The following is a 140,961-nucleotide window of genomic DNA, read 5'->3' as shown; positions in this document are numbered from 1 at the left end:
TCGAAACACCATGTTTCAAGAATTTTGAAATATCTTGCTTTGATTTGATAGTAGAAGCTTTGCAAACTTGTTTTAGTGGAAATTAACATTTCTCAAGTAGATACTGAAGTTCTCAAAAAAAAGGAAATTTATGTTTGGTTTGAAAAACTGAAAAGAGAAAATTCAAAAATTGTGTTTTTCAGGCAAGGAAGTTAAATTAAGAAAAGATTTGAAACCAGAGGAGAAACATAATAAAAATGTTTTCCATTATGTTCCCATTATGTGCTGAAAGCCAAATTTCCTAAGTTTTTAACCTGAAGGAGACATGGTAAATGCACGCTGTCCCAGACAGACTGTTACATGCATCTGTAATTTTTAAATGGAAATCTATTATAGCCTGAATTCTGAGAAAGGAAAGGATGCTGCCTAGCAAGCAGGACATTCTTGTTTCACTGGGGAGAAGAAAATAACTGAAAAATCTCCAACAGGAGACATTTGTTAAGATTTTACATGTAATAGGAAACATTGCACGTTTTTAAACAGGGTGTGGTTATAGTGGCTTGATGACAAAGACCATTGAGTTTGTGAAGAGGCACATGTAAGTGAGACGTGGGGAGAAGCTTTCTCCAAAATCTGAAGGGGATTGTGAGTTGCAGATTCAAGACCGAGCTCCTTCTGTAAGGTGTAGTGCTCCCTTCATTTTTCTCCACTTAAATTGCATCTGAAAAATTGGTTGGTCCTGTGAAGCCTCTTCCACTTGCAATGAAAAGCACTCTCTGGGTGAGCCAGGGCTGGATCTGAGCCCCAGCTAGCTGTAAAGGAAGTTGCCACGTGTGCTTATTGCTGCTCTCAAACCCAGGGCACCCTCCTGTTTTTACATATGAAATAAAACGATGGCTCCCACCCATGCTCTAGGTGCTGGTATCATAACCAGGGCTCTGTAGACCTGTTTAGGCCCATATTGTGTTTATTACAGCTCCTTTCTTCTTCCATCCGCAGTAATGGAATCAGCTTTTCAACTCTTCTGCTTTTTGTAGGAGCACCAACACTTGTCTCCTAACAGGGAAACGCTCTGCTGTTTCTGTTCAACAGTATTGTTTGCAAATAAAGACCATCTTTGTCTTGGTTTGCATTATGGATTTAAACAACTGCACCAGACTATCTAGGAACTGTTTCTCATTTTCCTTTCTGCCAGGAATCACAACCATCTCTCCGAGCGTTGAGCCCGAAGAAGGTCAGAGGGATCCTGCATCGCGAACTCAAACGCCAGGACAATGTACATCGTGCACGTTCTGAAAGGTAATGTGAAGACATAGCTTGAACAGCTGTCAACAAATGACTTTTGCAATGTGCAAGTTTCATCAGTTCTATAAAATATGGGGGTCTGATGCTTCTACCACTCCTACTCAACTCCGTGACAGCAGCTAAGTGCTGTAAAACTGCAGTGCTCTGCTTACTCCTTCTACCTCTTTTCCAACTTTCTAGTGTGTCGTCACCGCCCAGGGAAAGAAATACCTAAATTTAACTTGCCGCCTCCCAAAATAATTTCCAAGGCTGAAAAAGGGAACTGAAATGCCTACCGCCACAAGAATTTTTTCGGGAAAAGAAATGCTTTAGCCTTCTTTCCCAAGATTTCCAAGTGATAGCCAGCTGATGTCTTGCTTGGAAGGGACAGCTACATTTTAACAGGTTTATTGGTTATTTCTTTTCTGCCTTCTCAATGATAAAAGACAAACAGGTAGATCTGATGCCTGGGTGAGCAAATTCTCGTGGACCTTCTCTGGTTCAAAGGGATGAGTTAATTTTCTTTTTCTTTCCAATGCTACTTCGTGCATCATATGACACGACACATCTGCTCAGTGACTAATACAAAGGGAATATCCCATGCGTGTAAGCGGCACAAGCCTGCCTCACACTCAACCTTTCTGACTTTTTTTCAAGGGCTGATTATGCAATAAATAAATGGGGACAAACTCATCCCGGGGAAGAACTTTTAGTCAGCTTTGAGAGCAGCAAATTTGGCTTGGAAAAATATCCAACATCAAAATAATAATGAGTGCATGTTACTGCTGACAGTCCTGGAGACAAGAATTCTCCATGCATCCAGAGCCAACATCTCCAGTCCTCTCTCCTTCATATCTTAGCTCTTACATATGGAAAACCCTCAGCAGAAGGGGTGGAGGAAGGGAGTGGGAAGGGTTTGTAAGACTAAATGCCTGGAGATTTGGCTTTCAGGCACTCTGAGCCTCAAAAAACAGTGGTGAGGACATTGATGGCACCCTTTGCTTCAGTGCTGAGCCCAAGGGATCCCACAGGGAAAGAGGAGAGTAGAGAAGAGGGGCCATTGATGTCTTCATGCTGGCCAAGGTGCCAGTAAAACACCAGACATTTGCCTTTTGCAATCCATACGCTGGTTCTGTAGGACCTCCCAGTAGGCAGCTGAAATGAATGGCATTTGGTCTGTGCCATCTGGAGTTGTCAGTTTAATGATGTAGGGCTCAGGGAACAATTTAATAAATAAATCTAGCCAGTAGCCCTAGCAGTCCTTGGAGCTTTGCAATACTTTGAAACAGTTGTGCAACAAAGAGGAAAATAAGAACGTATTGAAAAGGAGTATTTCATCAACCAGAGGCTGGGGAATAAATCAGAGAAAACCATGTACTGAAAGTAATGTATCTGCTAGGTTTGGCTGGACTTTGGGATTTGTTTTTTTTTTCCTATTCAGAAATTGTTCATCTGCAAATTGTGGTCCACAGCTTCAAATGCTGTATAACTGCATCATGCCATTAAAGTTTATGAACCAGTGTCACCAAAGGAGCTCTGTTACTTCCACTCGCTGAAATGTTGGCCTCGTGCATGTTTTTATGACCTTTTTCATTATTCTTGATTGTTTGATGATGACAATATATTCCTTCCTTTATGTAAGTGACCCGCTACGTCTTTTGTTCTCCTTTTGACAAATTGAAACTCAGAACAGAAGTAGTTGCTGGCATAGCAGATCTCTTGGGATAAGGGAGGGGAGTACTGCAGGGAGAGAGAACAGTTATAGAATCATAGAATCGTTTAGGTTGGAAAAGACCTTTAAGATCATTGAGTTCAACCATTAATCTATCACTGCCAAGTCCACCACTAAACCATGTCCCTAAGCGCCACGAACAGGCTTAGCTCATAGCTGGATAATCTGCACATGAATCACCATCCATTGCCTGAGGAATTGGATCTATGGAGTCCAGCTCCACCATCTCGTCCTCTGTAACACTGGTGGCACAGGCATTCTGGGAACTCACTGGGCACTAGAGTGGCGTTGCTGGTGGTAATGGCAAAAGCAGAAGACAGTTGTTTGGTCCTAGGAGACTTTTAGAGCTCTGGAAGTTCTTTCCTCTTCCAAAGGTGAGACAAAACGTTGGGTGCTGAATAATTTGCTGATTACTTTGCTCAAGTAATTTCAGAAGGTCCGTGTCTTCCCTTTCTGTAGGTGAGTTTTAACGTTCTAATCTGGGGGTTAACACCAGATTGTCCCTAGGTGACCCTTTCCCATTAAGACTTTTAATTTTTAACAAACTATTTCTGCAATCAGCTCTAATGATTATCAACCACGAGCTGTAGATTAAGTAGCTGTGTTAGCCTTTCCCTGAAGCTACAGCGGAGTTTCTACCGATCAGCACTATGGATTTACGCTGCTTACACCCTCCTTTGGAGCACGCAGGCATTCTTCACCACGTCAGTGGAAAGATGAGGGTCATATTGTGAATGGCAAGGTTCCAGTTCTTCGTAACTGAAGCCGTGGGATGATTGCCTTTTGTTTAAATGTCAGAGGATCCTAGATGTCAGAGAGGAGAAGTGGCCTTTTAGCTCATCAAACCTGCATCACAGCATGGAAGTCGTAGAAAACTGAGGCAAGAGTAACGTTGCGTGAGCGTTAGTGTTATCCTACTGGGGTCACTGTGAATTAGCAGTTCTGACTGACATCCCGACCCCACCCCACTGATGGAGGGGCTCATGACATGAAGTACTCACTGAAGAATTTTACTGAACAACACATATGGCCAGATTTTACATTTCACGGTTAAAGTAACAGGAACTATGTTAGGAATTAATGTGAAGGAACTTTGGAGGCCAAGCTAATCAAAATTCTTTAAAGTATAGGCAACGAACCATAACCTGGATATAAAATATTTCCCAATAGCTGTTATAACACAACCAGCTGTACTCTGATTCACTTGCACCGATGAGCTCTTGCACTGAAAATAGCTTTAAGATCGATGTTGCTGCTCGTGAAGGAAAGGGCTGCTTTTGGTACAAACCAGCACAGCTCTACTGGCAGCAACACAACAACTTCCACTTCTACCAGCTGAGAATCCAGCCAGTATTTCTTTAATACTGACACTGTTATGTAACCAGGAATAACTGTTACCCCTCTTTCCTTAATCTTGCTAATTACACCCAAAGAAAACCTCTATATCCTTATCTCCCTGGGCATTGCTCAAGCACAGAGTGGTTGAAGACGTCACTATCTAGATTGTGAGGCTCAATTTGCTTCAAGCAAATTAAGACCTAAAGCAGCACTGTGAGGCTGCAACGTTCTCCTGTCCCTGTTGCAAAGATGGTAAAACGGAAGCACCGGAGAGTTTAGTTGATGTGGTTTCTGAATTCTCTGGCACAGCAGGAAAGAAAAATTATTCTTCCTAACACCTTAGTTTACCCACTAGATTAGCCTCTCTCTCTTTTGCTCTACACTTATTCTGTTCTCCTTTCTTTCCTCTTTTTATTTCTTTTTTTTTTTTTTTTTCCACGAGTTAAATCTATTTGATTTTTTTTTCCATTTGGTGTTTTTTAAAAATGTGCTTTGGCAGGAGCTGTGATTTTTTGGTTAGTAATCCACTTATTTTGTGGCTTAGAAAATATCTCAAATAACAACTTGGACACATTGTTGACTGTCATTGTTGGCCGCTCATGTGGCATGAGGAACATGCAAGGAAACACATCCTTTCATGTTTAACTCCCCCTTCCCAAAAAAAACGATCCACTTCCTACCATGTGCATACCTTTAGGGTTGGGGGGGGGCCTGCAAATTTCATATAAAAATACTCACAGGTATGTAACCTTGACAGATAGATATAATCACAAACATATGCATGTCATTATGTCTTTGTATTTCTGTACATGTAGGTGTTTATCTCTGTCCTCACAGTCAAAGATTAAAAAATACACTTTTTTAACTGGAGCTATATTTGTTCCTATAAATATATATGCCCGTTGTCTGCATTTTCAGGTACTGTAGCTGCCACATATAGCTCAAACATTCATTAGATAAAAGCTCACTTTTTTTTTCTTTTCTTTTCTTTAAACTTATGAACTGATGGGATCATTTGTTTCAGAACCCGTAGATTAAGTCAATATGCCTTTTTCTCAAGGATGGGAAAAAGAAGCTGAACAAATAGCAGCTGTCTTTCAGTAAAATGCATACGATGGCCGTAGGATGTTTGAGGATGTCAAATTTTATTGGAAATAACAAGTTTATTTGTGTGTTTCTTCGTGCTTGTGGTTACCAGAATAAAGCTTGCACTGAAGATGAAGGCTAACCCCTAAGAGAGCAGATGTAGCATATAGTTGGAGTAAGCTTATTGTATATATTTATGGTACAGTCTATAGGTCCTAGTCAAGATCTTGGCTCCCTCACACTAGGCACTGCTTAAACGATTTGCAAGAGCCTGACTCTTCTCCAAGGAGCCTAAATAGGCCAGGGAAAGAGTTTGACAGAGCAAGAATTATTAGTTCCTTTCCACGAATAGAAGAGCAGGCAGAGGATGAGGAAGTGGCTTGCCAAAAATCACGTATAGATCAGGTGACAACCCAGGTCCCCCCAAGTCTCAACCCAATGCCTTAAAACAGAAGATCAGAAGAAAGAGGTGCATATACCTCTACAAAGTAAAAGTCTAGAGTCTCTAATGGGTTTTCGGTCAACTCAGGTTATGGGCTTGGAGAGCAACAAAATTTGAGTGGGGACAGAATGTGAGGGATGCAGAAGTAGTCAGGTTTTATCGGCCTGTTGGAAGAAAGAAGCCCAAATATTATTAATGGCAGTGTCATTGTAGAATGTTGCCTGACTAAAGACCGCAGGACTCCAACCACACTTCCAAACCGCTGGCTGCACAGGCCATTGCAAACTGTTCCGTGGAAGGCATGCTGCCACCCGGCATCAGACCTGCTTCCCTTCCTCGCTCCGGACTTACCATCAAAGCTATCATTCATGTCAGCATGGAACAGGGGAACCTCAGGCTTGAATTCATTATGAAACCTTTGGAGTCAAACCAGCCCGGACAACCAACCTTCTGTTTAGTTGCTTCAATGTACATTTTTGTTAGGGAACCAGGATGGACTTCCTGCAAGGTGATTCATAGGTCATCTTCCCCAAGCTGCGGTGATTATCACCATCATTCTTTGCTTTTCAATCGTGTTCACTTATGGGCTGTCATTCAGAGGCTGATAAATTTGGCTCCAGTCACCAGACTCTGTGGTATATATTAGACAACTGAAGAGTCTGAACTGTTCAGCCACTGTCTTGTCTAGAGACTATTGAGAAGGGGTGGTGGGGAGGTAGGGGAGGGGCTCTTTACATTAGTGATGGGTGATAGAACAAGAGGAAATGGGTATAAGATTGGTCAGGGGAGATTCAGGTTGGATGTTAGGAAGTATTTCTTCTCTGAAAGGGTTGTCAGCCACTGGAATAGGCTGCCCAGGGAGGTGGTTGAGTCCCCATCCCTGGAGGTGTTTAAGAATAGGGTGGATGATCTACTTAGGGATATGGTTTAATGGGGATTAGGGATGGTTGGACTCGATCTCTAAGGTCTTTTCCAACCTAGAAAATCTAGAAAATCTATGAAATCTATGAAATCTATTTTGAATGATGCTTTCCCATTATTACAGGCCTTACTAATTATTTCGTTTTCTTGCAGCGATGCTAACAAGGCGCAGTACTGCAGCGCGACAGCACTAGGCAAACACACAGTGAAATGTCTGTGCCTGAATCCTGACTGATCACTGTAATACACAGCTAATTAACTCTCACAAATAAATAGAGGGCTTGAATGCTTATAGGACATTTTAGGTTGGGCTGGACCTCAGTGTGAATCCTCTTGCAGATCCTCAGCAGAGGGGACAAACTCCCCTTTAGCACAATAAAACTCCTAAGATTCAGAAAGACAAATTTCATATGACCTTGAAGAAAATCCTCGCACTAGGTGAAGTTAAGTTGGCTGAATTTGGTTCTTTCAAGTCTACTCTATATGGAAACTGGTTTTAATACCACCTTCTTGTAGGTACAGTAAGCTTTCGACACGTTCAGGCTGTGTTCAGTTGTTAAATATTGGAAGTTCTGAGTATTAGTCCTTCTACTGATGGCTGTTATCTTCAAAAAGATAATGAGAGGGAGTTAAGCAATGTTTTCACTAGAAAGCCCTCTCTTGTTCCTTCCAATGGAAAGCTGCTCAGAAGGTCAGAAAAGCAAGAGGGAAGTAAGTGTCTGTGAGAGGAAACTTCCTGTGATTCCCAGAAATTAAGAGCTCACTGATGCAGCTCACAGTAGTACTTACGCCAGCAAGTTGAAGTAAAGTACTGAAAGTGTCAGAAAGATGTTGGTCAAATACTCTACAAACATAAAATAATAAATAAATAAATAAATAAAGCCCCAAGGGCAATATTTGGAAAGATAACCAAGATCTCAACTCCTTGCGGGTGCTATGTACCTAACTGGTTTAAATCTTCTCCTACATCCAATATTCCACCAACTATAGCTCAGAAGAATCTTTTAATAATTGCACTCAAGTTCCATGTTAATAACTAAGGTTCTGCAGTGAAATGCCTGTCCTAGGGACACAGTTCCATTATGCTTCTCTGGCTGAGTGAAGTTTCATACTCACTGGACATTTCTCTCCTTATGCTTTTGATGAACCCTACTGGGTGTCTTAAAACATGTTCTACTACATGGTTTGGGTTAAATTCAGCACCGAGAGGGTCTGAGGTGTAGCACATTGTCTGGAGGGACAAGCTGGGGGAAGTCGAGTTAGCTATTGTGCTGCAGAAGGGCATCTCAGGGTTCGTACAGAAGTTCAAACAAATACTGCAGTTGATGTAATTTATTGTAGAGGGGTGTTGGGGAACAGAGGCGAGGAGTAACTGGAAGTGACTAAAGAGCCTAGAACTTCTGACATAGAGCTGGATGACCAAACCAACGTAATATCCTTTTTTCCATGTAAATAACGTCCGATGATGAAGACAGTGGAATTTTACAGTGGTTCCTAAGCAAACTAGGTTTTCAGGTTCAGTAACATTACAGATCAGTAGTTGCTGTTTTCAGTTCCCAGGTTAATTTTATGGAATATTTTGCATTGTGCCAGACTCTAATTAATTCCAAATGATTTCTTCTTTCTCTTATTTTTTTTCCCTTTTTGCATGTTACTGTCTTACAAAGGAACTAAACTCGCAATTTCCTCTAAGACCGGTAATTATATGTATAAGTGATGAGAAATCTCAAGCATTTTTCTACAAACCAGTTAAAGACCTTTAGGATAAGGCTAATACACTTCCTTAAAAATACTTTAAAAACTCATTTAAACAAAAGTAAATGAAATAACATTGCTAAGCTACTGAAGAGGAAATTCAAGGTGCAGTTTTAGAGGACAAAAAAAACCCCTTCTTGTTTTTTGCATGGTATTTTCAGACACGATTACTAGTATATCTCAAGGAATTGTGACATTTTTTCAAAGCAAGCAGTTTCTGGTACATCAGCTTGTTGAACTAAATATTGATGTGCTTGCAAACCGCCTTGGATGAAGCACTTTGTACATTTAGAGTACGGTCTTTGCATTTGCTTTTTGTAAGAATTCTTGGGTTAAAAATCAGCCTGATAAGAGACACTTTCTACAATGCAGTGTTGAGTTTTCAACAACTTTATTTAGCCCTGAGTAGCATAGACTTAACTTAATGTAGAAAGAAGCCTAAAACCTCTGAGCAGATGAACCCGTTGCCTTTTGCACCAGACAGGTGGAACTAAAGTGGAGATTAACTCGTGTAGATAGAAAGATTTGCACTGGCAAAATCTTTGAGCAACCTGATCTAGGGCAAGGTGTCCCTGCCCGTGGCAGGGGGGTTGGAAGTAGATGATCTTGAAGGTCCCTTCCAACCCAAACCATTCTGTGATTCTATGATCTACGCAGGTCTGCTGAGAATAGCCAGAATGACTACAGATGCTTTCTTCAACATGGTGCTGCTGATGGGTCTTTCATCGCTGCTGAGGACTGAAGAATGCGTTCAACTTCCGCTTGTTACGACTTGGCCCGTGCCAGAAAAGTTGTCTTCCATCTCCCCACTTCATCACAGCATTAATCAAGCGGCTCATTGTTCAGATCTCCCTCTTCACTGCTGCTTCAGCCTTGCATCTTGTTTTAATCACATGTTAACATGCTCAGATTTATTAAGCTCCCAATTTCAAGGTCCCGAAGCAGAGGGCTGAAGAAGTTGCTGGGGCATTTCTTAGCGGTGAAACTCTCACCCAACCCTTGCGTCAGGAAGGTCAGCAAACATTCCAGGTTGGTCCTCTTGTGCTGTCGTGGCAGCTCTAGGGTATATCTGCAGGAGGAGCCCAGGGCTCTGCCAGGCTGGGAGAAAGTCGTGGGCTATAGGGGTGGTTCACGTGCTGAATTTCTGGGCTCGCAGACCTACAAAGAAGGGGGTCAAGGACTTCTGCTAGAGGTGGTGCAACGAGGTTTCTCTGCTGCCTGTGTTCTGCCTGTTTGCATTCCCGTTTTTACCAGGCCAGTGATTTCCTTCACTCACCTCTTTGTGCTGGTGATAACATCGACAGAGCTCGCTCTTTCGAAGAGGAGCCCTTTGACTCACAGACCTGCTCTGCCAAATCAGAACCCTTTTCTTCCTTTCCAGTGCTGTCTTCTTCCCATCCTGCCTCCCTGTTCAGGAGCCCTGCCAGGTCCCAAAATGACAGCGTGAAGCCTTTCTTTAAATCAAGAGTTTAAAGGGACAAAAAAAAAAGGAAAAATTCGGAAAGCAAAGGCAAGAAAAGCAAAGCATTGCTGCCTTTTTGAGTGCATCCTCCCCCTTCCCCTGGGAGCCAGGAGCAGAGGAACCCAAATAAACACGAGAGTTTAATCCGAACAAGTTGCTGGCATGGCCCTGGGCCAGCAGCTCCCCCCTGGGCCAGTGGCCCCCCCCTGGCCAGCAGCCCCCCCTGCTCTGGTCCCCAGGAAAGAGCAGAGCGGGGGTGTGGGCTGAGTCACCGCTCCGATGCACTTTCTCAGCAGTCAGCTGGGAAGTCCGGTCAGATTTGTCTGTTTGAGTGGGATTTCTGTCTCTTCTTATTGATCTGTTTTGGATACCAGGCACCAGTGTTTTCATAGCCGGTAGGAAACAGGAGGCAGAGGGGTAAAAGGGCCGAGGGGAAGGAGTGCAGATGTTGGAACAGGCGGGGGCTGCGGCGCGGAGCAAACGTACAACAAGTCTGAAGATAGGGGAGTGAGAACCTGGAGAAGGTAGAAAATAGTGGGGGAGATGGAGAGAGATCAAAGATGAAGATGGTAATGTAAGAGCCAGAAGAGGAGGAGGAGGAAAGGAGAGAGACCCCAAGATCCAGGGGCAGTGCCGGGTTGATCGGACACGCCGACAAATAGCCATGGCAGGAGATGGGCAACCACGGAGCCGTGTGTGCTGAGAAAGCAGCAGGCTTTTCAGTAGAGACTGATTAAGAAGAGGAGGAAAAAGAATAAAGGGATGATGCAGCAAGGGACGGGGAGGGTGACGCAGTGGTGGCGACGGAAAACGACGCAGACGGAGGGGTGGGCAGTGGACGCAACCGTCAGGCCCCGAGCTGTTATAAACATCCTGCCCAGAAAGAATTTTGCCTTTTTAGATCCCAGCCTGAAATTGTTCCAGCTAACGTCTCTCCAAACGACAAATACTGTAATGGATGTTTACCCCTACTTCCCCCCGTGCACACACACATTGTCAATCATTATTTTGGCTAAACGTTTTTTTTTTTGTTTTTTTTTTTTATGGCTACTCCCCCTTCCCTAAAGTCGTGTTTATTATTGCAACTAAACAGTGAATTTGATAACAGCCTTTTTATACATCCTTTTAAATGTTTTCTCTAGTACTCCAAAGAAATTCTTATAAACTCCCCCTTAGTGAGAGAGGGGTGAGATTGCTCGGGCAGATTAGCCCGGCGCGTTTTCACTTCTTTGTGTGTTTTAGAGAATATGGTCGCTGAAAGCTAATGCAGAACTAGAAAGCCACGAGCAGCATTTTCATGAGATATTGAGCTGCTAATCTCAGTTACTATCAACTTTATGTGTTTATTTATGTATTTGGACTGAAACAGCATCCTATATTTTATTTCCTATAATTTCTAAATGATGAAAAGTGTTTGCTTTTAAACCCATGGGTAAGAAATTTGAACACCTAGGGATTTAGAGCACGACCACGTATAGTCCTCTTTCATATCATGCTGAGCAGTAAGTCACAGAAGTTTTGCCAGTGACTTATCTCCAAAAGAACCTGCTTTTCCATTGCTGCACACTGTACAGAGCCATTAGTACTCATGAAAACTCTTGCCTTGTCATTAGAGTAGAAATGGTCCACACTTTGTGTTTCTAAGCCTGACGGCGTATTTCCTGCCAGAGGTTAACGACAAAGCACTCATTTACCTGCTCAAAAACTGCCCTTACGCTGTAAAGTAGAAGAAATCAGAATTCATCATCATGGGCAGCTTTGCTCCACAGTGAGAACTAAAGGTTGAGTTAAGTTTGTGGCCATAGAGATGCCATCGGTCCCGAATCACATCCTGCTTTGACGCTAAATGTGTTTTGTTTTCCAGTTCTGGGAGCTGCACACTCAAATCCCTGAGATTAGGCACGTTGTTTGCTTGTGTATCCTTTGAGTGCTTGTTTAGAAAGCTGCCTTTTGATGAAAAAAATAATAATTGTAATGATAATACCTGGATCTTAGATACTGCTTCCTACAAGTACTTTTTAAAAGGTTTGATATTGCATTTAGAGTCCTTAAACGAATCGGTGCTACAGACCTTTGTTCTTCAGGGCCACAGTGCACAAAGTGAGAAGGGACAAGCTTATGCTGCAGCAAGGGCGACTCAGGATAAATACTAGGAAAAACATCCTAGCAATACAGAAATTAAGTTTTCAAAAGAGCTTAAACCTCACAGAAGTTTACAAAGAATGTCTTGCTTTTCAAGAGCAATCTCCAGCCCAAGCGGTCCTTACAAACAGGCCTAACAAAAACTGCTTTTGGAAATGACGTGGGCAAAAGTGCTCCTGGCTTGGAAGAGGGTACTGGATGTTGACCTGGAGTTCCCTTCTGACTCTGCTTCTATGAATATCCCCACTTTATACATGGGAAACGAAGACAGGGAGCAGTGAAAGGCCATTTCCAACGTCATGAAGCAAAATTGCTAGCAGAACTTGGGTCTGTTCTCTGTGGGGTGAGCAAAAAAGAAGGAAAACAACAACAACAAAAATGAAAAATAATGGATTCATCACAGGCTTTCCCTGCCTCTAAAATCCAAAACGCTTTCCTGCATTTCTTCAGATGTATTTGAGAGGAATCTTTACCTGCGGTTCAAGAGTGGACCCACTTACCCAGACCAACTTATCTTCTATCCCAGCTCCTCAAAATCTCTTTGTATGGATCAGAATACCCATGTATGCCAGAGGACTGCTTGTCTCTGGGCCTTTTCACCTGTACCTCCTTGATGGATAGCCTGTAGCATTTGTGTAGTACCTGGTCACACCAGCTTTAGGCAATTTGCAGTGTGACAGCAGAAAGGAGCTGCCTAAACATAAGAAATTATTTGGCCCATGCAATTTTTCCAGTAAAATCTATTTTATTCTTTATGATTTTTTTGGCCTCTTGCAGAAAATAATCGAAAATGCAAAACCTATACACTGAGCAGTTAAGAATGAGAAGGGAATATTAGTCCTTGCAGTGTTAGTGGTTTCCACTCATTTGGAAATAATTGCAGCCCAAGATAAAAACCGATTGCAATAGCAAACTTTGTTCAAGAACACTGTTCTCATTTTGAGGTTACAGTCGCTGTCCTCCTCCAGTTTTAGCATTGTTTGGCATTCAAGAACTTGAAATTTAGACAAATACTGCTGGTTTTGAACAGGGTTTCAGCCATTAATGGCTAGGGATGCTGGTGAGATTCTCAGCTCAGACAAGTTAGAGACTGTCTCTCCGTTACCTCCCTTATGTATCCAAGCCTGGCGTTAGTGTGCAGCTTATTCAGAATTTCTTGAGATAACAGCTAAAATCTCCATCCCAAATTTCCAAATCCAAAATCCAAATCCAAAATCCTGTTGAATTTGGAGGGATTTTCAAGACAATATAGCCCGTGGATGAAATTCCTACTGAGATAAGCTTGAATCAAACCCCAGATCTGTACAGCCCTAAATGTAGAGTGGAAAGTAAAAAGAAAGGCACAGCCTGGTCTCCTAACCTGGATCCACTTTCAAATCAAGCTGTACCCCACCCATGTAACATGCTAAACCAGAGAAGTCTAGGCTTTGGGACTGGTAGAAAATTCTTTTGAAACTTTCTTCTCTCATTTTCTTGCAGAAACTTGAGTTTTCAAACTAAATTGAAAACATTCACGGAAAGCATGTTTGCCTCAACATTTTCATATTTCCACCCGAAAACAGCAAATCCAGTTTTATCTGCAAACAAATAGCGTCAACTTTTTGTCAAAAAATAATAATCACAAACTGGAAAATAATCAGGTTTTGATGCAAAGTCATAATTTTCCATGGGAAAACCTCCAAATTCCATTTCAGGGCATGTCAGCATTCTAGATGAATAAAACAGATACAGGCAAGCTTTAAACCAGCTCGCTCCAGTACCAGTACGAGTCTAGTACTGGCAGCATGAGCTCAACATGGTCTACTCTACCCACTTCTCCAGCAGAAATCAGCTACATGCACAAGGTCCTATTAATACCATGTTGGACAATGGCTCTGAGCCATTTTCTCCTGTGCCTCTGGCCAATATCTTTAGAAAAACATTAATGAACTTAGTAATAAAATTAGTTAATCGTGTTTCTTTCAGTCTTCAGTACCAGATGTTATATGGAGTTGGAGGGGGAACACTGCCAGTGGAGAAAACTTATGGTTTTCACCCCGTTGGGGAGGTTTATTCTGCCCCTCATCTCTTCTCTGCAGCTTCTTCAATACTGAGAATCTGCAGAAGAAATAAATGACTGGTTTTGCTTGCTTTGTAAGGAGGAGCAGCCAGTGTCCCTGTTTTGGGGAATCTGAACCTGGCTGAGTTGCAGAGCATCGGGGGGAAGTGTGTGAGCAAAGCTGAGAGCGGGGCCCAGATCTCCACCACCTCCCATCATTTAACGACAAAGTGATGTTTTCTCCGCGCAGGAAATTGGATCTCGGTCGTTAGAAGTAAGACAGTCTAGAGAGCAATCACCTCTCTCCTGGCCAGACGTGTGCCAGTAAGTGTTGGCATTAGGCACAAAGGGAAAAGGACAGGAGATTTTCCTATTGACCTTTGCAAGCTTTAAAAAGGATCCCATTGGTAGTGCTAAAGGCAACATACATTATTGTTCAAAAGAGAAGTCCCTCTAGCAAGTTCCTGATGGATAATAGTGATGTTTACTTAAGGAAACTGGGTAATCACAAAGGTTATTTTTTATTGGGTGCCATCCTTTTTAGCATCCTCGTACACAGCCGACGTCAATGTGTGTCATTAACAATGACCTGTAAAAGGATACAGCAGTTGCTAAGGAAACCTCTGTTGCACAGGAGCTAAACAAATAACAGCAAATTAAGCGGGGAGCAGAGGCCACGAAGGGCCTGATTCTGCAGATCTTTACCCACGCAGGCAGTCTTAGGCTGCAAAACTGGTCTCTGGATTTTGCTGGGAGACACTCAACCCCTCGCGTGAGAAAAAGTTTGGAGATGCAGGTTGCTCGTCAGAGACTCCTCAAACTTTTATGCATTCACCAGAGCAGATCAAAGGCAGCCTACAGTAGAAATAGCACAGAGCTATTTCTGGCCTCTGAATATAATTAATTGTCATTTGAAAGCATCCGTGTAATCTTTGTTGTGATATTAATTTCGCTGAGAGATGCTAACAGGAAACATCAATGTACATGGCCTTCAATCCTCTGTTAATCTTCAGGAAGTGTATAGCAGATTAGGCACCTTTAAGCATTAATGAGATGTGTCCTTAGGACATACCCAGGTATCCTTGTGTGCTTCAAAGAGTCTGAGGGATTTTCAGGGAAGGTCGTTCTTGGTGGTAGTGGTTGCTGCTTTGCCTTAGGGGCTGGATGGGAGAAGTCAATAGGACTTGTATCTCCAAAGAATGACAGACCAACTTTACAAGAGTTCTGCGGAGATGCTTTGAAATCCTTTTGCCTGTGAAAGGAAATCAAGAATCTTAGTTCAGCAGAGACTTTTCTCCATGCAAAATCCTGTTTTTTCCAAAGGACAGGTGGTTTTCACTTCATGGTGACGAGACAAGACCAACCATGAGAGTTGATCTTACAGGAAGACTCCACGACGCACAGCCTGTACGCAGCCACGTAACAGCTCCTGGTGGAAAAGGCTCTGCAGCATCTCCAGGTCGTTCATCACACACCACAAAACAGGCTGCAACAAGCGCAGGGTTTGTAAGAGAAAGCAGAAAATGATAACTTGGATGTTATGGAAAGGAGTAGATGAGGTAGGGTGGTGTGGCTCTGCAATGACACGTATTTGTTACCTGCATCCAGGTAAAAATAACAGGGTCTTATCAGTGCTGGAATTTAACACCGAAAAAGGTGTTTCAATACAAAAAACCGCAGTTTCTGGCAGTGAGGAATAGCCCCAGTGCACTCAAGGGAGTTAAAGTGGTTTATTGAAGTTGTGATTTTAAACTAGTTTGGTTAAAGGGTTGCAAATTGCTGAGTAAACATTGATTCTTCACCTTCAATCAGATTTGTTTGAGTTCAAGCCAGAGAGGAGAGTGTTCAGCCTACGCTGGGATAAGCCACTGCAACCAAAATAATAGAGACCCTTGTGAATTGGTACCAGTTTAAGTTCACCAATGTGAAGGTCTGGAAGTAGACAGTAAGATCTTTAAAGGAAAGGACTCCCTTTTATACACAGTTCCACTGAACCCAGGACAATGGGAGAAGGATTACAGGGTGTTACCATGATACAAATGAGACACAGTATTAAGAAAAACAAGTGTTACCATAGAAACAGCTGATAAATGGGCACATGCAAAAAAAAATTTGCCCTTAATTTGCTTGTTTAAATGGGAGGGGAACTGTTTTGATCCTGCGTAATTGCAGCTGATCCTATTTAATTGCATTTTCTTCTACCAAGTCCAATATAGTGTCACAGTTAGAGCAACAGGATAGAACTCCAGTGATCTGTAATCGTAGGTCCTGCCACTGGGAAACTGAGGCAAGGACAGATGACTGTGCTATCTGCCACCAGCTTATTGATTGATCCTTGCCCCAGTTTCGCCCATCCAGAAGAGCGACAGAATAGCAGGAAAATGAAAATTCAGAAATGCATGAGGGAAAAAACCATTTGCTCACCTGCTTTGCTTGAGTGGGAACAAGACCAGGTCCTATGGTTGCAAAGAAGGGGGGGTCACCTTTTCCTGTTTGTCCTTTGCAAGGTGCTAATGCAGATTTTAAGGTCGCAGGAAAAAGAGCTCCACATTTAGCAAAGCGGAAAACCAGCAGCTAAGTGTGGAGAATCGGAAACCTGATTTGAATAAGAGTAACCAGATTGTAGGAACTTTAAATAGAATGGCAACTAATGTAATTAAAATGAAAAGGTTCAAAGCGCATTAAAGGGCATTAATATGCAATAAGGAAATTCTTAACTTGCTATAACCCCAAATACACAGTCCTGAAGGTGAAAGGAGCAGTGCCCGTAAAAGCCATTCTTTTGGGGAGGGCGTTGGGTTCGGTGCATGAGAAAGGCTCGATCACAAAAGCCTTCCATGGAAAGTTTGGTTATTGTGGGATGTTGGGCACGATAGAGGCTCGGTAACAAGGACTGGGCACGCGCGAGTGGCGGAGCAGATGCACGTGTGAGCTGAACAAACCTTCATCTTACAGCGTGATGCACATGAGCAAAGTCCTTCAGCCTCTCAAGGTCTGCCAAGGCAGATAAAGGTATAAATAGAACAGAGAAAGGGCCACCAGCCCGATGGCTCTCCTGAGCTCTCTCCTGTAACGGCTGGTACCAGCTGCTTTGGAAGAAAGTGTGTTCTGCAGCGAGCAGCTCTGAAATAACCTACCTTCAGGGAATTTCCTTCCCAGACTCCCCTGTTAGATGTTAGCTTAAGTCCTTATAACAGATTATTCCCCTAAATATAGCTTCATTTCAGCAGCAGATTGTTTTATTTTAGCAGTAGAAACGGAGATGACATTTTTTTGGACTGTGAAACGGCATTAATAGCATCGCTATTCTAACGTTTTTCAAAGCTTTAAAAAACTAAATGAAAAATTCCCGTTGCACATTCTCCTTTCTACATTGAAAGGATTAAAACCAGCTAGTCAACACAAGCCTCTATGTCCTAATTAACTCCTTTTCTTGTAGCTTTAAACGATTCATTTAAGCTCCCTGCATAAATATATATTTCACCGTATGGAACTGGAATTTTGCCATGGATACCACTCCAAGCAGGATCATACCTCTGGGCATCAAAGAAGCTGGATGAGTATAAAATTTGTGATTTAAACTCCACAAAGACAGCGACAAATGCTTAGAAGAGGAACAGAAAGCAGGAGCTGATGGGTGGTAAATTCTCCTTGTTGGGACAGAACTATTTCTGCGCGGAGGGTGTCATAGTCACCTGTGGATGGGGAGGCAAAGACCACATGCATTCCCTTGTACCTACACGCAGGCTCCAAAGAGTCTCACGGGAACTATTCCCAAGCACATGGATAACAAATCGGGTTTTAGGCAGCGCGTCGCACCGACGGTAACCGCCGTGTGACGAACCCCCCAAATCAAAGACTTCTATTTTCTCACATGGTGACAATGCAGCTTGTTCCCCGGCAGGAATCCTCGTGTCCCTCCTCAGATTGTTGTCCAAGGAAGGCTGGTAGTTTTTTGGACCTCGCACTCATGGAGAGCTGCTGGGACATAGTGTTTTCTTAGTGTTGGGGTTTCGACTCTGAAATGTGGTGTGCTGACTGTTGGTCTAACTATGAGGACATAGTGCTCCTTCTCGAATTTTAAAAGAGTGCAGCTAACTGTATATCTCTTAAAGATTTGGTTTCTGTGATTCGTTTTTTTATCTTTTGAAAGAAAAATTTAAAAAAAACAAAACACTGTTTCCAGTCTCAGTGGAAGTTGTTTCCTACTAAGATAAACAAATAGATGTGAGAATAGAAAACATATTCCCATTCTTGTTACATCCTAGGTATTTATTTTTTTGCAGCATAAAAGAGCTCCAGTTTTAATCCTACATAATGAAAGATGATCCTCCTAGGGATAAGATTTAGGCAGGAACCGTAAGAGTCCATCCACAGCTTCTTAAAAATAATAGCCTCATGGTTGAATTCTCGGCTCTGGGATTTGCAAGTGCCTTTGCAGTCTCTATTGGACAACAGTTTTCTCCAGAAAGGACAGTGTTTCCCAAACTAGAAAAGATTTTCCTGCTACAGCAGGGAGATTTCTCCCTCCTCTTCCCTTTGGTTTTGATTCCTTTACTGGGGCTCTTGCCAAATTTGAATGGAACAGGAAAGATGGAGAGGGGCCATCCTCAGCGTGGGGAGAAGGGGTCCGGACACAGTGCCACGGCGGATGTCACGGGCAGGGGGAACGAGGGCTGTGTCTCAGCTTTAATTAATGACAACGAATCGGCAGCGATGGGCGAGATCTTTGGCTGATGTACGTCCGTGGAGCGAAGTCAGCGAGTGGACCCAAAGGCGTGACACGACGTACGCCGCTATTTTTGTTGTATCTGCCTCTGGCCCTCTGCGTAGTTTTTAGCAGCAAAACTGATTTTTGACTTCTCCCAACTTGCCTGCGAAATCACACGGGTTTCTCCTGTTTTATTATGTAACTTCATTGTCTTGAAGCAAGAGATGAATCCCAACGATTTTCGTTCTCCTCCCAGCTGCTATTTGCTATTCCACTAAGGAAAGCCAAAACCCAAACACAACCCAGATGCTAATGTGAGTTCTGGAGACTCTGGTAGGATTCAGTATTACAGTTTTTAGCTGAGAAGCGAGAATATTCTGAATCCAATGATGGCCATGTAACTGAGACCATTTCCAAAGGGCGGCACGGTAATGCTAAAAGAGTGGATAACTAGGAAGTTTTTATAATTGCATCAATTACAGATATGACCACAGTCCATTTTGCATTTGAAAGGAAGTGAAATAGATGCTCCGGGTTCAAATATCATCACAAACTGGTGTCATTACTTGATACGAAAGAAATATTTGGCCCTGAAGGCTTTGCAAAAGTCTCATGGATTCATTGAGGCATGAAACAAAGTTCTTGCTGATTCTAAGTGTGTCTTTCATAGCCTGATATGTAAAGATATAACATTGGCTGGTCTGAAAATGAAGATGACACCAGACTTCTCAGTGTCATATACAGGAATGACCTTCTGGATTTCACAGAAACTACAGAGATTTCAAAGGGATTGTATTTGCTTCTAATTAGAAGCTCAGACCAGAAGTAGGAAACTTATGCAACGTACTAAATAAACCCAATTCCTCTCAATCCCTGTGCACCTTGTGTCCCATCAGGCAGGAGCTTCCATTTTAATGAGCTGTGTTTGCCAGCCCTGGTCTGTGTGGTGGGTAATGCCTTGAGAGTCGACGGGTCTGTGTTCATTCATGCCAGCTGAGAACATGTCTGGGTGACACCACAGGGTGAAATATCCAAGCTGGAAGAGAAGTAAGGCAGAAAATATCAGTGGCATAGAAAAAAAAAATGGAATATTAAGTCTCAATTGTGACATGTAGATTATATGTCATTAAGCTGGAAACATTCAAGGTCAGGTGGGACAGAGCTCCGAGCAACCTGATCTAGTTGAAGATGTCCTTGCTCACTGTGGAGGGTTCGACTAGACCTTTAAAGGTCCTTTCCAACCCAAACCATTCTATGATTCTAAACTTACGAAGTCCCTGTATTGAATCCTCCATGGGGCTGGAATACTTGCACAAACTCAGGGTACTGCTCATCAGGTGGAAAATAGGTTCATCAGGCTCAGGTTTTTTTAAGCGTGATACAATTGTGCCTTGAATTAGCACACTCCCTTCCAATGACCTTTCTTGCAGCATATTTTGGATATTAAGAAGAGCTGGATCTGGGGCAGAGCAGTTCATCCCTCAAGCCAGGAAGCTGAGATGCAGCCAACTCAGAGGAACTTTTTTTGTTGTGTTTTTTTTTTGTTGGGTTTTTTTTTTTAGACTCCGTGTGTTGCCAAAAGATTAGAAATGACAATCATCAACAAGAACGAGAGCCAGGGTAGGACAGGGCTGCCTGGAATAACAGAGGGAGCCCCCCTGGAAACACTCCTTCAGGGTTCACGGAGGCCAAGGGGTTCCCAACCCTTTTCGTAGGGTGGATGATGTTTTAATACTGAGATTCTCTGCTGAGAACATGATCCCACGGACCCCACCTCTCCTTTCACTGGAAAGAGAGAGAGCTTCAGCAATTGCTTACGTGGGAAGTGACGGTAATGGAGAGAATTGGATGTAGCTTTAGCTGCCTTTAAATGATTTAACAGCTGGATATAAGGAGATGTGACTGCCACTAAAGTTGTTCCATTGGTTTTAGGAGCTGGACTGGTTTCCAAGCAATTAAGCCAATTGAAGAGATTATATATGGTGTCTGTGGGAACCCCAGATACGAGCACCAGTTTGGCACATTATCTTCTTAAGGCCTCTTTGAGAAAGGGAGGTACAGCCACCCCCACTGTGCACCCAGGGAAGTGAGGGGGTGATTTTAAGATGCCTTTGATGTCATTGACTTTGTCATGTTCACACTTTGCTTTCATTTGAACTGCTGAGGAGATACTCTGGCAGAAATACCATTTTAAACTTCCTGCAGCACCACAGGCCACAGGGAGACAAGATGGTGGTCTAGGTAGCCTTTTGCTCTAACCATGGCCTTTTTTATATAAACTAGTAAATCCCAAACTGCACGAAACCCTCCTTGTTAGCATGCAGTTTAAGTAGGTAGAACTTTCAACCAGAGGTCTGAGAAAATTCTGGTCCTTGCCCAGAATAAATCTGCTGGGTGTTCCTTGGGGCAAGAAGTTTTGGAAGAACTAGTAGTTAATGAGTTCAGTAGAAACACTTCTGGAACAAGTGTACCCAAAAGCACATTACAGAGGGAAGAAGCCATGAAACTGCAGTTTTCATAGAAATCTGACTTCTTCCCTCGGCAAAGTATCTTTGCATTTCTTGCATTTCTCTCTTATAAATTCCAGCTTTGTCCATTCCTTCCGGTGTGAGTAATCACAGAGCTTCATGTTATGCTTAAGAGTTCAGAAATCTTTGTCCTTGTCTAAACTTTGCACTACAGGCCTTGTTTATGAGCTGTCTGGAGAGGATCTGTGAATCAATGGAGCATTGTTCAATAAATAATAAAAGCCAGACACAATTAGGTTTCTTTTTATATGAGCGTTTTCCCATAGGAGATAGTATATAAAAAACTCTGATGTGCAAGAACATGGTTTCTTCCTCTGTAGAATATAATTTAAACTCATCAAATCAATTACCACTTTGACATACTGTCACTTGAAGCCATTTGTAACATATAAAGTCCCTTTGTAAGTTGGGACCTTGTTGTGATTTAGATTCTTTTATTATCACGCTGGAGGAAGCTGTAAATAATTTCTGCCGGTGTGATATATAAGTGGCACTTCATGTTTAATATAAAAGAATTAAACAGGCCTTTCTGGCCCACCTCACTCATGTTGAAGAGTCAGATTTGTCTTGTCTTTCATCCTACTCCCAGTTTATCAGAGTTCCAGAGGAAGATGTGTTGGTCTCATTTAAAATGCCTACACAGCGGTCAAGGTTAATTTAGCAGATGTTCAGATTTTATTTGTACTTGTGCAAGACCCGGAGTAGATAGTCCTGCTCCATAATCACTTTGTTTTCTTCTGGTCAGTAACACTTGGTTTCATCATCACTGAAAACGTAGTTGTTGAACCCAGAGACACATGGAAGGCAGTTCATGATAAAGAGAATCCAGCCACTAATCTTTCTGAAATCCTGTTACAGAGCAGTGCAAGTAGTAACAAACCCGTTTGTTCTTCTTGTTCCAGGCAATTCCTGATTTTCTAATAAAATATGTCTCTCTCTGAATCAAAGTACAAAATCACAGCCTGTGGTCTGGTATTATTGCTTTTTCTATACTTCCCTGAGTCAGCCAGTACCTGCTGCACATATCTGTCAGCCTCAACCTCTTCATTAGTTCATCTGTTTGAAAGATACAGTGATCAGGTATGAAAAAAAGGCTTGAGATAACACAGTATCATCTCTTGGAATATGAGATAAGCGATATTAGTAATGAAATGTTCCATAAATCATCTTTATCTGCACAGCTGGATGGGATTTAAAGGAACCAGGTCAAAAAGACAAGTACATGTCTTCACCTTCACATTAGCCAAAGTGCCTGAGGCCAGACTGTAGCTTCGCCTGGCATGACTTTCATCACCTTGCCTCGCAGAGCTTGTCCTGATAGAAATGCTCCTACAGTTTATAGTGTTACTACTGCTGGTTGCAAACAAGGATACATCATAGGACTCCTACTTTTGTCTGCCAAGATGTTTTAGTGGCAATAGAAAGTGCAGGAGTCTGTCTTTGCTGGCAGTTTGTCTTGCCGTAACTCTGTCTCTGTGTGTCCTTTTTATGTCTAGGAGGAGCTAAACTGAGCATACCCGCAGGAGGACATGATGTGACAACGCTCGCTCCAGCTACTCGGAACCACAAGCAGAATTTGAGGACTTGTTCAAAGCTCTTGCTGAGACTCTTCAACTCAGGGACAGCAGCTGAGCCACCCCAGAACCAAACCTGAAGGTGAGCAGCAGGTAAGCAATGAGGCTAGGGAACAAGTTGGACCTTCATCCTGTCTCAGAGGCAATTCCAGGCCACAGGGTGTCCATAGTCTTAGTTGGGTGATGTGAGGATAGATATGGCTAAAGCTGGCATGTCTGTAATTCCATGTGAATTCTACCTGGAGCTGTGGTGGTTATTTTCACTAAAACAACTTATTTCAAGGATGTGCTGTATTCTTTAGGTCAAGGTAGGAAACAGAATGAAACAGCTGCTTAAAAATCCACTGTGTCCTGACCCAAAGGCCAGTGGAATCTGGGGAATGATTCCTCTTCATTTCGGTGAGGTTTGGATCTCGCCATCACGTGCCCTATGGCTGGGAGAGAAGTGGAGAACAAACACAAATAAGAAGTGGGCAACCAAGTATGTAACTTGTGTTTGTGATTGCCCAGCGAACAAGCCCTCTGTTTGTCTGGGGCATTCGGTGGCCGGATCCACACGTCCAGTCTTGTTTAGATCGCTCTCACAGGAAGGCAACTGCATATTTGTGGCCAGCTTTAGTCGGGAAAACTTCAGTCAAGCCTGTAAGTATCTGTTCTGCTCTACCACCATCACCACCGAAACCCATCTGGTATTTTAACAAGCTTGCACTGCAGATTTCCATATCTCCAGAGTAAAATTGCATCCATGGGTGGAGGGAAGGAGGAAAAGGGAAGCATTTGGGAAACCACAAAAAGGAGGCTTTGTGGCTAACATCTATCTTCTCAACCCAAGCTGGGTACACTGGAGTAGAAAGTCTTGCTCAAAGCGCAGAAATTGGAAACAGCCTGTACTGACAGCATCCCAGTGAGGTCTGCCAGCGACAGAGAACAGCCCCTCTTTCCAGCACAGCACGAAGGAGGACAGGGTTGACTGGTGAGGTGCTGAGCGCTTTGATGCTCATGAGCACCAGGACGAATTGAGGGCAGGAAAGAAGTTGCCAACTGGGGCTTCAAAGTCCTTTAAGGGGAAGCCAGGGCAGATTCTCATCGCAACTCTGGTCTAATGCAGGGCCAGCTGAAGTCAGTGGACTTCAGTGGATGAGGCCTTGACCACAATGGGCTTTGAATCGCATTTCCAGAAGGATTTGCAGAAGTGTAGCTCCAACAATTTCAGCATTGTGTCTTCCTAAATGAGTAGAAAATCAGACCTAATGATGGAAACTTTTCTAAGCAACTTGATACTCCAGAGCCTCCTGAACACAGAAGTAGAAGGATAACAATGGTAATAAAATAAGAGCCATCCTAAACGCATGATCCAAACTTGTTACCAGTTTCATCCAGTCCTTTCTGCCTGCTGTTCACCCTGGATGACTGTGACTCCTTTTAGACAGGGAATGTACCTAGAAAGTACCTTTTCTGGGGGTGATCATATGAAATATTTGCAAAGGAATGTGAAAATTTTCCGGGTGTGTTGCACATCCCAAGTTCCAGATAAGCTGCTCAAATAAAAGAAGACTTCATGAGAGGAGGGCACGAAGGGGCAGCTGAGATGGGCCACGTGTGAGGACTCCATAAGCCACATGATGCCCACAGCACCTGAGAAACGGCTGTGTTTCAGAGCAACAGAAGATGGCTCCAAGAAGCACTTCCATGCTTCTCTCTCTCATCCAGGATTGTATGTTTAATTGATCCCTCTTCATTAAGTATTTCGGGATCCTCGGAGTCACGCAGCAGTACGTTATTTACGTTCTTGATAAGGAAAGCAGACGAAGTGAAGGAAGCAAAGAGAGTGTGAAAGACGGCATTAAAGCAAAAAGAAAGGAAGTTCTTTGCCGAATGTTTTCTCAGGTGTGAGAAAGGGTGAGGCTGCTTCTAGCCAAAGACATCAAAGGCGGGGAGCCCCCTCCCCAGGCTGTTGGGCTGGTTGGGTTTGGTCAGGCTTGGCTCAGCAGCTGAGGAGTGACTCAGAGGGACGGGGAGCGATGTTTTTCATGTGTAATCCGGAACGGGTAGGAGCCTTTGTTTGGGAACCTTTGCAACTCCCTGAGTGAGTTCATCCCAGCGAGGTCAGCGGATAAAACGTTATCGGAGACAGGTGAAGAAATCAGCCTGGCTTTTTAACACTTGTGTTTTTAAAAACTTCTTTAGTACTGCTGGGATCAGTCCTGAGCTGTGTCTGTTCTCAGCTTGGTTCTCTGAGGATGCTGAATGCAGATGGTCTCGTGGTTCCAGCAGTAGCTAATCCAGGACCCCTTTCTTCCACAGACATCCTGCATGACTTGAGTCCTTCCATCTTAGCCCCTCACTTGCAAAATGACAGCACCTGCAGTGTCCCTGGAGAACTGTCTTGCCCGGGTGTCCACAGCCCCCAGCCTTGTGCTGGTTGCACAGAGCCTTCAGAAATTACTTAAGAACAAAGAATAAATACCAGTGCATTGCTCAATAGTTACGCCCCACAAACATACAGGGTTAGAAAGAGGATTTCTCTCCCACATGTAACAAAACAAGATTGTTTGGTTTGTGCAGGAGGTTGTATGACACAACTTCTCCACGAGCAGGGAAAAGAAATACAGTGACCCAAGAGACCTCCTCCATATCCCTACGTCCCTTTGACTAAGGGACAGGGACCGAAGGCACTTGGAGGGAGATGAGGAATTTTTAAGCATGGGGCTGTGATTTGGAGCACTTTGAAGTTACATGGGCTAATGAAGAGAACAGTTTGTCCTGGAAAATGGGAAGTCGGGGTGGGACCGCTGGCTCTGGATGACCTGTTGTGTAGCACTGGCTAATTTGCCCATTGTCTCTCCCGTCTATTTAAATCTGAAGCTCTTGGGGGCACCATATGTATTTACACAATGGGGCCATGATTTCCATAGTGCTTGTGCTAATTATCCAACACAAATAATTAATGGATGGAACAAGTTCTGGCTCCAGGGTTGAGCTTCTAACCACCTGCCCTGCTTATGACTTTGGGCCAATTTGATTGCAGCAGAGTGAACACAATACCGTGAAGAAAACCCAGCAAACAATCCAACTTTTTCTAACTATAAAGGCTAAACATGCCATAATCCTAAAGCACATCAGCCCTTTTCTTCACCTGGGCTGGCTGCATCCTCCTGTAACTGCTGATTGCAAATAGTCAGATCAAACACCAAAACCTTAACGCTATTAACCACTGCTGGATATTACTGGGCTGCAAGAATAAGAGCGGCAGCAGCAAGCTCTTGGATCAATGCCATCGTTTTATTACTTATTCCTTATTTTTATATAGCCTTTGGCATGGCAAGAAGTCCTTCTTTAATTATAAACAGGAATGAAGAAGCCACAAGAGGAAATCATACAGTATTGTAGCCGGATAACTGGTACTGCACTGATTACACGGGGGCTCTTATCAAAGCTGACACAGTGCTGGGGCTGAGCAGATATTGTGCTGGAAGCCACAGGCTGTGCGTGGGAGAGAGCCTCGGAGCGGACGTAAGAGCAGTGTCATTCTGCTGAACTCAATTCTCCACGGAGAACGGTTTTGTTTCCTTTTTCTCTCTCTCTCCCTCTCTCCCCCTGCATTAAGGAAATAGGAGAAAAGTAAAGACAAGTCCTGAGAGACGAAGAAATAAGATAAATGTGTAACCTTTTCACTTCTTCTTTCAACATGTTGTGTGTGTGGGGGGGGAGGAGAAACCTCAGTTTGACACAGAGATGAGCTATGGGTAACGACAGTTGTTTGTGGAACCATGAGAAAACTCTTGAATCCCATTTAAGTCTCTCCCAAGAAGTGAATAACTACTGTTTGTTTATCTTGCCAAAGCCTTTTCAGTTTTCTGGAAGGACTATCAGCCCCACCTTCTCTGTAGGCTCTGAGGATCCTGTCCGTAGTAGCTTCAGCTTCTGTCACTCTCCCTTGGTCTGTGCTGTCCTCTGTGCTCAGCCTCGCTGGTACGTGAGGCTGCTCGGAGCACTCCCACACCATCTCAGAACAAGTTTGCCTGAGACTCAACAAGAAGTCACCAAGGGTCTGCTGGAGCAGAGGCCATAAATCTGATTTTTCAAATTGTTCTTCCACCACCAATCTGCTGTGAAACCACGGGAGACCAGCAGATTCTTTCTGCTGTTTTGGATGCCGTTCTCTCCATGGGTAGATGTATCTCTGGTGAGAAGGAGAGCACCAGGCTGTGTCCATCCCCTTTCAGCCCTGCTTTAGGTGGAGCTGCTGTTGGGCACTGCCCTTGCTCAAGCTCTCAGCACTGCACGTAAACTCTTCCAATGATCTTATAGCAAATTCTGAGGACACCTACAGATTTTCGTAAGCCCTCTTAGTTTTTGAGGTTTTATATTAGCAAAAAGAAGCCTATTGAGATTCATTATTTTATTTTTCTCCTCAGTTCCCACTCTTGATTAATTTTCTAGCCAACACTCATTGAAGGCCCATAAATAATCATAGCAGAGCTGCAGACATCTTCTAACCCTTTTAATTTCTTTTCCAAAAGCCCCAGATACCATCTATGCCGACAGAAGCCAAGCACTGCGGAGGGTTGGTGAACCTGAAGCTTTCATTGCCTATCCATAAAGGAACAGAAAGCCAGAACATATTTTTATTGTGCCCAAAGGGGATTCAGATCAAGGGGTTTGGATGAACTTCCTTGTCTTTCTTTGCTCCAAGTATGCCTTTCTTAAAACAAAGTAGATAATTTAGTAGTGATTTGGGAGATAATGTGGAGCCAGATTCTTGAGTTAGTTCTCTCTGCAGAGAACTGTGTTCTGGTGACATTTCAGCACTGGGAAATAGAATCATGGACAGATTCTACCCAGAGCGACCGCTCACACTGCTGTTCCTGGGGATTACAGCTGCTCAGGAGGACTGTTGGGCCATCACATTGAACATAAACACCAGGTAGGAGAAAATCCTCCTGAAATTCCATGTGATGGTGGATAAAGGATGAATCACCTGATTAATAACAGGAGGATTTCAACAGCTTAGCTCTTTCTCCAAATCATTAAAAAGACATTAGTTCTGTTATTTTTTTTCCCCTCATTCCTTCATCCTCTTATCTTTAGCACGGGGATAAGACAAGGACAGGCAGAGATTCTCCTGTAGTGAGCAGAGTGAAAAGAACAAACTAGGCACAGAACAAGGACGAATTTCCATCACACATCCCAACACATCTAGCTCTGGCATGACACTGGGATGAAGGAAATCTGTTTCACTTCTAAAAACGTTTAGAAGCACTTTACTTTGTCCAGAGGCTGAAGCACAACTTCCACTAGAAAGACAGGAGGGCATGTCCACCTCCACAGGACTGACACACCGAGAAATTTGCTGAGCCCAAGCCTTGGCAGTGTCAGTAGAGAGCTCTGACTCCAGCATCAATGTAACATCTCAACAGACCAGAGCAGTGTCTACATGCATCTAGCTAAATGCTAAAACAAGTGTCATATAAGAAAATTATCTCCAGGGTCTTCTTTACCAACATACCTTGTTATTTTAAAGTTATTTTATCACTTAGTTAGTCGGATTTGTCAGCCATGTATCTATCATACTTCAACTTGTCTTGTACTCCCTGGGCAAAACAGTAATTTATAGTCTCACAAAGTGCAGTGAATGATCTACCAGGTTCAGATTTTTTCATTTTATTCTCTTTATTCTTATTCTTATTACAGAAATAAAAATTGAGCCTGAGTAGCAGTTCCCTGTTTACCTGCCCCCTGGCCCTTTAAATTGAGGTGAGAAAGGAAGAAAGTGTGTTTCTGCTAGGGCAGCTGTTTGCCACCTGGTTCCTACAGGCTTATATTCCTTCTAACTGGTAAGTTTGGGGTGTTTCTGGTATTTTTTATTACTGCTTTTCTCCTTTTTATTCCAAAGAAGAGGATAAGCCCTCAAAAGTAACTGCTTGGAGTGGGTTTGTGTGATATGCAAAGCTCTGTGTGAGGTTTTCAGATGCCTCTGATGTGTCTGTGATGCTGAGTGGTTTGATTCACATAAGGAAAAAGGTAGTTTCCAAAAAAAAAAAACTTGTTTATGGTCTTTGTTTGGCTGGCCTGCTGTTGTGAAGGATTCTTGGCCCCCAGAGTAGCTGGGTAGTGCTTCTCTTGGTTGCTACCTTGCCTCCCAGCTGGTATAATTTAGCCCTGAGCTCAGGTGGGATCTCTAAGAACTGCTATAATATGTTTTTCTCTTGAACAGCTTAAATTGCAAATGGGCAAGATGGCCAAAGGAAAGGAGGAAAAATCAGAGGTACAAAAAATGGTGTAACTGGCCCAAGGTTGTGCAGAACAGTTAGAAACGGGCCATGTGTCTCTTACTCAATTCCCCACTTGCCCGTTTACCTGTGTCTTGCTCTGTCCTCGTCTATGGGGTGATGCCAGGGGCTCCATCTATGCACAACACAGACAAATCCAGCTGATGGGGGGGGGAAACGTGCTGCCCACCTCTGAGCTCCCTGGGCATTGAACAAGGACAGCAGAGGCTCTCTCTGGTTACCTTACTGCATCTTCAATTTTATTTTTTTTCTTCTTCAGGAGATTTCCGATAAAGGACTCATTTTATTACTTGTAGAAAAGAGACCTCTCAAGGCCCCAGGGTAAGGACCAGTATGTCCTTAAACTGCTGTACTGAACACAGGCCCAGACACCATAGTGTGTAGCTGAAACTGGGGAAAAAAGGAAAAATAAGAGTGTGATAATGGACTCTCCCTTAACAGGTGGAAACTGAGGCAAACGATCTTCCAGACCTGACCCTGCAAACATCCACATGTGTGCTTAATTTTAAGCATGAGTGGTTCCTTAAAGCCTGTGATTTAAAGGCTTACTCGTGCTTAAAATTAAATACACATGTATGGATATGGGGAACTGGATCATCAATCTTTCTGTGCGTGAATTGGCCACTTCCAACTTGGAAGCACCTCCGTGCTTGTGAAACTTTATCACATAGTAAATAAATATCAGTAATCTCATCAGCAATGTCTTGGGGGTTGTATAGCACCTAGCACAACAGAGCTCTGTAATTAGCTGGAGCCTCTGCTATACTAGTACAGGAAAACCCGAGCATTTCGGCTGTGCTCTTTCCATCCTTGCCATCTACCTGTACCTCTGGGGTCTCTGAAGTTTAATTTTTTAGGATCTGCTTCAGCCAAGGGGCAGAAACTTAGTCTCATCACATTTTATTCATCTACCTTGAAGGGGCTTTACTTTAAAACCCTCCCATTTTGTCACTTCTATTGTTTTCATGTAATGTAATAGTTGCATTGAGTCTGCTTCGAGGCTGGGAGTAATGATTCCATGCGAGATTGAGAACAACTTTCTTCTGCCAGTTAAGATGTGCTAGCAAGGAGGAGGAAGACTGTAGCACTTGGCTGAAAATAATACTCCTTTCAACCCCCAATTATTAAAAATGGGGCTCAGTTTGAAGCATGAGGGTTTTATGTTCTCTTTTAAAACCTTGCCTGGCTTAAAACTGCATATTCTTTATCTTTATTCATGTCTAAAGCTCTTTTTAAAAGTCCTCCTACGTGTCTTCAACAATATCTTGGAATAATGAGTCCCGCTGTCTAATTATGAAATATTTTTTCTCTCAAAGCTTTTTTTAAATCATGAAAAGCGAAAAAGTTACGATCCAACCCCACAGTACCTCTGCTGCAAGAACTCCAAACTCTTCTCTGAGTTGGGCTGCGTGTGATCAGCATCATCCTCTCGCAGCAGCTTATCACCAACCGTTCCCTTCCAGAAACCAGAGCCAGAAACGCTGCGCTGGGCACTTGAATAAAATCAGGGAGTCGCATCACCTGCCCTGAATACTCACTTTAAGTGAAAATGGTGCAGTTTAACTATTTCTGGAGAACAGCTCTGAAGTGACTGCATCTTGTGTGCCAGGCGTGTGATTGTAGCAAATTAGTGTACTGAAGTTTCCCCAGTTTCTCGAGTCAGGCAATGGTGTGTGATTTATCAGCAGGAACCACATTACAAGCATGTCTTCCAAATTTAAGAGAAGATGTTCCATCCTGCCTCATTTAAGCCAGGGAAAGGGCAGCCTGTTTTCCTTACATTTTTCTCCATCAGCTAGTCTCTATTCCACTGAATAAATTTGCCCAGCTCTGGATTTGTCTTGTCCAACTTTATTGTAGACATCAACCTTTCAGGGTGAGCAGAGAGAGACTCAGCCCCTCCAATGCTCTTGGAGGCTTTTTCCATTTCTGCTCCTCTTGGACCACAAATTGCCCTCCCCAGGCAAGGGCAGATATTGCAGTAGTCCGGGGTAGGAGTCAGTCCCAGCTGACTCCAGCTGGGAGCTGGAGTCAGGCTGGGCTGTTTCTTTCTCGAGGGAGTTTCAGGAGGTGCAAGAGCAGCTGGAGCTGAGTCCATCTCCCTGGACCACAGGTTGTGATTTGCACCCTGAGGACAGCAAACACTCTCTCTGCCTTTCTCTGTTGTTCAAGTGATGCAGAACATCGCAGCAGCAGCTGAGGCTGGATGCCACCTCTTTCCTCCTGACACCTGCCCTCAGTTAGGGCTTACTTTTTGTTTGGTTTTTTTTTTTTTCCAATGGTAGTTTCTTTCCAATCTACCACCATCAGCACAGGTGTAGTGACAGCGTTGGGTCCCAAAATTCATCCTTTTTCTCAATTCTATTTTCCCTGGGGACAGGGGCCTGGAAAACATGGCACAGTCACCCTTTGCAAGGTTTGGCCCTTGAAATGAGGCTCACCAGCAGCTCCCCCAGCTCCCGCCCAGTGGGATGCTGTGAACCTCAGCAGCACTGGTAGTGCCTAACGAGCAGAAATGGGCCGTGGCGCGGGCAGCGTTGTGTGCGAGGGTTTTATGTAACGTGGGAGAATAGGGGAACCCAGTGTGTGAGCAGGGAAAATTGCTTATTCCATAATGACTGTTCCGCTGCCTAGTACAGAGTGGAATAATTAGGGTTTCTTTTCTCTTTAATTAGAAAATGGCAAACATAGATTAATCAATTACAAATGCCTCTTTATACTGCAGTGCACTGCAATTAACATTACTTAAATGTGTTAACAAAGTAGGAGGCCTGTATTTGTGAAGCAACTTCTTACTGCTTTTTTCTTTCCCCGGCTTCCCGGCTCCCAACATGCCTGAACCCTTTCCGTTTTCCCTTTCTGCTCTTGCCCCTGCTCCTTCTGCAGAGATTTAACAGCTCTAGATGAGATTTTTTTAAACCATTATATACTGCATAGCGTGAGTGAAGCTGCTTTTTCCAAAAAAGCCCTTTTGGCCGGGCTTGGAGGGCTGGAGGCATTAACCCAGGGGAAGAAGCGGAGTCGGCATATTCACTGGGGTCGCACACTACAATAGCAGAGTAAAATCCAGGAAATACAATAACTTGATTCATTACTCGGTTCTTACGCCGCTGCCAAAAGCGTGATTAAGTCACAAAGAGTTCGATTAGGGACACTCAGTAACAAAACCCCAGCTCCATTGACATGGGCTATTTTCAGAGTACATCTAGTGCCTGTGCTCGCTCCTACGGGCCGCTTCCCCGCTCGGCATTTAACAGCCCCCTCGCCGAACAAAAGTAGCGGAGGGACCGAGGAGGGGAAGGCTGGCGGGAGGAAGCCGCTGGCATCCAAGCGCAGGAATAATGGAGCAGCAGTAAAGGAGGGAAGGCCGGGTGGTCCAGCCAGTGGAGGTTGGTTCCCCAAGGTGCCCGGGTCCCGCTCGGTGCCCCGGTGCCGAGCGTCGCCTCCGTCCGGGTCTCACCAGTGCCGGGGCGGCGGAGGGCTGGGAGCGCCCGGCTCCGGGCATTGCTGCCATCTATTGGGAGGAATCGGCTCGCTCGCACCCCGTTCCCCTGCCGAGCCGCCTTTTGGGAAGACCATGGGACTCCCAGCCCCAACTGCTATGGGCACGGAGGTATTGCCGTGCCCCGTGCCCCGATCCCGCCTCGATGCGGGATCTCGGACCCGTCCGTCGGTTGCCAGGCGTACCCCTTCGACACCCTCCTCTTCTCTCTTGCTCTCCTTGTATCTCTGCGAATTTCGTGGCAGCCCCAAATTGCCCTCCTGGACTCCCAAGTGGTGTTGGCACAGCTCGGACTGAGGCAGCAACAGCTTTGCTTGACAATTTTTAGGGGGCAAAGGCTTTAAACGGAAAGAGGGGAGATTTAGATTAGATATAAGGAAGAAATTTTTTACATTGAGGGTGCTGAGGCACTGGACCAGGTTGCCCAGCAGCTGAGGCTGGATGCCACCTCTTTCCTCCTGACACCTGCCAACCGTGGCCAACGTGGCTGTTGGCCAAAGCCAGTCGTGTCCTGGGCTGCATCCAAAGCAGCGTGGACAAGGGCGTGTAGTGACAGGACAAGGGACAACAGCTTTAAACTGAAAGAGGGGAGATTTCAATGAGATCTAAGGCAGAAATTCTTCCCACTGAGGGTGGTGAGGCACTGGACCAGGTTGCCCAGAGAAGCTGTGGCTGCCTCATCCCTGGAAGTGTTCCAGGCCAGGTTGGATGAGGCTTTGAGCAACCTGGTGTAGTGGAGGGTGTCCCTGCCCATGGCACGGAGGGGTTGGAACTAGATGATCTTGAAGGTCCGTTCCAACCCAAACCATTCTATGAGTCTATGATTCTATATTTAGTTTTGTGGTGTAACCGTGGCTTTGTGCTGAAATGAATGGCCCTGTGATTGTAACAAGTATTGGATGCATAGAAAGCAACCCTAAATTTGAATGCTCAAAAAATCTGGTTCTTTGCACCAGTTCTGCATTGCTATTTTGGACGGATTTTGGAAAAAAAGCGGTGACTGGAAGGAAACCTGTGGCCTCTGGAGAGGGAGAGCCATGAGTGCGCTGCTCTCCCAGCAGCACGACGTGCCCTGGCTGGGAGGTTTACAACGGTAGCAAGCGGCTATCAGGTTTCTGTAGGTGGTTGCCTGCTCCTTTCTTCTCTGCTGTAATTTAAAGACACTTAGAGCCTTGGATCTGCCCCAAGATGAAATAGGTAGAGCGGGGAATGATATCGCTCACGCGTTCATCACAACACGAAGCCAATGGAAAAACAGGTTTTGCTGTTAGGTCACGTCTTTGCCCGGGTGAAGGCTAAGGCATAGTTCAGTGTTTTCCACCCTGGCTGGTGCTTTCTGCTGGTGGGATGGAGCATATTGCTTTGTCTTGCAGTGATCAAGTAGGTGGAAGAGGAGTTTATGGTGACACAAACATGAGCTTCCCCATCCTGCCAAGAGCATCCCTGTGCTCTGAGGGGTGGTCCCAGTCATCTCCCTTAGATTGGTGACAGGTTGTCCCCTTTTGTACTGTCCTTGGTGACGGCTGGTTGTGAGATGCTGTCTTTTAGGGGGTGATGGGCACTGCATCAAATCAAACAGATGCTCCTTCCCAGCAAAATCTCTCAGGGACTAACCAAATATAGCAGCAGCGTTCTGCTCTCTTGCAAAGCAGCTCCATTCAAATTCACAGCTGGTGTGTTTCTACCTCACATATCGCCATGCAGCTCCTCCGAGACCCTCTCACTTCTGCCCAAAGGCTGTGTACTCAGGTTGCTGCTCTGCTGGCGCCCCAGGAATGGGACTTTCGGCCCCAGCCTCACTTTGTTTGAAGGGGAGAGGGCAGTACGTCATATAGTATATCTGCATCACTTGGCTCCATTAAGAAATATCTCAGAAAACAGAAGTCATTGCTCAGAGAGTTCATTGTATGCCACCTGTGATTTGTCCTCTCTTGGCAGGCATCTCTAAGACCTTAGATAAAAACGAAAAGGGCTTTCACATTCGTTTTGAAAATTTCTAGAACTGAGTCAGTGAAAAAGATTCCACCTTTAATACACCATGCTGTCTGCCAAAATCTGCCCTACCCAAGAGGATGAACACCGGCAGCCGTGCACTGAGAGATCTTTCCTGCTGTGGGTGCCTTCTGGTGAAGGACTTGGACCCTCCAGACCCCAAATGTTGGTAGAAAGTAGGAGCCTCTGTGCTAAGCTACAAGCCTGGCCCTTAGGAAGTGATCGGTATAATAAAGCTCAGCATGCACCCAACTACCTTTGAGCAACATGGTCCGGCGGAAGGTGTCCCTGCCCATGGCAAAGAGGTTGGAACTAGATGATCTTGAAGGTCCTTCCAACCCAAACCATTCTATGATTCTACCTGCTGAACTGCGCCCCCAAGGAAGGAGCCCTGCTGGCTTTCCATATCGTTTTCTTTTTTTTTAACGAGCCAACATGTGCTAAGTTTGAGATGGAGCTGATGAGGGTGCTAGCTATGGAGTATGTGGTTTCAATTTGGGATGTTGCTGGCCATCCTCCCGGGAAAGCTGCTTTGAACTGAGGCAGCGGTATGTGGCTCACCACAGCTCTGCTGACACAAGAGTCGTGGAGCCTTTGAGAGAAGAGGCAGAGAGCAGAGCTGCCACCCCGTGCCTTGCGTGCCGTTATGTTGCGAGGAACCGAGGACCACAGAAACACTCCGGGTGGGAGGCTGCAGAGCTGTCTCTCCTCCCAGATATTGGCTGGCTTGGAACAAAAGTGCGTGTGGGAAGGGTTGCATCTTATATGCTCGAGGATGCAGAGGCAAACAGCTTTGTTATAATGTCACCGACGGTGATTTTGGGATTGAAAAGGCCGAGGCAGCTGGTGCTTCACAGGGCGATGAGGAGCACTGTGAGGGCGAGGAGGGAAGGAGACCAGAAGTTGGGATGCCAAAGGGCTGCTCCCGCATTGGAAGAAAATGAGATGCAGTGATTAAATAGGAGTGACTGGGAATGGGGCTCCGGGGTTCACTTCGTGCCTCTAGGGAAGGATTTTGAGCTACTGGTGAATAGTGGGGGTCCAGGCTGCCTGGGTCCTCATCCTACTCTGAGTACATCTGTGCATCACTTTTCTGCGCTGTAGAATGAGGACAGAAGGTTTCTCCTTGGAAAAAGTTTGCAGGACGTCATTAATGTAGTAAACTTGAGTGTTGGAGGGAGAAAATATACTATTCTTTTAATTTCTTGTGTTCACGCAGATTTTTCTCTGTGTGGTTAGATTAGCGTGTCAGTTGGGCTTGTGTTTATCCTCTTGCAAATAAAAAGGCAAACTGAATCAACACATGAATGCAAATAGGGTAAAATCAAATTTCATTGCATGTTCAGCAGTAACGTGCTTAGGACATCATATAGATTGTGTGTGTTCAAGTAGCTGCTGTCCATCACAGTGTACATTTATATAATAACTTAATTGGGAATGGGTTATACTTGGGGAGATTAACTTTGCAGTGTTGAATGCTTCCAATTTCCTGGAAAAATGTTCAGTGCAGTAACTCCTGGTTAGACCTCTTCTATTTTTTTTAAAAAAACCACACCACCTATTGAAGATAAAATCTCTTGAAGACGCATTTTAAACCTCGATACGAGAAGGGCTGGGTCTGACCGACGTAACCTGGGCAGTGACAATTGCTGTTCCTGAGTGGGGGCACTTGGGCGTTTGGTTGCGGGCGTGAACTAAAAATCCCTACGTTTCTTAAACAGGAAACCTTTACTAAAGAAATAACTTGCAACTAACAAACATAAATAGACTTGCACATAGCTTGAGTTCCAGCTTTGTCTTCTTTGTTTACCAGGAATTTGTCAGACAACTGTCTAGGGCTCTAATATAACCCATAGAGACTTCAGGCAGCTACATCACACATTGCAAGAAAAACTTGATGCAAGGCACCTCTTGCCCAGAAATTCACTGTCTGTGCTTTTTTCTAACGATAACTGTGCTGAAAAACTCATCTTATTTATAAATAAGTGCTTTCTGACTCTTAATAGGACACCTGGAGAATACCTGGTGGTCCTCTGGTCGGGTGGTCCCGGAGGTGCTACCACCAGTTCCCTTCCCACCAAAAAGGCAGCCAGTGCAGACTGCAGCTCACCAACACAGTGTCAGGGAATGTAAGTCTGTAGATTTAAATGTCATTTAATTCCGGTGAGGACATGTGCCCAACCTGCACCCAGGTCCCACGGCTGGAGGTATCCGTAGGTGTCTGGATGTGTCCTACTGCCACCCTCTCCACCCACCCGAAGACGAGTGGTCGCTTGTGCTGCAGTGAGAAGGGTTTTGCCGTGCAGGCAAAGACCCCGTGGATGAATTTGGGGAGGGAGCAGGCTTGCCTGGATGCTGAGGCTGGTGCAGGCAGAAACTGTACCCAGCACAGCTCTGTTCAGCCGTTTGAATGAGGAAGCTGAGGCTACGAGGCTGCCGGGGGGATGGGAGGGCAGGCACAAGTCTGGCAAAGCCTTTGAACAGTTTGGACCAGCAACCAAAATGTATTTAACTGTTAGATATGAAACTCCAGCCTTTCTCTCCCCCACCCCCCCTTTTCAATTAGCAGTTGGTCCCCAGGCTCCCAGCCTGCTGATTCACTCGCAGCGGCCATACAGCTGATGCTTCATAAAGTCTCTGTTAATCTAATCCCTAAATAGCTCTGGTCTCCATCACAGTCGCAGCGGCGATTTCGGTTCCAAATTGTAATTTTATTCTTGTAGCCTCTGAAAAGTCAATAGGTTCCTGGAGGCGTTGCCTGCCCGTTGGGCAGCTCGGATGGAAAAGGGCTATTGTAAACCCAATTTAACATGCCCTTCGGTATGGACGGGGCATGACCCAACGCCTGCTGAAGTCAGAGAGGCTTTCCGTGAGCTTGGAGTGGGCTTTTGGAGCAGGGCTGTCGCAGGCTATTCTCAGTTTCTGTCTATATATTTAGATGGGATTCTGTGCCTCTATTAGGGCCTTTCGCTGCTTCTCATAACCAGAGTAGCTGAGCAATTCTGCATTCTTTGCATCCTTGCCCAAATTTGCACTCTTATTCCCAGAAGCCATGCTGAAGTGCAGAGCTGGTGTGAAGGGAATGAGTTTGCAGATTTTGCTGTGTGAGCTGGCTGCCTGGTGGCATTGTACACTGAAATAACCAAAACTCCAGGCTATTTTTAGAAGCAGAGCATTCTCAAAAGCTTCCTGCCTTGATTTCCCTACCTCCCCCTGCTATTGTTCCCTACTTTGGGCTACAGTGTTGCTCCAGGAGTAGCCCCAAAAGCACACCTGCCCCAGAGAAAAAAAAAAATCAATTTCTGTGACATGGACTCTTGTCTTACATCTTTGCATCAATACCTCGTTTAGCCAGCTATTAGGTGCTGTTAATTAGCTAGTCTTCATCTTAGAGCTTTAGGAGCCCATCTTTGCCTGAATCCAGGCCATGGTAAGCATTTCCAAGTGACACCATACTTCTTGCCTGCGATCTTTGGAAAGGATCTAAGCAATTTTCACTTATTCCAGGCCCCTTCTCTCTCCTGAACTCTCTCTGGCAAGCAGGAGGCTTTCAGCATAGCTCTGAAATCCCTTGAAATAATACCTGCAAATACCTGTCATACACCATAAGGAGTTCTCCATCAGAAGAGACAATCTCAGCTGAGAAATCAGGAGCTTCCTGGTACAAGATTGCTAAAAGCTGTTCAAAGCTTTGGTAAGCTCTTTGGATTAGCTGTTCGGTAGCTATTATGGCGGTCGCTGTGGAGCAATTGTCTTCATCTGGGGTGGACTGGACACCAGCCAAATTGTCCCATAGCCCCATTGATAGTTCCCTGCCTATAGAAATCTGCAACATCTGAGGTATCAAAGCCTTGCTGATGGATCGAAAGCAGCAGTAGTGAAGGACAGGGTATATCTGGGGGGACAATGGGCATTTCCGAAACAATTGGCCAAAATGTAGAAGAGTGATGATAAAAATGATGGTAAAAAATCTATCTGATCCTTCAGCCCGTCCTTCTGAACAGCGCAGGTTGGTTTCCAGTTTGCTCAGGCTTTGTCCAGCCATATCTTAAATATCACAAGAGATTAAGCTTCAAATTACTCGTCTAGCTTGCCCAGCCAGGTCTTAGATATTTAGATCTTAAATGAGCGATTAGTGAGTGGCTGGATGCTGCCGTGGCACGTACGGGGGTCCTGAGCCGCGGTGGCTGGAGTCACCCACTCGGGTCCCTTCGGTGAGAAGGCAGCTGGCAGGAAACGGGCCCCTTCCTCAGGGTACAGATAAGTATTTCCTTGAGTGCTGGGATTAGCAAAGCCTGGTTTCCCAGACTTGTGTCTTGTGGGCAATTGTTAATTGCGATTGAAGCTTTTCCCACAACGAGGAGCATTTGACATCCCCTTTCCCACTTCTTTCCCCATGGAGTCTCTGATATCCAGTGATGGGGGAGCAGTTGCTGGAGTGGGTTTTGGGGTTGTCTTCTACCAACTGGCCTTTCTGACAGCTTCTCCCAAAGCTGTGGTGATGGGGACTCTGAGGAGTTATGCCTCCATCGAACGCAGCTGAAGGTGCCCAGAGAATTAAAAAGGTCGGAGATATGCAAACACCCAGGCATATGCAGTGTGTTTGTAGAAATGTCACCTTGTTAAATCAGGCTAAAATTAGTAAGGATGGATTTGAAAATCATGGCAGACTTCATAAACTTCATTGGTTTTGAGTTAACTTAATGGTTTGGGGTTTTTTTTTTGGTTTTGTTTTATGGGTAGGTGTCGGAGTGCAGATCCTTGAAGAGACTGCACGAAGAAAATCCTGTGTAAATAAGGACTGGAGCTCGAAAGTTAGGCCTCAGGGGCAGAATGCCCTTGAAGTTAAGGATAAGAAAACTATGCAGTACGATAAGGGAGTAGTGTTTGCTTAGAGCAGAGCTTCGCTAGGCGGGTGTCTGTTTGAAATAAGCTGTTAAATATGACAAGCATATGTATCATCCAATAATGGTGTAGAAAAGGTGTGGTCTCAGGATTATTGGCAAATACTGTCTATATAAGCAATAAGAACTGCGCAATAAACGAGACTTCCTGCAGCTAACTCATATTGAGTCGTCTCAGTACTTCTCCAAATCCCTTCTCCGCATTATGGCGCCCGAACAGGGACGGGAAAAAAATGAGCTGGACTCATCGTTTCACTCGGGACATTTATTACTTGTTTTGAACGAGTGTTATTTTAGCGGAGAAGGGACGGCGACCTCAGGCGGCCCATCGGGGAAAGCCGGGCGGATCTACCCAGGCGGCCTATACAGGAAAGCCGACGATCCGCAGGATCCATTAAGGCGGCCCATCGGGGAAAGCCGTGCAGATCTACATACAGGCGGCCTATAGGGGAAAGCCGGAAGATCTGTAGGATCCACTGTCGCGGTAAGACGATGGAACGGGACGTTGCATTGTCGTTGTTGGGAAGCTTCTTCGAGAAGCGTGGATTAAAACTTGGAAAAAGATATTGGCCCCCCCTGATTGCAGGGGGGTATGCAAAAGATATTATCGTGAAACACGAAGAATTAGGAACCAAAGGAAAGAAGAAGTAAGCGACTGAAGAAAAAAAAATAAGCGACAACTGCCTCAACAGGAGGAGGTAAGCGACTGGGAACAATGGAAAGCATGGCTTTAACAGAACATAAGTCTGTAGTTAAAGTGCTGACAAAGTGCTAGAGAAACCAGCACTATTAACAGTTCTGACTTGATAAAACTCCCGGTACTCCTGGTTTGGGTATCAGCCCATGTACCGGAGGCAAGCTCTTCAAATATATACATGACAAGGACTTGGGACACTATAGACGTTAAACTTTGGCGTGCAGCCACCTGTGGGGATGCTGCTGGCCTGGAAAAGTCATCATCGAATCTTTTGATCCAGGGCCCCGAACGAAAGAGAGACTTATTGCTTTCCCCCTCTTCCAACGAAGTCGGTACACCGGCACCCCCGCGCCGCGCCGCCCACCGCGCCCGGCGGCGCCCCGGGGACGCCGCTGCTGCTGCCGGCCGGGGCCGCGGGCGCGGCGTTTGCCTCGGCGCTGCCGCCCGTGCGCGGAGACCCGCGGCTGGACGGGACGGAGACGCGCGGCGGGCCCCGCTGCGCCGGTTCGTTCGCAGCTGATGGTCCCCTCGGCGGGAGGGGGCGGCGGCGGTTACGGAGCGCGAGCGGCCGGAGCTGCGGCAACAACAACAACAGCGACAACAACAAGGGGGGGGCCGGCACAGGGCCGCTGGGTCGTCATCGCTTGGCCCCGCCCCCCCGCCCGGCTGAGGCCCGGGGCCCAGGTTTTACCGAGAGACAGCGCATATTAACTTGGATCGTCTCGATCGGCATCGCGGGGAATAACTAATCCTCTTCTGTTCCAGCAATTTGAACAGTTAATATCAGTGTTGCAAAACCGTAAACATGCACATTCCATGGTACATCTGCGAGCGCACACCGCGCTTCCAGGGCCTATAGCAGAAGGGAGCATGTGAGCTGAGCCTCTCACGAGTGCAGCTCTGGTACCAAACTCGCTCATGCAGGCAAACATCTTGCATGACTTCTACCATCAGAATGCTGATGCTATTAGGTGACAATTTGGTATAACAAGAGAGTAAGCCTGCTCAATCGTACAATTGTGTAGTACCTGTCAAAATACGATCGTGCCACCAGTGAATGGTGTTAATCCTCGTGGTTTACGCTCGCAGGAACTTTTGGCATACACTTCTTATCAGACATATGTATTTTTGTCATCATAAGATATTGAGCATGTTACTGGTATTCTTTACAATCCTACTGGGCAACCGATCATAGAATACACACATGGTACTTTGGAGAATACGCTTTTAAAACAGGAATGATGGGGAAATCTCCCAATGAAACAATAGCTAAAGTGTTATAGGTGTTAAATCTCTTAAATCGAGAGCTAAATATTTTCGGATGAATAAAATGTCACACATGTCAAAATCAGGCACAGGCAGGGTTACAGCAAGTGGCTTTCCAACAACTGACTGAATTGGCTAAGAGAGCATTAAGACGTGTCCCTGATTTTTGGGACAGGGGAGGCTTCCTCTGCTTCCATTCGGCAGGGAGCACAGGAACCTTATGAGCATTTCCTTGATCAACTACAAATGGCAGTTCAGAGATAAACAGAAAATCCGGCTACTGCAGATGTGTTGATATTCCAGTTAGCCATTGAAAATGCTAACACAGACTGCCAACAAGCTCTTGATCTTATCAGAAAGCGGGCAAAAACGATTGCAGATTTAGTAAAGGCGTGTCACAATGTGGGCTCGGAACACTATAAAGCAGAGATATTGGCAGCTAAATGTTTTGGTCAACAGTAATCACTGACACGTTGGTGCATTTAATTCCTACTGGTGTCTTTGGTCTTATATCACAAGGATTATGTGCACTATTGCTGGGACGATCATCCACCACAAAATTAGGATTGTCTGTACTCCCAAGGGTAATTGATTCTGAGGAAAAAAAAAAAAAAAAAAAAAAAAAAAAAAAAAAAAAAAAAAGCCAAACAAACAAACAAAACACCAAAATGCTAGTAACTGCTTCTGCAGGGCTATAATAGAGCTTAGCAAGGTATTCCTTTGCATATAAGGGGAGATCCATGTACTATAGGGACTTTAAGAATGTATTTCCCTAACACCACCATGAACCTAAGTCATAGACACACCCAGAATAGCTGCAGCGCGCATGCTTATGATAGCTAGTGCGATTCCAGAGCAGAATTTTGGGAACCAGCTAAAATCATTGCAGCTTCAATATTTGCACCAGGAGTTGGAATGGCACAGGTGTTAACTACACTGAATAAGTTGGGTTGTTGGCTTGCAAAACAAACTAATGCTACAGCTTCTGCTTTATCAATGCTCTTAATTGACAGGATGGTTAAAATCTCTAGTAAAGCAGACATTATATTGCTAGTAGTTCTTTTATGCATAGTAATAATCACCCCCTGCCTATTGTCACGCTCCCAGCGAACGGTACAGAGTACGGTTCATCAAGTAATGGTCACAGAAAAACAAAAAAGGGGAATTGTGGCATCATGCACACAGTTACAGTTGGGGTTTGACCTTGATGATTTAAGCCTGTGCTCCTTTCTGAAGTTGGGAAACACCGATAAAGAGGGTGAGAAAGAGAAGGGAGTGTGAACAGCTGGCACAGGGAGTGTGAGAAGTTGACATGGGGAGTTTGGGAAGTTGATATAGAGTGTGTGAGAAAATGATGTTTACTTTAGCAAGTGAAAAATAGCTCCTTTTTAGGCATAGCCAATAGTAAAGTTAAAATAGGTGCGTGCACTATTGTTTGTACCCAATCACAGCTGGGTGAGGGCCGCGTGGACACATCGTGGCCAGAGTAATAATCTATAAAAGCTGCCTATATAACAATAAAGGTCACTCTGCTATCACAAAAGAATTTTGGACACAGACAGTCACAGCTGCACAGCCTCCTTTAACAGTAATCATTAATGGGAAGGCTTTTCTGGCCTAGCTTACACAGGGGCTGATGTATCTATAGTGAAAAATCCTGACTGGCCGCCCTCTCGGCCTCTGATACAAGCCCTGGCAGCTGTGGTCGGAGTAGGTGGAACACAGATCCCACAGCAGAGTGCACAGACCTTGTTAGTAGTAGGCCCAGGTAACAAACAAGCTATTTTGAAACCATATGTTTTTGATGTCCCATATACATTATGAGGTCGGGCTTTGTTGAATCACTGGAATGTGATGCTAACCTCAAATTTTTAGCACGTCACTGATGTCCAGCCCTGACTCAAGCTGGCAAGCCGGTCTGGGTCGATCAGTGGCCATTAAAAAGCGAGCGGCTGGAGTGAGCTCAAAAATTAGTCGACGAACAGCTCAAATTAGGACATATAATTCTCTCCACTAGCCCATAGAATACTCCAAAATTTGTTATCTCAAAGAAATCAGGAAAGTGGAGATTTATGTTAAAAGATTTAAGAGCTATTAATGCAATCATTTCACCAATGGGTGCTTTACAACCGGGTGTACCAAATCCTACTATGATTCCAGAATGTTAGCATTTGATGGTGATTGATTTAAAAGATTGGGTTATTTCACCTTTTTACTTTTTTATTTATTTGCACCCTAATGATTGTCCTAGATTTGCCTTTTTCCGTTCCAGTGCTTAACAATGAACGACCCACGCAACAATATCATTGGATTGTACTGCTTCAAGGAATGATGAATAGTCCTACAGTTTGTCAATTGGTGGTAGGTGATGCTCTCTGTCAGGTCAGACAGCAGATCAAGCTCAGCAGATTGTATGTGCCTGCCCTGACCGTCAACGTATTGTGCCTTCAAATACTCCAGCAGGAGTAAATCCAACAGGTTTATGTGCCAATGAATTATGGCAAACTGATATTACTTATAGTCAATCGTTTAATCGATCTATATATGCGCATGTAACTGTTGATATGTTTTCTGCCTTTGCTGTTGCTACTGCTCACACTGAAGAAAACCATGGGAGTACCAAAGAAAATTGGGACAGACAGTGATCCAGTATGGTGCCTTTTTACAGGATTGGGGAGTGAATCACATTACCGGTATCCCTCATTTCACCTACGGGACAAGCTGTTATTGAATGAATTCATTTAACATTAAAACAAATGCTAAAAAAAAAAAAAAAAGGGGCAGTCTTCCATATATTTCCCCACAAGAGTTAAATTTATTAGGATAAAATTTGTAGGTTGTGCCAGCAACAACCACGCTACACAAACATGTGTTGTTTTAATCTAAGTGACCATAGTGAGTCCATCCACAAACAATTGCAATGGCTTAGAGAGCATTCGGGGAGAATTGTGGTAGAGGATTGTATATTGATATGTAAACTGTCTTTATGTTTCTTATGATTTAGTATATTACGTGTGTGAAAGTTGTTTGTATATATTGCTTGTATATATGCTTTGTGTGTTTTTTCCAATCAGAAGTGAGCTACTGGAAGGAGAAGAATGAACTGGTACCGAATTAATGACAGAAGAATTACAAACTAGACTTAGTTGTGAGCACGTAACTTTGAAAAAGGAAGCTAGGAGAAATATGTTACAACTTAAAAAGTCCGCTGTTGGCCAGCAGAGCACATACCTGGCGGCCTTGTTGCACGCACTGGCCACGCGTGCGGCAACGCCGTGTCAATACCTTTGTCATAGACTCTGCTGAGGGTGTAAAAGGGATGGCTCAGAGCGGAGCGGAAGGAGGCTGCAGAGCACACTGTGTGGATAAACAGGGGACGCCCTGAAGGTGCCGTGCCTGCCTCTCTTCTCTGCGATGACCCTGCCGACTGACACCCTCCTGCTCAGTGGAATCTTGGATATAGCGGAAATAGTAAAGCCCTCAGAAAGGGAAGTAGTATGCTAGAAACTGCTTTGCAAGGCTGTACCAAAACAACATGCTAGTAACTGGGGTTAACAGTCTCGTGCACAGGATTTTCTTCGTGCAAGAAAAGAAAGGGGGATTTGTCGGAGTGCAGATCCTTGAAGAGACTGCACGAAGAAAATCCTGTGTAAATAAGGACTGGAGCTCGAAAGTTAGGCCTCAGGGGCAGAATGCCCTTGAAGTTAAGGATAAGAAAACTATGCAGTACGATAAGGGAGTAGTGTTTGCTTAGAGCAGAGCTTCGCTAGGCGGGTGTCTGTTTGAAATAAGCTGTTAAATATGACAAGCATATGTATCATCCAATAATGGTGTAGAAAAGGTGTGGTCTCAGGATTATTGGCAAATACTGTCTATATAAGCAATAAGAACTGCGCAATAAACGAGACTTCCTGCAGCTAACTCATATTGAGTCGTCTCAGTACTTCTCCAAATCCCTTCTCCGCAGGTAGGGTTGGGGTTTTTTGCTTTGTGGTGGATTTTTGTTTTATGTAGAGCTCAGTCTTGAATTTTTGGATGAAAAGCAAGCAAGATTACATTCTGCTAATCTTGAAATGAGGGTTGTGGGCATTATCCTGACTTGCTTAGTACAGGCAGAGCGGGACCAAAGTCCTGATTTTCATTTTATGATATAGCCAAGATGTTCATTTCTTGATATTCGCCATCCGCTCGTGCATCAAGCCTTAAAGTCTCTGTATCAGTTTCCCAACTGTTACATGGGGAGAAAAGATCTCCTTTAAATTAAAGTTAGAATTAAAACAGTGAGGTAAGACAGTGGAGTTTCCCAGAAGACCCTTGATGTTTAGGTGTTTGCGATGGACAAAGCTGCTGTGCTGGGAGAATTAAAGTAGAAATCTCCAGCCAAACCTTTTGATGTGCTGACTCGAACTGGGGCAAAGTCCCAGTTCATATAAGGCCTTTAAGATGCTTATTCTTATGGCTGCACACCAGATAAGTGACAATTAGAAAAGACAATCAATTTGTGGCTGCTCTGGTTTTTAGTTTCCATCTGATGCAACTGCAATCTGGAAGACAAATCTTAATTTAGGACTACAAAGGGATTGTTCTCTCAGAAGATAACACGCTGCTGGCCAGGCTGTTATCTTCCGTGAAAATTGATTGTCCCGTTTAGTGATGTCTCTATTTTCCCATAGCTGGTTCAGAAGGAGCTGCTGAAAAGCGAACTAAATTGAGGTTGTGGATGCTGTGATTGTCACTGTGAGAGGACCATTCATTATCCCACCTCTTCTCCCTTCACCTCCACAAGCTCCCTAAGACTCACCCATTTGCCCGGACACGATACGGGTGTTTGAAACTCTGTTCTGTAAAATCTACTTTCCTCTTACTTTTAGTCAATGATGTGAAAAAGGCAAAAGTCTGTTTTAAAAATGTGGACACTGGAGCTGTGATCTCTTCTGCGTTACTGTGTGCCCAGTTAGGAAACGGGTGAAGGTGAAATTTCCCATGGCAAAGACATAAAGGCTCCTTGCAGGTAGGGGCCAGCCTCAGGTGAGATGCTTCGTTGTCACCCCTCATGTCCTTTATCCTTTTCCCTTTCACTTGGTCCACTCTCTAGATTCCATTCTCTTCCTTTCACTTATGTCCCTAGCCCTCACTGGCCAGCTGCTTTGATAACACTTTCTCCTGTCTCTTTTCCTAATAAATGGGACAAAACAGGTCTTCTGACTAAGCTAAAAAATCAGGTTCTTCGCTGTTCTGCTGGTTACGGCACTGGTGAGAAAGCTTGGAGCAGCTGTCAGATATTTATGCAAGCCCTTTTCCTCTTCTATTTTAAGTTCAGTTTTGATCAAAAAAAAAAAAAAAAAAAAGAGGGGGGGAGGTAATCAGCTTGGAAACCACAATACATTATTCAGAGCTCCCTGCTTCTTCTTCCTGCTCGTTTGCAAAAGTAGGTGTGAGGAGCAGCCACGAAACGCGCTGTTGGAACTGAACCTGCTGCAGGAGACGGCGAGCGGAGGATGGGGGATGCTGGCTCGCTTCTCCACAACCCTCAGCCTTCCTCCCTGCCCAAACTCTGCTGCAGAGTTAATCATCATCTCCCTCGGAGGCCAACCCGCAGCGAACTTCAGCCGGGCAACACACGCGACTCTTCGCAGCCCTATTTATTCAGCAACACTCCGGGTTTGACACCCAGAGCAGCAGATGGGGACAATGGCACGCGCTGAGCGGGACTGGGAACGAGCTGTTCGGGGCCTGTTTCCACTGGGATTTAACCTCCCAGCTGAACTGGAAGGAGCGCCCCGGCTCTGGATGCTCCATCGTAAGAAGGGCTCCGTAGGGTGAGGCATGGCAGAGAGCCGCGCCGCTGCTCTCTGTGCAGGCTCGGAGAGGAAGGAGGTGCATGGCACTGCCCGTCCCTCCAGGTAGCATAATAAATATTAAATTGTAAAGTTTCCAAGGGCAATGAAGCACAATCCTTGTGGTTCAGTTCACGGCGAGGGAGGATATGGGGGATAGCTTTTCTTTTGAGACCGTCGCTGAGCTGGTGGGTTTTACCAGGAGCCCTAAAAGGAGGAGAAAGGCTCTATCACTGATGTGGAACCTCAGAGAAAACACGGAACATTTCCCTGGTTTTCTTCTCAAAATCCCCTGTGTATGTCTCTACTGTGGCAAACAGGTGTTGCATGTGGGGATTTCAGGGCAGCGACTGGGACAAGAAGCATCCGGTGCGTTGGCTATCCCAAAATCCAGGAGGTACAGTGATTTCAAGGCACCTTCAGCCTCGGCAGTTCTGGGGTCATGTCAGCTGCCAGTCCACCTCTGGCATGGAGACCAGGGGCCAAAATCCCCAGGGGAGCCTTCCCGTTTGCTTCTATATGTTTCGAATTATGCCCTACTCACTTAGCTCCCCTTATTTAACAAGGCACCGTGTTATTTAGGTCTTGGCAATTAGTAGTTTTTTCCCTGAGAATAATCTTTCTAGCTTCTGAAAAATCACAGGGGAAGAATGATTCTCATGTTACATGTTCTTGTCAGTACGGTAACCAGAATATTTAATATGCTAACTTTAGGATCTGTGACTCGTTACGGTAATAAGCAGAAAAAATACAAAATGACACTCTTGCAAAACAAATTCCAGTAACTATTGGCTAGAAAAGTTTCAAGAGACTTTCTCAAGAGTAGAGTGAGGAGGCTGCCATGTCATTCCTTTTTTTTTTTTTAGCTGCTGTGCAAATTGAAATGTATATTGCTGGCTGATTCCTACTTGCCTTATTTCACACCTAGTGCTGAGGTCACCCTGCCAGAGCCTGAGCAGGGAATGCTCTTGCCTGCCTGTAAACTGGGGAAAGATCTTCCCAAGGATCCTTCCACAGCACACTCAAAAAAAAAAAAAGCAAATTCATGATTCATGAAGGCTCTGGCCATAGATCTTGCAAAGAAATGCTTGGCAGCTTTAGAGAATAGCTGGGTTTATTTTAACCTTTAAGAATGACACCAATTTCACAGCTGTTAATGCTATGTGGCTCCTACGCTTTCCAATGCAAATTGCACATGAAGGGCTAATGCATTTTGATGAGGGGGGGGGGGGGTGAGGCAGAATCTCCATATTAATGTGCCAATATCTTTGTTCTGAAGTATTTAATTTTATGCTTTAATGAGAGATCCTCTTTCTGGTTAAGGCAAGCCTTTGCAAGAAACTATTTAGATATTTGCTAGTGTCATCAGGCTCAACATCTGGGGGAGGGAAATACTTATTGCCTGCGCGGTGGGGGGGTGGGTGCATCAGTGGCAAAGGCTGTTGTGGTGGGAGTCCCATGTAGGTGGGGGAGGCCCTGAGTCTTACCCAGAGCCCCTCAAAATCATGTTTGGGATTAACTCTTGCTGCAGTCAAAAGAATTGGGGAGTTGGGATCGAGCGCCTGGTGAGCCACTGGCTGCGAGGTGGGACGTGGATGTGACGGGGGTCCGATTGCTCGAACGTTTTGTGGGGCTTCCTCCATCTCTTCATCTCTGCCAGCATCTCGGAGCTCTCATTGCTTTTGCTTCAGGTGAACAGCTCTGTCGCTGTGTGCAAAACCTGGCGTTCCATCTCCATGCGCATCCTCCAAACCCCATCACTGACGGGCGTGATGCGGGATAACCTGCCAAAGCGTATTGCCGCGTGCGAACGCAACATCCTCGCCTCCGTGGGCCACGTCCTGCTCCTGTCCCTCCTCTTGGCCAGAGCTTTAGGGCTGGGGCTGGGACTGGCACATCGACCTGCTGAATGGGAGGATTAAAAAACCTCCGACTCTGGTTTTCAGGTACAAATCCAGCCCAAGCCAGTGACAGCCGTGTTTGGTTCAAGTGGAGTAAAGCCATCAGCCTGGCACAGCGATGCCTTTCAAGGGGTGTTTCACCATCCACAGATGAGTATTTCCACTGCCTGAATCAGGCCGAGGTACCAGGAACCGAGTGCTGAAAGTTCTTTATGTGTCTGATACGTGATGCACATTTGGTTTTAATCAAAATCCCATTGAACCAGGCAGTGAGGATTTTGAGCCCAGGATTACAAGTAATACTGGGTTATTATTAGTAATCACTTTTCATCATGCATTGCGCTTACAAGATACGGAGCAATCCCAGCAGAAATACACTAAAACAGATAATTCCTTTTATTAAAAAATCGAATTGTACCAAGTGAATAAATAGTGTAGTACAGCAACACGAGAAGACCTTTAAGTTGCCCTCATTTATGTTTCCAATTAACTCAAACACTGTAGAAGACAATAGTTGCAACCTTATGTTGGGCATTAACCAATTGCACCTTAAACATGCAGCGGTGGCGACACAATTAGACCTGATCTGCCTTTTTGCATATAAACCAGAGATATTCCATCCCTCTGCTTAATGAGAAGATCTTGAGCGGTTCTTTGTTGTTGTTGTTGCCAGGTTTATGGAGCGAAGGCCAAAGCCTGTAGCCAGATCCAAGTGGCTTTGTTGGAGCAGACACCCCGGTAACTCTCACATCGTATCCTGCCTCTTGGAACAAGTTCTGACATCACTTGCCCCGGCGCAGCCGGGGTTATTCATTTGGGCTAAGCAAATTAAAAGGTTCTGCTTAGCCTCTCCCTTACTTTGCTTTTATACTGTCAGGGTAATTGAAGCTCCTCCTGGTTTATAACTCGACGACGGGGAATTGCATCCAGGCGGCGTGCGGTGACGCATCACCACGGTGCAGACGAAGGGCGAACGTTGAACTGGGCGGTTACACTAATGTGCACCTGTCGAGGAGCTGGTCCGGCGAGATGCCGCGCGGGCGGCTGGCGAGCCCCCAGCGCCTGCCAGCCGGCGCGGGTTCCATCCTCGCACCGCGCCGAGCGCTCCCCAGCACGTCCCGAAGCGGCGGGGAGGTGGGACAGTGCTCAGCCCCTGGCCGGACACGGGTCCTGCTCCCTGCCAAGCCCACCCCAAACACACCCCGCTGCTCCCCGGCGGCTCTTCCCAGCCATCCCATCCCTCCGCCCGCCAACGGAGTGAACCGCAGCGCGTCAACCGGGCCGAGGAAAGGGTGGGGTGGCTGCGGACGTGTGTGCCAAAGTGTCGCCGCCGCGAGAGGCGGCGTGAGAGGAGGTTGGTTTGCTGGGAAGGAGCAGACGTGCAGGGACGAGCCAGCGGAGCGTTGCTAACTCCCGAGGTGATGCAGTTGCTCACGTCCCTCCGGAGCGGAGCGAATGGAGGGGTCCTGTGCTGGGGAAGGGGGGGGGGGCTGAAAGGTGGGCAGGGATCGAGTTACACAATGGCAGGGGGGGCTGCTGCCCTCCCAGCAGCTTCCAGCCAGGGAGCAGCTGAGCACGAAGCAGGGGGGTTGTTGACTTTGGGTTCCCCTCTTTTCTTTTTCTTATTTTCTCCCCCCCCCCATATTTCTTCTTGAGGTTGGACAAAAATCTTAACACCTTTGGAATAGACTGTGAGTGGTACAATGGTGTTCAATTTGATAGCATCTCTTGCGTGGAAATTGAAAGAAGGGGACAGTTCACTCAGGGCTGACAGTGCCTTTTTTTTTTGTCTTTACGTGTCTCAGCCAGGAAACAAATACCTCTAGTTCAGGGCAGCATTTAACCTGTAAGGGAAGCTACGGAGAAAATTTTTCTAGCAGGTTGTGTCGAGCCTTTAGTAACAAATAGCAGAACATCTTTGGGGTTTTTATTTTTGGGGTTTTTTTTCTCTTCTGGTGAGATCTCTAGGATCTAGGCCGGCTATTAATTGAGAACAGGAGGAGGGAAGATTTTTAGGGAAAATCTTGTCCTGTAAGGGATTTTATTCTTGTGTCCCTAAACCTTCTAGCAGTCTTAAAGGCACGACCCTGGAGTGGGCAAACCACTGGTCTTTGAATTCGGTCTAATCTTGCACTGATTGCTTCTTTTTCCCTTTAAAAGCTTGAGCACAAGAGAGAAACAAGACAAGTACAGGACTTTTAACTGCCATCACACAGTGAGCACGGAATGGAAGTTACAGGGGATTCTGCAGTCCTTGTTGCCTTCACTATGCAAAATGAGTAATGCAAATACGCTCTGGTACCAAAGGACCCAAACATCTCACGCAGAAATTTGCTCGTACAAGTCTCCTGCCAAATTTGACAGCAGCTCCTTATGGGTCCTTCACTCCTGAATTCATTTTCCCACTTTCTTAAAGCAGTAATCAAGGTCCTGCCTTCAAAAGGGCTCTTTGGAGACTCGATAAACTTTTTCTGACATTATAATATTTGCGTGTGTCCTGATCCAGTATATCAGACAGTATTGTACTGCTCGTTCTCATTACCAAACCAAACCTCATCTTCTGTTATTGCTCTCCGTAATTAAAACTGGTTGCTTTAAAAATATGCAGCAGGTACAAATACTAAATATGTCCCTAAGGGTGTAAATCAGCCCTGGAATAATGATATGAGAAAGAACAGAAAACGCGCTGGAAGAATTTTAGTATCTATAGGAACTACTTGCTACTAATTTTTCCCTACACTTGGACTCGAATCAGGATGTATACGTGCTCAGAGGGCCACGACAACCTGTTTTGTTTTGCAAACTACTTCAGTTCAGATTGAAACATTAAAAAAGACAAGTAGGAATGTTCACCTTGGGGGTGAAGGGGTGGAGAAATTGGGCTTTGAGTTTGAAATTCAATTTTGTGGAAAATGCAATGCTTCCACTCCAAATAGGACTTAGATAGAACGGTGATTCATCCCCCATTGAAGTCAATGCCAGCGTTGATTTTGATTTAATCAGAATCAAACCCTGTGGGATTATTCTCACTTGCAAACTGGACTGGTCCTGTTAAGTAGAGAAACCGCAGTGCTTTTGCAGGGCTGCTTCTTTTTTTCTATTTTTTCTATATTTTTTTTTTTAATTTAATGGAATTGGCTCAGTGTCACAGAACCGAGACGAAACCCGAAACCCTTCTGTTTCAGTGCTTTTTGAATGTTCTTGGAACATCTGGCACAGCTGTTATTTTGACCCCAAGGCAGGAGTACAACCTCGCTCCTGTTGCTATTCCAATCGAAGCTGACACCAAATATGCCAACACGAATGGGGCTGAGCAGCCCAAAGCGAGCTGTCAGCTCCCTCTCGGAAGAAATCGGGACTCAGGGATGGGGCAGGGAACCGGAGCAGTCCCGTTGTCACCGTCAGAGCTGTCAAACCTACGCAAAAAAAAAAAAAGACAGGAATGAGGTAAAGCAGCGGGCACCGTTTCTGGAGCTCTGCTAAGGAAGAGGCTACTTCTGTTTTTCTTTAAATTGCTTCCTTATTGACTTTTAAATTTAGCCACCCATAGACCTGAATGAATGCCCACAGGACGCGGGTTTTTTGCGCCTCCACTTAAATGCGATTTCTCGAACTGGCTCATCCCAATGGAACTTCTGTGCGTGGATGGATCTACGAATCCATCCGAGCTGCGTTTCCTTGCCTGGCACCACAGAGACGAGAGTATTTTTCCTTTGACAGAAAAGATCGTGGGGAGAGCTGAGTGAGAATATAAACATGCTCAACATCCAAAAGAAGCTATCTCGTCTCTGATCAGTAATATCTGATATCTAAATCTTCTGACTTATTCTAAGCTGCAGGAACTTGTAACTTTTTATCTGTAAATCTTCTTTCTCCACGCACCTTCCCGATTTCCTTTCAGCTCTAAGGCTTAATACTACTGCTTATACTTTCATCCCTTAAATACTCAGAGCCTTAAATTGTCTCTGGTATACAGGATAATCAGTTCTCTAGTGTGTTAATCCTCATTATGTGCCTATTAAAACGAAGATTGAATCAAGCATTAGGGTGCCTCCTCCCGTTATGAAATCTGCAAAAAAAAAAACAGGATTGAATTGGAGGGGGCTAGGGAGGAAAACCACCAAACACCTAAAAAAATTGTTTCTTGAGCTTCACTGGGAAGCAGTAAAAGCAAGCCTACGCCGAAGCCTGAGGTACGAACGCGGGATTTTAGTAACATCGTTGTGCAAGGGAGGGGAAGATAAGGAACGTGGCGCACAAGGAACAAGGTTTTGGGCACCGGGGGGATATTTGCATGTGCCTACGTGAGGTGCAGTGTGTTTGTGCCCGGGCTCGGCGCTGCGCACACGTGCTTTGGCAGCCAACCGGCGATGCCTGCCGGCTGCACGCACACAGGTGCGTCCTCTCTGCTTTCGGGGGGGGCCCGGGTCAGGTGCTGAGCTGACCCCCGGTGCGAAGGCTCCGTGCCAGCCCCCCCCTTGGATGTGCCGTCCAAAAATGCCCCTTCTCTCCTTCCGAGCTGCCGGAACCCTGGGATAAGTGCTACACAGATGGGAAAATGTCTTTTCTTAAAGGGCAGGTGATGTTTTTGGAGGTGGGGGAAGATTCAGGGCTGCGCTGTCATTTCCTTGAGCTCAATCATCCATAGGAAGTCCCCCCCCCACCACCCCCCGCGCCCCCTCCCTTTCCCACCGCCTCTCCAAAGATTAACTTTTTTTGCTTATTGTTGTTGGGCAGGTACTTTTAATTGGCTGGAAAATATGCTTCCTGTGAAGTTGCAGTTTTCTGGGGCTTGAATGAGTCCGGGCTGCCATTGGCTCTGCCCAGCGCCTCCCCCTTGGCTCCGCAGCCCGGGGGGGACCGATAAGGGCGGCTATAAAAGGCCCGGCGGCGGCTGCGGGCCCCCAGCGAGCGGCAGCCGGCGGGGCCAGCGCAGCCGGAGCGGAGCCGGAGCCGGGCTGCGGCGCGTCCCCGAGCCTCGGCGCGTCCCCGAGCCTCCGCACGCTCCTTTCTCTCTCCCCGGGAGCGCGTATCCAGATCCACGTCTTTGCTCAAGCCGAAGTGGAAGAGGAGAGGGAGAGAGACACACACATACACCCAAAAAAAAAAAAACCAAAAACCAACAAACCAAACCCAACCAAAAAAAAAAAAAACAACCACCCAAAAAAACCCACACTTAGCGGAAACTTGTCAGAGAATGCTCCTAAAGTCTGGTTTTCTGCTGCTGCTGGTGATCAGTGCATCTGCATCCTATGAAGCTGAACAGAATGACTCTGTGAGCCCCAGGAAGCCCAGGGTTGCAGCCCAGAACTCAGGTAACACCCAGCAAGGAGGGCTTCGAGCCTGAACCCTGATGCCTTAAACTGTTTCAGATATCTCTGCTGATTATTTTTCTTTTTTTTTCTTTTTTTTTTCTCCTTTTTTTTTTAATTTATTTTACTTATAAACTTAATGGCTGGTAGGAAAAAATATTAATTTAAGGGTCTGATTCAAGAGGATATTGGTGCATAGCTGGAGAAGAAATCTTCTCCTTTCAGGAGCTGGGTCAGGGAACCGGTGTGTGAGCTGCTTGCAGGATGCAATCCATTCTCTCTCCTCCTCCCCCATCTACTATATGAGTTTCATGTACTTTTTTTTTCTTTTTTTCCCTGCTTGCATGTATCTTTCTCTCTTCTCCAATTGCAATCATACTTTGGTGTTAAATTTCTTGCTTTTTAGGAAGTTGATAAAATCCGTGGAAATTTGACTGAACCATTGTTCTGCCAAACATCTGTCTATTCAAAGAGGGGGAGAGAGATATGCGACTTTGAAGAATGCAGTAACCTAGAAACTGTCCACTGCTAGCATTTATTTTCAAAACCTGATTGCTATCAGTTCGATGGTACCGTAAAAAATACGATTGTGACATTTAACAAACTTGCTTTTACAATGGCTAAAAAAAAATTGCTGGCAAGTCAGCTCTGGATGTCTCTACTTTGTGCACTAGAGATGCTTAGATAAGTTGGACACATTGTCTTGAACAATGGAATTTAAAAATCTGTCTTCTACTATACTGAAAAGATATTAGGTCTCTAATTTGGAGCTCATTAACAGATGTCTTATTTTAGATCTGCAAGGCTCTGCAGCATTATACTAGGGTGTTTGCTCAATTTCCTTTTGTATTTGGTTGCTATAGAAACATAGGGTCTCACTATTGCACCGTGCCTAAAACAATAAAAGCTTAATGCATACTAAGTCTGCTGAAAGCAAAGTTATAATTTGAACCTGTGGAAACGTAATTATGGGAATGACTCGTGCGATGGTGAGGTTATGAACTGGGGAGAGGATGATCTTACCAAATATTTCTCCCTTTGGGCACGTAAGCAAGAGCGGAGAACAAGGAGGGGTTAATTGGGTGATTTTTTTTTTTTAATATTTTTTTTTTCCTTCTCTTTTCTGTAAAGATCCTGGTTATATAGATAACGTCTTTAGGCTACAACTTAGCTCTTAATAAGGTGTGTTCTCTTCCACTAAATGCAAATCCTCACTTTTCCCACACCTAGGATCTTGATGGGAGACACTGGGTTTGCGTTTCTTCCTAAAGAATGTCTCGTAACATGATCTGCAAAAGTAATGAATATGCCTTGCACAGACACATAAGGGGACAGATGTTCAGCTTACCAAAAAAGGTTAATCCCTACTAATTTCAGGGCAATCATGTGGCAATACTGCTGATTCATTGTTAAAATGCACAGTATCTGCACGAAAAAAGATGGGATGACATGGATACCCTCCTGTTCAGAGTAACTACTGCCTCAACAATTTTAATTATACATGGTCAGCTCCATTACCTTAACTTTCTCTGCCCAAACGTCCCCTTCTCTTTGTGAATCTTCAGCAATATGACCTTTCTTGGCTGTGCTTGCAAACTGCTGGGTACCAGGTTAGTATTTAGCTCTAAGCTGCTCGTTCAAGTCCTTTGCGGTTCTGAAAATTAACCTGCAAACTGAAATCTTATTTCTAGATACTTTAAGCTTTTTAGAAAAGCTCACATACCTCCAGCGCTAACAAAACCAGCGCTTCCTCGCAGTAAGTGCAAATTCCATGCCAGCTCATTGGCAATCGCCATCACTTCGGTCTCGGTTTTGGATGAGGTTGGTGAGCCACACGCTGCCGAGCTGCTCTGACCTCCCTTCGGTCTAAGACCGTGGAGGAGACCTCACCACCCAGTGCTCTTCATGGGCCCGTCCTCGTTACTTCTGCCTTCTTTAGAGGGACTCTGGGGGAAGCTGCAAATGCACGCAATCGGAATTAGGTTGGGATGGACCTGTAATGTCCATCTAGCCAAAGACTGTCAGATGTTGCCTCTCTTGTAGCCCGTATGCCACCGATTGAGGGGTTTGGTAGTTGCAGTTTCCGTTCCTTTGAAGGTCCCTTCCAGCCCTAACCATTCTATGATTCCTTGATTTGCTGGTGGTCTGTTGCATGACTTCAGTTGATGACTCCCTTTGGCATTGCCTTTGGCCTCTCCCTGTTACCTCTCCCTCCAGTCCTGGAAAGCAGTAAGGCTCCTGCTCGCCTATGGTTGAGCATGACCCGATGTCGCGCTGGAGAACGGCTTTACGGCATCGGGCACCGGGGAGCGGCGCGTACGTAACGTTGTGCCCGTGCCTCTCTCCGCAGCCGAGGTGGTTCGCTGCCTGAACAGTGCCCTCCAGGTGGGCTGCGGGGCCTTCGCCTGCCTGGAGAACTCCACGTGCGACACGGATGGCATGTACGACATCTGCAAGTCCTTCCTGTACAGCGCTGCTAAATTTGACACTCAGGTACGGTACGAGTACAAAGGGGACAAGAATAATCCCGCGCCGTTAGAGCTCCCTTTTCATCCCCCGATTCAATAAAGTGCTTTTACAAGTCCTGCCACGGTACAGCACGTGCTTAAACGCTTTGCTGGATGGACACCTCCATTTCTCTGTCCTCGTGGAGATGGGGTCTGTGCAGGCTTAACCCTTCCTTCCTCGCAGCCCTTCCTGCTGCTTAGCTACTCCCCTGGACCGTGATTTTGGGTTTTGGCTACAGATGCATCCTTCAGGGCTATTTTCTACAGTACATTTTCCACATACTGTACACTGTGTGTGAGGACTTGGCAAGGAGTGTTTTGTGGGGCGGAGAGCTAAGTTTCCTCTTCAGGAGGAAATATAAACGTTCTTCTAACAAAGTCAGTCCTCTGACTGTGTGACCTGGCACAGGGCTTGGATTTGTATTGGAAGTCTTCGGGCCTGGGAATGCACGGCCGGATCAGCCTCTCCAGAGCTGCAGTCGCTCGCAGCAGAATAAATAGGATAATATCAGAGGACTGTGGCTCTGCTAAGGGCCCTTCTCCTTCATACTTTCTTCCCAAAATGTGCACACCCCCTTGTTCCCTGTCCTTTCGCTCCCAAGGACAAACTTCCAAGCTCTTAACGCATCTTGAGGTCTGGTGAACCAGATGCACGAAATCGCTGGTGTGCAGTGAGCAGCCCAGTCCCCTCCCAGAGGGCAGAATTGGCCCATCTCGGTGCTGGCGCTTCTCTGTCTGTTCATGCAAAAACTTCCATTGCCTAAACCTTTTGGGAACAGGAGCTCCCTGTTCTCTGCGGACTGTGTGCATTCCGACTTCAACTGCTGTGGATATAACTATGGAATAATTGCAAGCGTTTAGGGTCCAGGTCCTTGCCGTGCTTGGAAGGGGACCTCCAGCAGGTCTGTAATTGCAGCAAGGGTAATTAGTAGCAGCCAGCCACTGCAGAGTACCTGTTAACACATCCCTTTCTGTGAAATCTGTTGCAGTTTAAGGTTTTTCTTCTGTTTCCAGGGAAAAGCTTTTGTGAAAGAAAGCTTGAAATGCATTGCAAACGGGGTGACGTCCAAGGTGTTCCTTGCCATCCGAAGATGCTCCACTTTCCAAAGAATGATCTCCGAAGTGCAAGAGGAGTGCTACAGCAAACTGGACATGTGCGGCATTGCGAAACGAAATCCTGAAGCCATCACAGAAGTCGTCCAGCTTCCGAATCAGTTCTCAAACCGGTACGTGGAGCTTTCCCCAGTTGAAATGCATCAAATGCCAAAACGTGAAGCACAGAGAAAGAAAGGAGGGGAACCGAGTTGGTGAACTTCTCACTTCTCTTCTGATAGAGCTTAGCCTGAGTAACGTTCTCTGCCTTTTCAAATCCTTTTTAAGTTTTACCAGCATTCTTCTGATTCTCTTTTTGGTAAATACGCTTATAAACATCTCCAGGGGAGAATCATAAAATGAACTAGACATACGTTACTTCAAAGCCTGGAGTTTGCTTAAACATTAGTTCTTTTAGTTTGAATGCAGTATGATGGTAAACGGAGCTTTTAAATACCAAAGCAGTTTGATTCATGTGGCAGCTCTGGCGTATCGAGCACTTGAGAGCTTCTCAACCCATTGCAATGTCCTTCACTTCTTCAGACTGCAACCATCCCCTTTTTTGGGTTTATATGGCACGTAGCAAACGAGGCCTTGCCCTCCGACTGACCATGGCAATGGGAAGAACTAGGGAAGCTTAAAGGGAACTGGTGAACAGGCTCCTCTATAACCTTATTCTGCCGTGATCCAGTAGTTCTTATTTCTAGGGATAGTCTGGTGTTCTTAATAATCTCTTTTAGGGTTTTCTTTACCTCTGTTTCTTCTTGATAGCAAAGGCTGCCTGCAGAAATGGGCACGTCACGCTGCTCTCTGACGCCTTTATCTGAGCACAGAACTGCCCTGTCCCCATCCTCCAAGGACAAGGGACAGAGAGTAGCTCCCTGAAGCCTCTGCAGTCTGCACAGTCACGCTGCAAGGGCAAGGATTTCTTCCTCTAAATCCTGGAACAATCAGTGCTGAGTCTTGTGATTGGGATAAAAGGGATCTTTTTGAGCAGTTTGAGTAAATATACTCTAGAATTTGAGTGCAAACAGACCAAGCTGCAATTTAACACGTTGGCTGGCTGTGGCCAGTGCTGCAGCTCCTCTGGGGTGGCTGTTTGACGTGATCTAGAAGTATCTTGAGCCTCCAGACCTACCCTAGGACAGGTATGTGAGTGATGTATAGATGTTCCATCTCCGACCAGCATAAATTTATTATAGAAAACCTTACTGTACATATTATATCCAGAAAATTATACTTGTGGGAAGGCAAAAATTACCTTGCTTGTGTGTCTTTCCCCTCTTCCCCCAAGGAAATTTGGAGGAGGTTTGCTGGAGCGTTCCCCCGAGGGCTGGGATGAGGAGAAAGCAGCACCGCGGCATCGGTGTTTCCCAGGCTGAAAGAGAAGTTCAGGTTGATACGATGGATTGTAGAGTTAAGGAGCCCTTGGCAGGGCACTGGGTGGAGCGGGGACCTATGGACACTGGAGCGAGGGAGGATGCGATGACACAGCAGTGGTGCTATACGTGCTGGGGACGTTCCTCTCCAGAGGACCGAGCCTGAGCCGAAGCCGCTGTTCTCCTGAGGCCAAGGGAACTCCTCCCCCACAGCCGCCAACCCTTGTCAAAGCCAAAGGATATTATGACATGTTGAGTAACAAAAGCAGCAGGATTTCCCAGCTAATAGTTTACGCTGAGGTCTCCTAAAGCATCCTGCTTTCCCAGCCCCTGTCCCAACATAGCCACAGAATAAGAATGTGCCACTTGGCCTGGGACACTGAGAGGAAGTAGTTAAAGGTCATAGCATCTTCCTGTGATTTAATCTCATGGCAGGAGCAGGGGGAGAGGAAAGCCTTGTTGCCTTCGCTTGCAGTCGAGCTGCTGGAAGGCACCGGAGCTGTTTGATTGCAGCCCCGGCCGTGGAAACCACCGAGCTGGGTTTGTGTGACGGAGGAGGGTGGATGGGATCTGTTCCTCCTGTCCGCTTGGACTGGGACTGATCTAAGCTGGACGCGTGGCTCGTGCAGACGTGGTCATCGTCAACTACTGTGCACCCTTCAGACCGTACCGTTAGCAGCGCCGAGCCGTGCTCGCGCTGTGCTCCGCCGTGCCAAAGCCTGGTCCTTTTGTGCTTCAAGTGCAGCAGAAACTTTAACCTCACCCGACCTCCCCTGGCTGCTCTAAAGGCCAGAGCTGAGCCTTAGGAAAGCGGTTTGAATGTGAACTCTCATTTCCCTCTTCCTTCCCCTCCTCCACCTGCGGGTTATTCTCTTCTCTGCTCCTGTGGAAAAATGTCACGGTGACCTTAAAGGCTTAAAATAAGTTCCCCGTTGTCCTTTCAGGCAGAAGTAGCCCAGTGAACATGGGACTGCTCCTCTTTTCCGAACTTTCTCTCCCTGTGAAGATGCTCTCATGTACAGTGAGGTCCCACCCTCCCTCCCGAGCCAGCCGTGCACGCAGGGCTGGTTCTGCCTTAGCCCCCCGGAGCATCGGTCCTTCCAGCGCCGTTCCCTGCTGGGCTCCAGCAGCGCTGGGGACACAGATGAGCACAAATTCCTGGCGCCTTCCTTGAGCGCGGAACGCGTGCTCGGGGCTGCGGGAAGGCGACAACGCAGCAGTTGGCTGCGGAGGAGGTGGGCGCGCAACAGGGCAGAGCATAAGGTCCCCGCTGGCGATTTAACGCATGGTCAGCTTGTTGGAAGTGACAACTGCTTGTGTGTCCTAAAGATCTGGCTCCAGGGAATACATGCATCTGTCAGGCTCTGACTTGGGCTGAGCTTCCCTCTCCCTCTCCTGGTCCCTTGCTAAAGGCTGCGCACGGAGGGGAGGGGAGAGGGACAAAGGGGAATGGTGCCACAGGGGTGGATGTGTTCATAGGAAGGGTCGTACGGGCTCAGACCGGTGGTCTGTTTAGGCTGTCACCCTGACTGGTGATGGGCACTCTCTGTCTTTTAGAAAGATGCAATTATTTGTCTTCCTAAAGCTCTAGAAACTTGGGTTGTTTAGCAGAGAGTAAAACACACACATAAGCCAATTACCAGATGGGTTTAGCTCCTCGTTCTCACCTTCTTCCCGATCCACCAAGGTAACACCAAAATCCCTTGTGCTGCCAGCCTTTCCTTCCAGAGCTGGAGCAGCTACTCATTTAGGACAACTAAATTAGAAGTTCGATGGGTTGTGTTCCTTCCGTATGTCATGGGCACAGCATCTCCAGGTCCTGGGCATTTGTTAGATGCAGTGAGAATATGTACATTGTGCGCTGTCAAAAATGAGTTTCAAACACACCCTGAATAATTTAAATATTCTGGTTCTCTTAATTTTGTTGCTTGGACTGGTCTCCTGGCTTGAGATCAGCTCTTACCTTGCTTCTTTGGTCTTGCTGGGAGATGAGTTGGAATAACGGACGGTAACTCTCGGGCAGGTATTACAACAAGCTGGTGAGAAGCTTATTGGAGTGTGACGAAGAGACTGTCAGCACCATCAAGGACAGCTTGATGGAGAAGATCGGGCCCAACATGGCAAGCCTCTTCCACCTGCTGCAGACAGATCACTGCGCCCAGGGCCACCCGCGCGCGGACTTCACCCGGAGACGCATCAGCGAGCCGCAGAAGCTCAAACTCTACTTCAGGAACCTCCGAGGTGAGGGGTCCGTCCCGGCCCACGCAAAGCGCAGCTCCGCCGAGAGCGCGTAACGCCGCCGGGGAGCGACCATGGGTGTGTAAGGGATGCTAAGCACTACCAAAGCTGAAGTCTCTCTTCTAGAAGAGTAATGCACCCAAACCAAGTGTACTGTAGCTAGTTTTAATAACAACTAGGAACTGGTTTTAGATTTAGTCATTAATATTTTCTATTCCTCTCGAACAAAACTTTTGCATGGGTCTGTGTTCAGTGTCTCAGCTTTCCCGCCGTCAAAATGTCTCCATCTCTTTTTTTTTTTTCCCCCCCCACCAAAAGATACCCCAAACAATCTTAGTCTTAAATATAACCATACAGTAGTCAGGCCTTCAGACACCAAACTCTGAACGTACTGTAGCGCCAACGCCATCGAAGTCTGAAGATTTGGCACCAAGGAGCATCGCTCATTCTCTCTTGTAGTAAGCTGGTAGGCGACAATAGATGCACTAATAACTATTGCACATCCTAAAGATGTCAGTGGAATTCGTGTTATGAATCTGTGCTGGCCATGGACGAATATGAATGTCATATTCCTGGTCTCTTGGTGTCATACGGTCCTAATCCTTCCGATCCAGCTCCGTTAACCCGTCGATTTACCCAACTCGCTTGCTGTGGGTGATTCTAGTTACCGTGACCTGGCACCACAGTGCAAAATGAGTTAAAACGACCCCCCCACCACCACCCCCGACACACACCAAATCAGGAAAGGAACATTTTGTACTACGGAAATGATGACAAGAGGTGCCAGTCTATGGTTGAAGCTAGTCAGAAGGTTACATAATCTTGCATTGTATTTAAAAGCTAACATCTACGTACTGTATTTAACTGTCTAAAGCTTTAAAAGAAATCTAACAAAAACAAACCCTGTCTTAAGACTAGAGTATTAAAGGTCTTGCTCTAACTGTGGTATAAATAGTTTTAAAAGCTGTCATGTACTGTACATAAATTCCACGAGAGTCTGCTTAAAAGGAGCAGAATATAATAACTTTATTGCATAAACTTAGTTTTGTAAGTTAGCTATTTCTTTTTTCCTGGAAACAGTATCTCTGTCGTATTCAAGAGTTCACATTCTACTCTGTGGCCTTTTTATAATGGAAGAGAGAAAACGTTTAGGACAGCAATTATTGAGACAGGGCCGGAAACAAACCTCTCTTCTCATAGTTAAAATGGAAAAAAAAAAAAATAAAATAAATAAGAGATCAGACTGGCCAGTCCTAAATCCACAGAGCTGCCGTGCGACGCAGCGGTACCCAAGGCACGAGAGCTGTTTGGGGAATGATCAGATGGCTGACAAAAAGCTGCTTTGGCATCTCGTAGCTGCCACAGGGTAAAAACTTCCTTTAGAAAGTTGGTTTCTGGGGAAAGGCAGGAAAACTCCTTCAATTCTCTTCGGCTTGGGAAGCGCCGCACCGTGCCTGCCTTCCCGAGGACACCCGCGTCACGGCTCTCGGATCCCCCTTTCCTCCCGAAGGCTCCGCGCGCACAGTAGCCCGGCCGGGCTGCAGGGAGCCAAAAAAAGCCACGCCGTGGCTTTTTTGGCTCGTGGAAGCGAGCAACGAGGCACTTCCACACTCCAAATCTATCCCGTCAGAGTCCGTCTGCAGAGTGGATGACTCTCGTTCAACTAGTTAGAGAGCTTAGTAAAGGAGGGATCTATTTTTCTTTTCAAAAATCTAAAGCAATATAACTTTTTTGGTTTGTTTTTGTTTTAAACCACAAAGCCTTTAAACAATAACTTGCTGCTAATATATTGAAACCAGATGCAGTGGCAGCATTTCTAATATTGCTGTCTTCATTAAATGTAGCCCAAAAGTGCTGTCATAAAATTGTAAGCAGCAAAAAATGTTGCTGACGGTAGAGGGTTGTTATTTTTTTCTTTTTAATTTTTTTTTTTTTTTTTTTTTTTTAAATTCTGAATCGTGCCGTCCAGGGCAAGCAAGATGCAATATTGCTCGTTCTTAAATCACAGTCAGGTATGTAGAGTCCAACGCAAAGAAGTTTTGCAAGGTGAAAACCAAAGGCCCTTTGAATATCCTGTCCCTAAAAACTCGACCTGTGCTTAGGACCTGATCCCAGAACGGTGCACGGGCATCTCTCCGCCCCGCAGCGTCGGAGCCGGGTGTTGCTGAACAGGGAGGTCTGCTGGGCTTTGAGCAGCGAGGGCACGGCGCTGTTTGGGGAAACAGGTACAAAAAGCTCTTTATTTGGCTGGAGACAGTGCCCAAACCATGGGCAGGTGGATGGCTGCCCTGGTGCCGTGGCATCCGGCTCTGGACCGTGCCAAGCAACCCGCAGCCCCCCGCTTTGGGCACCCCACCACGACGCTGGGGACGTCTACCAGCCACCGTTCTCCGTGGAGGTGGCACGTGGCATCTCCGTTGCTTTGTGCATCCATTTCTACGAAAACCCAAAGAAGGTTTGCGAAGTTGAGTTGGGGCTGGGGAGGAGGCTTAGATTACCCCAAACCCTGTCCTTTCAGGTCATCGTAATTAACTTTCCTTTTCCAATGGGAATTTAAAGTTATTGTCCCCGTAACACGAGTGGGAAGAATAATTCCCCCCCCGATTCAATTTGCTCTGGTCTCACGGGGAAACGTCACCCGTGCAAACCAAAGCTCTGCCGCTCCGCGCCGGCACCGCTGCTGGGCGCTCACCTACATCATGAGATTTTCCAGCTGCTTTAAGGTGTCACTTTTTTCCCCTCTGCTGAAGCAGGCAGGGAGCCCTGAGCACACATCCATAATATCCAAAGCCCTGGGGTTCACCTTGCCTAACTTCTGCCATCGGGGCTCAGCTGGTCACGTAAAGCTCCATCTTCTTCCCATCGATGGGGAGGGGGCTGGATTTTTAGATGGTTTGAATTAGGTGAGAGAGATCCCCCTGGGGATGGGGAGTGCTTCTCAATATTAAGTCCAGCTATTTCACGTTTTATTTAATCTCTAATGCTTTATTTTTTTAATCTTGCGTTCATTGCAAAATGATTTCTCTTGGGGGCGGGGAGGGGCTTATCTAGAAACGTTTGCATGATTCTCATTGTGATTTGTTTGCACTTTAGATGTTTTGTGCCATTATAAATTTGCATTATGTATTTATAATTTAAAGATACTTAGAAGAGGGAGAGAGTTTGGGTTTTTTTTGGTTTTTTGCTGAGTACTGGAATAAACAGTGAGCATATCTGGTATATGTCATTATTTATTGTTTAAATTACATTTTTAAAGCTCAGTGTGTTCATATAAAGGTTATTTGAAACATATCATAGTAATGAGAAAGATGCAAGTTATTTTCTTTGCTTATTTTTATAATTAAAGATGCATAACATAATGAGGCCTATGTTGGATTTTCTTCTGCAATGAAATAAAATGTCAAATTTAAGGGTTTTTGGTGTCTGACTCTTTTCGTTGAACCTTACTGTGACTGCTGATTATGGTGCTACCAACCAGCAAGTTGTTGCACTTACCTTCAACTGAGCATCGTGGCTTTTAGGTCTGTTCTGGATGCTGAATATCTGGGGCTCAGGTCCAGCGGTGATGGGAAGGCAGGAGAAAATTAGGTAGAAGGGAGTGAGTGCAGAGTAAATGATTCCTGAAGTAGCCTTCAGGCATCTAGACCACCATGCCAAGTATCACTGGAATAATCCTCTGGATACGTTTGACCAAAACCTCTGATCCTGGGTCCCACAAAGTCCAAGAGCAGCCGTAAATCCCGGCGTTAATACAGCTCTTGTCATCATTCTCTTTGACAGTAGCCTGACCTCGTAAATGGGATCTTATTTAGCCTGATAACCAAATTAAGGCAGAACCATTTTTTAATAAATGCATCCATAACAGCACTGCAGGAAAAAAGAAATACCTTGATTTTGGCTTGGATGTACATGTAAATGTGCGTTTACACCTCATTCAGGAAATCTCTAATTTCCAGTGGAAGATCAGAAAAAGTTTAATACTCATCAGAGGAGGACTGGCAGACTAATTCAGAGTTATTGCTCCAAAAGCTACTGCAAAGTTTAATGTGGTGGGGGAAATAGTTGTTTTTAGAGTAAGACTTGTCCGAGAGAACTAAAGAATAAATATTAGCAATACAGTCAGATTAAAAAAAAAAATCTCTTCCTTCTTATTCTGTCCAGCAACATAGAAATTACTTTCAAAAGAGACTATTAAAACTTTGCTTTTGTTTAAATCCTTTCTTAGTCAAAAGCTGAGTTCATACTAAGCTCCAGGAACTTACCAAAATCAGAATTTATCATTCTTTACAAACAAATAAGCTGCGGTTGGCCGCAGCATTGAGAGTTGACGAGCCGGAGCGATGCTTGTCCAACATCGCTGCAAACCAGGGCCGAGGTGCCAAAGGCATTGGACCCTCCTTGAGCTCCCATTTGCTGCTATTAATTTAGGTGGTGATGAGCCCCCCCCCAACCTGCTTACCTGGATCCTGCTTTAGGAAGTCGCCTAGAAAGGGCTCTTCCATCATCCGTGGCACTCGGCTGCTCTGCCCATTGGATCAGGTTTTCCATAAAATCCTTTCCCCAAGTGAAAAAGTTAAAAACAAAAAGGATTACTAAGAAACATCAGGTTCACTTCCATCACCAAGCATCCCATCGGTTTGGTTAACAAAGGAGCACAAAACCAGTTCCCATCTACATCCAAGTGCCACCGAGTCATCCGGCATGCCAAAGGTCTTAGAAATGAATGTCACCCTCTGGTTTTTTAATTTGCTTTTCCAGTAGTAGGAATCCCCAAATCACTTGCTGGACAGGTGCATCCACTCACCCACCTGTAAATCAATAATCAATCAAATCAACCTCCACACACACACACTTTCTAGAAGCAAAGGGAACAGTGTTCAATTAGAAATGACCAAAAAAATTAGGGATAAACTGCATTATATGTTGCTCAAGACAAAGCCAGTTAATGTTTCTGCTCTTGCAAAAATGATTGCCTTGGAAATAGGACTGATGCCACGTTTTCAAAAACTGGCTTTCACAGCTATTTTGTAATTAATAACTACTTTAATATAATTACTGTCAATACAATGCACTATTCATATGAAATCTTCATAAATCTCAGCCTGTATGGCTTCGTCAGCAAACCACATCCCTAAAACGAAACTGCTCGTAGGGAATTTGGGGATTTCGTTTTGCTGGCCCAAAGCATCACCCCAGTGCGCAGAGTCACTTAGAAATCTGGCTGTTCCTGTACTAATTTCTGCATTTTTTAACTCTGCTCATTCTGCATTGGGCTTTTTTTCTTTCTCCCTTTAACTCTCCCAAGTGCTACAACTCGACCCCGGGATGAAAGGAGTAAATGACACGCGAACTCTCCGGCACGGTTCAGAGCAAATCAGCTGTGCTCCGGCAGAAAGCGCGGCGTTATGATGCAAGTTTTCCTTCCTCCTCCCAAATTCAAGACCGGCCTCGTGGTGGGGATGATCGATTCTATGGATAAAAATGTCAACGAGCCATTTACACAGTGTATAAAGCGGGCGGCGTGAGGCAAGTGAAGTTCTTTAAAAAAACCAAAGGTGTTAATCAGGCTGTTCAACAGGGATTATCAATATTATTAGTATTATTATTGGAAACGTCATGGGAGATTTTTTTACCTGGCATCACCAACTGCGACAGTATTTCTGAGATGCAACAACTTCTCAAGGGTTGGAAAGCAAACGCCGTGTTCAGAGCAGTGCTGGGGATAACCAGGGTTTTGGTTTCGACCACCCAGCAGCGACTGGAGTCGAACCCAAACAGCCACCTTGGTGGAAAGACTGTGCAGAAAAGAGCTGCTGGAAAAGGGAATCTCAGCTGGATGACGGCACAGAGCTCAGAGTGCACTAAAGTCCTGGTTATCATCTTCAAATGGAACAAACAGCCCAGGAGTTAATTTGATTTGGCCGAGGCCCAAAGTGCATGATTGACTGATGTTCTTGTCTTGTCCTTTTTTTTTTTAATTTAAAAAAAAAAAAAAAAAATTATTTTTTTTTTTAATTTAAAAAAAAAAGTTTCATTACAAAACAAGGGGAAAATCATTTCAGATTTTCTGGTCCTCACCCTTCCTGCTTGTTTTGCTATTCTGAGCAAGGGGGGAGAGAGAGAAAGAGCGAGAGCAGGAGAGGAGGAGTGTGATCTTTGGCACTTCACATGGCTCTGGGCAAAACGACTGGGAGTGAAATTTGGGAACAGACTCCGCTTCCTGCCTCCCGTGAACTTAGAAAAATAAAAAGCTGAAAAAAAAACCACCTCTTCCACAGTATAATAAAGGACATTGTCTTTGCCATCATGATTCAGCGGTATGACCGGGAATACGAAAGATGTTTATAAAAAAAGTGAAGTAGGATGCTAAAAATATAATCAAAGTGCAAACAAACAGGCTGCCCAGTGGTCATTCCCATCGTGCAGAAGAAATGCAAATGGATGTGAACTTCACCGTACCATCAACTGGGGAACTCACCGCCGCAGGACGCCGAGCTGTACAAGTGCAAGCGAGATTTTCATCTATCTCAGTGTAAAGCAAGGGCTGAAAATTATGCTGATGGATATTTTAGGGGTGATGCTGCTGGAAATCCCTCTCTTCCCAAGGCCTGATTGGAGGGAGGGATACTCAGCAGATACGGAAAGTTTATGGACAACGTTGTTCAACAGCATAAGCCACCCATAAAAATTATTTTCTTTCAATAAATCAGCATTTTCCAAGGAGCCAACTCTTCCTCTCCTCGGTCACAATAGACAGACTTGTATTTTCAAAGGCTGGTTCCTCCTCAAAAAAGCCGAGTCAGGCGTTAGAGATCACGTTGGATAATTCCAGCTGTGGACCCCCTCATCTCGGCGGTGGAGAGGGATCCGTGCTGCAAGGACTGGAGAACCTCAGGCAGAAAATACCTGCGAGAGACACGGGAGTTTTATTCCAGACGCAGCTGGAAAAACTAGTAAAACCTGTATGAGCTCATGAGGGGGGAAATGTAATTATTTTCACACAGACGGGATTTTTTTTTCTCTTTTTTTTCCACTTGGGTTCTTATTTTTAAGCAGAACAAAATGCCAGGATAGCCCAGATTGTGGCTACGAAGGAGGATTGATCCTCCTGCACCTTCCTGCTCCCCCCTCCAGCCTTTTTCCCAGCTGGGATGGATGCTGGGGGTCCGGGCTGGTCATAATGGTTATTTAAAAAGGAAAAAAAAAACCATTTTATGGAAACTGCATTCCCTGTATTCTCAAGCTGGGAGAAAAATCCGGTTGGTTCCTTTGAATTTCCTTCAGGGTTATTTTTCATCTGCAGGCTTGGAGCATTTTGTGCCGTGAAAACAAATCCCTGCTCTTCTCTAGATGAGCTGTTTGGCTTGGAGTAATCAACCGGGCTCAATAAAATCATCAGCCATCTCCAGCCAGTTGTACCGAAACCCTCGCATGATTTTGCTCTCAACTGGGGAATTTAGACAGTCCAAACCAGCAGAAGGAGCCCAGTTATTTATTTTTATTACTGTGCTGATAATTAATCCTAGAAGTTTTTTCAGGACTTAAAAAAAAAAAAAAAAAAAAAAAAAAGTCTTTTTCTGAGCCGTTGTTTGCTTAACTGTTTCACATGTGTTTCGTAGAATCACTTTTATTCCTTGGCCATGATTTTCATGGGAATGAGGTGTCCGTCTGTGGGATGTGAGTTCACATTCGTGGCTAATTATCTGGAAAAGGCCTCTTTGATCTTTTCCTAAATATGCTTTTATTCCTACAGCCACAGCGAAGAGCACGGTCCCCCAAGGGCAGCCTCGTAGAGAAGCCACAAGCATGAAAATTTTAAAAAATCAAATTAATCTGAGCAATAAGAGAAGAATACAGATTTTGGGGGGGTTTATCGCGCCTCCATCACATTTGCTCACTCCAGCGCTCCCGTGGATGAGTTTCCATGAACGTTGCTCAACTCCCTGCCCCAACGGCCGTGTCCCGGGACGCGCTCCTGCCGTGCGGCCGCGCAGCTTTCCTGCCCGAGGGAAACCTTTCCTTCCTTTGGGTGAAAAAGGAAGATTTGGTCCTCGGGAGGAAGGAAGGAGGAGGCCGAGAGTCGCGGCGGCTCGCGGCAAAGTGCGTGACGGGCGAGGTGGAGCCGTTGTCGGTGAGTCAAGAGAGTCCCAACGACGCACGAGCGTTTTCCTCCTCGTCACTCGCGCGGGTGCCGGCGGGGACGGACCCCCCGAGCCCCGCTGACACCATCCGAGCTTTGATTGATGGAGCTGGAGAGGGCAGATGTTTTATCGCTGCGTCAGAGGAAAGGGCTCCGGGCAGATCCACCCACGGGGCCCCCGGGGAGATGCACCAGCCCCGGAGCTGGATTCCCAGGTCAGGGAGCAAACTTCCCTTAAGGATGGGGAGTGGTACGGTTCTGGCCGAAAAAATGAGATTACCAGAAGGACAATATTGGTTTTTCCTCTGGTGTGGAAAGGCGTTCTGCTCTGCTCCCACCATTGTGCGGCTTTATTCTTCCTTGGGGCGTACTTGGAGTTCGTGGAACCTGACGCTCGCCCCATCCTTAGTCACTAATCAGAGTCAAGTATGAGGGACCTTTCACTCGAAGCCTCGGGGCCCCTCAGTGCTCTGGGGAAGATCAGCATCCAGAGGAATTTTCCACAAATATCCAGGATTTTCCCAGCATCCCCTTTTGGGGCTCCAAAGCCCCAGTGTGGGCTCACGGGCACTCAGCAAGGCTGAAAAAGCAGCTCGATGCCAGCTGAGACCATCCCAGCCCCAAACCCCAGCCCTTCTCCAGCACAGTGGGTCTCGGCTGCCACCCACACCCCGTCCTCGTGCGACCCAGTTGCTGGGAGCATCTGGCTGCGACGGCTCCCGAATTTCACATCCGGTGCCCAGTGCAGCTTTACGACCTCCTACTCGATTTTGCAGCAGCTGAGGGTTTCATCTGCCACCGAAATAGCAAATAACCCTCTGCTCTGATATTCAAACTACTAGAAAAAGTTCGTTTGCCGTACAGAGAGCAAAATCTTCCCTATAATCTGAATTTCCAGCAATTTTCTCAGCAGACACCGTCACGCGTTAGTTTTTTTAGCATCCCCTGATACTCAGCTGATGGGCACGACACGAAGGAATGAATAATACAGTGGTTTGTCTAAATTAAATGCGTGCTCAGAGAGACCCGATGTACTCTGGCTGCCTGTCACGCAGGCAGCAGTTCCTTACCGAGGTTGTAGATGTTGTTTTAATGCGGTAATAAGTTTCTCGCACGCTGAGTGAAGGATTAGCCACGTCCGTTGCCCCTAAATGCCTTAAAAGAAGTGAGCCAACTGGCCCAGCTTGCTGCCACCTTCAGCATCCCAATGCCTGGCTGAGATTTGAGCTCCCAAAAAGTTCTGGTCACCCCCAGGATAAGTCCAACCAGGGCAAATGAAGGATGGATTTGGTTCACGCAATGAGGGGATAGAAAGCACGGAGATGCTCTCTTCTGGCGAGGCATTTCGGGCTTCCAGCTCAGCTCCGATTTGATTTGAAGACAATGATTGAGGAAATCTCAAGAAATGTGGGATTTGGTCATCATGGCAAAGGGCAAAGCTCGAAGCTCGGGGTTAATCCCCACCAAAACCCCCCCGGCTGCCCAGCTGGGGCCGGGGCGAAAGCTGCGTCAGCCCTCGCACACCACCGCTCCGGAGGGTTTCTCATGCAGCTCCGGGGCTGTCAGGAAGTGATTAAGAAAGCAAAGGAAATAAAAACAAGTCAAAGAGTTTTGATCCCGCTCACCCTCTTCCCCCCACGGCGCTGACGCCGGAGAGTGGGATTATTCCGGGCCCCTTTTGAAGCCACGCTTGCGTCAAAGGACGGCACCTGAAAACGTGGAATCATCACGATTCCAGCCTGGATTCAAGGCAGGGAGGAGTGAGGGCTGATTCGGGGCAGAGCTTCAGCTCTGCAAACTCTGCCGTGGTTTGCTTGGAGTGCAGCCGGCTCCAACAGCATCGTTCCCAGCACTGCTACGGGGATTGCACCGGGCAGCGAGAAAACCAAGGCTTGTCTACACACTTATCCCTGAGCTGGGCTTAAACCACATCACGGCTGAGCTGGCAAAGCACATCATCATCCTCATCCTCACCCCACCTCGACTGCTCCCCAAAAACTGCTCTCGAGCCTCGCAAAAAGACGGGCGTTTCGCAGCAAACGGGCAACCGACAAGTTGACTTCTCCAAAGCACCCACCCCAAAAAGCCAGGGGTACTATTTGCTTTCCTCCCAGCTCTGCTCCTCCTGGGAGGCTCCGATGTGTTTTCAGCTGGTCCCGCCGCCCCCGGAGCTGGGGCGCAGCCTGACGTCACCCCCTCGCTGCACCTCCAGCTCCCATCGCTGCTGGCAGCGCTCTAAAGATAGATCCCAGCGAAGATTATCAGCCCGGGCAGTATTAATAGGAGGCAGCTGCTCTTTAAAGAGGCTTTTAAATAATGTAAAGGAACTCGGTCGTATTTTTAAAAGCCTTTTAAGTGAGCCAAGCTCCCCCTCCTCTTCCCTCGCACCCCCCCAGCCCACGGGCACCCGCACCCGGGCGATGTGGTGGCCCTGAAGGGTCCCTTTTTGTCACTCTCTTGCTCAGAAGCAGCTGTCCCATCAGCTCCATCCCTGTTTCAGCCCAAACAGGGTGGTGGTGGGGTTTGTGGCGGGGTGCTGACCACCCCCTCCCCCCCGCCTGCCTCGCCGGGCCGGCTTAAGGCAGCGACCGCTCCAAAAAAGCCACTGGCAGAGCTGGTTTCCAAGGAAAACACAGTGGGATGCCTCAACCAGCATCGAGTGGAGCAAATACAGCCCTGTGGGTCAGCAGGGCTGTGCCCAGGGTCTTCCCCGCGCTGACACTCCCCGGCTCCGCGGCTGGGCCACGCACGCGGCACGGCCACGAGCCTCAGGACAGGCTGGCGAGCCAGGACTGTGTCCCGCTGCCCCGTCTGCTGGCGGTTTTCATGGCACGAAGGGAAATAACACAAGATCTGGGTCTTTCCTCCAGCCAGCACCGGCTCCTGGGCAGCACTTGAGCCAACGGAGCGGCTCCCGGGCGCACCGACAGCCCGCGAAACCCGTGAAAGGCAAAAATAAATATTGTGAAACTCGCGGCCGTAAGAACCAGCTGCAGCTGGCGCTGGCCACATCTGGCCGCCGTGGCACGGCACAGGCAGGGCCCACTCGGGGGCCGGGGTGAGCGGATGGAGGCAGCGTGTCCCCGTGTCCCAGGAGCGGGAAGGGGATGCTGCCCTGGGTACCCCCTGGCATCGCCGTTCCTCGGCTCCGTAACCTCATCTCCCTCTTAACTGAATAATGGAGTGAAACCTTAGCTGGGCTGGAAAATAAAACCCTCCAACGCAGTGCAGGCTCCTGCTAAACACTGCTCAGGGCTGCCTGCACTGAAAGGGGAGTGTGTACCCTCTAAATCCCGTATTTACATAAAGTTTAGTGCAAAAGGGTCTGGGTTTGGGCTGGAGCAGGTGGAAAAACGCTGCTCCAGGGGCACCCACACACTGTTTTTGAGGCCAGAAGAGCTGCAGGGACGAGGCTCCCCGCTCCCTGCCATGCCCATGGGCAGCAGGTCCCTGCAGCTGGCCGATGCCCGCAGCATCCCGTCGCTTCCAAAGGCCAAAATTTATCGCCGTGGCGTGAAATTAGACGAAGGCAAATCCTACTGGAGGGGAATAAATGCTGCTCCCTGCACAAATAGAGGCAGCAAGACTGGACGGGCACAAACATGGTCCCAGTTTGGGACTGGGCTCTCGGGATGCTCCGACTCTCCGAGCCATCAGCTGAGCCACGCAGAGGAGTTCCTAACCCTCAACGGGCAGAATTCACACACTTGTGTTTTTAAGGAGGCTCTTCCTTTTGGCAGCCTTTTAGTTGAGAGCGGAAAACTACACAGCTGGCCCCGGGAGCTGATGCCGTATCATTAATCATGATTTTTTTATTATTATTTTTTTTAATTAAATTCTGAAGAGGATGTCACAACAGCGAGCACCAAACGGGCTGCTCGGGTCGACCTCCCGTCGCTTCCGCACGTCTTTTGCCCCGGCTCAGGAAGTTGCTCACGGCCAGTTTATATATTTTATGGGTGGGTAGATGGACAAATAGGAAATCTATGACATGTAATAGCTGATAACACATGATGCATTTCCCTCTGCCCTGTGAATTATGTGAGGCTGCGTTTTATTTAAATATTATCATGCCTGGGATTTCAGCCTGCGGAATCCGCAGATGACATCAGAGAGAAAAACAACAAAAAAAAAAATTAAGCAATTCTCCTTCTTTTAGGAGCTTGTTTAGCCCAGATATTTTAAGTGACGTTTTTGGCCCAGTATCCAAGCGATCTTTCTTCCATCTAAATAAATGTCTCCCATTAAAACAAAACAAAACAAAAAAAAAAAAAGAAAGCAAAACAAAACAAAACAAAACACCAACCCAACAGATGTGGTGAGCCCTGCAGTCGTTCCAAAGCTGAAAGCAAACCCGAGCACGTTTGCCAGGCCCCGGCCGCCCACTCAACCCAGCCTGTCAAAACCAATAATAAAGAACATTTGTGCGGTGCTTGATCTCCGCAAACCGCTGGGCAGACGCGACAGGGATGTAAGGAGAAAACCCACCCCCCTTTTTTTAAGTGAGGATGTTGAGGTTTGGGGTTCAGGGAGGTGAAATCGGGAGGTTGGGGGATAACTGGGCTCATCTTTCCCCCGCTCCTGCCCACCTGTTGGGAACAGCCCCCAGTGCAGCTCTGAGAGCGAGGGGGGTTTTTACACCCCCCCGGGCACAGCGGGAGGGCAGGGAGGGCATGGCAGGAGGGCAGGGAGGGCACAGCTCTGCCGTGCACCTGGATCCCACTTTGTACCCCGAGCATCGAAGAGGCGCAGACCAAATTCCCCCTTCCCCAAGGAGCGTTTGCATCCCAAAACCTCCATACGTTTCTCGCCGCGTCTCACCCCTGTTTTCCTTGGCGTGGCCAGTTAGGGGTTTTTTTGGCTTCCACCATGCTCACAGGTCCCCTCAGCCCCCTGCTCTAGGGAATTAAATAACCCCTCGGCTCTCTCCTGAACAACCCAGCTGGGAGCTCCGCAGCCTCGCTGCCCGGCGAAGCAGCAGGATGCAGCTGCGGGAAGCCTGAGGATGAGTTTGGGATGCTCCAACCCTAACGGAGCTGCTGGTGGGAGAGACAATGGATCTGGCTCCTGCTGGGACTCCCTGGGAGCTGGGGAGGGGGCTGGAAGGGCCCCTCGCTGGTCGTCTGCAGTGCCAACCAGCCAGCTGCTGGGTGATGAATTATTTTTTCCTTCCAATCCTTCCTCCCAGCAGTTCCAGTCACTGCCCACGGCACTCAGCCACAGCTCTTGTGCCATCTGCCGACAGAAGGCCGCTGGGTCTGTGGCCCCCACCACGCCTGGGCACCCATCATCCAGCACCCACCCAGTCTGCCAGCACCCATCCTCTCCCCTCCGGCAGCCCCCGGGTTCCTCCTGCCCTCACCTTGCTCTCGCTGCCACCTCCTGCCCAGCCCTGACTTGAAAGCATCCCCAGCAATTTGCCCAAATCCCAGAAAGCCCAAAGATGTGAAGATTCTGCTCCTCAGTCATCCTCGCTATGGCCACCCAGGTGGCACCAAGGGCAGAGGAGGATGGAGCAAGGCTGCACCCTGGCTGCTTCCAGACCTGTTTTTGCAGGGAAAGAGGGTAGAAGCAGGAAGGGTCTGACCAAAATGTCCAGGTATAGAACCACGGAATCACTTAGGTTGGAAAAGACCTTTAAGATCATTGAGTCCAAGTGACACTCGTTAGGTTAGGGCAGCCCTTTGGCATCAAAACCTCTGTGGGGAGACTGCTCTTGCTCAGCATCTTCAGCTACCAGCCTCAGCACTTGCATCCCCCTGGCCCCGCACATGGGTGCTGTGACACACACACATGCAGCATCCCGTGTGCCCACTGCGGACCGGAACGTTGTGTTTGTCACGGTGGGAACACACAGGGAAGGAGTGGGCAGCCCCGATGGGGTGATGAAGGATGCTCCCTGCAGCTGAAAAAGTGATGGCTGAGTACTCAGAATGTAATTTTGGGAGCTCAGATTTCCTTTATAGAATCATAGAATCACTAAGGTGGGAAAGAAGCTCTAAGATCATCAAGCCCAACTGTCAACCCAATACCCCCATGTCCACTAAACCATCTCCTGAAGTGTTACACCCACACGTTTCTGAACATTTCCAGGATGGTGACTCCACTTCCCTGGGAAACCTGTTCCAGTCACCTGCCAGCACTGGGGGACACTGCATCAGTCATGATGTTTCCCCAAAATAATCCTGTTTAAAATTAACCCCCCTGCTTAAAAGAAGGTGAGAGCACTTCTAACACCAACCGGTATTTTAATCTCCCGCACGTGACACAGCACCCCCCAAACCTCTGCGATCCCATACGCACCGCTGACCCCCTCCTCTTTAACAGCGTGGGTGAAGGAGCACGGGGGGAATTTTTTTCCCCCTTTTTCAGTGCTCAGTTTCGGAGTTGAGAGGAGAAACCAGGCTGCACATCTCCGGTGGCCAAGCAGAGGGCACTGCTGGCCAACGAGTTGGGCCAGGGCTCTGCTATAGGGTTTGGTTTAAGTCACTCCCAAACTCCTCCCGGCAGCTGAGAAACCTTCTGTCCCTTTAATTCTTTGGATTTCAACAGGTCCTTAAAAATCCAAAAATAATAGATTTAAAAAATGGTGATAAAACCCATTTCAACAGAGTAACTGGGAGCGGAGCAGAGCACCAGGGAAGTGCTGGCTTGTCTCAAAGGGGTAAGAGGTGGCTAAACTGGGGGGGGGGAAGAGATAAATAGTGGGCAGGAGATGACAGTCTGCCCCAATTGTGGCATTTCAGCCTTTTGCCCGTTCTGCCTGCACGTCCTCCCACCCTGCCCTCGCCCACCGCCTGCCTGCGCCAGCACTGCAGAGATGTGGCCTTCGTCTCGGAGCCGAGCAGAGAGCTGATTCCCTGTGAAAACTTGCTAAAGTTTCAAAGTTATTTTTATCCTACGACTTCTGAAAACAAGCACGTTTTTCTGCTTTTTTTTTCCCCTGATGTTTATTAGAAAGCTTTGGAGAGGGAATCTGCTTTCCCTCACCCGCCTGCCGCTCGCTCTCTGCCATCGCTTCCATTTTCTCTGCTTTTTGTTTTATTTCACTGATGAGAAAGGACAGAAATTAGCTGGGAAAAGGGAGAGGGTGTAGAAAACCCTTTTAAGTTTAGTTTCAGCTACATCAAAGCAATCGCAAACTCCACAGAGATGTCTATACACATGTTCTGTGCTTGCAACTCCCTCTCACTCATTATTCCCTTTATACCTTTTATTCCCATTATTCCCACTATTCCCTCACTCCAAGCACTTTAAAAACAAAAGCTTGTGGCAGGGCAGGAGTGCCTTGGGAGGGCTGCCCACCCCACCGCGCTCCTGGCAGGCAGAGTCGGGTTTCCAGGACTTCGGATGCTTCTCCGACATCGCATCGGGATCCTGATGCGTCCCAGTGATAGCTGCAGAAATCAGATACTTTGGGAGCTGCGGTTGTGCAGCTGCCATCGAAATCCTCCTGTTTAAATGCCCAACAGTGGCCAGAAGCTGCTTTCTCCTGATTTCATCTAACCTAGTTAAAATGAGGAGTAATGTCTCTGGAGAGTAGTAATGAAATTAACTCGCCAGTCAAAAAGAAGCTGATGATTTATGATCGCTTGTGATAGATCCTCTTAGTCTCCTTCCCAGAAATCCCCCAGTGGGCTCTCGCTGCCAAAATGTGGCAGCCAAGAGCCATGGTCCATCCCTGGCACTGTGGAAAGGGCCCGAGCCCTGGAGGGTGCCAATGTCCGTGGTACCGGGGAAGCTCCCGGGCACGGGGCAGGGAGCGGGGCCAGGGCTGGGCAGGCTCGGCAGTGGTTTTGGCAGGAGAGTGGCTGTGGAGATGATTTACAAGCCTCATCCCAGCCTGTGGATGAGTCAGAGGCCATCGCTGCTCTGCAAGCAAGGGAGGGCTGGCTGTGACCCGTGGGGCACACGGAGCGGGACGAGGAGCAGCCAGCATGGCCCCACGGCCATCACGGGGCACTGATCCTGCCCCACTGCCAGCTGCCCTGGGTTAAACTCCGTTTTCCTTCCCTCTCCCTCTTAACCCACCCAGTGCCTCATCTCTCTGCAGGTCCGGGGAGCCAAACTCCAGCCTTTCCATTAATCTCGGCTGCACCGAGTCATTAGGGGCGGATAAAGCTACTTACCCCAATTCCTTCCTGCTCGTCTCAATCCCAGCCAAGCATTTTACCTTGGCGCCGGCTGCCTCCCACCATCAACAAGCCAAGGTGTAATGTTACTGTCTGTTTTTCTCTCGCCTTTTGGTGTTTCCAGTCCCAAACAAGCCACTTAGACGTGGCAATGAATCCAGCCTGGGACTGGGAAGGGGCTTTGCGAATGGGGCACAGTACCCACCTCAGGGGATGGGTTAGCCAGAGCCAGCCGTGTCCGTGGGGACCACGGTGAAGGGCTGCAGGGACCCGCCATGGTGCCAGCATGGGTGGGAGGCTCCAGGAGCCTGGGCTGGTTTATGTGAGCTGCAGCATCCTTCCTGGATGGGATCAGAAATTTTGGGGTGCAGGCAGCAAGTGCAAAAAAGAAGCAAAAAACCAGTACCTCCAGGTATCTTTTCAGTGTGCAAAAGTCACACTGAAAAATTCACACTCCTACCAAGTGTAAAGAGTGCAGAATCAGGCCCGTAGCAAGGGCTTGAAGCCATCTCAGAGGACAGTGAGTGCTCTCTAGGAAGGCAGCCCCGAAGAAACCACTTGAGGAGGGCCTGGGCTTCCCCCCTCCAAAGGGATTCAGCAGATGCTGCACCCTGGGCCTGCAAAGGCATCGCCACACACTGCGAAACCTCCCAGGGAAGCTGAGCTCAGAGTTTCTCACGATGTGTTTGCTCACAATTCCTACTTTACACCGAAAAATAAGGCACCGTGGGCAGGGGCATCCCATGGGCATGAACACACACAGAGCTAAAACCACAGACCACGGGGGCCGGGAACGAACCCGTGTACCACGCAGAGATGAGGAGCAACCTGTGGGGCTGCGAGCACTTTTCTCCCCAAGCCACTGTATTTATTTTCCCTCCTGTTCCAGCCCCTCACTTCCTTGCCTGCATTTGGGTAGTTTATTTATTCAGCCTCTCCTAACAGTCCCGTTTGGCTATTTCGGTGGTGCGAGAGATACCGGCCCAACCCAGACAAAAACTAGCTCTGCTCTGTCAGGGCTATCAGCAAACACCAGCCCCTGAGGCCGGCCAGGAATTTTAATTGAAAGAGCCGGTCACTGGGCCCAGATAAGGCCCAGCATCACCCCACGGCTGGTGGGGCTCCCCACTGCCTCCCCACTGCCCCATGGGGCTACCAGGACCCGGCCCTGCTCCCCAAACTCATGCGAGGGACCCCGATCCCATTCCATGCCCTGGCAGGGGAGTCTGCCAGCTCAGTGCGCACCCTCCAAGGCAGTACTGGGACAGGCTGGGAGGGAACTGGGGCTGGGGGCTGCTGTTGGTAGGCAGCCCACACTGGCGGGGGCTCTGGCAGCATCTCCCCCCGTCCCAGGAGCTAGGTGGTCTGCGCCCCTTATCAGCCCTTATCTCCCGAAGCCGCTCGCTAATGTGACCTTAATGGAGCTCATTTCAACTCGATTTGTTTTATTACAGCTCAGCCCAAATCCCCCCCGCTTGTCCTTCCCCTTGTTTTGGCAACACAGAGGAAGGGGTCTGGCTCCTTCCTCGGGAGCTGAAGGCGGGGGGGGGCAGCGCCTGGGGAGCCGTGTCCGGGTCAGAGCATCCCGGGCGGCAGGGAGAGCCCCCCGCTCCACCCCAGGGACCGACCCGCCTTCCCCTGCTCCCTCCAACCCCCGGGGACCCCCCCCCAGGCCTGGCGCGGCGGTGGGGGCCGGAGGTGGTGCCTGGCCCGGCGGCGGCAGGAGGGACAGAGGCGGGGAGCGGGTCCCGGAGCGCACAGCCCCGCTGCGGGCACGGCGGCTCCGACGGCCCCCCCCCTCCATCCCCGTCCCTGGAAGATGCTGCCCACCCCCTTCTCGGTAAAGGACATCCTCAACCTGGAGCGGGCGGGCGCTGCCCGGGGACCCCCCGCCGCCCCCGGCCCCCGGGCTGCCCGCAGCCCCGGCAGCGAGGACGAGCCACCGTCGCCGCGTAAGTGACCCGCGGGGCCGGGGGGCGGCAGGGCCGGGGGGGGCCCCGCGGAGCCGCTTTCGTTCCCCCGGGATGGAAAACCGAGGGCAGCCGAGCCGCCCGTTGCATCCTCGCACCCTCCAGCCACGTTCGCGGCGGAGCCCGCGTTCCCCGCTGCCCGCCGCGGGCCACGGCGAGTTTACTCCTTTTTCCTCCTTTTTTTCCCCCCAGGATTTGTGGTTTTTGGTCGTTTAGGGCATTTTCCGGGCAGCCCGGTAAGCCTCGCCGCAGCCGCTCATCCCGCCCCGCGCGCCCCCGCCGCTCCGGCTGCCCTCGGGGAAACGGGACGGTCCGGGGGGGCGGGTGGATATAGATGATTTTTTTTCTACCGAAAGGTACAAATCGCCACCGTTTTCGATGACACAAACCCCCGTTTCGATGCCCCGTAAATTGTTCCCGCTGGGGACGGGGGTCGCCGCGCCAAGGTGCGACCGGCCCCGGGGGCGCGGAACCGGCTGCGGCGGCGGGGATGCGGCTGCGGAGCGGCGATGGGACGGGGCCCCCTTCTCCCCGCGGCTAAAATCCGACAAAGTTTCTTTTGCTCGGGTTTCCCTAATGCCCAGCGGCTGCAGAGCGGAGAAACGGAGAAACCGGTAGGACTAAAGCCCGAGCGCTGGGAGGCACTGGGATATCGAGCCCGACAGCCGGAGAGGAAGAGGGGAGCCCGCGGAGGGCGAGGGGAGCGAGGGGACAGCTGGCCGCCGGCTTCATACCTGCAGCCGGAGCCCTCCAGCACCCCATTTCCCCCAAATTCCCTGAGGAATTCCGCAGCTCCCCCCCAAATTCCCTGAGCCCCCGCCGCAGCTGCCCGAGTGCATCCCACCAGCTGGGGAGCGATCGCGGCGCAGGACCCCCGGCTGGCCCGTCTGCCACACAAAACTCCAGCAAATTAGAAAAAAAAAACAAACAACAAAACACAAAACAACTGCTTTACATCTTCTCTCAGATCTAACAATTTTTCCTCGTTCATTCCCAGCCCCTTCGTTTTTCTGGTTTTGCTTAAATTCAGAGAGTTGTGGGATTCCCCTTTCCCACGAGCGCCGGAGGTAAATCCTGACTGCAGTCGCTTCCGTCCCTCCGGAGCAGGACGGTGGGGAAGGGGGGTGTGTTTTGGAGTACATGAACCTACAGCGTACCCCGCTTGCCCTGTGCCCCTCCAGGCTGGGGCTGCCCCGATGGCAGCACCCGCAACAGCACAGGCGGGACCAAAACGAGGCAATATCCAAAATTCACATAACAGTCAGGTTTCTAATTCCATCCAAAAAAGAGGAATTTTCTTGAATTCCCATTAAACATCCCAGGGAAGTTCATATTAAATTTACCAGCTATCAACCCTCCTTCGTCTTTTTCCCAGAGGGTCCCAGTCCCAGTTTGATCCCTCCTTTGGAAACACCCTCACTGGGAACAGAACTGGGCTTGGGTCTCACTTTGCTCTGGGTTTTTCTTGCTGCAGGAAAATGTTTGCTCTCCCACCCTTTCGAGGCAGACGAGAAGGAAGCCGACTCCTGCCACCTTCCCAAGCAGCGACAGCGGAGAAAACCCCGAGTTTTGTTCTCCCAAGCTCAAGTGTTTGAACTCGAGCGGCGATTTAAGCAACAGAAATACCTCTCCGCGCCGGAAAGGGAGCACCTCGCCAGCGTGCTCAAGCTCACCTCCACGCAGGTGAAAATCTGGTTCCAAAATCGGAGGTACAAGTGCAAGAGGCAAAGGCAAGATAAATCCCTGGAGCTGGCTGCCCACCCGCTGCCCCCGCGCAGGGTGGCAGTGCCCGTGCTGGTCAGGGACGGCAAACCCTGTCTTGGGGGCTCCCAGCCTTACCCAGCCCCATACAGCATCACCGCCAGCCCTTACTCCTATAGCTCCTACTACAGTGCCTATAGCAGCAGCCTGTATGGTGCTGGCTATGGGGGGGGCTACACTGAGGTGCCCCCCAACGCCACCCCTGGCAGCCACGCCATGGATGTGAGCTTGGGCATGGCCAGCACTGCTCAGCACCAGCCCACGTGCTTGCAAGCCACTGTGCAAGCAGGAATCAGGGCTTGGTAGATGGTCATGGAGGTCAGGACCACCTGAAAAGTGCCGAGGAAAGCCCCCATCCACTCCAGAGCTCAGCCTTCGGCTAGACCGGAGCCGAATCCGGAGGTTTTCTGCCAGCCTGGACAGTGGGACATCTCCGGAGCATCCAACCCCTCCAGGCAGCTCGTGTGGCCACGTCTCTGCAAAGGCAGGTCAGCAGAGAGGGGGATGCTGCCGCTCCAGCACCGTGACTTTGGGGACCCGAGGACTGAGAGCATTTATTTATTTAAACACAAACATTTCGGAGTCTGGCCCTTCCCGCTCCCAGAGGGTTTGATCTTCCAGGATGCCAGTGGACGGCCGGCAAGAGGGTCTGAACACTGGTTTTCTTCCTAAGGACAACCGGAAAACAGGGTCTGTGCACATCATTGTGCATTCACTTTTTTACAAACATTATTTAATGCTTTGAGTTCCTCTAATTGTTTCTGATTTATATTCTTAATATCTTCCAGCACAGGTGCTCATTTCTGTCTTTAATATTATTATTATTTGCAAATAAAAAACAAATGGGTGAAATTGTATTATTTTCCCTCTCTCACCATTCCTCAATTAGTATTTTGACTTTTCCCACCCACAATTTGCATTTGAGCATCAAAATCTGACTCAAAGAAAAAAAAAAAAACCACCCAAAATCAATCTTAATACTAATAATTAACCAAGAAAGATCATCACCAAACTTGGGCAGCTCCCAAGGTTTAACCCCTTCCCTAACTCTTGGCAAGTGTTTCCAGTTCTCGGTTGCTCTTTCCTTACTGGTACCAAGGGTTTGTGGGTACATTGTGGGGCAGCTGCAAGGGGCAACTCACAGGGTCACATGGGGGGTTGGTGCCATCTGAATTACACCAACGCCACCGGTGCTGAACCAAGAGGTGCAGGATTCCCAAACCAGGATCCGTCGGCACCACGCGCCTTGCCGGATCAAAGGACTGTGGATATTTACACATACATCTCTCCATCGAGGTATTTACGAAACGCAGGAGAGCTGGACGCCGTCGTGGTGTCCCGGGGCAGATCAAAGGGGAGCACAGCCACATCCCGAGCAGGTGGCACAAATCCACGGCCTCACACGTATGGAATAAACCCAGTGAGACCTCCTTAGACCGACCCACTCCTGGGGCTGCCCATGGCCCCCCGGTGCAGCCCTGACTTGTATTGGGGAGGGGGGGAAAAACACCCAAAGGTCAATGTCTGATGCAAAATGTTGGGTTACAGAAACCTTTTCACTACAACACCAAAGTGATGGTGTTGTAACAACATCCACACAACTTCCACAGCATGGGACAGGCAAAATCTCCCCCTTGTAACCTCTGTCCCCGCTCCGGGATGCTGCTCCCTCCTCCCTACTCCTTTCCTGACAGCCTCTTATCCTCCCTGCTTTTGGTGAAAAGTGACTTGCAGGAGGCAATTAAGCTTTTATCTCTAATCTCACTCAGCCCCATCACTCCCTTCCTGAACGGGACATCCCTGACATCCAAATCAAACCAGAAAAACCCTCCTGGCGAGAGAGCTTCCTCGCCGTCCCGCCGCTCCAAATCCTGGAAAGGACTGGGTACGGTGACAGCCGCGCTGGGTGCTGCCCCTTCTCCGCCCCTTCATCCATCCACACTCACTCGGGGTTATCAATCTCCCAAAATCAGCTGGGTCCTGAGTCTCTGTCCTGGCTTTGGAGCTGCCAGGGAACTCGATGGAATCTTTGCAATGGGAAATGCGGCTGATATCGGGGGAACAGCAGCATCACGGGCTCACCTGCAAGTCTTAACAACACTGAGAGATTTTCCTTGGAGGTTCGGCAATCAAGTGAGGCAAATCACATGAAACTCTCCCCAAATAAAGACCAAAATCAAAGGAGGGAATTGCTGCCCTCCCCAGCTCAGGAAAAACACCTGAAAATGGAAATCAGGAGCTCTGTAGGCATCATTTATGCCCCTCCGTGTGTTTTGGAGGGGCTTTCTGAAAGCCCAGTTCCCATGGCATCAGGGTACCCTGAAACCCCAGGTTTTTGCTGGATCCCTTCTGTCCTCTGCCTCTCTGCAGCACGTCAGGGCTGTTGCTTTACACCTGCTCTGTTTTCAGCCCAAATCAGAAATTACCTGTTACACCAACCACTATAAAAACAAGCTTTCCCAAACACACTCACGTACACAAATCAGCTCACATTGCCCCAAAACTCCTGTCCTGGGCCAAAACTCCCATCCTGGGCCAATTGGCTCTCAAGTTGGGCACAGGGTTTCCCCAGGGAGTGGCATGGCTCTCTGCCCCGAGAGAGCATCCCTGCGCAGCGCTCTGCTCCTGCTCACACCAACATGCCTTTGGGCAATAACATGCCTTCGGGCAAGCCCTGCTCCTGCCAGCCAACCCACCGGTGCCCCTCGGGGCTCCCCTTCCATCCCAAGCCCCCGCCCCGGGCAGCACAGCGGGATCCATGTTAAGGGCTGGTGTGGGCGGGCAGGGAGCCATGGGGCATCGCACCCACCACGGCAGCACCTTGTGCCAGCTCCTCATCTGCTCTCCAGAAGTGCAGCTGGGGGGGTTAGAGGGCCAGCAGCTGGGGCATGGCTCCAACAATACCCTTTGGCTCCAATTTCTTCATAAATCTTTCCAGATTCCATTTCTTAGACTATAGGAGGTTAACGAGGCTGAATTATTGAAGCCACTGAAGTTTTCCAATACTGTGGATATAGGGGGACATTTTCTAAGTCGGGAGCATCAGCAGATTAAAGGCCGAGAGAAAAGGGCAGGCTAAGAGTAGAATTTCGGGCACGTCTGCACAACCTGCTCTGGGCTCTGGGCTGCCGTGACCAAACACCCTCCTAAAAAATCAACAAAGTCCTCAGGGGATGTCAAGGAAATCTATTGTTTCCCTTTATAAGGTTAAAAAACCCACACCTGGGCTCTTTGGCTGAAGATGAGGAGTTGGGTTTGAGTAAAGGCTTGAGTAAGTTTTGAGTAAAGGCTCAAAGTAAGGTTTGAGTAAAGTTTAGGAATAGAAGAGGTGATCAGCACTACATTATTCCAACAGCAAAAGGGGTCTGCGGACAACAGGGCTATAGGGGGTCACTGTATATATACATACATTTCTCTGGAGGTGCCTGCAGTTCCCAGGGATGCTGCTCACCCACATCCAAGGAGCCGGATCCTGCTCCCACAGGAGCTTCCTCGCCAGATTGCATTACCTTATGATGGGGCAAGGTGATTTTTTTAATCATGTGCTGCCCACATCTGGGGGGGTTTGCAGCTGTTTGTGCGGTGAGTGGGGAGTTGTTTTCCAAACAGAAACTCTAGAAGAACAACTACAAATAAAGTGGATACTCAAAAAAAAAAAAATCTGTTATAACAGAGAGCTCGACTCATGGGTTTTTTTGGAATGGGGAAGGTTTTGCTCCTTTCGGATGCCTTTGAACACAGGGACTTGCAGGACGGTGTATAAAGGCACTAAGGCTTCTTAAATAAATGCTGTCCCATTCCACAGCTGGTCGAGGAATTAGTCTGAGATTTAGGCTTAAATTTCCATGTGAATCCTCTCCTTTCCGTGCAAGCGTTTGTCTCTGGAGCCGCTCTCGCTGCCTGCTATATCTTCACTTTCATGGTAAAGCTCCCATCACAGCAGCTTTGCAAAGCCAATGAAAATGCCTTTGACATTTTTCTCTGTTTTCCAACAAACTGAAAGCGCATCAACATGGAAGGTTTGGATACAAACCCCTCAAATCCTTCAAAATACAAAAAACCTCCAACAATTTCATTTTCTTCCCTTTTTTCCCCCCTGAAGGGGTGGGGTGAGGAGCAGCAAAGCCCTTGGCTCCGTGTCGGCACCGAAAACATCCCTCTGCTCTCACCAGCGCTGCTTTCGGCACAAATCCAAACCATCGCCCTGCCGTAGCTACTATGAAGAAAATTAATTCTATCCCAGCCAAAACCAGCACAATTTGCCAGCAAAGAAGCAATGGGGGGGGGAAAAAAGGAGGAGGCTGAGGTTTGGCTCTGACCCCACAGACCCGGAGGGAAGGGCATCCAGAGCAAGAGGGAGAAGCAAGCAGCCGGAAAACCCGCGGGAGCCGAGGCACAAGTGAAGGGCGTAGACTCCTGCCAGGGATCTCCAATCAGGCCTGGGAGGTTTGGCTGCCTGCCGTATAAACGCAGAGCCCGGAGTGTGGGAAGGCGGCGGGAGTCTGGGCAGGGAGAGGAAGAAGAGGAGGAGGAGGAGTGCCGGGGTGCTCCCGGCAAGGAGACAGACAGCACCCAGCAGCACCCCAGCCGGGATGAGCCAGACCCCGGCGGCAGTCCAGCAGACCGTGCCCGTCCCCTCCAGACCCCGGACATCCTTCCTCATCCAAGACATCCTCTGGGATGGAGGAGAGCGGGGAGCGCAGTCGGAGTGGGGCAAGAGCGGAGGGTTTGGCAGCCCGGAGGATGGGGAGCCGGGGATGGCCACGGTGGAGGGCAGCGAGGGCAGCTCAGCCCTGGGGGCTGCCCCACGGCATCCCCCCAGGAGCCCTCATCCCCCAGGAGCATCCCCAGCCCCAGGGACACTCCACGAGACGGACGCAGGTAAGGGGGTGGAAGCTCCTGCCTGAGCTCCATGGCCGGGGAACGGATCAGTCGTGTCCACATTGGGTTGAGCAAGGGGCAGGATCCAGACCCGGCTGTGTCGGGCACCCCGGAGCCGAACAGCCCGGGCTTTACACAGCAGGGAGGATCCGTGCTCCGGCAGCAGGGAAGTGAGAGAAAACGCCAACTGCGTGCAAACCTTTTGCCAGGTGCTTCAAATAACTCAAAGGTCTGAATGTGCCTAAAGCACCATTGAAAAAAAGTCCCCAGTGGATGGATTTTCTGCCATATCCTGGGAAATAAAGTTCCCTTTTAATGCAGGAGGTCCCCAGCGAGGGCACCTCAGGGCTGCTGGCTCAGAGAGGCGGTTTGTGCCCGTCCTCCACACGATGCCACCGCAGCTGAGCTCCTCGGTGCCTCCGCTCCGGGGATATTTTGGAAGTCCCCGTGTTGAATTTGTGCTGTTTGCAGCGGGGCTCAGCATCCCCCCGTGCACGCTCCTGCCTCGTACCACCGCGAGGTTACAATCCTGCTCCTCCTGCTACGACACTACCAGCACGCGACCGCTAAATCCAGCGCAGGGAATAACGTTTCCCCCCAGCAGCAAGTCACACTCCGAAGGAAATTTTTTGGAGTGGTGTGTCTGGCATTGCAGGAGGGGACTCAGCCTTTCCCTGTCCAAGCAGTCCCTGCAACAGCCAAAAAAAAAACCAATTTTAAACTCTCCAGTGACCGGCTCTTGCTCACTAAGAGAGCCCTTGCCAGGGGAATTTTGGCTTGACATTTCAATTCTATTAAAAGAAGCTTCTACATAAAAGCGAGTTCAGAAACAGTCACCAGGCTGATTGTTACGAAAATCGTTAAAATTTGTACCAAATCTCCCAGAAAGTGGCTAGTGCAAATCAGCACAGCGCCGGGATTTCAGTGGGACAGCCACGATTTACACAAGCTGGGAATTCAGCCCGTTGCTTCTATCCCGAGCGTTACGTTCACGTCTTAAGAAAATATACTGAGAAATGACTAAAGGGAAAAAAAAAAATAAATTGGCCTATTTCCATCCCAAGCTGGGTGATACACAAAAAGGAACGAACTGCATAAATGAAGTGACTTAGAAAGTTTTAGCAGTTATAGGTGGCACTTCCCAGGGAGCTCAGCACCTTTCCGGGTCGTGGCTCAGGTGCCACGAGAAATCAGTCAGAAGCAAACGCTAAGATGCTGCTTTGGAGTCGTGATCTGAGGCCACATCTGCAGCTCTAGATGTAAGCCCAGACCTGAAGGGTTAAAAATCTGCCCCAAAATTGCTTGGCGTTGCCTTGGAGCCGTGGAAGAGAAAAGAGAGGAATTTATTTTCCATGTTTTCTAACTGGGGTCTGCTTTAAGCTGCATCGATTTCCCGTTTCTGAGTTATCCTCTGTACCCTGAGCATAAAAATTTGTTTTCTTTGGGAATCGGGGTTTTCCCACAGACACTGCAGAGAGGATGTTTCAAAGAAGGGCTTAATAATATGAATTCTGCAATGAAAATCTCAAGAGCTGTCGATGCCATAACGTAGGTAACAGCAGCACCTTGAGATTTTGGGCAGATCTCCACCAGCATTGCGAGATAACCCTTTCTGTGTTATTTTAGTCCCTTGAATGTATGTTCATATGGAATGTACGTTCATATGGAATGTATGTTCATATGGAATTCATGTTCATATGGAATGCCTGTTCATATGGAATGCATGTTCATAGTGAACACTTATATGAACTAAGAAAGTGGGATTTAGGAAGAAAAAACTCCCTTATATGACTTTAAGGCGGTATTCACTCCATTAAATGAAAATATTTCCAAAATAATATGAATATTTTGCTCTCTGGAAGGGAAAAAACAAGCGATTTGGGCAATTTCTGAGTGGGTAATTCTCAACTCTTTCCTCCTGCAGATGCCACGGCGGAGACCTACCGGTCAGACTGTGCCCCCACCCTGGGACCCATCGCCCAGCGTCCCCCCAAGCAGGCGAAGCGCTCGCGGGCAGCGTTCTCCCACACCCAAGTCATCGAACTGGAGCGGAAATTCAACCACCAAAAATACCTCTCGGCCCCTGAGCGAGCCCACCTGGCCAAAAACCTGCAGCTCACCGAGACCCAGGTGAAAATCTGGTTCCAGAACAGGAGGTATAAAACCAAAAGGAAACAGGTCGCTTCCGAAATCAGCAGACTGGACACGCGGCTGGCGGGGCACAAAGCAGCCGAGCTGCCCGGAGCATCGCTGCTGGCTCCGCGCAGCGGCTGGCACTACCTGCCTTACCTCTACTACTTGCATGGCTGGAGTCCCTCGTGGTGGTAACCTGCTGTTTTTAAGCACAAAGCATCCTTTTCTCTTAATTTTTTATTTTTTTTTTTTTTAACACTGCGTCGCTCTTCCTAGCGCTAATTAGGGGAGGGAGACCCCATTCGCAGTAACAATCAGCATCTTCTAGTCGCTGCAGAAGCCTCTCTCGTTGCTAATATTAAAAACCAACCAAAAAAAAAAGGCCTGAAATTTTAAAAGTGTGTAATTCAGCACGCTTGGGGTCGATCTGCAGCTGTAAAATATTTCAGGGGCAGAAAGTAAGGGATGGTCCAGCTGCGGAGACAGTGAGAGCCCCACTCTGTCCCTCCTAAATTGCCTGCGTCCCCCCAAAAAGCTTTGCCTCTTGCTGGGATCAAGTGGGGAAAAAGCAAAGTGCTGGTCCTGGGCTAGCACTGATATGGCTCAGCTTGGCCATTCGGGCCACCAGCTGTTGTATAATCTAAAACTTAGGCTTAAAAAAAATTAATTAAAAAAAAAAATTGCGTTTTTGCCATTGATACCATAATTGCTAATGGTCCTGGGTGGGAATTAGACCCCCTCAAGATTTCTGTGTGCTGTCGGGCACCACTGCAGCCTCCACCCAGGGCAATGAACGTGGCTTTTGGGGAGAATTAAACCCCTTTCTGCCATAAGCAACAACAACCTGAAGTGCTGGATGGCCCCAGAGCTGCAGCTGGGGCCCCGGTGAGCCGGGACGGACCCGTCCCAGCTTACCCCCACCCAAACCTGCCCCTGTGCCCTTCAACGGCCGCGGTGCCAACCGCTGCTGCCTTACCAGCCTTGAGAAGCCAAACCAGAAAGCCCCGGGAACAGGGACAATAGGGCAATGACAGATGAGTTTTGCATATCCGGGTGTCGACACTGTTGGAACATTCCCATAGGAGTTATCTGAAACAGCAACAGCTCAAAGGGTTCAACCCTCCCGTCAGCTTTCAAAGCAGCAAACTCCCTCTTTGCAAGCGAAACCAGCCCAATTCCCAGTGCCGAGGCACCAGGCAGCAAGAGGATATTATCTTTGCAAGTCACTTTTTTAGTGGGATGACAACTATTTGCACGAGCAGAGTAGCAAAGATTTATTATGAATCATACTTAAAACTTTAGATGCCACTAAGTCCATGGGAGAAAGCATAGAAATAAATGACATTTCCAAGAGATGCTTTTTCTCAGCTAGTGCAAACCAGTGTAGCTCTGCTGGAACAAACTGAACCCTCTGAAACAAAAATACATGGAGGTTTCTTCCCTGTGAACCTCCAGAAATGCTCCTGTCGTGCCTGTTTTTCCCGAAAGAGAATTAAAAATCACAGTGATCCAATTCCCTCCTGCAGCAGGGAAATACAGACAATTAAATAATGTAAATAATGTTAATAATAACACCTCAGATCTGGCCCTTTTAACAAGATTATTTGGAAACTGATCTTTTGCCTTGCCAACAGACCCAGCTCTTGCAAACTCGTGGTTGGAGCTGCTGGGGGTACGTGGACAAGGAAAAACTCTGGGAAAGGGAGGACAGGGAGAGGAGAACACGCAAACCGAGACCCTTTGCGGTGGATACTCCTTTGCTTTTGCTATCAAAGCTGCTTGCTCCATTTGGAGGACAACCAGTTGCTTTCTAATTGTCTGAAAGCAACTCCTAATATCTCGAGATAACGTTTTCCATCCAGCTCCCGCTCTCAGCTGCTCCGTGCCTCTCGCAGCCGGCGCGCGGGCGAGGAGGCCGTCTCCCCTGCACTGTTGCAATGTGTTTCCAGCCCAGCTCTGCTGCTTATCTGCTTTGCACTTTGCTTATCCGCTGCTTGGAACAACAACAACAAAATAAATTAAAGCCCTGATGGCCTCGAAGCCAACCCCACCGGGCACGCATCCCTCCCGAGGGCATCTCCGGCGGGGGACACACGAGGTCCTGCCACAATCCCATGGGCTCACCCACACCCTGACCCTTGGGATGCTGCTTAAATCAATGCAGAGACACTATATTTGCACCAAATACACTGGATTAGCAGCTCTGACCATCCCAGAGCTGCCCCTGACCGAGGAGGACGGTGCGTCCTCTGCACCGGCAGAGCAGCAGCGATGGGCACGTTATGCTGGGAAGGACTGAATCAGGCTGGAAAAATCTGATACAAACTGAACTCCTTGGATGCTTCTTTGGGAAAATGTGCCATAGCTACTCCTTTTTTTATCCTGCTTATGGTTTACAACCAGTAGAATTTCCTTGTTGCTTCAACACCCAACCGCTCGTACTTAACTTTGCCAGCATAAAGCAAGTCCAGTGCAAACAGTCACTATTTTTGTACATTTTTTTTGATACTATTCGATCTGATGCGCGTTGCCCTTCGGAATAAAGAGTGCAAAGTCTTTCTTAAAAACAAGCTGCCTCTGTGGGTCCTTTGCTCCAGGTTCGGATTTCCTTTTGCTCCTGGTCTCTGCCACGCAGTGACCCACAGCGGTCCCACCACCGCTGGTGCTCACCCGAACGTCCACCGTGGATCGAGCTCCCGGGTGAGTTTTGTGCAGTGAATTGGCACAAGCACCAGCTCACAAGGTTCTGTGGGTGGTAAATCACCAGTCATCACTAATTCTAGGTGCTCAGCACCAAAAATCGCTCCATCGCTCATCCAGCCAGCTACAGAGTACCACTGAGCATCCTCTAATCCCATTTACTGTCCGATAAGCATGAACCAGGTATTTCCCCAAAGTAAGCACTTATATAGTCAAACATTTTCTTAATCATCCCCAAATCACCCTTAATCCCACAATTTAAGCACAACCCCAATGTCCTCCAGAGTTTTGCCCTACAAGCACCGGTCCCAGTTTTTATTTCAGCACCACATTGGCGCAATCAGGGGCAGCGTTGGGCTCCAGAGGACCATAAGACGACGAATTCCTCCTGGGAGCTGTTGGCATGAACGCTTCCCCCTCGTACGGAGGCGGAGAGGGCCTGACCTTGGGTCCCAGCCCTCCCATGGCACACACCTCCGCCTCCGCTGCTGCCAGCAGCAACTTTTCCCAAACAGAGCTGACATACCATTGCTCCCAGCTCAATTTTGTATTTCAGGAGCTTTAAAATCAAAAAAAAAAAAGCAAAAGCCAAAGCAGGCATCAAGGTGGCACGGTGAGGTCCCAGGGGAGCTCCTGTTGCCTTAGGATGCCAGTGCTGGATCCTCACCAGCCAAATCCCCGGGCAGCCGCAGCTCACTGGGCTCCGCCACCTTCACCCGGCGCTGGCATGGAAGGGAATGACGGCTCCAGCCAGGCCTGGAAGTCGGGTCTCCTCCTCTTCCTCCTGCACTAATTAATCCTGCCAGCCCCGTGGTCCTGCTGACAGCATCCGCCCTGTCCATAACCCAGACCGAAAAGCTGCTGGACACCAAAGTTTGCTGCGACATAGAAACAGGAAAGCACAAGGTTTTTTGGCAGTGTGGGCATCTGCCAAAGCAGGTTCTGAGCCTGGCACGGGTGCCCGTTGGAGGCAGCACCATCTCGGTTGACTCACCCCTGCTGCCAGCTGCCCTCCCTCCCTCCCAACCCTTTTCTCTGCAACCCCCGAGCAGTTTCTTTATAGGCAGAAGAATGACTTCCAGTTGATTTTTCCTTTATTTTTTTCCCCAACTACAAAGCACGAGGACATAAAAAGGGCTGCACCGTTTGGATAACCCAACCATCCGAGAGCGTTGAAGCATTCATCGCAACAAGGGGAATGACACGGCAGGCTTTCCCGGTGATAAATATCCCCTTGATTAATGCAGAAGAGAAAAATCCCACCCTAACTAGGGAGACGTGGAGTTTTAATCAGCCCTAACGAAGCAGAACTCCTGTTTGTACGCAGCTAGAAACAGAAAGCATCATTTAATGTCTGTCAATTAGTGTCACGCTCCACCGCTAACATATCCATCAAGATTAAATAGTGTCTAACGCTGACATAACATTTACACTTGTTTGTGCCAAATCATTTATTTAAAGCTAAAAAGAAGAAAAGAAAAAAAGGGCTGCCTTTGGATAATGTAACTGTTGACTAACATTTGCATGCAATAAACCACATACTTGGCAAGGACTGGCAGGACCGGAGCCAAGAAAAATCTTCAGCTTGACCTGCACAACATTTGCAAACCAGAGCAGTGGGAACAAGGTTGCTACATGGAGCTAAACAGGGGAAATGCAAGGACACCCAAAGCATCAGGCTGCACCAGACCCATGCATGTCTCCACTTTTGGGACCCGTCATTACAAAGGTGCTTTGGAGGGAAGTGCAGAAAATCAACCAGCACTAGCATCTTTTGGGATGTGCGGATGCTTCTCAAGGAGGGAGGCAAGCCGAGCCATAAAGCACAAGGATTTAGAGCCCTCAAAAACCCATGAGGATTTTCAATATTTATTCTCCTTATCTCAGATGCTCTTGTCATCCACAAAAACACTTCATCTCTTTCTAACCCAGCTAGAGCATCGGTGGCGAGGCCGTCTGGCAGCAGGGAGTTCCCCAGCCCGTTTCAAGGTGCTGGACCACCTGCCTTGACCCATCCCGGCAGCAGTGATGCCAAAGGGTGGGGGGTCAGGGAAGAACGGGAGAAGGTGGGTGGCACAGGCATCAAGGCAGATTTTCACCACAAGGGACAGCTGATAGGGAAAGAAAAGGAAAGGGGAAAAAAAAAAAAAAAAAAAACAGAAAAAAAGCCCAGCAAAGTACTTTGGAGATGCGGCAAAACGCAGCTTTTGGTGTTCCCATGGGAAATTCCTTTGCTGCCGCTCACAAAAATCCAAGGTGCATTTTTCTTCTCTTTCTTCTGTTATGGTCTGGGCACCATTTATTGAACAGCCAAAAGTGGAGAGAAATTTGCAGCGAACAGCCCTGGAAGTGCTCCCAGAGCCGCCTGCCGCCCGTGATTTGTGGCGGCCGCTCGCAGAAGGGAAAGCCAAGAGATAAGACAAGTATTTTTACAGGAAAAGGGGTTAGGAGCGAAGCACATAGGGGTGGGTTTTTGTGCTGAAAGGCTCCGGTCTTGGGAGAAAAAGGCAACTGGGAAAAGAAAAAGGCTTTTGGAGGCAGGTCCAAGCGTCTGAGCAGACGGACTGCGGCTCGTGCTTTATCCCCCAGCCTGAAATAGGAAAGTGGGGAGGAAGAGGAGCACCACGTCTGTTCATCCGCAGGGTCACCTCACCATGGACCCCCCAGCAATGCCCTCCCTGGGGGCAGGCAGGGGACGCGAGGCATGAAGGGAGCTGCAGCATCCAGGCACTGCCTCCCACTGCATGGCACGGGGGAGCTGGCCTTTCCCCTCCGCTCCCGGAGCTGGCAGGGACAGCAAGGACACACAGGAGGCTCCAGCAGGATGTTCCCACCGGCCAGTGCTGGACCGGGGGGAGGTCTCTGCAGAGTCAGTGGGGGAGGATGCTCAGGGCGCTGTAGCTGTTAGTTGTGCCCAATTCTGTTCCCACTTAGGGCTTTTTCCAGCACTAGAGTTTAGGTTTCCAAGGGATATCACCCACGCACTGTCTCCCCAGCTCTTCTTTTCATCCAGAGCCTTTTGGGGCAATCAGATTTCTAGAAAAGCAGGTGGGGTTTTTTTCAGATTCAAGGTGGTATAACCTCAGAGCGAGGACCAGCCAAGCCTCAGCCATGCACACCCCTATCGAGCCCCGGCTTCCCAGCCTGAGTCTCCCAGAGAGATATTCCCAGTTTTTAAGACAAATTTTCCAACGCAGTTTGATTTTTACACCCTCGGTGTCCAACAGTTTGCATCACCCGAGGCTGGGCCAGGGCTCCTGGCAGTGACGGTGCCAGGAAGGACAAAGGGACCCTGTCCTGAGGAGCCCTTGTTACCCAGAGGAGGTAAAACCAGGGATACCAGTGATTCGGCAAAGCTTCCCACCGTACTTTCCCACCGAGCGGTGGATCGCCCGGCCCAGGTGGCACAACGGGATCCCGCTCGCGCCGCGCCGGAAAGCAAAGGGATTAGCTCAAGTCTCTCGGCAAACAGAGCTTGGGTGGGGGCACCCAGGGCTCCTCGCCACTCCCTGGAGAATTAATGGCTCGTTAACCGGGAAAACGCACCCGCTGAGCTCCTCCGGAGGAGCAATTATTCATTGGGAGCCACTTTCTCATGGGGAATGGCAGCGCCCGGGCTTCCGAGTTGGAGATTTGCAGGATTTACACAGGGCAGAGTTAACTCCGGGGTACACCCAGAGGACCTTCCCCTGCAGAAGGACAGCCAAACGCTTTGCAAACACCATCCCAACGGCTGTGTCGCTCCGCGGGGCCGGGGCGAAGCTCCCTCCCCAGTCTGGGCACAGGGCAGGGGGGCTGGCAGAGGATGGAGCAGCCCAGGGGCTGCAGCCAACGCCAGATGTTCCCCCCCCCCGCCCCTCCAAGCCGGGTTTGAAGCAAGCAGGACGTGGGGCTGCCTTTGTACCAGCTAGATAATATTAATCCTTTTTCTAGACTCCGAGCACCGCGGCAGCCAGGAGCTCTGCCAGAGTCTATGGGATTTGGTTGCTGCAAGGTATCGTCACGTACGAGGTGGGGGAGTGCAGATTAAGAGGCTCCCAGGCAAGTTTCCGTGATGAAACCGAGTTTCTCCCAAATACCAGGCTAGATATCCATGCTGTTCCCCAGCGAGTAGCTCACTGCATCAACTGTGCCCCCCAAAATGGTGCTTCCACATTACAGGCTTTATCTTTTTGCTCTTTAAAAAAGGGAGAATGGAGACAAACCTCCAAGTCAGCTCCAGTTCTGCACTACTCCTGCGGCAGGTCCGTGGGAAGCCCCGAGCATCCCCATAAAACCACCGTGGGGGCTCAGCGTGCTGCTCCCCAGAAACATGATGTATTTGACGAGACGAGCATGAAAAGGTACCAAATCCGGAATGATTCAGGTCATTTCCCATCACATTTTAAGAGCCAGGTGCTCAGCCTAATTAAACGAGGAGATGGCAATGGTCACCACTAAAGAGAGGAGCAAAACTTCCCAGAACCCAGCCCACACCCCAAAGCCACAGCCGCATCCCCATCAGCACAGGCAATGCAGGAAAATAGGAATTTTTTCACATCAACTAATAGGCAAATGGAGAATTTTAGGGTAAAAATCCTGGAGCAGGACCCGGGGAGACTTCGAGGCACCTTGGCAAGATCTGACTCAAGACAAGGCAGCCCCACACCTGGGCACCAGCCAGCAAAGTACCAGGGCACGGTCCGACCCAGGGTCTGGAGCTCTCTGGCTTCAAAAGAGGGACCAAGGAACTGATGCTGGCACCAAGACCTCCTCAATTTTCACCCAGATTTTGTGATCAGCGAGAGACAGGGACACTCTCTGCTCTCCGCACCATTCCCACAGGTCTCCCCATTCCCAGTCCCAACCACCTTTGGGTGGTATTTAGCAAATGACCAATATTTCACCCCTCTCTGTCAAGCTGCTTCTCGCTGGGTGTTGATGGCATATCAACCCTCCTCATCCTCTATTTGCACGGTGAAAGGAGGAATTACTGCAGTATTTATCTACTGCACTCTCTTTCACCAGAGACTCTTCATCTCCTTTGCAAAGCAGCCCCAGGGGACACCGATCACGGCTCGGCTTCTCGTACCACTTGCTAAAAACATCGTAGGGGACAAAAAAAAAAAGCTTTAAAGCAAATAATGTAATAGAACATGTTAAATGAAGGCGATGAACGTACTTGGAGGATTCAATGGATCAGGGGTTGCATCTGGGCTGTCCTGGCTGTTGCAGACCTGCATCTCCAAGCAGTTCTTGGAGGGTTCAATTTCGTCCAGGTGATGAAAACCAGACTGTTGCTGAGCAAATCGTAGCAGGTGAAAAAGAAAACAAGAGGGGGAAATCCTGGCTTTCCTCCTCCCACCAAAATGACTGATATTGGGGCCTCTGTGCTGGCAGCAAAACGGGTGGTAAGCAAAGCAAAGGTGAGGACGCTGCACTGGGGATGTCCGTTGCATTAAACACCTGCTTCATTCCAGGACCAAAAGGTTCATGGCCCAAAACTGGCAATGTTTGGGGCTGGAATTACGTTCACCTCCTCCAAGCTGTTCGCTTGGCCACGCTGCAATGCTCCACCAGAGATTTACACCTGCAGAGCCCGGCGGAAAACACTTACCTGTTCTACAAACGGATCTCTCATCTTTTAAAAGGAATTAAATCTTGTGGATAAATACAAATGTTCTTATTTCCTTTGTGGACAATTGTGGCAGAATAAGATAGTGGGTGAAGGTGTGGCCGGAAAACTTTTCACTCCTTGGGCTGCATCTTGTCATCCAAGGTAAACACGCAGCTTAATGAAATTTCAAGAGGGAAAAGGTGAGATATTTGCCTTTATGTTCATTATCCTTTAAAGCAGAGACAATATTTGAAGAGAAACAAAGAATCGGGCAAACTAGATAATAATCATATGCGGTGAACAAACACAGCCTAGATCCTGGATTAATCGAATGACTGAAATAAAAATCCGAACGCCGGGGTTTTGGTGGCTCAGGGGAGAGCACCCGTGTCCCATGGGGCACGTAGCCCTGGCACCCACTGCCATCCCCAACGCCTCTGCCAGAGGGTCCTCCTGGACAGCCCCCCAGGCACCGTCCCAGGGACGTGGCCATCACCATCACCACCATCCTCGTGTCCCAGGGATGCGTTTGCCCCCCAGCATCCCGCTGTACTCGTGGCTGATGCTCAGGATGCACCTTCCGCCCTCCAGCAAAACCCTGGGCTGCTGTTTCTGCCTTCGCCCACACAAACTTTGAGATACTACAGTCATTATTTGTTTTTTTTTTTCCTTCTTCTGCTTGTCTTGTATGCTTACAGACCCCTAGGAAAAATATCAGTTGGGAAGTTTACGGACTGCACATTTAGAAGGGAATTTCTTTGTTGGTACCAACCCAAGAGTTCAATATATGAACAAGTGCCCGCCACCCTATAGATCTTTGCTGCAGGAAATCCTGCAAGTTTAAGGAGTTGCTCCGGTCTACTGGATAAATAAGGTGCAGTAAAAAAAAAAACCAACACCCTCAAAAGATGTTTACGCAATAAGCTGTACAGGTTCCAAAGAAACCGTTAATGTAAATTAGAAAATGGGATGCGTTCCCAGGGCAAACCACCACCCAGCCCGGAGGGAGATGGGGACATCAGTGTCACGGCTCTTGGCAAGTGCCACATGCCCACGGGTGGCACCTCCAGCAGCTCATTCCTCCTCATGAGGATCCATCCCGAAAGTTTGGAGGTGATGGAGGAGCCGGGTGATGCCCTGGGGCTTTGCCCGCTCCAGCTCTCGGTACCCACGTGCCCCATGGCCGCATCCCCTCCTGCTCAGCTGCAGGAATTCCCCATTTCCCTGCCAGAGGTTTAAAGCAGAAAGGAGGGAGAAGGGACACCATGGACATGATATTTTGCAGAGCTCCTTCTGCTCTCCTAGTAATCTCAGCCAGCCTCTGCTCCAAGGGAAAAGCCATCCCCTTCTCCCCATCAGCCTTTTCCCACTGGGAAAACTGGGGCTCAGCCCAGGCATTCCCAGCTCTGCAGCCACCCCACGCTTTCCTAACCAACAAGATCTCTTTATTTCCCTCGATAACCAGCCACGTTTTCCATTATTAATTGCAGCACTGGTAGGACGCAGCACAAAATAAGGATTTAATGGAATCAGACAAGTTTTAGGCCAACCAAAAGCAGAGCAAACAGAGGGAAAGTTTAAATTACTCACCAGGCAAACAAGGGAGAACACCCTGAAGTCCTTGAGGACGTTGGGGCCGAAGGGCTGCAGCCAAGGAAAGCTTCTCCCAGGGCATCTCACAAGGGCACAGAGCCTCTTTGCATAGGTTCTTCACTTTCCTGAGTGTTTTTCCTTTATTTCAGTAGACTGGATTCAAAGATTTGACAGCCTGGAGTAATTCAGAGGTAAAAAATCCATCAGTCCCCCCAGGTCTACTGGGGAAGACACGGACAGACAGCAATAGGTGTTACCAGCAATTCAGCTGCAAGTTTCATCACTAACTTGTGGTCCCTGTGACTGCGCATCAGCCAAGCACAAAAATTCCCTCCTGGGCAGACACATATTAGGGGCATTTCTGACGTCTTGGGGAATTATTTGGAATAAGACAGAGCCAAATAGTGACCCTGATAAAGAGAAACGTCGGGGCCCTCACCAGCCTTCAGATAAAACCAGTATTTAGTGTTTGAGAGATGCATGGAGCGTGGTACGTCCCTCACCTTTCAGGACTACACACACATTTACTACACAGGGGAAGGGGGGGGTTAAATATTTACTCTACAACACAAACAAACCTGTCAAAAGCTTTTTGCTGAGCTTAAATAGCACTTTTATCTTTTGATCTTGTCTCTTCAGCTCATGGGGCAGGTGAGGCAGCCTGCTCCCCACCCCACTCTCTTGCACCTTCTTCATTCTTCACCAACAGCTAAAAAAAAAAAAAAAACACAACAAAAAAACAAGAGAAAGGGCACAAGAGGTGAGAAAAGGAAAGTCGTTTTTCCTTTGGGGTGGACCAAGGACAGCAGCATCTTGCAGTGGCTTTCCCTTTGCAGCCAGCCTTGACCCCCCAGGTAGGTGTTTGCTGCTAAACCCTGTAATAATAATAATAATAATTATTATTATTCCCTGCTGAGCTGCCCTTTGCCAGCCTGGGAGGGGCTGGGGCAGATGTGCTGGCTGGCTGCATCCCAAAAGAAGTTTGTTTTCAGGATTTTAGGTGCATCTCTTAATCGCTGCACTGGGAACACGCCGAAATCAATTCCTCCTGTGCCACTGGAAGGTGCATTCCCTGGATCAGCACCATGCAAAACCATACCAATGGGTTTCTTTCCCTTTTGATTGAAAGGGAAAGTGAGATCTAAAGCATTTTAGTATGTTCTGTTTTTTTTTTTCCCTTCAAATTACAGAGCAAACATTACTGAAACCTCAGCAAACAAGCAGCTCCCCCAGGGCCTTCACCCCACGCACTTTCTTCCAGGTGGGAAGAAATTCCCAAATCTGGGAGTTTGCTTTGCTGCTGAACAAGCCACAGTCTGTGGGTTGGCTTTGCACATCCCAGAAGCTGGTTCATGGCCAAGAGGACAATGTTTCAAAACCCTTCAGCGGCTCCTAGAGGAGCACAAGCCCAAGACACAGATGTCAACTCCTGCCAGGCTGCAAAACCCCTCCCAGGAGTATTTTCTTCCTCCAGTGTGATGACGAAGGGTTTTATCTGGCTCAGATGGCGAGGTGCTGAGCCTGCCAAGCATTCCGACAACACTAGAAGGCACCATTCCTCCAGAGATGCACCGCGCAGAGCCACCGACACAACTACACAGCTAAGAAAAGCCACAAGAACGAGCCTAAAAGGATCAAAAAAAAAAATCAGAATATTTTATTTCCTTGAGCTCCAGTGATACAACTGTAGCAGCATTTCACAAACGAACTCCTGCATCGTTAAATATACATTTAAGGAAACACACCAAATTCCAAGGCAGGCAAAAAAAATAGTATAAAATTAACAACTGCAGACAAAGTTATTCATCCTCTTCCTTAAATAATGTGTGCGTTCGTTACAGACAAAGCAGCAGTACGTGTTTCACATACCTGGTTAAAATAAAACTTCAGACTCACAGCAAAACCCAAACTTTCAAACACAAACCCACGAGAGACACGGAGCACCGGCTTTGGCGAAGGGGCTCCACCCAGGGATGCAGCATTACATGCAGCAGGAAACGTTTTGAACATCCCATACCTCTGCCATTTTTAGACCAACTGGGCACATTCCCAGCCGCAGAATGGAGAGTCTGGTTTTAATGGATACTCGGGGTAATCTGCAAAGAGCTCTATAAACATAGAAGTGCTCCTCACCCACTCTCAGCTGGAGGCAGAGCAAGTTCCCAAGAAAACCTGGTTGATAATTACTATGTGCTCAACACTTGGGACACTCACATTTTTCTGGCTAGAGATGGAAACAGGCTGCTACCCCCCTCCCAAGGAGGATGCTCAGCTGGCCAAAACCACAACAGCCCTCCCAATTGCTCCACAGCCCCAGGCTCTGCCTCCTGGGCAAGTCCATCCTCCGTGTCCCAGCTACTCACAGGTTATTCCAAATGGGAGACGAAGTTCTCCCAGAATAGCCAAGGTGCAGTCAGAAATATTAAAGCTAAGCGACCGGAGGAAGAGGATGACACTGGGGACTGCTCACCAGGTATGACACCTGGCTACTGACTGAGCTGTCACCTTCCACATTATGCTACAGTTCACCTCTTTAATATTGAAGTGACCCAAAATTTTCATTTAAGTGTTTATGCCCATCTCCAATGGAAATATTTCGTGCCGTTCTGGTTCCTGTTAGTGACTCTCCAGTTTCTGAAGTCAACAGAAGATGACTTCTAATGAAGCTCAAAGAGCTCCAGCCTCGAGGATCTCCGTGTGCAGAGAGAGCCAAGGGCTTTCCCCAGCTGCCCTTGAGATTTTCTACACTTTAAGACACACGGTGCATTTGACACAGTGATTCATTCAGTTTAAGTGACACAAAAAGGCATCAAGAAGCTCATTTCACCATCATCAGCGGTACGGGGGCAAATTACACAAGGCACACGCGACACCACCCGGAGAGGTGCCCTTTGATTTACCTTCTCCAAACAAGAGACCGAGCAAAAAGGGTGAGTTCTGCTTAGTGTCATCCAACGAGACACCTCCGGTGACACGTGCCAGCCCTAAAGCCACCCTCCACATCGTGGCTCCGACCCCTCTGCTGCTGACACCACATCTCCACCAGCTTCCCCAGTGCTACAGAGACAGTGCCAACTCCAGGCGTCTGCAGCTGCTGGCAGGACAAGTTCCAGGCAGGATGGAGATTTGCCAGTTGGTATCTTGTAACTTATACTTACACCTCCAGGCTCCTAAAAAAATCCCTCATTAGCTACTGATCACCCAAGTAATTGGCTAAAGGATGCCTTTTGGCTTGGAAGAGCTGTTCTCCGGAGGAGCGGGGCACGCAGCAAGGCTGTCACCCTTCCCACCCACAGCACGAGGAACCTCTCCAGGTTGTTTTTCCCACTCCTCCCAGTAGAGATGAGCAGCAACTTATTGCCAAACATGGGCTGGGAGGTGGTTTTGGTTCTGCAGGTCAGACTTTAAGGCTTTCGCTGCCTGCTGCTGCTTTGGTGCTGGCAGGATGCAACCCTCAGGACTCAGCAGCCCAGCTGTGAACAGAAGCTCTGGTCCCCCACAGCCCAGGAAGCAGAGCAGGTCCGTGCATCCCACCAGCTATCACGACATGCACGGTGACTCCCGTAAGCAGGATCGGGGCCTCGGTGACAAAATATGAATAAATTAAGGGAGGATGAAGGCTGTTCAGCTATCACACACCATAAAAATGTACCTTTAAAAAAGTGTTTGCAAAAAAAAATATTCCTCTTTAAAATGCACACTTTTTAAGAGTCTCCTTGTAAAAAATGGAATAGCTAGTCTCCCCCCTCTCTCCCACAAAGTGATCAGGTATTTTGGGGTGCCCCTCCTCAGCATCCTACAGTGTCCCCATTCCTTCTCCCCCCATCCCAGCAACTCTCAAGGGGCTACCAAGTACCTCAACACCCACGAGAGTCCAGGTCACTATCTGGGGGCTAAATGCTGTCTAATTAAAGCCAATCTGGCTATAAAAATAAATGCTTTTGTGCCTTCCTTACACAGGATGGAAGAATTTAGCCCTTTTTAAACAGCTCAGCATCTAGCTGCAATAGCATTTAAAAAACAATCCAAATGCCTACATAGAAAAATAAAGGATAAACATTATCCATCTATTTTATATTCGTATAAAAAGTTCTGTGATAGGCTATTTTGCTGCTTCGCTGTAAAAAAAACACAAAACCAACCAGCCTAGGGTGTAGAACCTAAGCCTTCTGGTGAGGAGTAAACTGTATCTTCAAACTTACTCAGAGAAAAATATCAGTTAGCAATTTCACTTTTCCAAAATAAAGTTATTAAATATATATATATTATTAGAAGTCTTTATAAACTATTTCATTGTTTGAACAAGGAAGGGGATATGTGACTGAGGACCACTTTAACCTTCCCAGGGGAGGGAGAAGCAGACATCAGCTGTGAATCCACCAGAAACCTGGCACGTTCCTTCGTGGAGACCCAGAGCTGGCCAGCTCACGGGGACACCCAGGCACACAGAAGGGACACAAGGGTGGCATTCACTCGTAGGTAAGTCCTTCACAAGGATGTTCTTTTTTCCAGGTTGTGCTTTGTGAGAAAGTACTTGAAGAACTCGTACACGGACCAGGCGATGGCCGTTGAAGGCATCTGGTAAATGACACGTGCCTGCACCCCTCTGAAATACCCCGAAACGCCCCCCACTTGATAGACAGTCTTGAAGGCGTTCACCATGCCCGAGAGATGGCCGCTGATGTTCACGGAGCTCAAGGCCATGTTCTCCTGGGTGTTGAGGAGGGTCTTGCAGACATCCAGGGGAGTGGTGGCGGCGGCGGCCACAGCCCCTGCGACGGCACCCGAGACGATGTGGGACTGTGGGTTGTAGTCCCGGTGTGGGTTGATCTGCTCCTGCATGAACTCGTAGGTGATGAAGTGAATGGCCTGGAAGGGGACGTTCATGGTGAGCTGGGTGGTGTAGCTGCGGTAGAAGGCACCGAATCCCTCCGTCTTCTGCACCGTCCTCACACACTCCAGGACAGACTTGTAGGGGGAGTTGAACATCTGCATCCGCTGCTTCACCACTGGTCCAAGTGATGGTGGCAAGGGGTGAAGGCAGGGTGAGCAGCACCAGGCAGGACAGATGCAAGGAGATGAAGACTTATTAGCTAAGGTACATGGTTCTTGGTCATCACAACACCCAGACCGAATCCTGCTCCGTCCCAACCATCCAGACCCAACCTCCCAAGTGCAAACTGCTATGACATACAACGAGCATTTCTGTAGCCATGAGCTCCTTATTGACAGGCTTTTACCAAAAGGCAGCACACATCCTCTGCTTTCCCCAAAAAACTCAATGCAATGAGTAAAGTGAAGCAGTCAGAGCTGAGCCTCAACACAACAGCTCTCCACTTCCATGGGCTGATCCACTCTCTTCCTCAAGCTCATTGAAGGAACTTGTACTTCTAGCTAGAAAGGCCTTAAGACAGACTGATAAGGACCCTCAGACACATCTGAGGATGCAGAGCTGTTGTGCAGAAGCACTGCCATACCAAGAGGACGAGGGCCTCCTCTGGCCCCGCTCTGACAGCTCCATGTCCTTCTGATGTTGGGGACCCCAGAGCTGAACGCAGCACTGCAGGGGAGGGTCTCAAGAGCAGAGCAGAGGGGCAGAATCCCCTCCCTGGACCTGCTGCCCACGCTGCTTTGGATGCAGCCCAATGGGGATGCTGCGCAATCCCTTGGCAAGCAAGGGAAAAGAGCCAGGCAGGATTTAGCCCTTCACTCTTCCCTGTCTGAGATTGTTAAAAGCCAAGTAGAGTCACTAAAGGAAAGGGCTTAAGCTGCTGAGATGGTGCAGGGTGTCCTGGGTGCCTTCCCAGGCTACAGGGCATTACCTTCAGCAGGATTCATCACTGCGTCATGGAGTAGGGTGGCCACGCTCCCAGCTATCCCTGCAAGACAAGAGCACGTTTCAAAAACAAAACCAAAAAGAGATGCAGAAGCCAGGGCTTGCTCGGGCACCGCCATCCCACCGACGTCACTGGCAGCCCGCACGCCAGCTCCGCAGCGAGCCCAAGGAAGCACCCAGCAACACCGCGCGTTCCCAGGGCAGGAAAACCCATCCAGAGCAGCCAGACAGAAACCAGGACCCACTTGCAGCCATCACCTTTGCCGTTCCCTACAGCTCACGGGGTTCTGTCTATGCAAGACACCACTGGCTTCACTCAGCCTGCGCTGGACTGAGAAATTGAGCAACGCTGAGAACTGGCTCCGCACATCCATAATTAGGCATTTTCATCCATTTACTCAGCCCAGTTTAAAACACTAATTGCACAGATCCTGCCAGCATCCAGCCAGCCGTTAACGATCCCGCAGCTGGCTCTAGGATGGGCCTCTCCAGCCACACCTTCGCCTTTGATGTAGGTTTCCATCTCAAATTCTCTCTTGCCCAAATGACTTTTGGTCGTTTCTCATCAACGCAGCGCTTCGGTTTCCCCGCTGGTACCGAAAGCCTGTAGCTACTTGAAAGGCAAACGCAGGAAGCACATTACTGGCAAAAAGCAGCACGCCAGAAAGCCATTATACCCTTAACTGAGTTGGTTGAGTCAAGTCAAGCGAGTGCCACGGCAGATTCCTACTGGCATGTCATGTCAAGGAGCAGGCAGAAGTGTCTTCTGCACAAACCCTTTCGTAACAGCCCTGCTTGCTCAATTAGAGGGTTTCTGCTCTTACAGCGGTATTGCTGGACCTAAAAGCAAAAGTCTTCCTAGAAGCTGCAAAATCTTTAACAAAGCATGTGGGCACACAGAGGATGCAGGGCACTTCACCATGCCAGAGCTCCAAAGGAGACACGTGGAACAACCTGTACTGCAAACCTCGAGGTGTCTTCAACATAAAGCCAGAAACAGCCTGTGACTGCACCCGAACACCTCTTGTCCAACATATGGATTACTTGTGCCAGAATAACGTGAGATTGAAGAGTAGTGCAGAGATCTGGATTGATCAGGGCTCTGGAGGGTGCATAACAATGCTATCAGGGGTTCTCTGCTCTGCCAGCCCAGCCACGTGTGACCTTCTGGGTGGCACAGAGCACGGCACATGTGGACAGCAAGCTCTGAGCACAGCCTACCTTTCCCCAGCATCTCTTCATGCAGGACAGCCAACTTCTCCATGCTCAGGGTGGTACTACCAGTCTGGTAGGTGGGTACCTAAGCAGCTTCCCTGCCTTCTCCCAGGGAGCAGAAGAGCCCACTCAAAGCACAAACATACTTCAGGAGAAGTTGCTTCAGAGCCCCTCTGCATGGTCTATCACAGCACAGACTCCTTGGCTAGACAATACTGCAGCAAAGACCTCCAAGATCAGCTCAACACTCTCTGGAAGAGATCCACCAAGGGGTCAGCAGCCCTAAGGCAGGACACAGGTTTCAGAGGAGGGTGGGGACCACCACAAAGCACTCGAGCAGAGGACAGGTGCCACACTCGCCTGCCTGGCCTCCCCCTGCCTTTCCCCAGCACTCCCAAAGCAGGTGCCAGGACCTGTGAGCCCAAGGTTACGTCTGCACCTCGCATCCTCCCAGGTATTTACAGCAGCAGATCTTCCAGGAGCAGAGCACAGGGAAGGATGCCAGGCTATGCGTGTGAAGCGAGTAAGGGACAGGCTGTTAATTGCAAACTTGTTTTTTTTTTATGTGCAAAAATCCCAAAATACCATTGGCCAAGTGGCTGTTTCCTCCATGCTGGATAGTATCACTTAGAGACTTTTTCATTTTTTCATAGCAGGCAAAGTACATTGCGTGGGCAGGGCCAGCCCCCAGCATGGTGACATTAATCCCACGTAATGGCCTCCAGAAACCCTCTGTAAGGACAATCTTCTTCAGAGCTTCGTACACACTCCTGTACTGGGCTTTGGGGTCCGGCTGTAAGCTCTGCATCCTTGTCTGCAACAAAGCACACGAAGGGAGAGGCCTCAGTTACCCATCTTCAACGCAACAAGCACAAGCCATAAAGAGCTACAAGACTTCCAAGACCATTGCAGGGGTCAATCACTTACTCCCTGGTTGCACCCACGCCAGGGCCACGGCACTATTTATCCCAATTCCGCCTGCCAGACCAGTGACATTAACTCCACGCTGCCGTCGCGACACCAAAACGTTAACGAGGCTGCTCAGGCAAGAGCTCGGCGGAGGAATTAAGGTAAGGCAGTCGTTCCAGAGGCTCGGTGAAGAAACACAGCCAGGGCTTTAATTGCCTCTTGCTCCCAGTGCTCCCAGCGCTCTGCCCCAGCTTGTTTCTCTGGCAGATGCTCAGCTGGTTCTGCCTCCCGGCGCGCGGAGCCAGCCCGCTCGGCTGGGAAACGCGGTTCCTAGAAGGGCGAGTGAAGAACACGGGGTACCCGCAGTGACCCCCACCCCGTACAAGGTGAGACTGGTGAAGGCCACCGCGTTCTCATGCACAGCCACCCAAGGAAGACCCGGCTGGTGACTCTGTCCCCCAGCAGCCTGGAGAGCACGGAGCTGCCCTTCACCCCATCTTTCCTCCCAGCTCCTGGTGTCCTGCAGCCACCAGCTTCCTGAGCCAGGAGGTTTCATCTCTATCTTTGTTCAACAGTCCTTGATGGGCTTTTCTTTCATAAATTTTTGAAGGCAGCTAAGCTTCTGGCATCCAAAGCATCCTATTAAACTCACTGCCATCACTTAATTACACACCGTGGGCAAAAAATACTTCTTTTAGCTTGTTTCAGGCTTCTGCAGACTGAGACCATCACACACCAGCAACACTCAAAGCCTTTGCAACGATGATGCCAACCTGTGACGGGTGTTTGCAGGGCACAGACCTCAGCCACCTCCCACCAGCAACAGGAGACACACTGGCAGGGCTTGAACCTCTACAACCATTCCAGAAGAACCAAGCAAATCCAGAGCATCAAGATGCAAAGGGCTTTGCTGCTCCTGCCACAATTCCTGTCAGTCTGCAACACAGCTCATACACCCCATCGCACCGAAATCGGTCTGCAGGGATACAGCCATCAGTGGTGGCCTCACGCCTCGAAACACAAACACAGAAGGTTCCCAGGAAAGGGCACAGCCACAGGAGATGAGGGTTTACCAGCCTGCAACGGGCTCCGTGGAATTACTGCTCTTTCAAGGAGGAGCTTGACAACTGCAAGGAAGAGGTCACTGGGGTTTGATGGGAAGGATGCTTCCCACCCCAGGAGCTGGGGCACCCCATCTTCAGTACAAAGTTTCCACCAGACGACTTGCTGCCTTCACAGGCCAAGTGACACGAGCTGCTCGGTCCTCAGCAGAGGTTCAAGAGCCCTTGAAAAAGCAAGAGCTGCCTGTGCCACCTCCGTGCTTGCTCACCAGCACATGACCCTTCAAGCTTATCAATTCACTTCAGTAATTAGCCAGGAGGCAATACTACAGCTAAGCTTTCGGGCAAGATTAAGCCAATAGAAGTGATTCAAGGTTTGGACCTTCATTCCCCAAACTGCTCTAGTAGCACTTTCACATATGCTTTCTGAGGCCAAGGAAGAGATCAGAGCTGAATTCAGGACTTTAACCCAGTACAATAAAAGCAAGCTATGAAAGCAGTACAGCTGTACATGAGGCTAAGCCAACAAATTATTGCATTTGTAGTAAATAGCTTAAAAAAAATTGCACAGGAGTTACATTGGCAAAGTGACTTAGTTCAGCAGCCAGCTGAATTTCAAACTTTTAAGCACCAGCTGGTGGTCAGAAGGCATCACCCCACAACAGGGAATTGGGTGGTCTCGAGCAAAGCTTCCTGTTTCAGAACACTAAATGGATTGTAACCTATGAGCAGCACTGGAAATACCCCCGAAGACCCCAAAAAACCCTCCTGTAAATGCAGCCACAATATGGAATTATCTCAGAATTTAAAATCAGGTTTCAGATCTGGCTCCCAGCCCTCGCTGAGCAGGCAGAAAGGTCTCACAACCTCTCCACGGGTCCCTGCCCGCTCCCGTCCCGCCGATGCTCGGCAGAAGGGGCTGGATCTCACCATGCCCCGGAGAAACTCCCGGCAGCCGCTCCACCGCCAGCATGACTAGGCACGACCCACCACTGCCCAGCTGGTCACATCCACCTGGGGTTTGGTTGGTTGGGTGGTTGGTTTTTTTTTGCCCTGTACTAGTTTTAACTTGAAGGCATTGCTTCAGACTCCAGAAATGACCCCAGGAGATCTCGATCTCACCCCAGTCTATTGCTGGGATATGATGGAAGCCAGTATAATTTAAGGAGGCAGCAGCAGTATCTCATCAGAAAGGGGATCGGGGATAAATGTTCGTATAGAGCAATAAAGCACCAGCCTGGCACACGCAGGGGCAAAGTGCGTGGTGCTGTGTCAGGAACTAACCCCGAGTATCTCCACGCTTACCAGGAATCAGCTGCTTTCACACGAGAACGGACAAATATCGATTTTTGTTTTTTCTGAGCTGCTCTGAGGGGTTCAGCAGCTCCTGCTGTACGCAGCGTGGGCATAAGTGGATGCTGTACTCACCCAACCCACGCACGCCATGCTTTGCATCATCACCACCACCACCGCTCACCTTCCATTAACACTGTGCACACAAACAGGACAAACAGCCCCAGGGGTAACCAAAACCAGCACCTCCTGGGTGGCTGCTGCAATGCAAGAGGCACAGAGCCGAAAACAGGTTCAGCTCTGTTTTGTCCAGGGTAAGTTTATCACGGTGTGATACGAAGATGATTTGCTACGAGCTATGCAGTCCTCACCCCCCCTCAGGTCCTGCCACCTATTTGAAGTCAACAAGCTCCTCCAGCAGCCTCACCCCCCTGTCGTTAACCAGCCGAGAAATACTTCTCCACCTACTTAAATTAATCCTCATTGCATAAGGCAGCAGAGCGCACTGACAACCACAAGCATCCCGGTAGTCCCAGTTTCAGCTTGGGCATAAGAAGCAACACCAAAAGTCACAGCTTTGGGTCCATCAGGTTACCTGCTGTTGGTGGACCAGAGCTGTCTTTACAGATGCTGTTTTGGGGGAGAGCACCCAGCCTTCCTGCTGCCAGGAGCACAGGAATAGTCCAGGGTAGTTTTCTATCTAGAATTGTTTTACTAACAAGACTCAGGTCTCTGCTGTTGCATATTATCATGGAATCAGAGTGGTTTGGGTTGGAAGGGACCTTCAGGATCATCCAGTTCCAACCTCCCTGCCATGGGCAGGGACACCCTCCACTACACCAGGTTGCTCAAAGCCTCATCCAACCTGGCCTTGAACACTTCCAGGCATGGGGCATCCACAGCTTCTCTGGGCAACCTGGTCCTGTGCCTCACCACCCTCCTATTCTCGTAAAGGGTCACCGATTTGACATGCCATTGTACCAACAGCTCAGATGTAATTTGCCTTTGTTTTTTCCCCTCTGAACACGGCACACTTTCTCAAAGTTCAGCCTGCACGTTCACGTGACACAACCAGTCCCGTCTCCCTGCAGCTAACAAAAGACATGGAGAACACAATATGCTTTTACAAGGAACTAAGCAGCATTTCTGCAGCAACTGGGTCAGATCCTGCCAGCCAGAGGCGGCGTCACTATTGCACGACCCATACCATGCTCAAGCTCTGAACTCCCTGTATATTTTTTTTTTTGCTGGGGTGTTTTTTGGCTAGAGCAGCTCCCCAGCCAAGCAACACTTGGTGTGGGTACCCACCCATGTCTGAAAAGGCCCACAGGAGGGAAGCATAGGGTCAAACAGGTTAAGCCATGACTTTCCAGTGCCCCAACGTTATCAGCTGAAACAGGAGTAACTGCTCCCCTGGACCTGCGTCAAGATGGGTGGATGCACAACCTCCCACTGCCCAACCCAAGCCAAGGCAAATGTCCCTAACCCCAAAGTCTAAATGAACCACAGTAAAACAGCTCACAGGAGCTCACCTGCCCTGCCACCCTCATACCTGTCATCTCTCAAGACCTTACCTACAAGCAGGGAAGCTCCAAAGTCTACTGGCATGAGACGCAGACATAGGTGAGATGTTTCTCCTGCCCTTCACCCCAGGAGTTCCCATTCCAGTACAGAACCTCCCATACCCATTAGGAACGACGTACAGCCACAGCAAAGTCAACTTACAGACATCTTGTTGCACCAGCTTGGTTAGGAGCAGTTGGGATTTTCATGGAGAAGGTCTGCAACGTGCCTAGGGCAGGAGCAAGGACTTTTTGTCATTAGTGTGACCGTTAACCACTGCGAGGAAGGGAGATTCAAGCCCAGCACATCTCCAGTTTCTCACATTAGGAATTAGTTCCCAGGTGAGGACAAGAGCTGTTCTTCACATCCTCGAGGCAGTGACTTGACCTGCCTTGGGAAACCAGCTCTGCAGCCTCACAGAAAAGCCACCAAATGGCTTAAGCAAGAGGATGAAGGAGGCTCCAGGGGAGAAACTCCCTTCTGCAGCCATCACGAGAAGTCCTTGACATCTTAATCTCTAAAATTAAATCAAAGACTGATCCAGCTCGCCAGGACAACTGTGTTTTCAGCTACAAAAGAAGCCTAAGCATCATGAGAAACACCATCAGCACACATCTAAAAAACCTACAGTCCAAGCCAGTGGTTTACTACGACAGCACTACGTGGGGTAAGGTAGAGGCCAACGCGTAGCTAAGGATGAAGCTGCGAGGGGGTCTGCACCATTAGAAGGAAAACAACGGGAAGGAAAAGACACCAAGCAAACCTCAATAATCAGAAGCCTCCAGAAGCAGCTTTAGTTGGTAAAACACAACCTGCAACACATTTCCCCACCAAGCAAATAGCAACACTGCTGCAAAACATACACATCCCTGGCAACACTGGAGGTCACAGCAGGGGAATCGTGGCTGGGGGCTGCAAAGAGGCTGCACACGGGCACGTGCATCACGGATTTACACCCTCCCTCATCGCATCCCCACACACGTTGCCCTGCAAGCACCAACAGCACCTGCGGGAACCTCCCATGCTGGGTCAGCGGGTGTATCCATGAACTTCAGAGGTCCATAGGGCACTACTGTAACTGCTCGCCTTGACTCACCTCCGTAGGACACCACGGTCCCACCTGCCCTACCCTGACTTCGTCAAGCTCAGGAATTATGCAAGTGGCTGAAGCAAACAATTCCCCAAATTTAAGCATTTTCAGTTCTCTTTGAGGAAACAATTCACTGGAACCAAAACGTTTCTTTTAAGGCACAATCCAGCCAGGTGCCCAAAATGCCTTTTTCTGCAGCATCCACAAGCCCCCACCTCCTCCACGGGCTCTGCTCAGCCATGATCCATCCCAGTGATTACTATCCAGAAAGTCAGACTGAGGAAGGAGCTTTGCTGCTTTTTCTATAGGAGAGCAGCACATTTCCCACAGTCAAGTGAAAGACAGCTGAGCTGCTCTTACAAACTTAGTGTTTGGTTACTCCTATTATAAAAAAACCTCTTTTTGGGGTCAGTTCTCACTTCTTGCTGTATCAGAGAGACAGAACAGGCACAGACCAGCTGCACAGGAGCAGCACCCAAAGCCTGCAGCTCCAGATTTCACTCTGCCCCCAACACACGCGGTGACCTTGGCCGTGGTCCGACGGAGTTTTCTGGCAGCCAGCCAACAGCTGGAGTATTTTATCTGCTTCCGAGCGCTTCAAGGCAGTTTGCCGAGCAGGGTTATTCCCAGCAAAAGGTATTGCCCTGGCACCCTCCTAGCACAGGCACTGCCAAGCCCTGAAGCAACCAGGGAATTCACTGCCCAGCGAAATCGGCACTTTTGCCTTCCTACAAAGCACCTCCCGCTCCGGGAAACCGAGCACAACTTTCGTTTTCTCCCTCTCCCTTTTCCCAGCAGAGGAAATGCCCTCTTCGTCACCACCGTCAAGTCCAGAGTGGCAACACGCTGCTCCGACCGTGACTTGGCAGAAAATACCAGGCTGGGTTGTGAAAGGAGCCGGTGCAGGGGCACCCGGGGTGGGCACGGACCCTGCGCCGCGGGGGAACCCGCGATGCGGAGCAGCCCAAACCCACAAGCCAGGTCCAGTAGGCACAGACCCGGAGGGAAAACATGGAAAAACAGCAAAGAATGTTTCCTTTAAGGGCTTATCGCAGCACACTGGCAAGACCTCCAGTGCCTCAAAGCAAAGGCATTTCCTCTCCTCTCTCTACTCTTTCACGGAGCCCTACACTGAGAAGAGGAGAAATTAGAGCATCTGCGTGCAGCCTTTCCCGACCGGACCATGGAGGATCTGCCGGCACCGGCAATACGATACGGAGGGCATTTAGCTTTTCCCAACCTTATTTTCCCTTTTTTAAGCTGCCAGAGCAGCGTGCTGGCAGGGCACAGGGAGGAAATACCTTTATGACGCTTCCTACCACGCCGGTGACGCCACAAAACCTTCCCTCCTGCGTACTCGGCAGCACTGGGAGCAAGCTTAGGAGTTTGGAACAGCTCATCCACGTTAAAACCCAACCACCCCAACACCTGCAGCCGTGCGAGCCCCTTCATAAGCCCTGACCGTGCCACCGCTCCCACGGGGGAACACATCAGGTCAGGTTCACGGCACGCACAGCCCTCCCAGTGCGCGGATGGTCCCTGTCCCACCAGCTTTTCCCTCCTGGGCTGTGATTCCACCACTACGGGAGGGAAAAGCTGCCCCAGCGGGAAGCTCCTGCTCCAGCCCCACACCAGGAGGGCACCGGCGGCATCTCCCCGCCCCGGGGAGCAGGATGAGGACTTTGCTTGGCGCAGCGGGAGGCGGCAAGGCCCGGCGCACACCTTTGCACCGCCGGTTGCGCAAAGCTCCCCCGGGGCCGCCCGCGGACGGCACCCGAGGGGCTGCAGCGACGGGCCCGGGGTGGGTGGGTGCGCAGCTCCAGCTTCCAGCGGAGCCGTCACGGAGGCGACACCTGGGGGGACCTCGCACGCCTCCACCTGCAGCACCCCGCACCTTGCTCGCCCCCAGCACCTCTTGCTGTGCACCCCGACACCCCTTGCACACTTTCCCCCTACTTGCACCCCAACACCCCTTGCACGCTCCCTTCCCCCCCTTGCACACGACACCCCTTGCACCCCCCTTCCTTGCATACCCCCAGCGTGCTTGCACGAACGCAAACCCCGGCACTCCGTGCACGCACCCCCGCGACCCGCAGCCGTCGCAGCAGCTCCCGGGGGTTCCCCCCCCACCCTTCGCCACGCACCTTGACCGAGTCCACCGGGTACATGACCGTGTGCTCCATGATGCCCGCCACCGCCCCGGCCATCATGTGGGTGCCCAGCGAGGCGCCGCTGGGCAGGCTCTCGTACTCCTCGCCCTCCATCGGCGGCGTGACGGCGGCAGCGGGCGGGGGGCCGGGCCCCGGGGGCGCCGCCGCGCTGCCCGCCACTCCGCAGCTCAGCTCCATCCGCGGGGCAGGGGTAGCGGGCACCGGGGTGGGGGGGGGTCCGGGCACCGGGGGAGCCCGCCCTGCCCCGGCCCCGCTTTAACGCCGCGCCCCGCCCCGCCCCGCCCCGCCCGCGCCAATAGCCACCCGCCGCCGCCGCGGGGGCCCCCGCGCCATGACGTCACGGACGGCTGGGAGATTGGCAGGGACGCGGCCGAATGGCGGCGAGCGGCGGCGGGGGTGGAGGGGCGTGATTGGCTGTGCCGGCGGGAGGCGGCCGGTCGGCCGGCGGGTGGGCGGGCGGGCGCGCCAAGGCGGGCAGCGGGCGCGCGTAGAGGCGTGCGAGCCGCGTGCGGGCGCGCGCTGCCGCCGTGCGAGCGCGCGCCCCTCGTGCAAGCGCAGCCCGCCGGGGTCTGTGCCCCTTGCACAAGCGTCACCCCCCGGGGTCTCTGTGCCCCTTGCACAAGCGTCACCCCCCCGGGGTCTGTGCCCCTTGCACAAGCGTCACCCCCCGGGGTCTCTGTGCCCCTTGCACAAGCATCACCCCCCGGGGTCTGTGCCCCTTGCACAAGCATCACCCCCCCGGGGTCTGTGCCCCTTGCACAAGCATCACCCCCCCGGGGTCTGTGCCCCTTGCACAAGCATCACCCCCCGGGGTCTGTGCCCCTTGCACAAGCGTCACCCCCCGGGGTCTGTGCCCCTTGCACAAGCATCACCCCCGGCACGGCCGGTGCGGGCGCTTTCCGCCGGTGCGGGCACAAGCCCGGGCGGGAGAAGGCTCCGGCTGCCCCTGCAGCGGCCTGCCCTCCCCTCCCCTGCCCTCCCCTCCGCTGCCCTCCGCAGCGCGCCGGTGCGTTGCAGGCTCCCGCGCATGCCCCTGGGGGGTTTCCGAGGTGGGCACCCCCGGCTGCACCCAGCCGTGCGCCTGCCGGGTGCCCTGGGGTGCGGCCGGGCAGGCGGGGACGGGAGGAAGGCGGAAATCGTGGGCATTCCACGAGCAAAGGTGGTTATTTTTCCTGGAGGACTATGGCATCGCTGGGAGGGAGCAAAGCAGAGGTTGGCACGTGGGTGTGCCACGTCCCCAGACAGCCCCGAATGTTCCCCGAAGAACAAGCGAGGCCGCAGGGCTGGCTCAGGGCTTGTGCTGCTGCCGCTTGGGCTCGGAGGAGTTTTGGCTACAATAGAATTCCATTATGGTCATGCTTTTGGGGTATTCTGGGTGCCTTGGCTCACGCAGAACCCCGTGCCCTCTCCTGGCAGCCTGTCTGGCAGGGCCGGCGTGGCAGGATCTGCTCCCCTGCATGGGCTTGAGCCTCGGTGTGGGGAAGAAAAACTCATGGAAGGGCTTAGGAGAGCTTTCTGCCCCTCCCTGCAAAGGCTTTTTTGGGGAAGGTGGGATCCGGAGCATCCGCTGTCCCATGCTGCAGCTCCCGCTGCGTGGCAGAGCCGTTAATCCTGGCCTGTCTGCGGGAGGAACGAGCTCACCCCGTGCCCCCCCACCCCTGAACGCTGCGCTTTCCCCTGTATTTTGAATGATCTCTTTGTCCCACCATGAAATCAGCCCAAATCAATTAACATTTGACAGACTCAAAGAGATGGAGGCAAAGCCTTCAGGGTTCCGGGCATAGCACTCACTTTATTTCATTCCCCCTTGAAGAATTATCTGGAATTCGACCTTTCTGGGAAGGTGGCATTTCATAGCGTGTACTGAAATCAAGGTCAACCATTTCCACGATGCATCATGGTAATTCACAGCAGTTTATTGCTGCTCAAGCCTTGGGAAGCACGTAAGAAAACCGTCCTCTGAGGGCCCAAAAAAGCAGAAAAATGAAGTGTTTGGTTTTCCTGTTCACCATGAAATGAACACATACAAGGTGAGAAAAGCCTGGTCTGTTCTCATCCTCGCTTCCCGTTGGATACGTGGAGGGGGGCTGCAGCGGAACGGCACTGGGACCAGCGCTGGCACGTGCCCTCCTCCCTCCTGCGCTCCAGTGGCCCCATGTTTGTGCTGGGAAGGCTCCGTCCTCCGCGGGAACACAGCGCTGCTGGAAAAAAATAGCAATAATAACAGCGTCACGTGCGTTGACTCACTCCTGATTGATTTTGGGTGCCTGGCACCTTTTTCTGCATCCGGAGCAGCATTTGTAGCGGGTGTGGGAGAGCCAGAGGTGAGACCTGGCCACCATCCTGGCATGTCCAAGCCATCACACTGTCCCATGAGACCAGGCATCATCAACTGTCCCAAAATCAGAAGAAAGCAGAGACTATAATGAGTCCTTCAACTACACGCAATTTAACACATCAATCGCTAAATCTCTCCTTGCTTTTTCTCCCATCTTGACCCCTGGCAGAAGCCACTGGATTATCACGACTTTGTTTCCTCCAGAAGAGACTAAACCAAATATATATATTTGACAGATGGTTTGACACTGTGTTCTCCAGCTTAAATAAGGTTTTGGATCTGGAGAGCCACGTGCATAGATGTGATTCCAGCAGACAGCGCTCCCCGATGATCACCCGTGTCTGCAAGACGTAAATCCAACACGGGCCCAAGATCCTCCTTTTCGTAAGGCAGCCTTATTCAAGGAAATGCCTTGAAATAAAACTCGACGGGGAACACTTTCCAGCATTGCTCCACGCAGTTCATCTCGGTTTCCTACTCCATAAAAGACAGTCAACAGCAGCTAATCTCCTCCCAATGCTTTTGGCAGGGCAAAGGAGGGAGGGAAAATTACGGTGTCACTTACCTTAACGAGTCCTTTCCCCTACAGTCTTAGGTCTTACTCCGTGATAAGAAATAGTATTAATCAGTCAGAAATATGTGCTGTTTCCAGGCAGGAACAGGTTATATTTTAACCCTAAGGAACACTGACACAAGGAATTCTTTCTGCTCCTGCTCCGTGCCCCGTGCCCCGTGCCCCATGCCAGGGGCAACCCCAGGAGCTGCTGCGGCCAGAGATGCCAAAGCAGAGATGCACAGACTGAGGATGTTCCCCATGTTCATGAAGAAGGGATACAATTTTTTATTGTTTATGGAGGGAAAACGGGGCAGGGAGTCTAGTGTGGCTTGTGGTTTTGTTGTGTCACCAGGAAAAGGAACAGCCTGTGTCTCTGGGATGGTTTCCTGCCGTCCCTGCCTGGCCACGGCAAATCAGAGTCATCCCTCGCAGGTCATCAACAAAGTGAACTCAACTGGGTTTACAAAACCTTCCTTGGAAACCAGTCAGTCTTGTGCAATGATTCCCTCGCTGCCTCCCAGGGCACAACCACTGCTCGGTGCATCCCATCCCAGTGCCAGAGCTCCCCTGGGCTTTGCCGGTCCCCAACACCATCACGGCAGAGAAGCAGCAAAGAGCAAAGCTGTCTGTGCTGGTCCCAGCCCAGTTTGGCTGCGGGCTGCAGGGAGCACACTCACGCATACACCGACAAGTCGATGCGAAATACTCCGCCGCAATCTGCGCGCGCCTTGCATCACCGCGAGCACCGAAATAAAGTGATGAATCAGACCCACAGATCTGAGTCCTCGCTGGCTGCAACCTTCTTCCCGGGGCCTCTGCACCGCAGGACAGCTTTTACACGGCAGAATTACAACACGCCGCCAGAAACGTAATGAGAAATGAGAAACAACCTGCAAAATTAAGTGAAATGCTCCCAGTTTTCACAAGTCCCTGCCCAGAGAAGGTGCCTGCAGCCCCCAGGCCTCCTGCCCGCCGCTCTGCAGCTGATTAGGAGGACCCAGTTTTGCTTATCGCGGTCCCACGCTGGGCAGGAGGTGCAGGACACCCCGGCTGCACCCACGCCGATAAGGCAGGAGTGTCCTACTGGGAGGCGGCCACTTCTGCCCACCACAGAAATGGTGCCTTATCTCCAGGATCCAGTGGCATATCTAGAATTTTTCTAAATCTACGAGTTCTCTAACAGCTGAGCGACACCTTGTTTTAGGGTGGGTTTTATCCTTTTCACGACCCACCACCACCATCCCAGGGCTGCGGGCAGCGGTGCGGAGCTGTGGGTGCTGAGTTGGGGCTGAGGAAGGGGAACGCTGCTTCACCTCCAGCAGCGTGGTGCTGCGTAGCAGCAAATTACAGGACATTTTTTTTTTTTTAATTTACATGTTCAGCAGCAGGTAATTGTATTTTTAATAGCAGGAAGGCAAAGGCACCCGTTTATGGCACGGTGTAAGGCGTTCACTTTAGAAGAAGGATCAGAGCAAACATATGTCATTAAGGGCACAATCTTATTTGCAATACAACCAGCTTTATGTCCCCAGAGGCTTTTTTTTTTCCCCCTGCTAGCTTCCATGCCGGATGCTTCCGCTGGAGGACGGATGGTTTTCACGCGGGAATCAGTGAGCAGCACACCCCAGAATTCCCCATCCCGCACGGCGTGGAGGCAGCCCTATGAGCCCCATCCCCGCTTCCAAATATTCAAAGCCTCAAAATAAATTTTAAACAGCAAATCTGGACCAAGCCCCTTCGGTGCTGCTTTGCTCCCCAGAACTGGCCTTAGGTCGAAGGCAGCGTCAGCCTCGGGAGATGCCCTGGAAAAGGGTCTCTCTGGCACCAGCCTGTGTTTTCCTGCCCACCCAGCTGAATTTTATGATGCTCCTGGGAAGAGGTGGCCGCAGGGAGATACCAAGCTCTAGGAAACCCGATGCCTTCCAGTTGTTTTTTATCTCTGTACTAGCAAACGTCATAAAAATAAGCAAATGGTATTGTTTTGTCTTCGAGGTGGACTGACCCACTTATGTGAACGTCAGCGCAAGGCATCCCCTGGGTTTAACCCCTCGCTGAGCACACCGAGGTGCCGGTAGGTGGATTAGTACTGAAAAATCAAGAACATTAATCTCTGCTCCAGTACAAAGTCATAGATTCATAGAATGGGTTGGATTGGAAGGGACCTTCAAATTCATCTGGTTCCAACCTCTGTGCCATGGGCAGGGACACACCGGAACATCTCTTTTTGTTCACCAGAGCAGCCCTCCACGTTACCACGCAGCCACGGCGTTGATGCCAGCGAGGGCCACGAACATGAACGCAGAGTAGATCTGAGAGGACTGAGCCCTGACCACGCCACGGGGTTATTCCCGTGCCAAACCAGCCGAAAGCTGAAAACTCAGCACTGCAGCTCCGCCGAAGCGATGCAGACGGATCCGGCGCCCAGGAACGTTTATGCAACCTCAGAGGTAAAGGAGGTGTGGATGCGAGGAATTTGGCCTGTGGGTTTTATTTCAGAGCTCACATAATCTGACCTAATTTACCATTCCCTGGCTCAATGGATGAATGGAACAGGGAGAGGCAATACCCGATGCGTAGAACCAAGCCTGCCTTTTGTATTACTTCCTGGACTGAATTTTTTTCACCGACTTGCCTTTCTGGTTTGAAGCCCCAGGGAAACAATGGGAAAGGCACACAGCACATGCTGGCGGTGCTTTCAGGACTGACTGGTGGCACTGGGCAGAGGAGGCTGAAAGGATCCCACGGGGTTTGCTGGGTTTGGGTATGGCTCCTTTATTTGTTTGGTTGGTTTTTTTTTCCTTTGTTTTCCAGCACTTAGCAGAATTAGATCCAGAAAGGAGAGAGAAAATCCTCCTGGCTTGTCGTTCAGTGGGATGTGTTCAAAGCTGACCCTGCTCTGCCACCGACTCCTCACGTGGCCTTGGTCAAGTCGTTTAATTTTCATGAGCTTCACCACCTTTTCTTGGGCAGGATTTGGGGTGATGAAACAGACGGTGAGCAAAAAAGAACGAGGCGAGGGCTCTGCGAACGGGGCTGTCCCTGGCGGGCAGCCCCAGCCTTCTGCTGCAGTGCAAACAAATAAAAAACCAGCATTATTCACCCCAGAGTGGGCACAGCCAGTGTGTCCAGCGGGGCTGGGCTGCGGGGACACCTCGCCAGCTGTGAAATGGGAAGAGGGGCGATTTAACAAATAAACACGAAAATACAAGAAGAAAAGTCCAGCTGGGAGACACAGCCCAGCCCTTCCTCCTCCTCCACATCCCCCTTCACACCCCCACCAGCCAAAAAAGCCCCGGGGTGCTCCGCCGTGATCAGCACCGACAGCCGCCGCACGTCCCAGCGCCTCCCGTATCGGCTCGCCCCGGCGCGCGCCGGTGAGCTGATATTTGGGAGGGTGTGGTGGGATGGGCGACCTGCTCCCCCGAGATAGGGGCCAGGCACCCCGTGCACACCCCGCTTGGGCTGTCGGGGTCGACCTCCGCCTGTCCTAAAGGTGGTTTGTCCTTTGGAAATGGCCGATGCCCAAATGTCCCGCTCGTGGTGAGCTCCGGGTCTCCATCGAGCTCCTTTTCTCCAGGCAGTGGTTCAGAGCGAGCCCGGGGATTTTAGCAGAGTGGGCTAAATCCCAGGTTTCCTCCGAATCACACGGGGGGAACAAAGCAGGATTTGGGCCTTGGAGCAAACCTTCCTCCCGTGCAAAATGCTGGGAGCTCTCCTCGGCGGAGCATCCGAGCCGGAGCACAAGCACCGGCTGGGGGGGGAAGGATTTACTCCCACTGGAGATGCTGTTAACAGTATATTCCGTTATATATTCCAAAAGAAGTATATTCCCAAACAACTAATATCTTCACCGCCGCTGCAAAGAGCGTGCATCTGGAAATAATTAGCAGAAAAACAACTCGCACATTCCTCCTGGGCCTCCAGTTTGTGCCGCCCACAGACTCTGGCAACGACGGCTTTATCGGCAGCTCTCGATTTCTGCCAATTTTTCAATATTTCTAACAGCCAGGCTGGCCCGGGCCAAGCCCTGGCCAAAACTCGCCGGCGCCGCAGCCCCCGGCAAACCACCGCCTGCGCCGCGCGTGGTTCGATGGCAGCGCCGCCTTCTTTATTTTCTGCTTTTTTTTTTTGCCCCCACCAAAGCCTTCGCCGCCGCTGACGTGCTCCTACTTGCGCCTCCGTCTCTGCAGATGACGGCAGCATCGGGAACTGCTTTTGGGTGGAATTAAGCTCGGAAAGGGACCGAGGGACGAGAGGCTCAGCACCTTCGCTGGCCTGAAGCCCGCTGGCAGAGGTTTGCTCCCTCCTCCAAGCCCTCACTCCGGCTCCAGCGGCTGCCCCGGGGCTCTGCGTTTCTCCTGCAAAGCAGAAGCAGGTCTGAGAGCTCCTTCTCGAGGAGGTCCTGTCATTACCTCGACATAATTTGCCCTCCCAAAGCACCTGCTTTCTCGCCCAGGGCCACATCCAGCCATGCTGGGGATGGGTTGCATGCCCGGCACAGCTTTCTTTGCAAGTTCAAGGCTGTCTGCTCCGCTTTGGTCCAAACTAAAGAGGTCACCTTCCACTACACCAAGTTGCCCAAAGCCCCATCCAACCTGGCCTTGAACACTTCCTGGGACGAGGCAGCCACAACTTCTCTGGGCAACCTGGCCCAGTGCCTCAGCAGCCTCAGAGGGAAAATTTTCTTCCCTACATCCAATCGAAATCTCCCCTCTTTCAGTTTAAACCCATTGCCCTGTGTCCTGTCACTACACGCCCTTGTAAAAAACCCCTCTCCAGCTTTCCTGTAGCCCCTTTAAGTACTGGAAACTGCAAGGATAAACTTTTTATTTCCAGTTCTCCCAACAGGTCCGGGAGCTGCGAGGGCACACGCTGAGCTGCCACTCAGCGGCGACGCGCAGGATTCCTGGGAATTTTCAGCCCCTCGGAGGCAGGGAGAGGCTTTTTGCTTGGTTTGTTGTTTTTTTTTTTTAACTCGATCCGTCTATTTTTAACTTGTCACATCACTATTTATGCGTTCGTTACAGGCGCTACAGCACCGCTGTGTGTTTACATTACGCGAACCAATGTTTATTTGTGTAATTTATATTTTTAAATGCCCGGTTCGATGCCGACGAGCCGTTTGCGTGCGGGGATGTGTCTGTTTGCATCGCTAATTAACGCAGAGCCCGCGCAGCCCCGCCGCCACCGGCCCCCAGCGCCGCCCGCCCGCACCAATTACTGGGAACCGGCCGCCGGCCCTGGCCACGCCCCCCACCGTGACCACGCCCCCGCCGTGGCCACGCCCCCGCAGTGGTCACGCCCTCTTCACGCTTGGCCACGCCTCTCAGGTGCGACCACGCCCCTTCTCCGTGACCACGCCTCCTTCACGCCTGACCACGCCTCTCAGTTGCGACCACGCCCCTTCTCACTCCGTGGCCACGCCTCCTTCATGCTTCTGACCACGCCCCTCCTCACTATGTGGCCACGCCCCTTTCATGCTTCTGACCACGCCCCTTTTCACTCCATGACCACGCCTCCTTCGTACCTCTGACCACGCCCCTTCTTACTCTGTGGCCACGCCTCCTTCATGCTTCTGACCACGCCCCCTTCATGCTTCTGACCACGCCCCCACTCACTGGCCACGCCCCTTTCATGCTTTTGACCACGCCCCTTCTTACTCCGTGACCACGCCCTCATCACGCTTGGCCACGCCTCTCACGTGCGACCACGCCCCTTCTCCGTGGCCACGCCTCCTGCCGCGCGGGCCCCGCCCCCGGGGGAATCCCTTCCCAGCCCACCACCGCAAGCCCCGGCGCCAGGCGTGTGCGTGCGTGCGTGCGTCCGTCACGTCCGGCGGCGGGGCCCGGAAGTGGTGGTGTGGCGCGTTGCTAAGCGGCGGCCGTTACCTGGTTACCGGGCCCGCCGGCGGAGCGCAGGGGAACGGGTGGCCGCGGAGAGTTCCGCCGAGGCGGGCTGGGTGAGGGGCGCCTCTGGGCTCCCGGGAGGAGCCCCGGCCGCCGGGGGTGCCGGTTTCCGGGGAGCGGCGCGGGGCGGGGGCTGGGGCCGGGCTGCGGCCTGCCCGCCGCGGCGCCGGGAGGAGCGGTGGGGTCCGCCGCTGCCCGCCGCGCTGCCCCGCGGGCTGCCGGGGCCCGGCCCCGTGCCCGTTATCCCCCCGGCTCCCGCCCGGTGCGGGTCGGTGGGTGCCGTTCGCAGCGGGAGTGGGCGGCCGCGGTGCCACCTCGGGCAGCGCTTTGGGAAGGACGGGGCGTGTGCGAGAAGCTGGAAAACGAGCTGGAGGGGATGGAAGGGGAGCGGCAGCCCTGAGCTGTGCTGCAGGGTCGGCGTTTATGTGTTTGGGGTTTATTAAAAGAAGGTTGCTGATGGGTTTTTATGTCTGGAGGCTTTATATGTGGTTTTTGCCTTGTGCTGCTGCGTGTGCCCGGCTTTCCTTCGTCTCCCTGAGCAGAGCAGGGCACAGCTGTGCTCCAGGCAGGCCATCCGGAGCCGCTTGCCCGGGTCTGTGTCCCGGCAGGCTTCCACTGGCCCTGAGGATGGAGGCTGCACAGCCCCACTGAGCAACCTGCTCCAGTGTCCCGCCACCCTCACGGGTTTTTCTTACATTCAGATGGAATTTCCTGTGTTTCGGTTTGTGCCTGTTGCCTCTTGACCATCACCAGGCACCACGGAAGGAAGAGTCTGCATCCTTCTTTCCATCCTCCAGTTGGATATTTATACTCATTGATGAGAGCTGTCTCCTCTCCTCGTAAACCAGGCCCAGCTTTCCCAGCCTGTCGCTGTGGGAAAGATGCTTCAGTGCTTCCATCATCTTTGTGGCCCTACGCTGGACTTGCTCTATGTATTTCTTGTCCTGGGGAGCCCCAAACTGGACCCAACACTCCAGATGTGGCCTCACTGCTGCTGAGGGGAAAGATCACCTGCCTCCACCTGCTGGCAATGCTCTTCACAGTGCTGTTTAGATGGTCATCTATGTTTTCTTTTTAATTCAGGAACAGAAGCACAGTGGCTTTAAGAACTGTTGAGATGCCTTGTCAGTCCGAGGTGACCGGCTAATGTTTGAACACCAGTTGGTCTTTCTCTCTGCTGTCCATATCCCAAAATGGGGAGGTGAGAATCCCAAAGGAACTGTCAAATCCAATTGTGATGTCTTTTGAGTGAAGGGCAGGGAACCTAATAATGAATTCATGGCTAATAACGAGTTCAAAGGTTGGAATAGTGTCTTGGCTACCCTTGTGCCAGAGCGTGAGAAAAGCTATAGCAAAGTGAAAAGTTTTGTGAAGAATCTGTTTGTCTGTAGCTCGTTTTGGAACACATTGTGCTTCTTTTTGGTCACAAAGTCTGTTTTTAAAGCAGGTTGTCCTCTTTGAATTGTAGGTTCAGCATCTCGTGTTTGCTTCCTGCTTCTTGGCACTTCAGCATCTCTCCGGTGGGGTGCCCACGGATCCTCAACACCACTCTGCGGCAGATCGTCCTGATAGGAGTACTCACCACTGCTGTCTCTTTGCTTTGCTACTCGCTGGTGGTCATCCGCAACAAGTATGGGCGCGCGTACAGGGACAAAAGGTTCCACAGGTGAGAGCTGGAAAGGCTTTTCATAGAATCATAGAATCATCTGGTTGGAAGAGACCCTCAAGGTCATCGAGTCCAACCATTCACCCTGCACTGCCAGGGTCCCTAAACCACGTTCTTCAACACCAAATCCACACAGTTTTTAAACACCTCCAGGGATGGGGACTCCACCACCTCCCTGAGCAGCCTGTTCCAATACTTCACAACCCTCTCTGTAAACAAATTTTTCCTGATATCCAACTTAAATTTCCCCTGGCGTAACTTGAGGCCATTCCCTCTCATCCTGTCATTCATAACGTGGGAGAAGAGACCGACCCCCATCTCCCTACAACTTCCTTTCAGGTGATTGTAGAGAGCGAGAAGGTCCCCCCTGAGCCTCCTCTTTTCCAGACTGACCAGTCCCAGCTCCCTCAGCTGCTCTCCATAGGCCAACCGCGCCGGCCCAGAAGGCCAACCGCGTCCTGGGCTGCATCAAGAGGAGCGTGGCCAGCAGGTCGAGGGAGGTGATTCTCCCCCTCTACTCTGCCCTCGTGAGACCTCACTTGGAGTACTGCGTCCAGTTCTGGAGTCCCCAACATAAGAAGGACATGGACCAGTTGGAGAGGGTCCAGAGGAGGGCCACGAAGATGATAAGAGGGCTGGAGCACCTTTCCTATGAGGACAGGCTGAAAGAGTTGGGGCTGTTCAGCCTGGAGAAGAGGAGGCTCCGGGGTGACCTTATAGCGGTCTTCCAGTACCTCAAGGGGGCCTACAGGAAAGATGGGGAGAGGCTGTTCAGGAGGGCCAGTTATGATAGGACAAGGGGTAATGGTTTTAAAATAGAGGGAGGTAGGTTCAGGTTGGATATTAGGAAAAAATTTTTTACTATGAGAGTGGTAGAACACTGGAACAGGTTGCCCAGAGAGGTGGTGGATGCTCTATCCCTGGAGACGTTCAAGGCCAGGTTGGACAAGGCCCTGAGCAACCTGATCTAGTTGGAGATATCCCTGTTCCTTGCAGGGGGGTTGGACTAGATGACCTTTGAAGGTCCCTTCCAGCCCTAACCATTCTATGATTCTATGATTCTAAGTTCTCTAAACCCTTCGCTAGTTTTGTTGCTCTTCTCTGAACCCACTCCAGCACCTCAACGTCCTTCTTGAAGTGAGGGGCCCGAAACTGGACACAGTACTCAAGGTGTGGCCTCACCAGTGCTGAGTACAGGGGGACAATCACTTCCCTGCTCCTGCTGGCCACACTGTTTCTGATACATGCTGGGATTCCGTTGGCTTTCTTGGCTGCTTGGGCACACTGTTGGCTCATGTTCAATCAGCTGTCGACCAGCACCCCCAGGTCCTTCTGTGCTGTGCAGCTTTCCAGCCACACTTCCCCAAGCCTGGAACACTGCAGGGGGTTGTTGTGGCCCAAGTGCAGGACCCGGCACTTGGGCTTGTTGAATTTCCTACAGTTGGCCTCGGCCCATCGATCCAGTCTGTCCAGGTCCCTCTGTAGAGCCTCCCGACCCTCAGGCAGATCAACACTGCCTCCCAATTTAGTGTCATCTGCAAACTTGCTGAGGGTGCACTCAATCCCCTCATCCAGATCATTGATAAAGGTGTTAAAGAGAAAGCACTGACAGGCCGTGTCTGTAAAATATGTGAATACTTTTGCTATTTATTCTGGGAATTTGACTCTTATGGTGGCACTTCACTTTTTTCTTCAGCAACAGTGTAATAGTGAAAACAGCGTGTTTCCTACGCTGGCAACTTGTCCTGTTTTGAGCCTGGTGTTGAGAAAAACTTCCATATGGAACTGAATTGCCATGTTAATGCCTGCTTTTCTGCTAGGTATCTTGCCCGAGTGACTGACACCGAAGCTACGGACACAAACAACCCGAATCTCAACTATGGCATCGTCGTGGACTGCGGCAGCAGCGGCTCTAGGATTTTTGTGTATTGTTGGCCAAGGCACAACGGTAATCCGCACGACCTGCTGGACATCAAACAGATGAGGGACAAAACCAGAAAACCAGTGGTTATGAAAATTAAACCAGGTACTGGGAAGAAATGATCTTTAGATGCCATTTTGTTTTAGATAGCTGCCTATCCTAACTTTGCTTTTTTTAAACCCCGTGTTTCAAGTGTCTGGGAAAAGGACGCTCGCAAGTCGTCACAAGGCACTCCTCCAGGTTTCCATGGATTTGGTTTACGGAGAGCTTTCTTCAACTTTAAAGCTGGAAACATGACACCGATGGGCAGGAGGGAGGGGTTTCTCTGTGGGCTAAGCCAGTTGCCAGTTCACTTAGAATCATAGAATTATGGAATGGTTTGGGTTGGGAGGGACCTCAAAGACCATCCAGTTCCAAGCCCCCTGCCATGGGCAGGGACACCCTCCACTACACCAGGTTGCCCAAAGCACCATCCAACCTGGCCTTGAACACTTCCAAGGATGGGGCAGCCACAGCTTCTCTGGGCAACCTGTGCCAGTGCCTCACCACCCTCTGAGTGAAAAATTTCTTCCTTAAATCTAATGGAAATCTCCCCTCTTTCAGTTTAAAGCCATTGCCCCATGTCCTGTCACTGCACGCCCTTGTCCAAAGCCCCTCTCCAGCTTTCCTGTAGCCCCTTTAGGTGCTGGAAGGTCTCCCTGGAGCCTTCTCTTCTCCAGGCTGAACAGCCCCAACTCTCCCAGCCTGTCTCCAGAGCAGAGGTGCTCCAGCCCTCGGATCATCTCCGTGGCCTCCTCTGGCCCTGCTCCAACAGCTCCATGTCCTTGTGCTGAGGACTCCAGAGCTGAACTTGTCAGTTAACTTGGCTCCGTTTATTTAGTGAAGAAATGGGTGGCTTTCTGTGAAACCATTCCAACCAGTTGTATAAATAGGTAATACACAGGATTTTGTTTCATGTTTGGAGGATGAGTAAGTGTTAGCTTCATTCTTCTTTTCTTATTTCTGTAGCTGATTTCCTGGGTTTGGCTTTGGGTTGTTGGTTTCTTCTGGGTGTGTTGGTTATCAAGATTATTCAGGAAATGCCCAAAGCTTGAGTTGCTTCCCTTTAATCCTCACCTGTCTCACCAGGCATTTCGGAGTTTGCCAGCTCTCCTGAAAAGGCCAGTGATTATATTTCTCCACTTCTGAGCTTTGCTGCCGAACACGTGCCACGTGCAAAACACAAAGAGACTCCTCTTTATATTCTGTGCACTGCAGGGATGAGGATTCTGCCAGAAAGGTTATTGGCTGTCTTATTTTTGGCATTTAGAGTAGCGATCCTGATGGGGCTGCCTATTTTTCACCGTTCCAAATGTACTTTTGCAGCCAGCAGAAGGCAATACTTGAAGATCTGCTCACTGATATTCCTGTGCATTTTGATTTTCTGTTTTCGGACTCACATGCAGAGGTTATTTCGGGGAAACAGGAAGGTAGGTTGATGATGGAAAAACGATCTTTGGAATGTTAATAAGTAATAAACTTATAGGGTACAACTCAGATATTTATTTTTTTGTTGCCTTTTAAAATTCTGATTTGTTTGAGAGACCTTATTCCTCAGTAGCAATGTGTGGAGTGTGGAGGTGGTCATCTGCTGTGATCTTCTAGCTTGTCTGAATGTTTTCTAATTAGCAGTGAAGATAACTGATCTGTGTGTATCAGGAATTTTAGTCCATTTTCTCGGTGTTGGGGAGGGAGGGGTACGGATAAGGCACAACGTTCTTGATGGCAGAAACTTTGCAGGGAAAACTGGTTTCTAAAGGAGAGATATTTCGGTGTGATCAGCTCACTGGAGGCTTAAAATCATTTTTAAAGTGAACGTGCCTACGTTTTCTGGAATTTGCATTTCAGACTGTCTTTAATACTGTCTTTAGTTAGGATTTTTTTCATAGCCTTGACTTGGGAGAGAAGGAACAGAATAACTTGTCATGAATGTTTCACTTCTAAGTATTTTATGTAATAAAATATGACCAGTGATATATCTTAACTCATGTACAAAAAATCCCTCTTTGTTTTTAAGATGATAAGTATTAGATATTCCTGAAATGTTTTCTTATGCATGTAGGAGTGTACGCGTGGATTGGCATCAACTTTGTCCTTGGAAGATTTGAACATACGGACGATGGTAAGTGTCTTAATTGTGAACTGGATTTTAAGAAGGAGTTCAAGTGCATTCCTGTGCTTTCACTGCTGCTGATGTGGTTTTTAGAGATGTTAATGACTAGTGTGCGTGCAGATGCTGATGTTGGTTTAATTTGTATGTGCAATTTCTCTGATCTGCAGTGCTACAAAAGCCAAGTTAAGTGGAAGGAGTGCACTGCTGCTTTAGGCCCACCCTGGTTGTGTTTCTCACTGCCTTTTCCTTGTTTTATCCAGAGGATGATGCCACCGTGGAGGTGCACGTCCCAGGCAGTGAGAAGAGAGAGGCCATCTTTCGTAAGAGGACAGTGGGTATTCTTGACATGGGCGGAGTGTCGACTCAGATAGCATACGAAGTCCCTAAAACTGTAAGCTTTGCCTCTTCGCAGCAGGTTATTATCTGTGCAACTTTCTTCTTTTCCTTTTCATTTATTTTAATGCATATTCATTTTTTTTTGTTTTCTGTTTTGAGTCCTGTTCTTCATTACGTCACATTCCGAAACGAAGGCAAGAGAAGGTGGCAAACACGAGCCCTTCGTCAGCTAAGCAATTCGTTTGTACTTTGTTCAGTCAGAAACTTTATTTCAATTAGTGTAATTTGCCACTAATTTTTAAGTGAACGGGTGTTCTTTGTGTGTGTGCATGTATTTTTGTACAGTTTTAAACTTTGTGTTATTCTTAAGAGGCTGTGTTCTGGAGTTTAAAAACCAAAAGTGTGGTGGTTCTTATATAAGAACTTTTTTATTTCGTATAAGATTATATAAATTTCGTATAAGACACGAATTTTTCCTTTAAGTTGGGTTGGTAGAAACAGAATTAACAGGCTATAGGAGTAACAGTACAGTTTGTTTAAATATCACCTATGTCCTCAGCACAGTTCACCCGTTGCAGGAAGCAAATTTGTTAGGAGTCTTAAATGAAACATAACTTGCTCTAAATGAAATCCAATAAGTTCTAGAGTAACCCCTGAATTTTTGGGGTGGGATGATCTCCCATTAACTTCACTGTTATCTGAAATTATCTGAAGTAAAAATAGCATAAAAGCCCTATGTTCTGACTCCTGATGCACTGCCACAGTGATGTGTCAAACATGAATGATGTATAAAGTCAAATATGATTTGGAAACAGGGAGAGTTGATGATGACTGTTGGATGGCTCTACCTGAACACAAGCTGATATAAAATAGGTATTCCAGTCATGGGATCTGTCCAGTTTCCCAGATGAGAGTGAAACGACTGTGATGCTTACAGTCCTACTGCTGTTTTTCATTTCCAACGTCAGTTGGAAGCCATGCTACGTTTCTGAGCATGTTCTGTGTGAAGTGCTTCTGCTACACAGCTCTCAAATATCTGAAAAGCTACTGCAAGTGGCTGATGTATGGTATGTGACGAGAGCTGAGGGACTGACAGGTCTCTTGAAAAGCTTGAGAGAACTCCAGATTGGAAAACAAAGAGCAGCTTTGCTAGGCAGACCATACACCTGCCTAGCCTAGTGATCAGCAGTATGGTGACTCAGTCAGAAATGATTAAGATCATAATTAAATGATCAAGATTAGTAGCCACAGCACATACTTTTTCATAGGAAAAGATACTTTAGTGTCCATAGCTGCAGTTCCTGGCCTTTCCAGCTCATTATCAGTAGTGATAATGCAGTTCTCTGCCATCAGTGTGCTTTGCTCTCCCTACGAAGTAGAAGGTGACGTGGACCTGTGAAGAGCAACACGGATGAGCAAGGAGTGAAGTTTAAAGATGTTGAAGGGACTCCGTTGTCCAAAGAACTCATCTTCAGGTCCTGCTTCGTATTGTTTATACCTAATCTGGGTGCTTGTGTTCCTACAGGAGGAAGTAGCCAAAAACTTACTTGCAGAGTTCAACTTGGGCTGTGATGCTCATCAGACTGAGCACGTGTATAGAGTCTACGTTGCGACGTTCCTTGGCTTTGGGGGAAACGCCGCACGCCAGAGATACGAAGACAGTGTATTTACCAGCACGGCGACTAAAAACAGGTAGCTGGCTGCATTCCCTTGGGAATATGGGTTCTGTGCATCCCTAGGCTCAGCAACCCTCTAATTTGAATATATTTAGTGAAGTATCCTGACAGAATTTAACTTCTACAGCATGCCACGTGCAGTGCCACGTTCCTTTAAATGAGGATGCTGTGTTCTGATGCTGTTGTATCTCAGAGCTCGATGTTTCTAACATGCAGTCGTTACTGTGCTTGCTCTTTTATACAGACTGCTGGGCAAACAGGCTGGCATGACTTCTGATTCACCCTACCTCGATCCTTGCCTGCCCCTGGATGCTCAGGATGAGATCCAGCAGAACGGGCGGATCATGTATTTGCGAGGAACAGGAGATTTCAGTCTGTGTCGTGAAATTATCCAGCCATTCCTGAATAAAACTAATGAAACGCAGACGTCTCTGAACGGTGTCTATCAGCCCGTTGTGCACTTTGACAACAGCGAGTTCTATGGTTTCTCCGAGTTCTACTACTGCACCGAGGACGTGTTGCGCATGGGAGGAGATTATAATGCTGCTAAATTTACTAAAGCTGCAAAGGTAAAGTGTTCGTAAGATTAAAACAAAAAAAACCCAACTACTACTCTCTAGAAGCATTTTGTTCTGAAAGTCTTGCAACAAAACTCTAAAGATCCAAAGTCCTTTTCCTCTGCAAGGAACTATCCCAGGGCATCTCTTTGCCTCCTTGTGTTTTCTTTTGGAATACTTGTTTTAAGGCATAATAGTAAAACTGACTGTAGAGGGAACGGAACTCAGGGTAGTCAGGTTCCAGCAGAACTATTGATAATGGGCAAATCCATGCTGCTTCCACCCCTTGCTTCTTTTTGTCCTCTTGCTTTCTACATTTTGTACCAGTTTCCCAGGTGTTACTCCTAACAGGGAGCAATCTGTTTGGAACAGTTTAAAGTAAGGCTACAACATAGAGTAGAGGAATATGACCTGCTTTGTCAATGCCCTGAAAAGAGGATGTCTATTTTTCATCTCCAAGTACATGACCAAAGAGTTGAAGTGCTACTGAATGTTAATTTAACCACAAATGCCAAGTATAGATCAAAATGTTACCGAAAATACCATGGAATTTGTGATCTGACTTATTAGCAGTGCGAGGGAAGCTGTTACTTTAGAGTTTTCTAGCTTTCAGTATTTACAGAGCATCTGATCTAGTGGCATTTTTTTCTTCTCAAGGCAGAAGTGATGTTGAAGTCTTTATTTTTTTTTCTTTTTTTTTTTTGTTTTCCTTGAAGGATTATTGTGCCACTAAGTGGTCTGTCCTCCGGGAACGTTTTGACCGTGGTCTTTATGCTTCACATGCTGATCTCCACAGATTGAAGTAAGTATTTGTGTTTGCACAGCAAATTCGTTCACGCAGAGTTGCCAGGGAGAGGTCATGTCCCAACGATCCATTTAATGAATCGTTGAAAGTGTGAATATAACCTTAAATATTGCATCAGCCATAAAAAAGCACTGATAATGATGTGTCTAAAGGTGCTCCTCAGTCCTCTGGGGCTCTCTAACTGCTGGGCTGCCCTTATGCCACTCTCTCTGTAGGTACCAGTGTTTTAAGTCTGCCTGGATGTATGAAGTGTTTCACAGTGGCTTCTCATTTCCTGCTGGTTACAACAATTTGAAAACAGCTCTGCAGGTTTATGACAAAGAGGTGCAGTGGACCTTGGGAGCCATTCTTTACCGAACACGGTTTTTACCCTTAAGGTACCAGTTGTTTTCTCAAATGTCTGGAAACAGTGTTTGGGTGGAAGGTGTGGGGGTGTTACGAAGGGAGGAAGTGTGGTGATAGCAAAGCAGCTGGCAGATAGGGGGAGACAAGATGATGTTTCTGGTGCAACGTGTATAACCTCAGTATGTGTTTCGGGAAGCTCAAGTCATGCTTTATAAAGACTTTCACTAAAACGGGCTCCGTTTCCTTTGGGAAGAGAGTTTGGAGGCAAAGTTTGGCTCGCAGCTTATGTCTGTTATCCCTTTGGTTCTTTTTTAATAAAGACTGTTTTACTAAAACGGGCTCTGTTTCCTTTGGGAAGAGAGTTTGGAGGCAAAGTTTGGCTCGCAACTTATGTCTGTTATCCCTTTGGTTCTTTTCAGAGACATCCAGCAAGAAAACTTCCGTGGAAATCATTCCCACTGGAGAAGCTTCTCCTTCGTTTACAATCACTATTTGTTCTTTGTCTGTTTCCTGATCGTGCTGCTCTCCATCCTGCTTTACCTGCTCAGGCTCAGACGGATCCACAGGCGGATGCTGCGTAACGCCTCGGCCACTTCCCTATGGATCGAGGAAGGCCTCCCGCCACAGAAGACTGCAGGACCCTTATGAGATGCTGTGATGGAGAGCTTTTATTGGACTTGCTACATAAAAAGCCATTTTTGCCTCAGGGTTCCTCCTTTTTGTCCCTTTTAAACCCTTGAAGAAGAAGATTGCCTTGAGTGTGTAATACAGCTCGGCTTTGGAAATGTGGGAAAATGAGGTCAACTTGGCTTAGCCTCATTAGACAATATCTGCCAAAAATTACTTTTTTTGTTGTTTGTTTTTTTTTTTTTAAATATTGCACTTTTGTGTGTAATGGGATGAGCAAAGGCTCATTGTCAGTAAATGAGTAGCAGCAGTTTAAGCTGTTTGGTGAAAGAATGAGTGTGAATTCTCTCTCTTTCAGAGAGATTGTGAAATACTGTTAGCTAGGATGAATGAGGACTGGTTTTATTTTCTTTTCCGGACTCTAGGATTGATACCACTCGACTTATCAATTCTGAGTCTCCTCAGTCAAAGAAAAGGAAGTGCAGGGTTTTCAAAAGCTGTAAGGAAACAACCTTTTAGGACAGTGTATCTGATTTTATATTCTGGAATAAGTACTGGGATAGAGAAGAAAAATCTGTTGCATCTGATGCTGTGCTTCCACAAAACTGCTTAAATCAGTTTTGTTTATTTGTGACAGTTTCTCCTTTTATCGTGGAAGCTATCTCCTCATAGTGGCAAAAATTACTACTTTTTAACCCTTTGTTTCTGTTTCCTAGTCATTCAGATATCTCCCTGAAACTCCAGCAAGGTGAAGAGAACTGGAACATGCGTAGGCTTTTGTTTCTGCTAGAGTTAGACATGCACACTGTCTCTTTTTTGGTTTTGAGTACTCTTGATTTGTTAATTTATATTTTATTTAAAACTGTTGATTTTACTTGAAATTAAATTTGTTCATGATTAAAAATTGGATTTATATGAACTTTTGGTGTATGGATATTTAATTGCACAATATCGCTTCTGTTCTCACTGTTTGTATCCAACTGGCAGAACTTTCTTCTCTTCTACTAGGTGTGAATACGCTGGAAAACTGGATGCTGTTTTCCCTATTGGAGAACTAGACACACTGAAACTGTTTTTGTCATACTTAAGGTGCAGTTATACTTTGAATTGTGTTATTGTCTCCTTTTGATATGCTTGCTTTTACCTTTGTTTAGGGAATTCAGGCTTGATCTGCTGAACTGCAGCTGAATTCAGATGCTAAACTTCCTGCTCCTTCTCTCCAGTGTCTGGCAGAATGCTGTAGTCATAAGAATTAACTGGGTATGTGGCGGAATTTTAAAATGGCAACAGGACCTTTAACTGAATGTTCCAAAATAACAGTCTCTGCCTTTTATAGAGGATATTTTGTACCTGACAAATGGGAGCGCTTCAGCAGCTGAGAGCCTGTTCTGCATTCTGCTCTTTTTTGAGCACCGTCTGAGTGAATGCTGAGATAATACACCTCTCACTCCTGCAACTGTGCTACAACCTCGGTGCACTTGTAAGCTGATAAGAATTATCAGAAAACTGACACTGCCCATTGTTACAGAGCCTGTATTTCCTGTCCTGAGATGCCTAAAGCTGGGTGCAGGGCCTCTAATTGCTCAGATAAAGGACAAGGGCTGATGTTAGTGCTAAAGTGGAGAGGAAGTATCAGTGTGTGACTTGGCAAAATCCAGGCAGATGCCAGGCATCTCTTAGCAGAAGAGATAGTGTCTCAAATGCAGCAAGCAAAAAAAAAAAACCCCAACCCAAAAAAGGCCAATAAAAACCTTATGAAAATCATAAAAGCAGAAAAAAGTTGGAGGAAGAATGTTTCAGACCTGAAATAGAATGTCCTTTGAGATGCTGCAACATTTTCTTTTTAGCAGTGTTGTTAACGCTTAAGAGAATGCCAAAAAAGAAAAAAGGAGAGAAAACTATCTTAATGTATAACTTCAAAATTTATTCTTTAATAGAATCAGAAGCTCATTTTTATTAAAAAATGGACAGTCATGGGAAAAAAAAAATATTCTGGCCTTAACTACAAGGGGCAATGGCTTTAAACTGAAAGAGGGGAGATTTCGATCAGATCTAAGGAAGAAATTTTTCACTCAGAGGGCGATGAGGCACTGGAGCAGGTTGCCCAGAGAAGTTGCGGCTGCCCCATCCCTGGAAGTGTTCCAGGCCAGGTTGGATGGGGCTTTGGGCAACCTGGTGTAGTGGAAGGTGTCCCTGGCCATGGCAGGGGGTTGGAACCAGATGATCTTTGAGGTCCCTTCCAACCTAAACCAGTCTCTGATTCTTAACTAAGGTGGTATAAAGACTTTTTTTGAAAGAAAAAATTGTTTAAAGTTATGTCATGGTTGAACCAAGTGCAGGATTTCGATATGGCTTTGCAGGATGGACAGACCATGGCTGTGCACAAGGAAACGTGTGTCTTACAGCCCCTGGAGCTGAAGAAGGTTTTGGTAGAACAAGCTGCAGCTCGCAGGCTTGGTGAATAGAGAGGGACAGGTAGAGCTGGACAGATGGGTCTTGTGCTTCCAGAAAGCATCGTGTGCCTGCTTCAGGGTTTCCACACTTGTTTTGGAAAGCACTGCACGGGAATGAAGATATGAAGCTGGTTGGAATGTGAGGAAAGATAAGATGAATGGCACTGGGAAAGCGATGGGGGGAAAAACAGGGCATGAATGGGCAGGAAGCTTTCCATGTACTAGTGACCGCTCCGCAGTGTACGCTGTCTCTTTTTCCTTTAACTTTTTTTCCTCCTCCAGGATCCTGGCAGTATTGTCCTGCTTTTTTTAGTGACTTGGTTCAGGAAGGGCAGAATAAAAGATGACCCAATGCACAATTTCTTCCTGTAATAGCAAAAAGATAACTGCCAGCAGAGAGGGGTTGGGAGAGCAGCTACTGTTCATCAAAAATCTAAGCAGTGCATGAAAAAAAAACAGATTCAAACAAGCATAAAGCCTAGAAACTTCAAGAACTTTCTTCATTTATGGAAGATAGTGCCCAGAGCCCTGTTTTAGATGTGTTTTCTTCCTCATTCAGCTATCAGGTGGTAAACTGCTTGATAAGCTGAGCAGGTGTCCTCAGAGTGAGGTGTGGGTGGACAGCATCTTCCAAACTCAAACCACCTGGCTCACGTCTGCTTGGCGAGTTGCTTTCCGAAATTCTCTAAGAAATCTCATCAGGTGCTCAGTCTTTAAACCGTGACTCTGGGCTGTTCCATCCATGACCACACAGTCTCCCGCCCTGCTCGGAGCCCAGGGAGCTCCAGGGAGTCGAGCACACTGTGCAAAAGCAGCGCTGGGACCCTGTTTACCTCCAGCAAGCTGGGGGTTAAGCCCCTTGATCTCACACAGGCATAGGGGGCACGGGGAGAGGCAGCTGAGTTAATTAAGTTTCCTAAAGGTGCACAGGAGAGAGTCATCATACTCATTAGGAGCAAGAGCCTATAAGGGCTGGGAGGACACAGGGAGGAAGAGCTGGTGGTGCTGTGCTCTGTTCTGGTGCTGTTGGGACATGTTACTGGTCATTGGAGGTATTCTGGTTTCAAAGGGAAGGGGTTTAGCCCTGCTGGAGAAGGGGTTGGGTTTGTGGTGCAGTAGAAGGGTGGTGGGATGCTGTGGAGGGGGGCAAAGTGTGTGGAGTGGTTTGCAGTGAGGAACTGGAGTGGAACACCAAACCTAAACCCAACCGGTGCTTTGGGTTGCTTTAGCAGCGGTCCTGGGGTGGATTGCTGGTTTTGGGGGAGGAGCAAGTGCGTTGAGAGGAATTTCAGTGGATTTAAGCTATGGATCTAAAAATGTTGATCGTCCTCAGTCTGAACCTATGGAAAGAGTAGAGCACTGCTGACTTTGAGCCTCCAGCTTTCACTTCTTTCAGGAGGTGGTTTTAATGCTGTAACTGGGATGCGCTTGGATTTTGGGTACTGAGGAGAGGTTTTGTCCTGGGAAAGTGTATTTTGGAAGAAAGGATGTTACAAACCAGCTGTGAGCACCAGCCTGACCGTCAGGGCAGCGTAGGGCAACGAAATGGTGCTGAGCCTGTTGGCCTGATCGTGATAGACATACGTACGGGTTTGCAGTGCGCGAGGAAGGGACCAGAGCACCCTGCAGCTCACTCTGCTCCCGTAGCCACGCTGCTGGTGGGGTGGCCCGTGGGGTAGGACTGGGGAGCAGTCACTTCACTGGGGTGCTGAGGCTTTGGCGATGCAGGGGGGACCTTGTGATGCAGCACAAGGCTCAGCACAGGCTGCGGCTGCGTGCGGGTTTGCTGCGTGGCAGCGTTGAGGCCAACAGACCCACGGGGGCCTTTGGTTGCTCTAAGAGCTTAAAAGCCACAGGGCCTGGGGAGGAGGTGCAGGATTTTCAAGAGCAATCAGCTAAATGCCAAATGGAAGTGCCTGGATTTACGACTGCTGTGCTTTTTGGTGCTTGAGCTATCCCGTGGCAAGTGTTTGCAAACTGGGTGCTTGGCTTTGGAAATCTGGCTGTAGTGTTCCAGTGATTAGAAATAGAGCGAGTGCTGGTTTTGCTTCTTTCTTTTTTTTTTTTTTTTTTTTTATTCCTTTCTCCTCCACCGTAGGGGTTTGCAGGATGGGGCAGGGGCTGTAGAAGAGGAGGAAGAAGTTTGTGATATTTCCTGAGGAGGAGACTAAAACCAAATTATTCTTGCAGCTGTAGATGAAGGGGGGAGAAAAAAACCCCAACCATTCCATCCCACCCTGGACAAGCCTGCTCCAAAGAGACTGCACTAAGCAACAACATGGGAAACATGATTCCCTTAAGAGACTTAGCAATACCTGTTTTCACCCAGTGCCTGTTCCTGGGCTCGGATTCCCAAGCCACAATGGTAATGTTTATCTGTTTGTGTCTGTTTCTGCATTAACATGCTTTATTTTCTTTCTTCTGCTTCTCCTATTCACCTTGCCCTTTCTCCAGGCCCATTAGGGACAGGCAAGGCACGCAGAGGGGGAGGCAAGGGCACTGCTTTCTGACCTCCTGCAGCGACCTGGAATGGACAGGTGAAGGATGCTGAAGTTCTTGGCTTCACGGCCTCTTAAATATATCACTCTTCTTTTTGTCATTGTGTGTTTGCATGTGGAAAATGTCCAAAGCAAACGTGGCCTCTAACGGAAGAAGTGGTTGGGAGACAAAAGTATACTCATGAGAAAGGCAAGGTGTGATGGAGAGGGAGGGAGGAAGCACATGGCTCCTTCGGGAGCACCAGCCCTACGGTGGCAGCCCTGGAGCTTATGGAAACAAAAGGGTTTTCTGTCTCTGCAGCACTTAGGGAAGAGGACAGTCAATAGTAGGGACTCGATGGCATGCCTGATCTGGGGCACCTTGTTCCTTGTGTCCCATTGTTCCTGCCATTGTCGCTACTAAATAATGCATGAAGCTCATTGAAAGCCGAAATGAGCCTGGTGAGGACTTGCTGTGTCCCTCTACCTGGGCACCAGCCTCTGTGTGTGTACTGTTCTGGGGACCTGGTCCCAACGGCTGTTTTTTCAGGTCACCTTCCCTTTGTTTCAAGAAGGAGGATGATGATGATGACTTTCTCACCTGCTTGTGCTCGAGGGTCTTTGGATTGGTGGGATGTGGTGCTGGGAAATTGCTTGGGACTGAGTTAGCAGTGTTTTCACAGGTGATGGGTGGTTTGTGTTGCTGGAGATAACTTTTTGGAGCCCTGACCTTCAAAAGGGAGTGCTCAGCACACTTGTACCAGGCAACGTACAAATGCACTGAAGACACAAATGTGATGTCCAGGTTTTCCTGAACTCCAAATACTTTCCAGGATCCTGGAAGTTACTAGCTCTACATTCCCTGCTGCGAATAACGTGCAGGGCAGGATTTGAACCTACAGATGGCAGAGGTTTCTATTCCTAGGTCTCATGTGTACGACATTTTACCAGCATTTCTCTTCTGCTAATAACTCCAGCAGTGACTTGCAAACAAGATTCCAACAATGCCATTTTTTTTCCCCCCATTAGATGGGCTCTCTAGGTTGCCATGGCCAAATTTTGGCAGGCAGTAATTTATAGTGGAAAGCAGTAACTCTTATTGTGTGCCATGAAAGCTGGAAATCCTCAGCTCCTTCCTGATCATGTAGACATGAAGGGTGTTAGCAGAACGGTGGGATCAGACATAAGGGTGTGTAATGTCTCCTACGTAGCTGTTCCCTCCTGCATCCGTGTCCTGGCTTCGAAGTGAGCCCTCTTGTAAATTCAGCAGCTGGAGCCTCTGTCCTTGAACTAATTGCTCAAGTTTCTGCATAAGAACAGAACCACTAGCAAGAGACTGTCCTTGTTAGGACATGTTTTTGGCCTGTCGCAGTGAATCAGCACAAAAGACGTTGAACCAGATGTTTCCATAATGCCTTTTAAGGATGAGGAGGGATTTATTGTGTTTGGGAGTGATGTTGACCAGTACGCTGTGTTCTTGAGCATCCTCCCCCTTTCACAACCAACCAGCCTTATTCTGTTCGTTTTCCCCCCTCTTCTCGCTTTCTCCTGGATGTAGCTTTCCAACCACAGCAAAATAAATCCTGATGGGCTGAATGGGAGCCGGTTCTATCTGCTCAGAGCCCTACTCTGGCCCTTGACCCCTGGACACAAAGGCTGTGCTGGCAGAGGCTCTGCTGTTGGGAGGGGGACTCTTGCCATCTAGTGGGAGGGGATGGGAAGCCTCCAGGACCTCTGCCATCCCTCAGGAGAAGACAAAACGCAGCCTTCCTTCCCAAACTTTTAACGTGTGAGTCATTTCACTGCACATGTGGGATCAGCTCCTGTTGCTTTCCCACGGCATTGCCCCTGCCTCCAATCGGTGAAGTTGGATTTCTCAAACTCTTTTCCTTTCTAGAAACCTCACTCTTCTCATGTTTGCTTGGTTGGTTTTTTTTAGGGGCAAAACTTTGTTTACACCCTTCTATACTCCTCTCCTGGATGGCTGAGTTGCATAGAGGGAATCTGCTAGGAACTTGTACATATGGGGAAGGATGTTGGTGTGATGCCATATGCCACCTGTGGTTTGTCAAGAGCTTGGGGGATGTTACCTTTCAGCAGCTGAAAGTGCTCAGTGCTCAAAGACAGCTGGGATCTCTGAGTAATTGCTCTTGCAGATAGACAGTGGAAAGTACTTGCAAAGTGCCTTGTGCTCCAGTCTTCCTTGGCCAAGGAAAGCCAGAAGCTCACATTCCAGTTGGGAGATTTCAGTAGTAACCAGTCTCCCCTCACCCCTTTCTTGAAAGGTTAAGCAGAGAAATACAAGAAAGATGTATGTGCTCTCTCTGCATGTGTGCTGCTCTGTTGTTCGAGCTGCCTGGGACCGAGAAGGAACAGCTGCTGTCATCTACAAGAACAGACATCACCTCCAAGCCCCTGTGCCTGCTGCACAAATATCTGCTGCAAGTATCTTACGGGGCTTCAGGCTGTCACTCACCCTGGTGTCTGAGCCTTTCGTTTGCTCAGAGGTGGGTGTAGTTCACGGATGTTGAAGGTGGGTGACTCTCTAGATGATGCATCAAGCTGAGAAGATGCACCCAGCATCAAGCTGGGTCTATCAAAGATCTTGTATGAGGCTGATCTGCATTTGTGTTTGGATGGGCTGTTTAAGAGTCTGGACTTCAGTGGAGACCTTGTTTCGGAATGTTTTTGTAGAGCTTTGAGGTCAGCTGTGCCTTTAGTGAGTTGATATCACCAGCAAGACTGAGAAGTGATGAAGCCTGCAGATTCTAGGGGCTGACTGCAAAGCGTGGAAAATAAGTGGGTGATGGAAAGTAAGATGATGTGGTCATGGTCTGTGTTGCGTTGGCCATTGGACTAGAACACGTGCAGAGGAGGGGAGAGCTCTCAAAGGCTTGAAGTTATTTCTTATGGGAAACGAATGTCTTTTTTCCAGCTCTGCTGGCTGCAGAAGAGCTGTGTCACGCTGGGGTCCCTCCCTGGATAGAAGCAACATTTACAGTCCCTTCAACAGCAACTAGCAGTAACCAAATCGCAGGGCATGGGAGTTTGGGAGGCTCCATTCAGGCACTACCAGACTCCTGACGTGGACATCGTAGAAATTCCAGTAGGGATTAAATGCATTATATGAATTGGTTTATGTCTTTTCTGAGGGATGCATAGACTTACTTCTCCAGAATCGCTGGTGTTT

General features: G+C 48.7%; 5 protein-coding genes and 1 long non-coding RNA gene across 8 annotated transcripts; 4 read left to right on the top strand and 2 right to left on the bottom strand.

Moving 5' to 3' along the window:
- The first annotated feature begins 54,552 nt into the window (after positions 1-54,552).
- Positions 54,553-61,968, top strand: STC1 (stanniocalcin 1). The gene is made up of 4 exons (XM_086628167.1): positions 54,553-54,699; positions 57,047-57,189; positions 58,218-58,429; positions 61,698-61,968. Exons 1-4 carry the CDS (start codon positions 54,582-54,584, stop codon positions 61,966-61,968), a joined length of 744 nt encoding a protein of 247 aa, XP_086484293.1. The 5' UTR covers positions 54,553-54,581.
- Positions 61,969-67,961: 5,993 nt separating this feature from the next.
- On the bottom strand, positions 67,962-99,010 carry LOC147526670 (uncharacterized). Its single transcript, XR_015222913.1, has 3 exons — positions 98,816-99,010; positions 97,226-97,399; positions 67,962-68,818 (listed from the first exon to the last, which is right to left on the bottom strand). It is a non-coding gene; the product is annotated as an uncharacterized LOC147526670 (long non-coding RNA).
- On the top strand, positions 80,004-82,221 carry NKX2-6 (NK2 homeobox 6). Its single transcript, XM_086627977.1, has 2 exons — positions 80,004-80,136; positions 81,629-82,221. Exons 1-2 carry the CDS (start codon positions 80,004-80,006, stop codon positions 82,219-82,221), a joined length of 726 nt encoding a protein of 241 aa, XP_086484103.1.
- NKX3-1 (NK3 homeobox 1) lies at positions 85,928-89,124 on the top strand. Its single transcript, XM_086627976.1, has 3 exons — positions 85,928-85,934; positions 86,389-86,796; positions 88,721-89,124. Exons 1-3 carry the CDS (start codon positions 85,928-85,930, stop codon positions 89,122-89,124), a joined length of 819 nt encoding a protein of 272 aa, XP_086484102.1.
- A 1,445-nt stretch (positions 99,011-100,455) lies between the features above and the next one.
- Positions 100,456-114,133, bottom strand: SLC25A37 (solute carrier family 25 member 37). The gene is made up of 4 exons (XM_086628120.1): positions 113,930-114,133; positions 106,455-106,683; positions 104,641-104,697; positions 100,456-103,827 (listed from the first exon to the last, which is right to left on the bottom strand). Exons 1-4 carry the CDS (start codon positions 114,131-114,133, stop codon positions 103,307-103,309), a joined length of 1,011 nt encoding a protein of 336 aa, XP_086484246.1. The 3' UTR covers positions 100,456-103,306.
- An 8,588-nt stretch (positions 114,134-122,721) lies between these two features.
- On the top strand, positions 122,722-133,760 carry ENTPD4 (ectonucleoside triphosphate diphosphohydrolase 4). 3 transcript variants are annotated; one of them, XM_086628119.1, is made up of 13 exons: positions 122,722-122,809; positions 123,840-123,957; positions 124,225-124,422; positions 126,243-126,448; positions 127,472-127,622; positions 127,709-127,812; positions 128,445-128,504; positions 128,756-128,886; positions 130,357-130,523; positions 130,752-131,076; positions 131,781-131,866; positions 132,085-132,246; positions 132,634-133,760. In XM_086628119.1, the coding sequence occupies exons 2-13, from the start codon at positions 123,950-123,952 to the stop codon at positions 132,860-132,862; spliced, it is 1,827 nt and encodes a 608-aa protein (XP_086484245.1). In that variant the 5' UTR covers positions 122,722-122,809; positions 123,840-123,949; the 3' UTR covers positions 132,863-133,760. The 3 variants fall into 3 exon arrangements, with proteins under 3 accessions (XP_086484245.1, XP_086484242.1, XP_086484244.1); XM_086628116.1 differs by having other exon boundaries at positions 128,756-128,910; XM_086628118.1 differs by lacking the exon at positions 122,722-122,809 and having other exon boundaries at positions 123,372-123,957; positions 128,756-128,910.
- Positions 133,761-140,961: the final 7,201 nt, after the last annotated feature.

This window comes from Tauraco erythrolophus, chromosome 29 (genome assembly GCF_009769465.1).
Source record: "Tauraco erythrolophus isolate bTauEry1 chromosome 29, bTauEry1.pri, whole genome shotgun sequence".
In the NCBI taxonomy this organism is placed as follows: Eukaryota; Metazoa; Chordata; class Aves; order Musophagiformes; family Musophagidae; genus Tauraco; species Tauraco erythrolophus.
The sequence above is the reverse complement of the archived record's forward strand: the minus strand, read 5'-3'. Positions and strand labels throughout refer to the sequence as shown.

Excerpts from the sequence above, each read along its gene's own strand:
- STC1 (XM_086628167.1), top strand. The coding sequence starts at position 54,582 with ATGCTCCTAAAGTCTGGTTTTCTGCTGCTGCTGGTGATCAGTGCATCT. Across the intron at positions 54,700-57,046 it reads GGTTGCAGCCCAGAACTCAG|CCGAGGTGGTTCGCTGCCTG; the intron begins GTAACACCCAGC and ends CTCTCTCCGCAG. Across the intron at positions 57,190-58,217 it reads CTGCTAAATTTGACACTCAG|GGAAAAGCTTTTGTGAAAGA; the intron begins GTACGGTACGAG and ends TTCTGTTTCCAG.
- NKX2-6 (XM_086627977.1), top strand. The coding sequence starts at position 80,004 with ATGCTGCCCACCCCCTTCTCGGTAAAGGACATCCTCAACCTGGAGCGG. Across the intron at positions 80,137-81,628 it reads GGACGAGCCACCGTCGCCGC|GAAAATGTTTGCTCTCCCAC; the intron begins GTAAGTGACCCG and ends TTCTTGCTGCAG.
- NKX3-1 (XM_086627976.1), top strand. Across the intron at positions 86,797-88,720 it reads ACTCCACGAGACGGACGCAG|ATGCCACGGCGGAGACCTAC; the intron begins GTAAGGGGGTGG and ends TTCCTCCTGCAG.
- SLC25A37 (XM_086628120.1), bottom strand. The coding sequence starts at position 114,133 with ATGGAGCTGAGCTGCGGAGTGGCGGGCAGCGCGGCGGCGCCCCCGGGG. Across the intron at positions 106,684-113,929 it reads ACCCGGTGGACTCGGTCAAG|ACAAGGATGCAGAGCTTACA; the intron begins GTGCGTGGCGAA and ends GCTTTGTTGCAG. Across the intron at positions 103,828-104,640 it reads AGTGATGAATCCTGCTGAAG|TGGTGAAGCAGCGGATGCAG; the intron begins GTAATGCCCTGT and ends CACTTGGACCAG.
- ENTPD4 (XM_086628116.1), top strand. Across the intron at positions 124,423-126,242 it reads AGGGACAAAAGGTTCCACAG|GTATCTTGCCCGAGTGACTG; the intron begins GTGAGAGCTGGA and ends CTTTTCTGCTAG. Across the intron at positions 128,505-128,755 it reads ATTTGAACATACGGACGATG|AGGATGATGCCACCGTGGAG; the intron begins GTAAGTGTCTTA and ends TGTTTTATCCAG.